Source organism: Coregonus clupeaformis, chromosome 9 (assembly GCF_020615455.1).
Source record: "Coregonus clupeaformis isolate EN_2021a chromosome 9, ASM2061545v1, whole genome shotgun sequence".
In the NCBI taxonomy this organism is placed as follows: Eukaryota; Metazoa; Chordata; class Actinopteri; order Salmoniformes; family Salmonidae; genus Coregonus; species Coregonus clupeaformis.
Genome location: NC_059200.1, coordinates 31,963,753 through 32,107,931, shown reverse-complemented (window position 1 = coordinate 32,107,931; position 144,179 = coordinate 31,963,753). Strand labels below are relative to the sequence as shown.

Here is a 144,179-nt window from a genome sequence, read left to right as displayed (position 1 = left end):
AAGGGGTGTCCACATACATTTGTACAGTGCATTCAGAACTTATTCAGACCCCTGAACTTTTTCCACATTTTGTTAAGTTACAGCCTTATTCTAAAATGGATAAAAAATTTAAAAATTGCTCCGTTCATCTTTCCCTCGATCCTGACTAGCCTCCCAGTCCCTGCCGCTAAAAAACATCCCCACAGCATGATGCTGCCACCACCATGCTTCACTGTAGGGATGGTGCCTGGTTTCCTCCCGATGTGACGCTTGGCATTCAGGCCAAAGAGTTCAATCTTGGTTTCATCAGACCAGAGAATCCTGTTTCTCATGGTCTGAGAGTCCTTTAGGTGCGTTTTGGCAAACTCCTAGCGGGCTGACTTCTGTCTAGCCACTCTACCATAAAGGCCTGATTGGTGGAGTGCTGCAGCAATGGTTGTCCTTCTGGAAGTTTCTCCCATCTCCACAGAGGAACTCTGGAGCTCTGTCAGAGTGACCATCGGGTTCTTGGTCACCTCCCTGACCAAGGCCCTTCTCCCACGATTTCTCAGTTTGGCCCGGCGGCCAGCTCTAGGAAGAGTCTTGGTGCTTCCAAACTTCTTCCATTTAAGAATGATGGAGGCCACTGTGTTTTTGGGGACCTTCAATGCTGCAGAAGGTTTTTGGTACTATTCCCCAGATCTGTGCCTCGACACAAACCTGTCTCTGAGCTCTACGGACAATTCCTTCGACCTCATGGCTTGGTTTTTTCTCTGACATGCACTGTCAACTGTGGGACCTTACATAGACAGGTGTGTGCCTTTCCAAATCATGACCAATCAATTGAATTTACCACAGGTGGACTCCATTCAAGAAACAAAATGTGGAAAAAGTCAAGGGGTCTGAATACTATAGTGTATGTATTGCTCTGAGCTTTCTTCTATCAGCTGCATGCCTGACCATGACTTGTCTGTAGAACCTTTCTCATCAATTTTTATACCTCTGGCAGATTATATTTTGTTTTCTTGGTTTTATAACTTTATTTTTAGTGCCATTTATTTCAATTTGCTCTGCTAACTTTAGTAGCAAGTAGCTAGCTAGCCAGCTACCAGAGTGCAGTTTTTTCCACCAGAATGGCTAGCCAACGCTAATGACAATGTTGTGAATTTTTTGTTGAAGAACCCCTTTCATTTCCCACATCAGATTCAAGCTGCTGGGAAAAAGCTGCATCGATCATGTAATGGACGAAGGTCTGCGTATTCAAACTGCGCAACACAAGGAGACAGGGATACTGCATTTTTGGGCATGTAAGAGTTGGCTTTTAGGGGGCACGGGCACTGTCTTCTCTGGGATGTCGAAATCAATTCAGAAGGATTTGATAGCTTCCATCACATCATCCATTAAAAGTAAGTTTAAAAGAGAGGTTGACGCTGCACATTTTATCGCATGGAAAGTTTCTATTTTTTTTATTTTTGTATTTAACCTTTATTTAACCAGGTAAGCCAGTTGAGAACAAGTTCTCATTTACAACTGCGATAAAAACAACAACAACACAGAGTTGCACATGGGATAAAACAAAACATACAGTCAATAACACAATAGATGAGCACTCTGTGTTTGACTGTGAATTCTGAGCTGTCTATCTTTAATTTTATGGAGAAACTTGTTGCACAAACCTATGATGGTGCTGCTGTAATAGAATGTATCTGCTATTTGTATTCACAGGTAAGTCCCCTCCTGTTGCCTGATTTTAAGAGGGGATGATCACTCCACGCTACTACCGGTGTCACCTCTCTCTGGATATGAACTGAAGCCATGTCTCATGTGCCCTCTCATCCACTGGCGCATTGAATGTTCCCTCTCCAAGCACAAATACAATCACATTATTACACATCAATGTGATTTTATTCCTTTCTTGGACTAACTCTTTTGTCTGTGTTGTTTTTTTGTCTTCCCAGTCAAATCCTTACCTGCCCTCAGTGGAAGAGTTGAGCTCTTCTCCAACACCATCCATCCATGATGAGCCTGTCCTGCACTGAAGCCTAGCATCTGAACACCTCAACCTCTGTTCTGCACTGAAGTCAAGCCTCTGAACACCTCAATTCATACCTTATACCCTCATTCAATCACTGCTGTGATCCTTTCCCAACACTGTGTAAGTAGCCCTCTCATGTTTGGATAAATACCATAGTAGACCAGCAACTAACACAATCTAATTATTACACATACACTAGAAACAGCTTCCTAATATTGAGTTGCACCCCCCTTTGCTCTACTAGGTGTCAAAAACGTTACACAGGGATGCTGGCCCGTCTTGACTACAATGCGTCCCATAGCTGTGTAAAGTTGGCTGGATGTCCTTTGGGTGATGGACCATTCTTGATACACACGGAAAACGGTTGAGCATAAAAACCCAGCAGTGTTGCAGTTCTTGACACAAACCGGTGCGCCTCGCACCTACTGCCATACCCCATTCAAAGGCACTTACATTTTTTGTCTTGCTCATTCACCCTCTGAATGGCACACATTTTTTATTTTTTTATTTTACCTTTATTTAACTAGGCAAGTCAGTTAAGAACAAATTCTTATTTACAATGACGGCCTACACCGGCCAAACCCGGACGACGCTGGGCCAATTGTGCGCCCATACACATACATACACAATCCATGTCTCAATTGTCTCAAGGCTTAAAAATCCTTCTTTAACCTGTCTCCTCCCCTTCATCTACACTGATTTTGAAGTGGATTTAACAGGTGACATCAATAAAGGATCATAGCTTTCACCTGGTCAGTCTGTCATGGAGTTTTTTTTATTGTTTTGTATACATTTACCTACAGTCATTTAGCAGACGCTCTTATCCAGAGCAACTTACAGTTAGTGAGTGCATAAATTTTTTTTCATACTGGCCCCCCGTGGGAATCGAACCCACAACCCTGGCGTTGCAAGCGCCATGCTCTACCAACTGAGCTACACGGGGCCCATATACATAAATGATTTTACTCCTTGCTTGGACTAACTCGTTCTTAGCTCTTTTGTCTGAGTTGTGCTATTGTCCTGACCTGACCTGCCCTCAGTGGAAGAGATGAGCTCTTTTCCGACATCATCGATCCATGATGAGCCTGTCCTACACTGAAGCCTCTGAACACCTCAACCCCCGCCTGCACTAAAGTCAAGCCTCTGAATAGCTCAACTCATGCCTCATACCCTCATACAATCACTGCTGTGATCCCTTCCCAACACTGTAAGTAACCCTCTCATTCCCATTCCCCATAAAATGTTACTATAAATGTCTTTATTAAATGTTTTAGGTTAAAATAATTTGTCTTTGACCATTTTTTTAAACACACTTTGTCTTCTCCATGCAGTCCGTGCCTATACCGTGGGTATCCCATCCTACATTTTTCAAGTCACCATCCTCCACTGATTTATGGGGATTGATGTGTATACAGGGCTCATCTGTTAAAGAGACCTTGGACTCAGCATGACTCCCTATCAAAATAAAGGTTACAAAATAAATAATAACAATAATAACTGCATCCAAGTGGAAAGGAGGAAAATTAAAGCCTTTTCCCCAGAGGTAGCAGGCCTGTCACACCGCACAACTCTGGTTGTCAAGGTGAACGACTTGAGAGTGTCAATCATCTGGCCTTGTCCCCACGGTGACAGAGGCAGTCAGGAGAGCCCTTAACGTTCTCTGACAGGTAGGCTGAAAAACAACAGCAAAAATATGTGCTCAATTTTATACGCTTCACAAACACAAGAGACGCAGAGATTATGGGAAAAACACATGAATGTATTTTTCTTATGATGTACCCAAAAGCCTGATTGCATTTTAATTATGGAGCTTATTGCAAATGTCTAGTTGTAATAACAAATTATACTCTATTTGTGAAATACCAAACTGATGTACTTTCAGGCATGGCCCCAGTAGCTCCTCCTTTAGTCTATGCAAACAAAAGTATACTGCCTGCAGTACTGAGGTGGTGCTTTGCAGTGAGTGTGGCATACTGTATGACTACCTGCATAAGCAGGCGGGAATTATTAAGGAATGCAATACTCTTGTTCTTGGTTACATGCCTATCAAAAATGTTATCCTCATTATGATTACAATAACATTTTGTCACCAATGAAATTGCAGAACTTGAAACTACATCCTTCCCAACATTATCACCCCATCGGTTGTCTGACTTCTCTTTTTGATTATCATAGTTATTTTAATTTTAAAATGTTCAGTATTGAGACCAGGGCCATAAATTAAATGGAACTTAAGGAAAGTTATCCTCAGCATTTAGGCGAGCAAACTTCTGATATTTGAAGCACAGTAGAAAACATTATAATCTAGTTTTTGGGAGTTTTGCTTTACAGAACATAAACCGAGAGGTCTCCCAACAACATTTGACATTGGATAAAATGGTACAGTAATTTGTTTAAAAATATACAGTACCAGTCAAAAGTTGACACACCTACTCATTCAAGGGTTTTATTTATTTTTTACTATTTTCTACATTGTAGAATAATAGTGAAGACATCAAAACTATGAAATAACACATTTGGAATCACGTAGAACCAAAAAAGTGTTGAACAAATCAAAATATATTTTATATTTGAGATTCTTCAAAGTAGCCACCCTTTGCCTAGATGACAGCTTTGCACACACTTGGCATTCTCTCAACCAGCTTCATGAGGTAGTCACCTGGAATCCATTTCAATTAACAGATGTGCCTTGTTAAAAGTTAATTTGTGGAATTTCTTTCCTTCTTAATGCGTTTGAGCCAATCAGTTGTGTTGTGACAAGGTAGGGGTGGTATACAGAAGATAGCCCTATTTGGTAAAAGACCAAGTCCATATTATGTCAAGAACAGCTGAAATAAGCAAGGAGAAATGACAGTCCATCATTACTTTAAGACATGAAGGTCAGTCAATACGGAACTTTGAACGTTTTTTTAAGTGCAGTCGCAAAAACCATGAAGCGCTATGATGAAACGGGCTCTCATGAGGACCGCCACAGGAAGGACGACCCAGAGTTACCTCTGCTGCAGAGGATAAGTTCATTAGAGTTAACTGCACCTCAGATTGCAGTTTAAATAAATGCTTCACAGAGTTCAAGTAACAGACACATCTCAACATCAACTGTTCAGAGGAGACTGCGTGAATCAGGCCTTCATGGTGAAATTAATGCAAAGAAACCACTACTAAAGGACACCAATAAGAAGAAGAGACTTGCTTGGGCTAAGAAACACAAGCAATGGACATTAAACCGGTGGAAATCTGTCCTTTGGTCAGATGACTCCAAATGTGAGATTTTTGGTTCCAACCGCCGTGTCTTTGTGAGACGCAGAGTAGGTGAACAGATGATCTCCGCATGTGTGGTTCCCACCGTGAAGCATGGGGGAGGAGGTGTGATGGTGCTTTGCTGGTGACACTGTCAGTGATTTATTTAGAATTCAAGGCACACTTAACCAGCATGGCTACCACAGCATTCTGCAGCGATACGCCATCCCATCTGGACTTTATTTGTTTTTCAACAGGACAATGACCCAAAACACACCTCCAGGCTGTGTAAAGGCTATTTGACCAAGCATCAGATGACCTGGCCTCCACAATCCCCCGACCTCAACCCAATTAAGATGGTTTGGGATGAGTTGGACCGGAAAGTGAATGAAAAGCAGCCAACAAGTGCTCAGCATGTGGGAACTATTTCAAGGCTGTTGGAAAAGCATTCCTCATGAAGCTGGTTGAGAGAATGCCAAGAGTTTGTAAATATGTCATCAAGGCAAAGGGTGGCTACTTTGAAGAATCTTAAATATAAAATGTATTTTGATTTGTTTAACACTTTTGGTTACTACATGATTCCATATGTGTTATTATTCTACAATGTAGAAAATAGTAAAAATAAATAAAAACCCTTGAATGAGTAGGTGTGTCCAAACTTTTGACTGGTACTGTATATATATACTGCAACCTGGTTTTAAATTACATATGAACAACTATAAACTGGATGGTTCGAGCCATGAATGCTGATTGGCTGAAAGCCGTGGTATATCAGATCGTAAACCACAGGTATGACAAAACATTTATTTGTACTGCTCTAATTATGTTGGTAACCAGTTTATAATAGCAATAAGGCACCTCTGGGGTTTGTGATATATTCCAATATACCACGGCTAAGGGCTGTTCTTATGCACGACGCCTCCTCGGGCCTTATTGCTTAATTATATTACAGGAAAGGCTAAAGGGGTTCTCACACTATAGTTTGTAGTTCAGCATTTACCAGGGTTTTGTTATAGTACTTGACATTACATTTAGGCCTATATTAATCATAAAAACTCCTTTTGGAATTCTGAGAAATAATACGTCAACTGTTTCGAACCGGGGCGAACCAGCCATCTGGCATTTCAGGCAAATGCCAGATGTGCTGTTCCATTTATAGCCTAGTGGGCCTGTCTAACTCTTTTTTGTTGTTGTTGTACAAAATGATCATTCTATGGCTAATAATGGGGGCCTCGAGGAAATAAATGGGCCGGTGTGTTAGAAATGCCAGGGACGACATGAGTTTATCATCCATGAGACCCATTTCATCTCCTCCAGCCATAGGCATGGACACGGACAGGGTGACCTGGAGATAAAGACTGAGGTTGCAGGGCCCTCCCAGCCCATCAGTGGCATCCAGAACCTCTCCTGGGTATAAGGTAATTGTGCCTGGGTATAAGGTAATTGACAGGTCACCAATCAAAAGACGCCATGATGAGTCTGATAATGTATAGGAAACGTTTCAAAGACAACAGCCTCTTCTTATGAACTCACAGGTACTTAGTTCAGCCAAACAAACCTGACAGAGGTTCCTGTAAATGACATGTTCAGATATACCAAATACGATATAGCAGATAAAACGGAATTGTTTATTTATCTATTTTTCTTCATTATCCAGAGAAGTGGGCCAAGCGGTCACCGAATCCTGAAAAGAGCCATCAGTGATGGAGGCGGTGAAAGACCATGGTCATATTTATGACATGGAGACTGTAGAAAACCAGTACAGTTATTCCTGAATACTTTATTACTCTGCAGAGAGCAGAGGTAATGGGGGGGAATGGACTTCCCATTGTTTACAGGACACTGCACCCCAACTTTCACACCTGTGCTTCTGGAACAGTCTGTTGCTGTGTCATGTGACCTGGTCAGTCAATCAGCAAACCCCTAACCTAATGTAGCAGGCATAAGAGAAATGCCTGAGCCGAGTTACCACATCCGGTTTTCAGCGGAAAAGGAAGCTAGGTTGAATATAGCTGTTTCCCTGGAACCCGGAACATTCAGTTGTTGGCTAGCAAACCCCCAACACTATCTCTGGGCTCCTCAGTCTCTCTCTGCAGCTCCAAGAGGCAACAGCGAGTTGACCAACCTCTTGGCTATAGATCAGCACTATGAGGACTCACCTGTGGCCCTCTCACCCCATGGACACTTCCCACTCTGGACATTCTCTACTGCAGGGTTTCCCAAACTCAGTCATGGGGCCCCACCTGGGTGCTCATTTTGGTTTTTGCCCTAGCACTACACACCTGGTTCAAATAACCAACTCATCATCAAGCTTTGATTATTTGAATCCGCTGTATAGTGCTAGGGAAAAAAACTAAACCTGCACCCAGGGGGGGCCCCAGGACCGAGTTTGGGAAACCCTGCTCTGTGTAGTGCGTACATGACCATGTAAGTGGACTTTGGTGGGTCAGGGGTCTTTGCTTGTATGTGTCTGTTACGTTCTCCCCTCGGGTGTAGTTCATCTGAGGAGACGTAAATGCCCGTGCCTACGCACACAATGTGAACTAGATGGATGGGGAAGAAATGTGGGGTGTAACTAACTAACATAACCAGACACTACAACCAGAACTCAATGTTAGCCCTCTGGGGTCGTTTAGTAAGGTACTGAACAACATATACAACACCCATAAAGAAACAGTAATAAAACAAAGACCAATCAAACAAACCAGGGATGGTAAGAGAAGGGAATGTTTGGGAACGGGGTCCAAGTAATGAAAATAAACAAAAATGTCCCTCCCCTTCTACACACCTAATCCTTCCTAACACACTCTAAGCCTTAACCAGCTCTCCTACCTGTTACCACAAATACAGGGGTGACACCCGCCCGGCTAAGCTAGTGTATAAAACAGTAGATTATCTACGTGTGAATGTACACCCATGGGGAACTACCTTTCCCTTCTCCATGACCCAGGTAGGGTGGAACACAGCAGGAGGACAGGCTGGAACACAAACAAAGATAAATCAAAGCAACCAATAACCAAATCCTCAGCCAAACAAAAAGTGCCCTCTCTCTGTCTCTGTCTGTCTCGAGCTCACATGACAAACAGTTTATACTCTAGTCAATCAGTCACTCAACCACAGCTGCCAGGACTCCGGACCGAAGCCACGCCCACCATCGTCATCGTTTTTATTTTTTTTGAACTAGGCACGTGACAGAGCATCCGCAACCACATTTTCTGCACCCTTTATATGATGAATTTCTAAATTATAACCAACGCCCAACGCATAAGACGTTGGTTGTGGTTGTACATGCGGCTCAAAAAAATGTAAGGTTTGTGGTCTGTATACACCACAACAGGCAACACACTGGAGCCAACATAAACCTCAAAAAATTGTAAGGCAAACAACAGCGCCAGAGTCTCCTGTTCGAAAGGGGAATAACGTGATTGACAGCTGTTGAATTTGCGAGAGAAGTAACAAACTGGGTGATCTAACTTCAGTTAGTGCTAAATACGGCTGCTAGAATCCTGACTAGAACCAAGAAATTTGATCATATTACTCCAGTGCTAGCTTCCCTACACTGGCTTCCTGTTAAGGCAAGGGCTGATTTCAAGGTTTTACTGTTAACCTATAAAGCGTTACATGGGCTTGCTCCTACCTATCTTTCCGAGTTGGTCCTGCCGTACATACCAATACGTACGCTACGGTCACAAGACGCAGGCCTCCTAATTGTCCCTAGAATTTCTAAGCAAACAGCGGGAGGCAGGGCTTTCTCCTATAGATCTCCATTTTTATGGAACAGTCTGCCTACCCATGTGAGAGACGCAGACTCGGTCTCAACCTTTAAGTCTTTACTGAAGACTTATCTCTTCAGTGGGTCATATGATTGAGTGTAGTCTGGCCCAGGAGTGTGAAGGTGAACGGAAAGGCTCTGGAGCAACGAACCGCCCTTGCTGTCTCTGCCAGGCCGGTTCCCCTCTCTCCACTGGGATTCTCTGCCTCTAACCCTGTTACAGGGGCTGAGTCACTGGCTTGCTGGTGCTCTTTCATGCCGTCCCTGGGAGGGGTGCGTCACTTGAGTGGGTTGAGTTACTGACGTGATCTTCCTGTCTGGGTTGGCGCCCCCCCCCCTTGGTTTGTGCTGTGGTGGAGACCTTTGTGGGCTATACTCGGCCTTGTCTCAGGATTGTAAGTTGGTGGTTGAGGATATCCCTCTAGTGGTGCGGGGGCTGTGCTTTGGCAGAGTGGGTGGGGTTATATCCTTCCTGTTTGGCCCTGTCCGGGGGTTTCTTCGGATGGGGCCACAGTGTCTCCGGACCGCTCCTGTCTCAGCCTCCAGTATTTATGCTGCAGTAGTTTATGTGTCGGGGGGCTGGGGTCAGTTGGTTATACCTGGAGTACTTCTCCTGTCTTATCCAGTGTCCTGTGTGAATTTAAGTATGCTCTCTCTAATTCTCTCGTTCTCTCTTTCTCTCTGAGAACCTGAGCCCTAGGACCATACGTCAGGACTACCGGGTATGCTGACACCTTGCTGTCCCCAGTCCGCCTGGCCTTGCTGCTATTCCAGTTTCAACTGTTCTGCCTGCGGTTACGAAACCCCTACCTGTCCCAGACCTGCTGTTTTCAACTCTTAATGATCGGATATGAATTGCCAACTGAGAGACCTGAGCCCTAGGACCATACGTCGGGACTACCGGCCGTGGTGACTCCTTGCTGTCCCCAGTCCGCCTGGCCTTGCTGCTATTCCAGTTTCAACTGTTCTGCCTGCGGTTATGGAACCGATACCTGTCCCAGACCTGCTGTTTTCAACTCTTAATGATCGGCTATGAAAAGCCAACTGAGATTTATTCCTGATTATTATTTGACCATGCTTGTCATTTCTGAACATTTTTGAACATCTTGGCATGGTTCTGTTATAATCTCCACCCGGCACAGCCAGAAGAGGACTGGCCACCCCTCATAGCCTGGTTCCTCTCTAGGTTTCTTCCTAGGTTTTGGCCTTTCTAGGGAGTTTTTCCTAGCCACCGTGCTTCTACACCTGCATTACTAGCTGTTTGGGGTTTTAGGCTGGGTTTCTGTACAGCACTTCGAGATATCAGCTGATGTATGAAGGGCTATATAAAATAAAATTGATTGATCTAGACCATCGTGTTCCTGTAATAGTACAGCAACTGCACCCACTGAACTGGCATCCACCTCCAACTTAAATGGTTTCTTGAAATCAGGAGTAGAAAGAACAGGAGAAGTACACAATAGTGCTTTTACAGAGTCAAAGGCAGATTGACACTCAGCGGTCCACTCAAAGGACACTGAAGGACTGAGTAACCTAGTCATTGGGGCTACAACAGTTGAGACATTCCTACAAAATGTACGATAATAAACCCTCATGCCTAAGAATCTGCGTAATTCCCGTCGAGTGGCAGGGGCAGGAAACCGGGTGATAGCGTCCACCTTAGCTGTTACTGTACGAACCTGACCCCGCCCCACCTCTTTACCCAAATATGTAACCGTAGCCTTTCCAAACTCACATTTGGCTAAGTTAAGGGTCAAAGAAGCGCTGGCCAAGCGTGCAAACACAGCCCTCAATGTGCTCATGTGATCAAGCCAGGTAGTCGAATGAACAACCAGGTCATCAAGATATGCGGTACAATCAGGAACATCAGCCAATACAATATTTACCAAACGTTGAAACGTGGCGTTCCTCATTCCAAAAGCCATTATTGTGTACTGGCAGAAACTTTCAGGGGTTACAAAAGCAGACACCTCAGAGGCACGAGGGGTTAAAGGCACCTGCCAATACCCTTTTAACAAGTCAAGCTTAGTAACATACGCAGCCGATCCAATGGTGTCTATACAGTCGTCCATGCGAGGTAAAGGGAATGAGTCAGGTATAGTAACATTATTCACTTTTCTATAGTCAGTGCAAAACCTTTGAGTCCCATCAGGCTTTGGAATCAGCAAACAGGGGGAACTCCAAGGACTGCCACTGGGGATTGCCATCTCATTTTACACTAAATAAGTTACCTCTTTCTTCATCACTCCCCTCTTGGTTGAATTAGGGTGCTGTTTGATTGGAGCAGCATCACCTACATTTATATCATGTTTCAACACATTGTACGACTGGGAACATCCTTAAAGAGACTCGGAAAATCAGTGATTAGTAATCCAATATCAGCCCTCTGCTGATCATTCAAGTGCAACAAATGGGATTGGAGAGACGCTACCATCTCCAAATTACATAAACGAGCACACTGCTCAGGTGTATTTCGCATCACCAAACCGTCCTCATCATTTACGCTGACTCCTGGGTGAGTAACCATGCTCACAGAAGCAACAGAGGATACAACAGGATTTTCACTGGTAATGGGGGATTTGATACCAACTCTAACATGATAGGCTTTAATCATGTTCATGTGACATACCCGAAATGGGCGTCTACGGTCTGGCGTTTTGTAAACATAATCAGTATCACTGAGTTTTCGCTCCACCATATATGGGCCAGAGAAACTGGAAGAGAGACACGAGCCGGGTACCGGCAACAACACCAAGACTTGGTCACCTGTTTGAAAAGAACGAGACACAGTTTTTACATCAAAGTGACGTTTCATTTTATTTTGTGTGGAAGAGAGATTTTCTCTGGCTACAGCACATGCGTCATGCAACCGCTCCCGGACTTGTCTAACATAGTTTAGTACATTAGTAGAGGACCCAACTTAATCATCAGCCATAATTTGTTATTTCGGTACCTTTAGAGGCCCTCTCACTGTGACCAAAGATTAGCTCAGCTGGGCTAAACCCAAGAGACTCTTGTACGGTCTCCCGAATAGCAAACAGCACGTACGGCACCCCCTCATCCCAATCTTTTTCTGTGTCCATACAGTATTTACGCAACATGGCTTTTAGCGTCTGATGTTCCAGCGCACCCTGACTCTCCGGGTGGTAAGCGCTAGACATCTGATGGGACACTGACAAGGACTTCAACACACCTCCAAACAATCTCGATGTAAAATTAGTGCCTTGATCCGTCTGTACGATTTTTGGAAATCCAAAGGTAGAGAAATACTTAATCAACGCCTTCACAATTGCCTTACTGGTGATTTTACGCATAGGAATCGCCTCTGGGTACCTTGTAGCAGTGCACATTATCGTTAACAAGAATTGATTACCCGACTTAGTCCTGGTTAATGGACCAACACAATTGATTATTACTTTCTCAAACGGCTCTCCCATGACCGGACAGAGAGGAGCCGGGGAAATTACCTGGTTAGGCTTCCCCACCACTTGGTACGTACTACATGTACTGCAATAATGAGCCACATCCCATTTCATTCCCGGCCAGAAGAAATGACAGAGGATTCGATCGTAGGTTTTAGTCACCCCTAGATGACCAGACCAAGGAATATCATGAGCTAGGGACAACACCTTCGTCTGAAACGTGGCAGAAACTACAATCTGGAAAACAGAACTCCAATCATTTTCTAGGTCAGCACGGGGAGTCAATTTTCTCATCAAAAGACCCTTCTCAAGGAAATACGTCACACCTTTCCTTTTTGCCTCACTCAAAGGTAACATGGAGGAAAAACATTTGGCCAAGCCCACATCCTCTTTCTGGGCAGCTATTAGCTTCTCCCGAGTAACTGGCAACCTTAACCAGTCCACCGAGGAAGCCATTGTTTTGTCTTTATTACCATCTTCATAATCAGAACTCACTGGGAACACAGGAGTAGAACACTGGATATCTTCCCCATTCAACATAGGGGCAAGCACAGAGTCAGCTAAGTCTACCATGGTACCTAAGCGACGCGACTGCACTCGCGTAATGGCACACGCTGGAAATGCTTTGGGAAACATAGTGGCCAAAACATCAGCACTTGACTGAGCATCAGGCTTGTCTAGTACTTCTAACACAGGCACAACTTTGCCTCCTGCTAGATCGTTACCCATGATTAGAGCAACCCCATTTACGGGAAGCACGGACTGCACACCGATTCTGAAACATCCACTCACTAGATCAGAAGTCAAATGGACAGTATGTAACGGAACACACACACAACCCATTTCGATCCCCCTTAATAATACACTAGAGGCACAATAAGACTCCTCTGACCAGGGCAGAACACTCGAGAGAATTACAGACTGAGCCGCACCAGTATCTCTCAATATCAAAACTGGCTTTTGTTCTCCTGAATCACCTGTTAGGGAAACAAAGCCTTAAAATATGAACGGGTCGTATGTTGGATCTGGACGACTTAGTACATCCCCAGGACTCTCCTTTACAGAGCTCTTAGAGGTTACCTTAATCAAACCCACACTTTTATGGGGTTTAGGAGTTGAAGGCGGTGACTTGCGTTTTAAAGACATACATTCCGAAATTACGTGTCCGACTTTATGACAGTAAGAACATGCGCGTTCCTCCTTTGGAGTCAGCCATGTATCTCCTGATGGGAGGTACACGTGTCATGCCCTGACTCAGGGGACTCGTGTATGTTGAGTCAGGGTGTGTATATTCTTTGTTATGTAGTATTTTCTATGTGAGATCTAGTATGTTTAGTTCTATGTTGGCCGGTGTGGTTCCCAATCAGAAGCAGCTGTCGCTCGTTGTCTCTGATTGGGGACCATACTTAGGCAGCCTATTGGCACTATTGAGTTGTGGGATCTTGTTCCGTGTAAGGTATGTTGTGTGTGCTACCTTGGACTTCACGTTTCGTTTCGTTTATTGTTTTGTCGAGTCATGTACGTATATCACGCTGCGCCTTGGTCTGTCCCGTCATTCAACGAACGTGACAGAAGATCCCACCAAACGAGGACCAAGCAGCGTGCCCAGGCAGAGCGGATGGCCATGTCACAGGTGGCCAAATTGTGGTCATGGGAGGAGAAATTTGCGGGGAAAGGACCATGGGCTAAGTTAGATGCCCAGGCAGGAGAGGAGCAACGGCAACACGGAGGAGGCCGGTCGAGGAGGAAGCCCGAGAAGCAGCCCCAAGAAAATGTTGGTGAGGGGGGGGGCACACGGGGTGGTTGGCGGAGCCTAGGGTTAGAGCAGAGCCAACTCCCCGTACTCACGCGAAGAGGCGTATGACTGGGCAAGCTCCGTGTTATGCGGAGCTACGTACTGTGTTGCCAGTGCGCCGGCACAGTCCTGTACGTCCTGTGCTTGCACCACGCATGTGCCATGCGAAGATGGGCATCCAGCCAGGACGGGGGGTGCCGGCTCAACGCTCCTGGTCTCCAGTACGCCTCCTCGGTCCCGCATATCCTGCGCCAGTTCTACGAACTGTATCGCCAGTGCGCGTGCACAGCCCAGTGCGTCCTGTGCCAGCACCCCGCACGTGTAATGCGAAAGTGGGCAGCCAGCCAGGACGGGCTGTGCCAGCTCTCCGCTCTAGACCTCCAGTCCGCCTCCACAGTCTGGCCCGGCCTGTTCCTGCTCCTCGCACCAAGCCAGTGGTGTGCATCGCCAGTCCGGCCCGGCCTGTTCCTGCTCCTCGCACCAAGCCAGTGGTGCGCGTCGCCAGTCCGGCCCGGCCTGTTCCTGCTCCCTGTCACGCCCTGACTCAGGGGACTCGTATATGTTGAGTCAGGGTGTGTATATTCTTTTATGTAGTATTTTCTATGTGGGATCTAGTATGTTTAGTTCTATGTTGGCCGGTGTGGTTCCCAATCAGAGGCAGCTGTCGCTCGTTGTCTCTGATTGGGGACCATACTTAGGCAGCCTATTGGCACTATTGAGTTGTGGGATCTTGTTCCGTGTAAGTTATGTTGTGTGTGCTACCTTGGACTTCACGTTTCGTTTATTGTTTTGTCGAGTGTTTATTACGTTAATAAACATGTACGTATATCACGCTGCGCCTTGGTCTGTCCCGTCATTCAACAAACGTGACAACACGGCTGGGAATTGTAGACAGGAGAGGATACAACCGGTCTATTCTCACTACGGTGTGTGGGGAACACCGTTTTATGTGTTAACACAAATTCATCTGCAAGCACCGCGGCTTCAGATAACTTTATCACTTTCTGTTCATTAATGTATACAACCAACCACTCTGGGAGACTGTTTTTAAATTCTTCCAATAACATTAATTCACGAAGACCTTCAAAGTCATTGATTTTACTCGCTGAGCACCATTTGTCAAAGAGAGTGCTTTCTAAACTTTTGTCTATAAGCCTCCGGCACAAGCTCATACCCCCGGAGCACAGTAGCCTTAACAATGTCGTAATTAAGACTATCAGAGAGAGAGAGTACCCATCACCTCCTGCGCTTTACCGGACAATTTATACTGAAGTAACAGCGGCCACACATCCCTAGGCCAATTCAAAGCCACTGCTATGCGTTCAAATGCACAAAGTAAGAGTCAACCTCAGACTCACGGAACTGTGGAACTAAAGCAATATGCCGGTTAATGTCAAAGGTAGAGGCAGATCCTGGGGTGGAAAACACACCAGCCTCGCCGTCTCTGCCTCTAATTCCAATTTGCGCATGTCGAAGTCCATCTGCCTTATCTTAATGTCCCTTTCTGCTTCCAACTCCAGTCGGCGCAACTTGAGATGTAGCTCATCCTTTCGGATTTGTGATCTCTCTTCTGCCTCCAGCTGCAAGTGTACAGCATAGGCATAGGAGAGACAGGGTCAAATCGAGTCAAGGTGGCCGGGGCCTTATACTCGACCTCATCGTCGGGCCTATACGGGGTACCCGGAGCATCCACCACCTCTCCCACCGCAGGCCGAGGCAAAACCAACACCTGCTGTTCAATCAGCGCCGCTAACACCAATGCCCTTACCTCCGCCTTAACAAAACCCCTTGGCAAGGAGATATCGTAATGGTCTGCCAAAGTCTCTAAATCCACTCTCCTACAATTCCCAGGTAGGGTGGAACACAGCAGGAGGACAGGCTGGAACACAAACAAAGATAAATCAAAGCAACCAATAACCAAATCCTCAGCCAAACAAAAAGTGCCCCCTCTCTCTCTCTGTCTCTGTCTGTCTCGAGCTCACATGACAAACAGTTTATACTCTAGTCAATCAGTCACTCAACCACAGCTGCCAGGACTCCGGACCGAAGCCACGCCCACCATCGTCAGCCGCAACTCAGCACACCTGAAATACTTTTTGAAACAATACATTGAAATGATAGGCAAAGTCTCATCTGGCAAAAGTGAATGTACTACATACACTCTAAAAAGAAAAGTTTCCTGGAGTATCCTTTAGGGGTTCTTCAAATTGAAACTGTGGGGGAAGCCCTATACGTTTTTCAAAGAACCCCTTTTAATGGATCCTCGAAGAACCTTTTGAATAACCTTTTGGGGTACATTTTTGAACTACCCCCCACCCCTATTATTGTTAATAATAATAAAATGCATAACAATAACACAATATTTTAGTTGTCAGTGTTTATTATGATTTTAGTGGCAAAGCAGAAATGAAAAATCAAAATATGAGGTAAACGCCCAGCAGAACCCCAAGTCCCATGGGTATATCCTCGGGTGTGTTGATGTTAATGTCTTGATGTTCTCCGTATCCATAGCCAGAATTATTTTGCAGTGCATGGTGATCTAACAGGTTTCCTGTTATATTCATCAGAGGTGTAGGGAGGGTGAAGTCTGTGAATCCCAAAAATAGTAATTATACAGATGATTAACAAAACATGCACACGACAGTATTCATACCTTGGTTTTTGTGGTAAATGTGAATGAAAAAAACCTGTTTTGATACACATACCTTGCCCATAACGTAGAGGCCTATGGGATATTCATTGAAGAGGTAAGGGAGGATGATGGTAAATGTGATCTGCATAAAATACCAATACCGATAGACCTTTTGTATGCCTCCTCGTCTGTGTACCTGCAGACACAGACACAAAAGTGAGCAGTTCAGTCATCTGCACCCAATACAGCATATTCTAATAGCCTACATATTTTTACCTCTGTTGATTGATATCCATTGAATTGTGTCAATTTTCTGTTTTAGAAAGATTTGCACACATATGAAAAGATAGATGGTATCATCATAAAACAATATCAATTTAGATCATACAAGGGACAAACCTTACCTTAAATTGAGGAGATCTTTAAATGTTTTAGTTAAGTGCCTGCACCTTTCTAATTCAAATCCAAATGTTTCAGTTGGGCAGTTAGGTTCCTGCAAGAACCCCCACCAACTAAGGAGGTTCCTCGATGAACCCCACCTCCTATGGGGTTCCTGGAAGAACCTTTTGGGGGCAATCTTCAGTGCCAAGAACCCTAAGGTTCTTCGAATAACTTTGAGGATCTTAGAAGAACCCTGGTTGAACCCCAATTTATTTGAGTGTACCTCCATGGCTGTCCACATGCTGATGTGGTGAATATGATGTTGGGGAATATGACGCTTGTCCTGATTGAAAGACTCATTACATGAAAAAAGGGGCTTGTTTCTCCTTTGAAATTCCATCAGTATTTAGCAGGAAAGAATACATTGTCTAATGGATTTCATGAATAATACTTCACTTACAGTTGAAGTCAGAAGTTTACATACACCTTAGCCAAATACATTTAAACTCAGTTTTTTACAAATCCCTGTCTTAGGTCAGTTAGGATCACCACTTCATTTTAAGAATGTGAAATGTCAGAATAATAGTAGAGAGTGATTTATTTCAGCTTTTATTTCTTTCATCACATTCCCAGTGGGTCAGAAGTTTACATACACTCAATTAGTATTTGGTAGCATTGCCTTTAAATTCTTTATCTTGGGTCAAACGTTTTGGGTAGCCTTCCACAAGCTTCCCACAATAAGTGAATTTTGGCCCATTCCTCCTGACAGAGCTGGTGTAACTGAGTCAGGTTTGTAGGACTCCTTGCTCGCACACGCTTTTTCAGTTCTGCCCACAGATTTTCTATAGGATTGAGGTCAGGGCTTTGTGATGGCCACTCCAATACCTTGACTTTGTTGTCCTTAAGCCATTTTGTCACAACTTTGGAAGTATGCTTGGGGTCATTGTCCATTTGGAAGACCCATTTGCGACCAAGCTTTAACTTCCTGACTGATGTCTGGGCCCCGTGTAGCTCAGTTGGTAGAGCATGGCGCTTGCAACGCCAGGGTTGTGGGTTCGATTACCACGGGGGGCCAGTATAAAAATAAAACAAATGTATGCACTCACTAACTGTAAGTCACTCTGGATAAGAGCGTCTGCTAAATGACTAAAATGTAAATGATGTCTTGAGATGTTGCTTCAATATATACACATAATTTTCCTTCCTCATGATGCCTTCTATTTTGTGAAGTGCACCAGTCCCTCCTGCAGCAAAGCACCCCCACAGCATGATGCTGCCACCCCTGTGCTTCACGGTTGGGATGGTGTTCTTCGGCTTGCAAGTGACCCCCCTTCTTCCTCCAAACATAACGATGGTCATTATGGCAGTTCTATTTTTGTTTCATCAGACCAGAGGACATTTCTCCAACAAGTACGATCTTTGTCCCAATGTGCAGTTGCAAACCGTAGTCTGGCTTTTTTATGGCGGTTTTGGAGCAGTGTCTTCTTCCTTGTTGAGCGGCCTTTCAGGTTATGTTGATATAGGACTCGTTTTACTGTGGATATAGATATTTTGTACCTGTTTCCTCCAGCATCTTCACAAGGTCCTTTGCTGTTGTTCTGGGATTGATTTGCACTTTTCGCACCAAAGTACGTTCATCTCTAGGAGAAAGAACGCGTCTCCTTCCTGAGCGGTATGACGGCTGCGTTGTCCCATGGTGTTTATACTTGCGTACTGTTGTTTGTACAGATGAACGTGGTACCTTCAGGCGTTTGGAAATTGCTTCCAAGTATGAACCAGACTTGTGGAGGTCTACCATTTTTTTCTGAGGTCTTGGCTTATTTATTTTGATTTTCCAATGATGTCAAGCAAAGAGGCACTGAATTTGAAGGTAGGCCTTGAAATACATCCACAGGTACACCTCCAATTGACTCAAATTATGTAAATTAGCCTATCAGAAGCTTCTAAAGCCATGACATAATTATCTGGAATTTTCCAAGCTGTTTTAAGGCACAGTCAACATAGTGTTGACTGTGCCTTAAACGCCAGGGTTGTGGGTTCGATTACCACGGGGGGCCAGTATAAAAAATAAATAATGTATGCACTCACTAACTGTAAGTCGCTCTGGATAAGTGTGTCTGCTAAATGACTAAAATGTAAATGAGATGTTGCTTCTGACCCGCTGGAATTGTGATACAGTGAATTATAAGTGAAATAATCTGTCTGTAAACAATTGTTGGAAACATTACTTGTGTCATGCACAAAGTAGATGTCCTAACCAATTTGCCAAAACTATAGTTTGTTAACAAGAAATGTGTGGAGTGGTTGAAAAACGAGTTTTAATGACTCCAATCTAAGTGTATGTAAACTTCCGACTTCAACTGTACTTGTATTCGGACTCTTGGCCCCTTGAAGTGGCGTCCGTCTTATAGAGGAGAAAACTAATAAAAAATATAAAAAAATATGTAAGAACATTTGGAAATTGATCATGAAAGCCGATTATGGTTCAGAAATGGAACTTTGCATGTTATCAAGCATTTAAAAAATATATTTTACATACCAGCTCTAAAGTCCACTGGCACCGCAATGTTTTCATGGTACGATAGAAACTACTGATGGTGGGACTGGAGGTGCGTCTGGAAGAGAAGCGTTTAACACACCAAGTCTACCGTCCACTGGCACCTCAATGTTTGCACGTTACATCTGTGCCGTCTCCCAATTGTCTAGACCAGTGAATAATAAGGTAGAGGCATGAATTATCCCGCAAAACACTGACTTGCACATCAGGCAAGTTAATTACACTAATAGTTAAAATGAGGGTATATAGAGACATAAATTAAGCCAAATTACCTGCTCCCTTCATGAACTTAAAGCAACTTCTTTCCCAGGTGCTATCTGGTGGCGTACACTCGATGGCTAAATTGTTTATTTTGTTCTTTTTTCTGAGGCTGAGTGGTGGCCAATAACAGATGTAATCTTTGATCCATACACATCCGTTCCAGTGTATTTGCCAGGGATGAGTGTTTCCCCTGTGCCTGTTTCGTTGATCACTATTTGAGCGCATTTGTGTCTACGAAGGAATAAACTCTGTATTCGGTGATTACCCTACTGCGCCTGACTCCTTTCCATCACACTCATCACAACTACTGCATATGGCTAGTTCTTTTCATCCAGGAACTGAACTACGGCAAACTTCATGATCTAAAGACAGGAGAGAAAGAAGGACAACTAAGAATAAAGAGCACTTACAATTAACAAAATATATCATTTACACTACAATCGCACAATACCCAGTGAAACACTAAGATATTTACCTTGTGAGAGGCGAAAAGAAACAAACAGGGCTATGCCTATTCTACAAGTAATATTGCAGAGAACAATCTAATGATTAATTGTGTGCGTTTCATAATGATAAAGATAACTAAGTTCAGACATTAATTTAGTAGCAACCTCTTGAATTCACCCATCTTTCACTACATTCTAGAGCAGTGAGTGAATGCCCTATAACATAACGTTACCAGCACCGACATCATTTCGCAACGGCAGAGTGCTCAGGACCTCCAATGGAACTGCTCTCCATGATTCAAAATCCAGGCCTTCGAATTGGTGCTCCATCTATCTTTTGACTAAAAGTGTGCCACTAGTGTATATTCGATATTTAAAAACATTTGGTGGTGATAAATACAAACAATTAAACTGTTCTTTAGGTCGAAAAGCCTACCATCGCCATTTTTCTATAGCTACTACCACATTCGAGGGAGGATGGTTACTAACTTCCTGTCGATGACATTGGTCTTTCTGGCTTCTTTTGTGAGGGTTTAAGAGGTGCCGCCACCTATTGTAAGTAGTGTGCATTTCTCTTTTGGCAAGGTTGTAGGAGAGTATATCATAGACTGTAGCAGCCTATGTATACAGTATCTGATGCAAATAACATTACTAAAGTTTAGCAATGCAGGCTATTCATTGAAATTTACATTGCAAGTTGCAACATTGACTGTGGCTTTGATTTGAACATAGTTTGAAGCAATAAAACAGGCCACAGAATTAAATTTACATTGGAATGTATGCTATGTATTAATGGCGTCAACACAATAGACTCGAATTGGCATCATGACCATAGACAGTTTTACCCTTAAGGACAAGGTAACAGTGATCAACAGTATTTGAAACGGTTTAGGGGGTGGCATCTCTTTAACAAAGCAACTGGAACAGTCGCTAGGAACAGTTGGTATTGCCTCTAAAATATAGCCTAGTATATAAAACTAATGAAAAAATGTTTTGCCTACTACTGGCTATAACCTGTCAATTATTAGGTGTGTCACTTTTGTATCAACTTTGATTATTTTTTATGCATTAGTTCCTAGTGTGTGGTTGTTTTGTTTTTAAAGTTGCAAATAAATCAAATCAAATTGAAGTCACAAAAAATGTAGGCTAAGGTTTATAGATCACAACAAAAATATCTTGCAGCCTCTGTCTGGCTGTGGTTGGCTGGAAGGTGGAAGGCCGAATTTGAGATTAGAGAAACTCCTGGCTAATGTCTTTCAAATTAACTCAGGGCTAGATGGCTTGCCTAGGGTGTATAGTGGTCCTCTGAGTGGAGGCTAAACGCCAGAGATGCAAAAGCGGCCTGCCGAGGGCTTATAGTGGTCCTCTGAATGGGGCTACGTGTCAGAGATGCAAATCACATCTTGAGCGGCAAACTCCACTCGCCCGCTGGCGGGAGGAATTTATAACCTTGGGCGTAGCGACAACGGGAAATAGTAAGCAGGAGTACATTTTTTCATTTTTTTACCATTACTTCCTGTTTCAATGTCGTGTGTGTGTGTGTCTTGAGTGTGGTATTAAAAGCATGAATTGTATCTCTGTCTCCTACTGGTTATTCTACATTCTCTAACCGGGATACGGGGACAGTTACACCTATATTTTAAACCGGCACCTCTATCGGAGTCCACCACCACTTGGTGGCGCTCTCTTTGATCCGAGTGACAGCAGCCGTCCTCCTGTCATGCTGACCCTGGTTGTGAAGATGTCCTTACCAGTGGTGCCAGCCAATGCGGATCCCGAGGAAGACCCCTGCACGCTGGTCCTCCCCCCCAAGAAACGCTGGCGAGAGGCCCTGTCTGACTGATGCAGCTAATTTACCTAGTTTAATAAAGCTATCTATTAACAATCTGCTTGTGACCTGTCCTCTCATCATGTATCACCAAATAGCTGCAGAATAAATAGAAATAAAACACACAGTCAATATACAACAGGAACGTGCAAGTTCATACCAAAAGTCTGAAGGGTTTTTAGTTTATAGTCTAGTACCAGTATTCTCAAGTGTGGAATGTGCATATCACCCTCTTTTTCTTCATTTAAATACTGCCCTCTCTAAAAGAGCCACAGTGTTACCATTTCATGATACTCTGTGATTGCAACACACAATTTAGTTGTCTTTTCATCCTACAAGTCTCTTATCAGTTATCACAGGACTAATGATGTGCTCTTTATTTCCCCCTAGCTCTTGGCAGAGGAGCTGGTGTGTTTTAGCTCTCCCCAGTATAGTAATAAAATCAGTGTGGCTGCCTGCCTGCACTCCGTGTGCTGACTATAACTGGTGCAGGCGGTCTCCAAGGAGGAGCATTGATCTAAAAGCCCTCTTAAACTCATGTATCCGCTGGGTGGATTTTCTCCTCGGCTGAGCGTGGCTTCACACTGAAAGAGCATCTCCACTGGCTTGGAAACGTGGCGGAGAGGTCAACTACAAGTTCTTGCAGTCAGCAGAAAACTTCTTACTGCAGGGTCAGTGAGAGTGTTCTGCATGGTGGTCGGAGGAAGGGAAGAGGAGGACTTGGCATCAGGAGGGACAGCAGCAGCGGGCCGAGAAGAGCTCTCTTCCCAGCGCCAGAGCCCTCTCTTTCTCTCTCTCTTTCTCACTCTCTCTCTTTCTTTCTTTCTCCCTCCCTCTCACCCTCACCGATCTACTGCTGTGGGCCGAGGCGGCTGGGGAAGCAGGAGGAGTAGGGATAAATGAGAGAACTAGCACACAGAGCAGAACTCTGCACGCCTGAGCTGGATTGTGAAATCAAGCGAGGCCATACTTCCTCTGGTCTGTAAAGGTGACGACAGGAAAACTACGATATTACTTATTAATTAAACATCATCCTTTGCATGCTGTAATGTAGAAGCGACAAAAAACCCTGTTTGTCAACATTTGCCAGGGGTCCCCAGAAGAATGTAATGTGTTACCTCACAAGTGCACTCCAATTCCATTAAGCGCTGTGTTGAAGTATTCATTAAACAGAATTTTCTTTCATCATAATAACTGCAGTCACTTCAGCTTGTCTAAACTTTAGCACGTAATCCTACAACAAAACAGATGGCAGAGAAATACACTTAGTGAAGGCCTGTGAATAATGCATATCTCAACATTTTCATACAATAGATAAGTGGTCCAGTTACAATGTGTTACACATAAAACTGCCTAGTGTATTTTTATGACATTTATAGTATACAGACCAGAGAGAGACGGGGCTTGGAAAATATGTACCAGAAAAACCATATCAAATGCATGCATGACTACACTGCTGTCACAACACTACATACCATTAACAGAGCCTACTGTAACTAGAGATTATTGTATTTGCAATGCAATTCAATGTGGTACAATTCATCAAGCAAGGTGCAGGCTTTACCAAACAAAACTGCTCAAATATTTTATCAAGTATCTTTCTTATGGATATACATTACAATGTGTGGTCTGGTTGTGACATTACCTTTTCTTTAGCTCTCTGACTGCCGTAAGTTGCATTGCTGTTTTTTCCATCCCTTTAATAATGGAGGGTGTCAGCAGCACCATGGCAACATAAATGAAACATGGAGAAGAAGTCCTTCAGAGGCACCAGATAACAAGACGCACATTGAGATGTGAATTATTCACACTCTGTACATCACAGCCATGATCACCCCAAGGATGGTAGGTAGGGCCCAACTACCTACCATGTTGGGACAAGGGAGTTGTGGCATGATGTTACATTCGTTACAACCTATGGACTACAACATGATTTGACCAATAAACATCAAATGACAAACAATCTGCAATGTTGCCTCCTGAGTAAATATGTCCCTAGATCAGTGTTGGAGGGGGCACTTCTGTGTACAACCACACATCCAATAATAGTTGGGTGGGTGTTTATATTTGACCTATTTCACACAGTGTGTATTCATGTACACGTGTGTATTATATACAGTGGGGAGAACAAGTATTTGATACACTGCCGACGGAATCTAAAAAGAAAATCGAGAAAATCACATTGTATGATTTTAAAAATAATACAATTTGCATTTTATTGCATGATATAAGTATTTGATACATCAGAAAAGCAGAACTTAATATTTGGTACAGAAACCTTTGTTTGCAATTACAGAGATCATACGTTTCCTGTAGTTCTTGACCAGGTTTGCACACACTGCAGCAGGGATTTTGGCCCACTCCTCCATACAGACCTTCTCCAGATCCTTCAGGTTTCGGGGCTGTCGCTGGGCAATACAGACTTTCAGCTCCCTCCAAAGATTTTCTATTGGGTTCAGGTCTGGAGACTGGCTAGGCCACTCCAGGACCTTGAGATGCTTCTTACGGAGCCACTCCTTAGTTGCCCTGGCTGTGTGTTTCGAGTCGTTGTCATGCTGGAAGATCCAGCCACGACCCATCTTCAATGCTCTTACTGAGGGAAGGAGGTTGTTGGCCAAAATCTCGTGATATACATGGCCCCATCCATCCTCCCCTCAATACGGTGCAGTCGTCCTGTCCCCTTTGCAGAAAAGCATCCCCAAAGAATGATGTTTCCACCTCCATGCTTCACGGTTGGGATGGTGTTCTTGGGGTTGTACTCATCCTTCTTCTTCCTCCAAACACGGCGAGTGGCGTTTAGACCAAAAAGCTATATTTTTGTCTCATCAGACCACATGACCTTCTCCCATTCCTCCTCTGGATCATCCAAATGGTAATTGGCAAATTTCAGACGGGCCTGGACATGCGCTGGCTTGAGCAGGGGGACCTTGCGTGCGTTGCAGGATTTTAATCCATGACGGCGTAGTGTGTTACTAATGGTTTTCTTTGAGGCTGTGGTCCCAGCTCTCTTCAGGTTATTGACCAGGTCCTGCCGTGTAGTTCTGGGCTGATCCCTCACCTTCCTCATGATCATTGATGCCCCACAAGGTGAGATCTTGCATGGAGCCCCAGACCGAGGGTGATTGACCGTCATCTTGAACTTCTTCCATTTTCTAATAATTGCGCCAGTTGTTGCCTTCTCACCAAGTTGCTTGCCTATTGTCCTGTAGCCCATCCCAGCCTTGTGCAGGTCTACAATTTTATCCCTGATGTCCTTACACAGCTCTCTGGTCTTGGCCATTGTAGAGAGGTTGGAGTCTGTTTGATTGAGTGTGTGGACAGGTGTCTTTTATACAGGTAACGAGTTCAAACAGGTGCAGTTAATACAGGTAATGAGTGGAGAACAGGAGGGCTTCTTAAAGAAAAACTAACAGGTCTGTGAGAGCCGGAATTCTTACTGGTTGGTAGGTGATCAAATACTTATGTCATGCAATAAAATGCAAATTAATTATTTAAAAATCATACAATGTGATTTTCTGGATTTTTGGATTCCGTCTCTCACAGTTGAAGTGTACCTATTATAAAAATTACAGACCTCTACATGCTTTGTAAGTAGGAAAACCTGCAAAGTCGGCAGTGTATCAAATACTTGTTCTCCCCACTGTATGGTTTTTGCATATCCCAACTCCCCTTCAGACACCCTCGGAGAGTGAGGCCACGGCCAGGGTCTGCCATTATCAACAGCAACCCTGGAGCAATTAGAGTTAACCTCTTAAGGATCGGACCCTTGATTTCAATTTTCGCCTAAAATGACATACCCAAATCTAACTGTCACGACTTCGGCCGAGGCTGCCTCCCCTCTTTGTTAGGGCAGGCTTCTGCGTTCGTCATCACCGGAGTACTAACCACTGCCGCCCCAATCATCATCACAATTGTCTTGTCTCGTTATCACACACACCTGGTTCTAATCCCTTAATTAGTCTGTGTTCCCTCTGCCCCCTTGTCGTTGTGGGTGATTGTTTATTGTGAAGGTTAGTGAAGCTCGGTGGAGCTTGTGTATTTAGTTTGACGGGAGTGTTTTCCTGTGTGCCTTGTATTTTCCAGTGCACCTGTTTTGTGCCCTGGCGTGTGTTTGACGCAGTTCTGCGTAAACCTGTATTTTGCGGATTAAAGCCTGTTATTCTGTGATTTACCCTCCTGCGCCTAACTCCTTCAACACCACCTCATCACAGAATCACCCACCTGAATATGGAGTCAGCGGGAGAAGAGCGCATGCCTGGAGTCGTGGCACGGGTCCAAGAGCATTCCACGATGCTGGCCAGCTTGGGGGCAGCGATGGATCGGGTTCTTCAGGTCGTCCAACGCCTGGAGAGGAGAGAACACGATCTGTCGAGACCAGCTGGTCAACCGGATCCAGCAACCTATACCCCAGCACCCGGAGGGATCCAGATATCCCGACCACGGGCGTTTGAGGGGACGAGGACCGCGCAAGACTTCGCGTTGGAGTTTCGGACGCTGGCAGCGGGGTCCGGGTGGAACGAGCGGGCCCTGATCGACCATTTCCTGTGCCATCTGCAGGAGGACGTCTGACGGGAGCTAGCCTGCCGAGACACCATGTTGTCCTTCAACAAACTGGTGGACATGGCCATTCGTTTGGACAACCTGCTGGCAGCCAGAGGACGTCCTGGTAGGGGTCTGCCCGTTTCCACCCCGGACAACTCGGATCCCGAGCTGATGGAGCTGGGTGGAGCCGCCGGCCAAGAGAGCAGGAGGACAGCGACAGTGCCACTCTAGTGGCACGAAGGGACAATACACTACACGTCGTAGTCAACGTTCCACTTCACCCGCCTCCTCAAGTTCCTTCTTTGTGAAGAAGAAGGACGGAGGTCTGCGCCCGTGCATTGATTATCGACCACTGAACAGGGAGACGATAAGATTTAGTTATCCTCTCCCCCTCATTCCTTCGGTGATTGAATCTATGCATGGAGCGCGCTTCTTCACCAAATTAGTTCTCAGGAGTGCGTACAACCAGGTGCGTATCCAAGAGGGAGATGGGTGGAAGACAGCATTCAGCACAACCACAGGGCATTATGAATACCTGGTGATGCCCTATGGTTTGATGAATGCTCCCTCAGTTTTCCAGTCCTTTGTGAACAAGGTGTTTCGGGACATGCTTGGTCACGGTGTAGTGGTCTACATCGATGACATCCTGGTGTATTCCGCTACGCGCGCAGAGCATGTGTCCCTGGTTCGCAAGGTGCTGGCCCGACTGTTGGAAAATGACCTTTATGCTAAGGCAGAGAAGTGTATGTTTTTCCAGAAGTCAGGTGTGGAGATGGAGGGAGATCGCATTTCAGCCGTGCGTAATTGGCCGACTCCAACCACGGTTAAGGAGGTGCAGCGCTTCCTTGGCTTTGCCAACTACTATCAGAGGTTTATCTGGGGCTTTGGCAAGGTCGCAGCTACCATTACCTCCCTGTTGAAGGGTGGGTCGTCCCGGCTCCGCTGTTCTGCTGAGGCTGACCTGGCCTTCAGCAAACTGCGGGTTCACCTCAGCCCCAGTACTGGCCCATCCCGATTCATCACTACCATTCATAGTGGAGATGGATGCGTCCGAGGTTGGGATAGGAGCTGTCCTGTCTCAACGCTCGGGTACGCCACCCAAGCTCCGCCCCTGTGCCTTCTTCTCTAAGAAGCTCAGCCCGGCAGAGTAGAACTACGACGTTGGTGATCGGGAGCTGTTGGCTGTTGTCCGAGCCTTGACCGTGTGGAGGCATTGGCTCGACGGGGCAAAACACCCTTTCCTCATCTGGACGGACCACCATAACCTGGAGTACATCCGGGCAGCAAGGAAGCTAAATCGTCGCCAGGCCAGGTGGGCCCTATTCTTCACCCGGTTTTATTTGACACTATCATACATTCCGGGTACAAAGAACGTGAAGGCAGACACACTGTCCCGGCTGTATGACACAGAGGAGAGGCCCAGAGACAACACCCCCATACTCCCATCCTCCAGCATTGTGGCGCCGGTAGTATGGGCGATGGACGCGGATATAGAGCAGGCATTACGCACAGATCCATCTCCACCGCAGTGTCCAGCTGGGCTGCGGTACGTGCCTGCTCTTATTCGTGATCGTCTGATCTTCTGGGCACACACGTCACCCTCCTCTGGTCACTCAGGTATCGGCCGTACAGTGCGCTGCTTGAGCGGAAAGTACTGGTGGCCTACCTTGGGTAAGGATGTGAGGGTGTACGTCTCCCTCTGCTCGGTGTGCGCCCAGAGTAAGGCACCTAGGCACCTCCCAACGGGTAAGCTACAACCATTACCAGTTCCACAACGACCATGGTCTCATCTTAGTATTGATTTTCTGACTGATCTTCCCCTCTCCCAAGGTAACACCACCATCTTGGTCATTGTGGACCGCTTCTCCAAGTCCTGCCGCCTCCTTCCTCTGCCCGGTCTCCCCACGGCCTTGCAGACTGCGGAGGCCCTGTTTACTCACGTCTTCCGGCAATACGGGATGCCAGAGGATATCGTGTCCGACCGAGATCCCCAGTTCACGTCCAAGGTTTGGAAGGCGTTCATGGAACGTCTGGGGGTCTCTGTCAGCCTGACTTCTGGGTTCCACCCCGAGTCAAATGGGCAGGTGGAACGAGTAAATCAGGATGTGGGTAGGTTCCTGCGGTCCTACTGCCAGGACCAGTCGGGGGAGTGGCCGGTGTTCTTGCCATGGGCAGAATATGCCCAGAACTCTCTCTGCCACTCCTCTACTAACCTAACACCATTCCAATGTGTTTTAGGTTACCAACCGGTTCTGGCACCGTGGCACCAGAGCCAGACCAAGGCTACTGCGGTGGATGACTGGTTTCGGCGTGCCGAGGAGACATGGGTCGCTGCCCACGTTCACCTCCAGTGCACCGTGCTTCGTCAGAAGGCCAACGCTGACCGTCACTGCAATGAGGCCCCAGTTTTCGTACCGGGGGATCGGATCTGGCTCTCGACCCGGTATCTGCCCCTCCGCCTGCCCTGCCGGAAGCTGAGCCCACGGTTTGTGGGGCCGTTCAAAGTCCTGAGGAGAATCAACGAGGTTACGTATAGGTTGTTACTTCCCCCTGATTACCGTATTAACCCCTCGTTTCATGTGTCTCTCCTCAGGCCGTCGGTGGTTGGTCCGCTCCAGGAGTCTGAGGTGCGGGAGGTTCCTCCACCTCCTCTGGACATCGAGGGGGCCCCGGCGTACTCTGTCCATGCCATCCTGAGTTCTGCGTAAACCTGTATTTTGCGGATGAAAGCCTGTTATTCTGTGATTTACCCTCCTGCGCCTGACTCCTTCAACACCACCTCATCACACTAACTGCCTGTAGTTCAGGACCTGAAGCAAGGATATGCATATTCTTGATATCATTTAAAAGGAAACACTTTGAAGTTTGTGTAAATGTGAAATGAATGTAGGAGAATATAACACATTAGATCTGGTAAAATATGTTTTTGTTCCATCATCTTTGAAATGCAAGAGAAAGGCCACAATATAATATTGCAGTTTAGGCGCAATTTAGATTTTGGCCACTAGATGGCAGCAGTGTGTGTGCAAAGTTTCAGATTGATCCAGTGAAGCATTGCAATACTGGACTATTTTGTATCAAGTCTGCCCAAATGTGTCGAATTGGTCATTTGATACATTTTCAAGTACATAACTATAGAGAACATACAAAAATGATATGGTAATACAAAATGTAAGTTTTCACACTCCCAGGAATGTCATACATGATGGATCATTAGCTTAAACACTAACTTTCACACATCTAGATAGCGGGGCGGGGTGGGTGTGGAGCCAGAACAGCAGGGGTTCAAACTGTAGAACCCAGTTCCTATATTTGAATATAAAAATGTATCTTATCAAACAAAACTATGCTACATTTTATCTCTGGGACCCTTAGGATGACAAATCAGAGCAAGATTACTGAATGTAAGTACATTATTAACTTTCAGAGGTGAATGCATCAAACCAGTTGCCATGATAAGTTTTTTGTTGTTGTGCACTCTCCTCAAACATAGCATGGTATTTTTTCACTGTAATAGCTACTGTAAATTGGACAGTGCAGTTAGATTAACAAGGATTAAAGCTTTCTGCCCATATAAGACATGTATATGTCCTGAAAAGTTTGCTGTTACTTACAACAGTCATGCTAATCACATTAGCGCACGTTAGCTCAACCGTCCCGTATACGGGACACCGATCCCGAAGAGGTTAAGTGATTTTTCACATTGTTGGCTCAGGGATTCAAACTAGCAACCTTTCAGTTACTGGCCTAGCACTCTAACCGCTAGGCTAGCTGACAGGCAAAGTCAGACACTTTAGGCAAAAGTGTCTACATAACAATATTGTATTTACATTTACATTTAAGTCATTTAGCAGACGCTCTTATCCAGAGCGACTTACAAATTGGTGCATTCAACTTAGGATAGCCAGTGGGACAACCACCCCCTTTTTTTTATTACTCTGTCGTAGTCCACTCAATTAGCACTGATAGACAACATGAAAGACAATGAATTATTCATCTCAATAGCAGGACAGAACTAAGTGGACAAAAAATATTTATCAATGGGGCTCCTATGGTAAACACACAGAATGTAAGCTGATACAAAGGAAAGTCCAATGTGAATTGTCAACTGAGATTTTGGATGTCATGTATTATACATGCTAGCTGCTTATTATCACTGCTTTGAAACCTACACCCACATTCACAATGAAGAATTATAGGATGCATAACCTAACAGTAATACGACAGCATTGTAAGGGCAACATTTTTACAGAAATGTACAAACGAACATGGTAGCTGAGTTGTGTCAAACAATGGCCTCTGTAGACATCTAGTGGATTAGCAAGGCAACTGATTTTTAGAAAGGAAAGACAAACCAAGAGGAATTAATTGAGAAATAGTATCTTTGTGGGGGGGGTTTGTATCTTGCGAGAGAAGGCTATCCTGTGGCCACAGGGCGAGGAACCGCTATCTGAGTGAGAGGTGGATGTGATTGCACCAGGTAGCCTTAGCCCTTGATCTCTGTGTAAAGTGCAGGGCAATGTCTAAATTGGTTCTCAGAAGCTGTCCTCCTACTCTGCAGCAGTTCCACATCCCAGTAATGTATTGCTGTGGAAACACCAAACACATACTGTACACAGGCACTCACATATCACTCACTACATACATTCAATTCATCAGTGTATCAAAGACCCCCGCTCTATGGATCTGGAGTCTCCTTCAGAGAGGTGTTCTGGTACTGAAAGCAATTCACAGCACTACACTCAACAGCATGGAAGGTGGTGTAATTCAACCAGAGAGTACACCTATCAGAGATTTGAGCTTATTATTTTATATTGGGAGCTCAATTTGCCCTCTTACATCAAAGCGATAACCCCCCTCACTTCAGACACAAAAGCAACACAACTACTGAACTACATCAAGGAGAAGCCACTATCAGTAACGTCCTCAAATAACAAATCCTCAACTCTATTCGGCCGTCTCCTTTTTCATCCTTTCTCTTTTCAAACTACGATCAGTAAGGCTATATTCCTTATAAACAAATAGTAAGTCAACGGCGTGTGTTGCCCCACAATACCAGGGATCAAGCTGCCTCCTTAGCCTCCCTTTGCGGTGGAAAGGACAGACTCCGGTTACCTGCTGTCCTTCTCAAGCTTGTTTGCCATTAAATATTACAATGCATGATAGAGTGGAGGTGAATGTGACCCCTTTTCGAGCTGTCAGTCAGGGAGAGAAAGGCTACGCTGATGTGCCAAATAAAGAGCGCTCGGTGGCAGGTAGGGTTACGGCCCTGCTGGAATTGGTACACACTCGGCTCCAGTTGCCCGTGACAGGGGATCACTTTACCTACAGCTGCCACATGAAATAGTCCATTCCAAGTGCCAAGCCTCCGTGATGGAATAATTACTTATTCATCACGGTGGCAAAGAAGGGGAGAGTTGTGAATGGGGCTCCTTGTCAGCTGCAGCGGAGGACACAGCTGACACAAGAGTGTCTGTTACACGTCCCACCAGTCCCCCCCAGCCCAACCCAACCCTCCACCTTGGTAATGCCTGCCACAGTCTCAGCTTCTGTCACACCGACACCACAGCAAGCCAGGAGTCTCCTCTGGAATGTAGACAACAACCCCACATCAGAGTGACCCCTCCCATCCCCAAAACTACTGCACCCACACTAAGCTGATCATCATAGATCATCATACCACCTGCTGTTGTTCATCTCATAAACTCATAAGGTTAAAAGGGTAATATAGGAAGCACTGTGCACTGTGGTAATATCTGAGGTGATAATGAGATGTTCAGGACATGCTGGATTACACAATCCATAGAAGTGTATCTGAGGGAGGCTAATGTGGCTGAGATAAGGTATTTGCCAGTGTCCTTTACACACAGGGCTTGGTTAACAGGTTATCAGTCTGTCTTTTCACTCGACGGAAGTAGCCTGATACCCAGTAGCTCCTGGGCTGTGAGGAGAGAAAGGAGAGAAAGTGTCTCGACCTGTGTGAGCCTGAGACCTCTCTCTCCCTCCATCTCCAGCACGGCTGTTTAGACACCTGAGAACGGCCACGGTGTTTGGGCAGTGTGAAATCTCACACGGCCGGACACTCCAGGGGACCTCTGGCTCAACCGAGCTGGCACAGCCTCACAGTGGCCCCAGCATCTCTTCTCTGGTTCCCCTGGTCTCGTCTCCCCCAGACCCCACTGTAGGGCTCTCAAGAGAGCCCCTCTCACAAAGCATCTGCCTGTATCCTGGGAGTCATGCACTAACCAGCAGGTGAACTCCATTCAATATTTATCACGGGTGCTCTCAGATCACTGTGAAGCCGGGCAAACGCTTTAATTAAACTGGAGCTTGCCACAAAAGCTGCATTCAAGGATGTCAATCAGCGATAGAGGGATGGAGTGAAACCGTAGCCGGCCACTTTCCTCTTCGCCGTGGCAATGAAGGGGCCAGGGCCCCGGTGCCCATTGTAACAGTCTGCCAGTCTCCAGGAACGTGTAACTGAAGTCACCCCAAGCCCATTGTACCGATTGTAAGCAATATGTTCCTCTGTGTGATTGGTGAGCACATTAACACAGAATCTTTTCACTGCAGGACTCCAGAAACCCAGGGTGTTTGTTACAATGCATTTGATTTTCAGCAGCTCCTGGCATAGAAGGACAGAGAGCAATGATAGGCATCCACTGGTCTTTTGAGTATTTTTATTACAGCATTTTCCACAACCTTTTAGACCCTTTATTGTGAAAATAAATGTGATCTATGTTTTTCTAGCAAAATGAATCATGATTACTGGTAATTTGTTGACATCTTGTTGAATGTTGTAGAAAAGGGCTATGTGATACATTACTCCACTGCCAGAAAAAAAATACAGCTTTTTTTTTCTTCCCTCCAGACCTTTACTCACAAGGTAAAGCACACCCTCCCCTGGTAATTTGACATTTGGATTTGACTATTTCCAAGCCATTTCCCTTGTTCTGTGTATGTGGTTCTGTACATATCCAGAGGACTGGACATTACTGCTGGGCAAATACTGTCTGGATTCTGCTGCACTCTGGACATGGGACAACAAAGCACACATACACATGTTAAACCAGAAGATGGAGACACTTGCAGTGTTAGTAAATATCCACTGGGTGGCAGGGTTGTACTGCCTCAAAGCAATATGTTCATTTGTTTCCTGCTTTGTCTTGACTGCAAGTGTCATTGCGATTTCTGTTTTCCAATTAATTACGAGAGGGAAAGAAAAGTGATGCTTATGTGGTTACCTAACCCTATCGTCCACTTTTTAGACTAGACTACATCACCTTCGTTTAACAAGGGGAAGGACCTTAACCTTAAAGCCTGGCCTAGAATGTTCCTTGCACAGTTCACAACAGATCAACAGATGAGGCAGTTTTCGAAAAAGCAAAACGGCAATTTTATCACAGAGTTTAAATAGTTTCACAAGGGTTAGGGAATGGGTGACGGTTATATATTCAAAATACTCAATCCCGTCTAGCCGATCACCAGACACCGTCTCCGCACTGCATCCCCGGGGAGCTGGAGCCTGCTCCCAACGCGTCGTCCCCCCCCGCCCCGCCCCAGGCATCTGCAGGGGAAATAGTGACATGGAAAAGAGAGAGAAGGAAAAGCACAGCAAACCAGGGGCGGACTGGCCATCTGGCATGTCGGGCTAATGCCAGATGGGCTAGTTCATTTTTAGCCTAATGGGCTTGTCTAACATTTTGGAGCAAAATTAGAATTATCTGGCTAATAACAGGGGCCTCAAGAGAGGGGGAAAAAATGGTCCATGTGGGGGCCTCTAGGGAAAAAAATGGGCCGGTGTGTTAGAAATGTCAGGGCCCATTTTTGTTCCCAGTCGTCCCTGCAGCAAACCACACAGAAGACCAAAAAGGAAGAAGCATGTAAATCCCCCCAAAAAAAAATACTACAAGCAAAGAGCATTTAAATATTAGAATGTGCACAAAATCATATCACTACAAAAACACCTGTGACAAAATCCCCTACCAAAACACAGAAATGGAAGCAGTGAATGGAGTGCGGGAACATAACCCCAGCTTGCCCTCCCAAGACACAGTGCGCACAAGATCAACTGTGGGATGGTGGCCGACTAGAGGGGGAGAAACAGACAATCCACAAGATTAGTGCAGAGGTGAGAGAGCTGTGATAGATTAAATCTAACAGTACTTTGTTGCTGCTCCTGAAGCCAGCTGTCTGGGCAACACTGTTCATTCGATCATTGAAAATGTACACCATTCTATCACACATCGAACAATGTTTAACTACAGTGTATATATGAATACTCTAAAGGAAATAGTGATTGGTACACATTTTGCAAGCCCTGTACATGCGCCTAGACTGGCTCCCTTTTCACCATCCCTCCTATTGGGCTTGAGCTCCCTCCTATTGTGCTTGAGCTACGGGATGAGTTAAGGGCCGAGTCCAGCCGTGTTCTCGATCGGACGATTCCCTGGCATACCCTAAACACAACATTGGATTAATTCACATTACAAAGTGTTTACACGTTGGGACAGAGAAAATGTATGTAAATACAGTACCTCAACTGCAGCTCTACACACACAACCCCAGCACGGCAGCACATTACCTCGCTCTTCTTTATGGCGGACAGCAAACAAGCGTTAGAGGTGCATGACACCACCTACTGTACGAGTGGTAAACTATAGAAAAAATATCCATTGTAGGAAAAACTGACATCATACAAAGAAAAACAATACAAAAACAAAAACAATTATAGCCTAACATCCCACTCCTTCAGTCACATTCCAATTCAAGTCACATCCATACCAGTGGAGGCTCTTCCGAGGAGGAAGGGGAGGACCATTCTCCTCAGTGAATTTCATAAAACATTTTAAAAGTTGTATTATTTTTAGATAAAACTACACTACAGTGGGGGAAAAAGGTATTTAGTCAGCCACCAATTGTGCAAGTTCTCCCACTTAAAAAGATGAGAGAGTCCTGTAATTTTCATCATAGGTACACGTCAACTATGACAGACAAAATGAGCATTTTTTTCCAGAAAATCACATTGTAGGATTTTTAATGAATTTATTTGCAAATTATGGTGGAAAATAAGTATTTGGTCAATAACAAAAGTTTCTCAATACTTTGTTATATACCCTTTGTTGGCAATGACACAGGTCAAACGTTTTCTGTAAGTCTTCACAAGGTTTTCACACACTGTTGCTGTTATTTTGGCCCATTCCTCCATGCAGATCTCCTCTAGAGCAGTGATGTTTTGGGTCTGTCGCTGGGCAACACAGACTTTCAACTCCCTCCAAAGATTTTCTATGGGGTTGAGATCTGGAGACTGGCTAGGCCACTCCAGGACCTTGAAATGCTTCTTACGAAGCCACTCCTTCGTTGCCCGGGCGGTGTGTTTGGGATCATTGTCATGCTGAAAGACCCAGCCACGTTTCATCTTCAATGCCCTTGCTGATGGAAGGAGGTTTTCACTCAAAATCTCACGATACACGGCCCCATTCATTCTTTCCTTTACACGGATCAGTCGTTCTGGTCCCTTTGCAGAAAAACAGCCCCAAAGCATGATGTTTCCACCCCCATGCTTCACAGTAGGTATGGTGTTCTTTGGATGCAACTCAGCATTCTTTGTCCTCCAAACACGACGAGTTGAGTTTTTACCAAAAAGTTATATTTTGGTTTCATCTGACCATATGACATTCTCCCAATCCTCTTCTGGATCATCCAATTGCACTCTAGCAAACTTCAGATGGGCCTGGACATGTACTGGCTTAAGCAGGGGGACACATCTGGCACTGCAGGATTTGAGTCCCTGGCGGTGTAGTGTGTTACTGATGGTAGGCTTTGTTACTTTGTTCCCAGCTCTCTGCAGGTCATTCACTAGGTCCCCCGTGTGGTTCTGGGATTTTTGCTCACCGTTCTTGTGATCATTTTGACCCCACGGGGTGAGATCTTGCGTGGAGCCCCAGATCGAGGGAGATTATCAGTGGTCTTGTATGTCTTCCATTTCCTAATAATTGCTCCCACAGTTGATTTCTTCAAACCAAGCTGCTTACCTATTGCAGATTCAGTCTTCCCAGCCTGGTGCAGGTCTACAATTTTGTTTCTGGTGTCCTTTGACAGCTCTTTGGTCTTAGCCATAGTGGAGTTTGGGGTGTGACTGTTTGAGGTTGTGGACAGGTGTCTTTTATACTGATAACAAGTTCAAACAGGTGCCATTAATACAGGTAACGAGTGGAGGACAGAGGAGCCTCTTAAAGAAGAAGTTACAGGTCTGTGAGAGCAAGAAATCTTGCTTGTTTGTAGGTGACCAAATACTTATTTTCCACCATAATTTGCAAATAAATTCATTAAAAATCCTACAATGTGATTTTCTGGATTTTTTTTTCTCAATTTGTCTGTCATAGCTGACGTGTACCTATGATGAACATTACAGGCCTCTCTCATCTTTTTAAGTGGGAGAACTTGCACAATTGGTGGCTGACTAAATACTTTTTTCCCCCACTGTATATACAGTGAGGGAAAAAAGTATTTGATCCCCTGCTGATTTTGTACGTTTGCCCACTGACAAAGACATGATCAGTCTATAATTTTAATGGTAGGTTTATTTGAACAGTGAGAGACAGAATAACAACAAAAAAATCCAGAAAAACGCATGTCAAAAATGTTATAAATTTATTTGCATTTTAATGAGGGAATTAAGTATTTGACCCCTCTGCAAAACATGACTTAGTGGCAAAACCTTTGTTGGCAATCACAGAGGTCAGACGTTTCTTGTAGTTGGCCACCAGGTTTGCACACATCTCAGGAGGGATTTTGTTCCACTCCTCTTTGCAGATCTTCTCCAAGTCATTAAGGTTTCGAGGCTGATGTTTGGCAACTTGAACCTTCAGCTCCCTCCACAGATTTTCTATGGGATTAAGGTCTGGAGACTGGCTAGGACACTCCAGGACCTTAAAGTGCTTCTTCTTGAGCCACTCCTTTGTTGCCTTGGCCGTGTGTTTTGGGTCATTGTCATGCTAGAATACCCATCCACGACCCATTTTCAATGCCCTGGCTGAGGGAAGGAGGTTCTCACCCAAGACTTGACGGTACATGGCCCCATCCATCGTCCCTTTGATGCGGTGAATTTGTCCTGTCCCCTTAGCAGAAAAACACCCCCAAAGCATAATGTTTCCACCTCCATGTTTGACGGTGGGGATGGTGTTCTTGGGGTCATAGGCAGCATTCCTCCTCCTCCAAAACATGGCGAGTTGAGTTGATGCCAAAGAGCTCCAGTCTCATCTGACCACAACACTTTCACCCAGTTCTCCTCTGAATCATTCAGATGTTCATTGGCAAACTTCAGACGGGCCTGTATATGTGCTTTCTTGAGCAGGGGGACCTTGCAGGCGCTGCAGGATTTCAGTCCTTCACGGCGTAGTGTGTTACCAATTGTTTTCTTGGTGACTATGGTCCCAGCTGCCTTGAGATCATTGACAAGATCCTCCCGTGTAGTTCTGGGCTGATTCCTCACCGTTCTCATGATCATTGCAACTCCAAGAGGTGAGATCTTGCATGGAGCCTCAGGCAGAGGGAGATTGACAGTTCTTTTGTGTTTCTTCCATTTGCGAATAATCGCACCAACTGTTGTCACCTTCTCACCAAGCTGCTTGGCGATGGTCTTGTAGCCCATTCCAGCCTTGTGTAGGTCTACAATCTTGTCCCTGACATCCTTGGAGAACTCTTTGGTCTTGGCCATGGTGGAGAGTTTGGAATCTGATTGATTGATTGCTTCTGTGGACAGGTGTCTTTTATACAGGTAACAAGCTGAGATTAGGCGCACTCCCTTTAAGAGTGAGCTCCTAATCTCAGCCCATTACCTGTATAAAAGTCACCTGGGAGCCAGAAATCTTTCTGATTGAGAGGGGGTCAAATACTTATTTCCCTCATTAAAATGCAAATCAATTTATAACAATTTTTACATGCGTTTTCTGGATTTTTTGTTGTTATTCTGTCTCTCACTGTTCAAATAAACCTACCATTAAAATTATAGACTGATCATTTCTTTGTCAGTGGGCAAACGTACAAAATCAGCAGGGGATCAAATACTTTTTCCCTCACTGTATATTCACCAAATAATGATAATTGATTAAAACTCACTGTTTTGCAATTTAGGTCTACAGTAGCCTCAGCAGCACTCTGTAGTGTAGCACCATGGTATAGCCAGAGGACATCTAGCTTCTGTCCTCCTCTGGGTACATTGACTTCAATACAAAACCTAGGAGGGTCTTGGTTCTCACCCCCTTCCATGGACTTGCACAGTAATTATGACAACTTCTGGAGGATGTCCTCAAACCTATCAGAGCTCTTGCAGCATGAACTGACATGTTGTCCACCCAATCAAAGGATCAGAGAATGAATCTAGTACTGAAAGCATAAGCTACAGCTAGTGCATCAAATGTGGCGAGTAGTTGATTCAAAGAGTGAGAAAGACAATAGTTGAACAGTTTTGAACAAATTAATTTATTCCAGAATTAAGGAGAAGCAAGAGAAAGAGAGAGAGAGAGCTATATATGTTGGTATTTTTTAAAACTTTCAATTAGCTAGCTGAATGCAGCTAGCTAGTTTAGCCTACTCAAACACCCGGCTCAAACAGAGAGGGATGCCATGTTAGCTAGCTGGCTTTGGCTATCCAACACTGGAACTCTTCCGGTGTAACTGCTAAACTGCTTTCTGACTGTACACTGTACTGAAGCGTTAGTTCTAGTAGCTACACTTCATGACCAAAGTAGGTGGACCCCTGCTCGTCGAACATCTCATTCCAAAATCATGGGCATTAATATGGAGTTGGTCCCCCTTTACTGCTTCAACAGCCTCCACTCTTCTGGAAAGGCTTTCCACTAGATGTTGGAACATTGCTGTGGAGACTTGCTTCCATTCAGCCATAAGAGGCTGACCCAAAACATCGCCGGCAGAGGAGAGGCAAAGACAAAGCCCTGACCTCAATCCTATAGAACATTTGTGGGCAGAACTGAAAAAGCGTGTGCGAGCAAGGAGGCCTACGAACCTGACTCAGTCAGGAGTAATGGGCCAAAATTCACCCAACTTATTGTGGGAAGCTTGTGGAATGCTACCCGTAACTTTGACCCAAGTTAAACAATTTAAAGGCAATGCTACCAAATACTAATTGAGTGTATGTAAACTTCTGACCCACTGGGAATGTGATGAAAGAAATAAAAGCTGAAATAAATCATTCTCTCTACTATTATTCTGACATTTCACATTCTTAAAATAAAGTGGTGATGCTAACTGACCTAAGACAGGGAATTTTTACTAGGATTAAATGTCAAGAGTTTAAATGTATTTGGCTAAGGTGTATGTAAACTTCCGACTTCAACTGTAACTAGTCCCGACTGTGAGTGAGTAAGTGCCTATGGTTGTCGGAGGATGACACCTAGTGGGTCGCTCCGGAACTGTAATCCCTCCTGTAACAGTGCCCTCGGCGCTGTATCAGCCCTGGGTCCAGAATGTCCCTCCTGGGCACCCCGGACCACTCCACCGGCCCATAACCCTCCCAGTTCACCAGAAATAGGAGACCCCTTCCCACCCCCCGGAAGTCCAGGATCCGTTCCACCGTAAAAGCCAGCTGCCCTCCGATGAGGCGCAGAGGGGGAACAGAACGAGGAGGGGGAGCCAGGGGACAGGTGGCGACGGGATAGAGGAGGGACACATGGAATGTGGGATGCACCCGTATGATGGGGGGAAGTTGCAGGGGGTGGGTTGACTCACCGGACCACTCTGAATGGCCAGACGGGACCGCCACCTCCTTCTCTTGCTCGGGGGATAGGCAGGGGTCGGAGCAGCTCTGCCACGGGCTGACGTGAGCTCTTTGTGCGTGCGCACACCGGGCAAGCAGCCACGAAGGCGCACCTATCCCCCTCAACAGATGGCCACCAGAACCGCCTACGCAGGAACTCCAACGTCCTGGCGCCCCCTGGATGGCTGGTGAGGTCAGATGCGTGCGCCCACTGAAGCGGTCGCGAGTGCGCAGCCTTGGGTACGTACATCCTCCCCGATGGACCTCCGTCCGGATCGGGCTCCCACGGTAGCACTGCTCTGACCAGCCTATCAATTCCCCACGAAACTGGGGCAGCCATCAGGGAGTTGGGGATAACAGGGTCGTCCCTCATGGCCAGCGTCTCCGGCCGGGACAAGGAAAGCCATCGCCCTCATGTGGGCATGGCGCCCGGCACGAGATCGATAGCGTAGTCATAAGGCCTGTGAGGAGGTAGGCCCTTGGCACGCCTCTTACTAAACCCCTCCCCCAGATCCCAATACTCCTGGGGAAGAGGTGAGGACTGGTAGGTGGTCTGGGATGGTGGTTTAGGCTGATGAGTGGTTATTGACGACCGGAACAGGACGGGGACGGAGCCTCCCTCCAGGATGAGCCGCCCCGTGGACCAGTCTATCCGGGGGTTGTGGGCGGCCAGCCAGGGGTGTCCGAGGATGAGGGGACACTCCGGAGAGTCCACAATGAAAAACTGGATATACTCCCATAGCCCCCCTGCCACAACGGCCGGCCGTCCAGGCCCATGACCGGAACCGGCTCGGAGAGAGAGAGTAACGGAAAGCTCCACCCTTGGGCCAACCCCGCGTCCATCAGGTTTCCCGCGGCCACAGAATCCACCAATGCATGCGCCCGACGTGCAGCGCGGGCCCAATGAACCCTGACAGGAGAAAAGTCTGGGCGTCTCTGGAGTTGGGGTTTCGCTTCCGGCTCGCTAGCACCCCTCCCGATACCAGCGAACCCTCCCATTTTCCCGGCTTCTCCGGGCATGAGTCGCAGTGGTGACCTGCATGGCTGCAGTACTGGCAACGTCCCTGGGGCAGACGCCTCTGCCTCTCCTTCCGGGACAAGCGCGCCATAACCATCTGCATAGCCTCCTCCTGAGGCAACTCCTCCCTGAATCGGTGGAAAGCCTCCGGGCTGATAGGGAGACGCGGAGGCGAGCCTTGCGTCATGCCTCTCTGGTACGCCCTGTCACGACACCGATTGTCCACCCGCACGAGAGGTCGACGAGGCCGTCCAGTTTCTCAGGCTGCTCCCTGAAGGAGAGTTCTTCCTTCATCCCCTCCAATAGCCCCAGGACGCATACAGGACGACCAGGGAGGCCTCCTCCCATCCTGCCTCTCGAGCCCGGTTCCGGTACTCCACGGAGTTGTCCGCCACCGAACGGTCACCCTGCCGACAAGCCGTGAGCCGCCTCCCGGCCTCGTGCCCCGACACCACCCGAGAGGTGTCGAACACCTTGCGTAACTCCCGGGTGAATTGGTAGGAGTCGGAGCATGCCGGAGTTTGGCTCTCCCACTCCGCGGTAGCCCAGGAAAGGGCCCGACCTGTCAATAGAGTGATAATGTAGGCCAGCCGGCCCTGCTCCGTCGGGAAGGAGGAGGGTTACAGGCTGAACATCAGGGAACACTGGGTGAGGAATTCCCTGCAGTCCTCTGGATGTCCGTCATACCTCTCCGGAGGTGGTAGAAGGGGGTTCCTGCGATATCGCAGGCGAGATTAGAGATGCCGCTGCAGCGGCTTCCGCTCCACCTACCACCTCCGGAGAGATACGGAGATTCTCAATGATCTGCTGCAGGCTGCGGTCGTGCTGATCCAGCATGGCTCCCTGCGCTGCCAATGCGCTATGATACTGTGCTGCCTCCGCTGGGTCCATAATGGCTCCGTTTTCTGTAAGGGTTGGTGTGAGGTGTGACCCAGGTGTGGTGCAGGATAGACAGTAGGCAGTAGGCAAGGATGGTGAAACAAGGATCTTTACTGGTGGTCCAAAAATCAGGATACAAAACAAAGGACTATACATAAAAACAAATGAGGAGCACATAGGTCTCCAAAAAACAGGCTGACAACAAACAATACGAAATACTAACTCTGACTGGAAAAAAACACAATGACACAGGGAGAACACTTCTTGAGTACCTGTAACTCCATCACGTGATCCGACACTGATATGTACTACTTGACATCAAGGAACTAGTAGAGAAAACTGAGCAAGGGAACACAGGGAAGTGAGGGAATAAATACACAGGTGAATCAGATAGCCACAGGTGACATCAATACGCAGATAATTAGTCCCAACTGTGAGTGAGGATGTGCCTATGGTTGTCGGAGGATGACACCTAGTGGGTCGCTCCGGAACTACGACCAACTCCTGTAACATCAGGGCCTGTAACATACTTTGTTCTCTCTGGATACTCTGTCGAAATCGGTCCAGCCAGAGGGATTCTCAGTTCATCGCACAGAGAGGAATAAATATCTCTCCGGGAAGCAGAAGGGCGGAGGTGTGTGTTTCATGATTGACTCATGGTGTAATTGTAGTAACATACAGGAACTCAAGTCCTTTTGTTCACCCGACCTAGAATACCTCACAATCAAATGCCGACCATATTATCTCCCAAGAGAATTTTCCTCCGTTATAGCCACGGCCGTTTATATCCCCCCTCAAGCCGATACCACGACGGCCCTCAAAGAACTTCACTGGACTTTATGAAAACTGGAAACCACATATCATGAGGCTGCATTTATTGTAGCTGTGGATTTTAACAAAGCAAATTTGAGTACTAGGATGCCGAAGTTCTATCAACATATCAACTGTAGTACTCGCGCTGCTAACACTCTACCACTGTTTTTTGAACAAGGCCCTCCCCCGCCCTCCTTTCGGCAAATCTGAACACAACTCCATTTTGCTTCTCCCTTCCTATAGGCAGAAACTCAAACAGGAAGTACCCGTGCTAAGGACTATCCAACGCTGGTCTGACCAATCGGAATCCACGCTTCAGGATTGTTTTGATCACGCGGACTGGGATATGTTCCGGGTAGCTTGCTAAAATAATTTAGACGAATACACTGATACGGTAATTGAGTTTATCAGGAAGTGTATAGGAGATGTTGTACCCACTGTGACTATTAAAAACTACCCTGCATTTAACCATGGCAAGTTGACTAGGAATATGGCAGAATACAAACAGTGTGCCGGCATCCCTAGCCGCGTCCTCAGAGCATGGGCAGACCAGCTGGCTGGTGTGTTCACGGGCATATTCAATCTCTCCCTATCCCAGTCTGCTGTCCCCACATGCTTCAAGATGGCCACCATTGTTCCTGTACCCAAGAAAGCAAAGGTAACTGAACTAAATGACTATCGCCCCGTAGCACTCACCTCTGTCATCATGAAGTGCTTTGAGAGACGAGTCAAGGATCATATCACCTCTACCTTACCTGCCACCCTAGACCCACTTCAATTTGCTTACCGCCCCAATAGATCCACAGACAATGCAATCGCCATCACTCTGCACACTGCCCTATCCCATCTGGACAAGAGGAATACCTACGTAAGAATGCTGTTCATTGAGTATAGCTCAGCATTCACCACCATAGTACCCTCCAAGCTCATCATTAAGCTCGAGGCCCTGGGTCTGAGCCCCGCCCTGTGCAACTGGGTCCTGGACATCCTGATGGGCCGCCTCCAGGTAGTGAAGGTGGGAAACAACACCGCCACTTCGCTGATCCTCAACACTGGGGCCCGACAAGGGTGCGTGCTCAGCCCATTCCTGTACTCCCTGTTCACCCGTGACTGCGTGGCCAAGTACGCCTCCAACTCAATCATCAAGTTTGCAGACGACACAACAGTAGTAGGCTTGATTACCAACAATGATGAGACAGCCTACAGGGAGGAGGTGAGGGCTCTGGGAGTGTGGTGCCAGGAAAATAACCTCTCACTCAATGTCAACAAAACAAAGGAGATGATCGTGGACTTCAGGAAACAGCAGAGGGTGCACACCCCTATCCACATCGACGGGATCGCAGTGGAGAAGGTGGAAAGCTTCACGTTCCTCGGCGTACACATCACTGACAAACTGAAATGGACCATCCACACAGACAGTGTGGTGAAGAAGGCGCAACGGAGCCTCTTCAACCTCAGGAGGCTAAATAAATGTGGCTTGGCACCTAAAACCCTCACAAACTTTTACAGATGCACAATTGAGAGCATCCTGTCGGGCTGTATCACCGCCTGGTACAGCAACTGCACCGCCCGCAAACGCAAGGCTCTCCATAGGGTGGTGCGGTCTGCCCAACGCATCACCGGGGGCAAACTATCCGCCCTCCAGGACACCTACAGGAAGGCCAAAAAGATCATCAAGGACATCAACCACCCGAGCCACTGCCTGTTCACCCCGCTACAATCCAGAAGGCGAGGTCCGTACAGGTGCATCAAAGCTGGGACCGAGAGACCGAAAAACAGCTTCTATCTCAAGGCCATCAGACTGTTAAACAGCCATCAATAGAACATTAGAGGCTGCTGCCTATAGACATAGACTAGAAATCACTGGCCACTTTAAGAAATGGAATGCTAGCCACTTCGATAATGTTTGCATATCTGGCATTACTTATCTCATATCTACGTATGTACTGTATTCTATACTATTCTATTGTATCTTAGTCCATGCCGCTGTGACATCGCTCATCCATATATGTATATATTCTTAATTAATTCCTTACTTAGATTTGTGTGTATTGGATATATGTTGTGAAATTGTTAGAAATAATTGTTAGATATTACTTGTTACATATTACTGCACTGTCGGAGCTAGAAGCACAAGCATTTCGCTACAACCGCAATTATATCTACTAAACACGTGTATGTGATCAATACAATTTGATTTGATTTGATTTGAAGAGCATTAGTGAGGTCGGGCACTGATGTTGGGCGATTAGGCCTGGCTCGCAGGCGTTCCAATTCATCCCAAAGGTGTTTGATGGGGTTGAGGTCAGGACTCTGTGCAGGCCAGTCAAGTTCTTCCACACCGACCTCGACAAACCATTTCTGTATGGACCTCGCTTTGTGCACAGGGGCGTTGTCATGCTGAAACAGGAAAGGGCCTTCCCCAAACTATTGCCACAAAGTTGGAAGCACAGAATAATCTAGAATGTCATGGTATGCTGTAGCGTTAAGATTTCCCTTCACTGAAACTAAGGGACCTAGCCCAAACCATGACAAACAGCCCCAGACCATTAATCCTCCTCCACCAAACTTTACAGTTGGCACTATGCATTTGGGCAGATAGCGTTCTCCTAGCATCCGCCAAACCCATATTCGTCCGTCGGACTGCCAGATGGTGAAGCGTGATTCATCACTCCAGAGAATGCGTTTCCACTGCTCCAGGGTCCAATGGCGGCGAGCTTTACACCACTCCAGCCGACGCTTGACATTGTAAGTAAGAAAATATTTGCTAAAAAATCTAATTAAAATAAACTAAAGTAAGAATAAAAGTAATACAATAAAATAACAATAACGAGGCTAGATACAGGGGGTACTGGTACCGAGTAAATGTGTGGGGTACAGGTTAGTCGAGGAATTGAGGTAATATGTACATGTAGGTAGGGGTAAAATGACTATGCATAGATAATAAACAGCGAGTAGCAGCAGCATAAAAAAAGGGGTCAAGGTAAATAGTCCGGGTAGCCATTTGATTAACTATTTAGCAGTCTTATGCCTTGGGGGTAGAAGCTGTTAAAGAGCCTTTTGGACCTAGGCTTGGCGCGCCGTTACCACTTGTCCTCTGTAGTGGTCATTAGGATGTAAATATGTTTTTGTTTTTTTACATTACAGTAACAACCACCACTGGGGGAGGGGGGGTGTAGAATGATTACTGTTAGACTATTCCAGGTATTCCTTAAAGAGGTAGGGTTTCAAGTGTCTCCGGAAGGTGGTCAGTGACTCCGCTGTCCTGGCGTCGTGGGGGAGCTTGTTCCACCATTGGGGTGCCAGAGCAGCGAATAGCTTTGACTGGGCTGAGCATGAACTGTGCTTCCATAGAGGTAGGGGGGCTGGCAGGCCAGAGGTGGATGAACGTAGTGCCCTCGTTTGGGTGTAGGGTCTGATCAGAGCCTGAAGGTAAGGAGGTGCCGTTCCCCTCACAGCTCCGTAGGCAAGCACCATGGTTTTGTAGTAGATGCGAGCTTCAACTGGAAGCCAGTGGAGTGTGCGGAGGAGCGGGGTGACATGAGAGAACTTGGGAAGGTTGAACATCAGACGGGCTGCAGCGTTCTGGATAAGTTGTAGGGGTTTAATGGCACAGGCAGGGAGCCCAGCCAACAGCGAGTTGCAGTAATCCAGACGGGAGATGACAAGTGCCTGGATTAGGACCTGTGCCGCTATCTGTGTAAGGTAGGGTCGTACTCTGCGAATGTTGTAGAGCATGAACCTGCAGGATCGGGTCACCGCTTTGATGTTAGCGGAGAACGACAGGGTGTTGTCCAGGGTCACGCCAAGGTTCTTTGCACTCTGGGAGGAGGACACAATGGAGTTGTCAACCGTGATGGCGAGATCATGGAGCGGGCAGTTCCCTCCCCGGGAGGAAGAGCAGCTCCGTCTTGCCGAGGTTCAGCTTGAGGTGGTGATCCGACATCCACACTGATATGTCTGCCAGACATGCAGAGATGCGATTCGCCACCTGGTTATCAGAAGTGGGAAAGGAGAAAATGAAATGTGTGTAATCTGCGTAGCAATGATAGGAGAGACCATGTGAAGATATGACAGAGCCAAGTGACTTGGTGTATAGAGAGAATAGGAGAGGGCCTAGAACTGAGCCCTGTGGGACACCAGTGGTGAGAGCACGTGGTGCGGAGACAGATTCTCACCACGCCACCTGGTAGGAGCGACCTGTCAGGTAGGACGCAATCCAAGAGTGAGCAGCGCCGGAGATGCCCAACTCGGAGAGGGTGGAGAGGAGGATCTGATGGTTCACAGTATCAAAGGCAGCAGATAGGTCTAGAAGAGCAGAGGAGAGAGAGTTAGCTTTAGCAGTGCGGAGAGCCTCCGTGACACAGAGTCTCAGTTGAATGACCAGTCTTGAAACCTGACTGGTTTGGATCAAGAAGGTAATTCTGAGAGAGATAGCAGGAGAGTTGGCTCAAGAGTTTTGGAGAGAAAAGAAAGAAGGGATACTGGTCTGTAGTTGTTGACATCGGAGGGTTCGAGTGTAGGTTTACAAATGAAGGCATTTAAATTAATTATATGAAGAGTGCCTTGGTCCTCCTTTCTTTTTGATGACCAATTTACCCCTTTTACCAAAGAGCACCTTCTGTCTACCAAAACCTACTATTGTGTACCTCTACAGGTGAAAAAACATAGTTAAGGCATCCGGGTGTCCATTACAGAGGACATTTCTTGATAAGCTCTTATTTAGCTCTTATTTATTGTGAGAAAATTATTACACTGTCCCGACAACTCACTTAACTACTCCTGAGATATTCCCTTACTATAAACAATTTGAATATCAAACTCACAAAAATGATAATTAATAATTGCACACTTCTTTTCAAATTTCCATAACATTTTCAAATTTTGACGGCAGCCTTTTTTTTCTTTTTACGAGGAAGATAAAGTTGTTAAGGTCACACCCCCACACGTGATATCACTGAAAAGCCCAGAAGGTCTTTACTCTCAAAGGGACAACAGTGGCTTGTATGGCCTCAGAGATACGGACCAAGAACTGATGGACAAAAATGAATTGCTGGGTCTCAGGAGGATCCCTTGATTGCCAAGAAACATTCACTAGTGCAGTCTCAATTACCATTGGGTCTTCAATGCCACTTGTTCCTTCCACTCTTCTCACTGCCTCAAGATAGGAGACACACTGGACAGCCCTTATTCTCACCACCCCTGCCTCCTTCACCCTAACAAGGCAATTTGGGGACCATGGCACATGTTTGTCACCACAGTTGCAGCATATAACCTCAGCTGGCATACGTTATTCTTCCCTGTCTGCATACACTTGATACATGCCCAAATCTTTTGCATTTATAACACTGGAGGGGCTTGTGCACAAAAGCTCTAACAGGGTATCTCATAAAGCCTAGCTTAATATGAGAAGGGAGAGACTCATCAAAAAACTATAATATGGACGAAGCGGGTTTCCTTACTCGATCCACAATACAGTTGAGGTGCATCAATTACTTCATCTACTTCTTCTGCTTACAATTCATGCGCAACCCCAAAAATAGCCCCCTTGACAGCCGCTCTGCTTCGGAAATCCATACACAAAATGTTCCAGTCAAATATATTTTTGAGGTGCAAAGCATGCTTCTTCTGTTCCGCGAACACACAAAAAAACACCTCTTGTGATTCTCACCGACGCCACCTTACCCAACAACTCCATGATACTCCTTGTGACTTCGAACAGATCCCCCAGGTAACATTGATCCAAAACCCTCACTAGAAACAAATCTAGGAATTTCTTAGTTTCCATCACAACTTCACTTATTTTGTTTCCTTTCTTTTTCAGAACTGTAACTCACTCGTTCTCACGCTATGTACTCTCATCTTCACCCGACCCACCATCAATTTCGAACAGAACATCACATTTTGAACAGAAATGCCTTTCAAATACTCCACACTTCCCATTCACTCAATCACTCACTCACTCACTCACTCACTCACTCACTCACTCATCTAGACATTTAGGCTGATTGGTCTTGGGTGTCTTCTATGGTTGCACTACCGTGTGAGGACTGTAGGTGTCAGCAAGGTAAACACTCATGCTGGACTGGGCTTCTTCTTCTTGGAGGTTTTATTGCAGACTACAACCTATTGGTGTATTGCCACCACCTACTGTACGGGGTAGTGAAACAAAGAAAATCATACATCATGCAAAATACAAAAAATCAGTCAATCAAAAACCGTCCCACTCCTTCAGTCACAGTTCAGATCAAATCCCTACAAAGGCTCAGGGGCCTGTGAGGACGGAGCATTCATCGGCAGGATTCCTTGTAATGCTTCTGCTGTAAAATCCCTGAGTCCCAAAAGAACATTCAGCCGCAATCACAACAATGCCTTTCTCAGATATTCTCTCTCTTTGCACTGTGCAGTTGATAACCAATGCAATAAACGGTACAATAAAAAGTCCACTTTCTTAACGTGCAACGTGTCAGGGTCCCTCTGTTGACAAGGAATATTCACTGGTGTCTCTACTCCTATTACCATTATTTCTTCAATGTCACTCCTTTCTTCCACTCTTCTCAACGCCTCCGGATAGGAGACATGCTGGACAGACTTTATTCTTGCCACTTCTCTCCTTAACCCTAACAGGGCACTTAAGGAATTTGGGCGCATGTTCGCCACCATAATTGAGGCATTTAGGCTCAGCTGGCATACGATACTCCTCCCGTCTACATACACTTGACACATGACCAAATATTGTCATTTGTATTTATCACACTGCATGGGTTTGGGCCCAAAGGCTCTTACAGGGTATCTCACAAAACCCAAATACACGTGAGAAAGGAGAGACTCTTCTTATAAAAACAATAGAATGGATGGATTTGGCTTCCTCACCCCATCGACCATGCAGGTCAGTCGGTGTGCGCCACCCCAGAGATAACCCCCTTGATAGGCGCCCTTTTTCGAAGAGCCACACATGACACATTCCAATCCGATATCTGCTTGAGGCGCCGAGCACACTCCTTCTGTTCTACGGATACACAGGAAACCAAAATAGGCCCACTTCTCGTTACTCTCACGTATGCCACCTCATCCAACACATCCACTATTTTCATAGAGACTTCCAACGGATCTCCCAGGTAACTCCATCTATCCAAAACATTCACTCTGTCCAAAAACTTATCAGCACTGCTTGGATTTACTAGATTCCACTATCACTTTTCTTCTCTTATTTCCTTTTGTATTCGTCACTGTAATCCTTCTTACTCTAATCTCCACTCAACGCTCCATCTGATTCAAACAGAACATCCGCTTCCACCATCTCAAATACTTCCAACACCTCCCCTCCCTGGACTGGGTTTGGGCACCACACTTAGCTTATTACAGAGTTATTAAACCACATAGAGTGGTGTAATAATGACAATGAGTTTCTATAGCTGCTCATTAGGTGCAACAACAATCCTTTTTAATCATTGGGGGATAATAATAATATAATAATAATAATATGCCATTTAGCAGACGCTTTTATCCAAAGCGACTTATAGTCATGCGTGCATACATTTTTTTTTGTGTATGGGTGGTCCCGGGGATCGAACCCACTACCTTGGCGTTACAAGCGCCGTGCTCTACCAGCTGAGCTACAGAGGACCACATAACTAATGAGATAATGAGAGTTTATTTAAAGGTCCAATGCAGCATTTTTATCTCATTATCAAATCATTTCTGGGTAACAATTAACTGCCTTACTGTGATTGTTTTCAGTTAAAATGGTTAGAAAAATAAACAAAAATAGCTTCTTAGCAAAGAGCAATTTCTCAAGCAAGAATTTTCCTAGGACTGTCTGGGAGTGGTTTGAGTGGGGAGAGGAAAACTGAACATTAGCTGTTATTGGCAGAGAGGTTTACAATTGTTTTCACACTTATTGTTTTATTTTTTAAATCAAATATAACAGACAATCAGACATAATTTAATTCAAGAATTAACAAGAACCTAAAAGACAAACAAAACAAAAACAGAAAAATGTGTTACAGTATTCACCCCACCTTGGCATTTTTCCTATTTTGTTGCCTTACAACCTGGAATTAAAATTGATTTTTTGGGGGTTTGTATTATTTGATTTACCCAACATGCCTACCACTTTGAAGATGCCATTTTTTTTTTCTTGTGAAACAAACAAGAAAAAAGACATAAAAACAGAAAACTTGAGCGTGCATAAATACTCACCTTGTCCTGGTCTGCTTCTGGGTTCCGCTTTAGAGAATCGTGACAGAACGATCCGGCCAAGAATGAACCCAGCGGACCTGGACTCCGTTCGCCATGCCATTACCCATCAGGAGAAGATGTTGGGACAACACAGCACGGGCGCTACAGGAGATAGCGTTGTTCAGAACTTTTTCTGCTAGTCTGACGCAGTATCCAGGCTCAGCTCAGTTTGCCGGGCGGATCGTCCACCACCTGCTTCACCCCCTCTCACTTGCCACTTCTGGAGCTGTTTCCTTCCGTGAGCCCAAGGTTCGACGCCTGATAAGTACGAAGGGGATTTGGGAAGATGCCGTTCATTTCTTATGCAGTGTGGATTAGTGTTTGATCTGCAGCCCCACTCTTACGCCACAGACAAGGCTAGGATAGCTTTTGTTATTGAACTGCTGCATAGAAGAGCTCTGGAGTGGGCTTCAGCCGTATGGGAACGACAGGACACCTGCATTGTAACGATCCCGGCAGTCTGAGTCGGGTCCTGTCTGGTGACTAGTTTTTCTGTTCGTGATCTCCAGTTTCCCGAGGGTTCGGGAACGCTCCGGGAGCTCTCTTGATTTCCAGCACCTGCATCCCATCAGCAATCTGCACACCTGGTCCTGATCATCACCCTTCTTAGGCTCTGGCCTAACATCCAGTTCCTGCCGGATCGTTAGCCATGAACAGTAGGTTTACCAGAGTATCAGTCTTTGAGCTTAGCGTTAGTTTTGTTGTTTTTGCACCGTGTTGGGTTGTTGCTTACTTACCCCCCGTTTTGTTCCATCTGCAGTCACCCGTCCGGAACCTTCATCCAACCTCTGCCTGGTGGTCGGGCGGCTGCCGACCCAGGATGGGATCAACCACTGCACCCCCAACAACTAATCAACGCCGCCCGCTCTGTTCCCCGGATTATTCAGCACCACTCTTGAATTTGTAATAAACACTCACCTTCGTTTCAACTTACCTTGTCCTGGTCTGCTTCTGGGTTCTGGCTTAGCAACTTGTGACAGAACGATCCGGCCAGTAATGAACCCAGCGGACCTGGACTCTGTTCGCCATGCCATTATCCATCAGGAGAAGATGTTGGGCCATCATAGCACGGTACTACAGGAGATCGCGTTGTCAGTTCGGAACCTTTCTACCGGTCCTCTCTCCCGATTCTGAACCCATGCAAGTGGGGCGGCACGGGTTAACCAAGGAGGAGCGTCAACATAGACGTAAGACCAACTGCTGCCTCTACTGTGGTAGCTCGGGACATTACATCTCCACTTGTTCCCGGCGGTCGTCAACTGCCCGGCTCGCTAAAGTTGGGAGGACTTTTAGCGAGCCAGTTTCAACCTCTCAGTACCTCTGTCAGACCCCGCTTTCCCGGCTACCCTTGTGAACAGGAATCAGAGCTTAGCGATTAACGCTTTTATCGATTCAGGTGCCGATGGAAGCTTTCTTGATGCCGAGTTGGTGGAACAGCTGGGGCTTTCAAGGAGCAATTGCCGGGAAGCCATTGAAGCGTACCACTCTGAACGGCAGTAGTCTGGCACGTATCACGATGAGGACTGAACCGGTTAAGATGCGGTTGTCGGGGAATCATTCTGAGATGATTTCACTCTTCATTCTGCCGTCTTCCCATGTTCCTCTGGTCCTTGGATACCCTGGCTGAAGGGAACACAATCCCACGTTCGATTGGGTGACGGGCAAGGTAACGAGTTGGAGCCTTGATTGTCATGCTAACTGTCTCAAGACTGCCTGCCCCCATTCGGTTCCCAGTCAGGTGATTGAGGCTAAACCCCCAGATTTGTCCCCTGGTTCCCGAGACATATCACGATTTGGGGGAAGTTTTCAGTAAGCAGAAGGCTCTGTCACTCCCTCCCCACCGACCATATGATTGTGCCATCACCTGTTCCCTGGAGCTGTCTACCCCAAGGAAGGTTATACAGTATCTCCCGACCTGAACGTGAGGCGTTGGAGACCTACATCAAGGAGTCCCTAGCTGCTGGTCTCGTTTGTCCCTCGTCATCACCCCCTGGGGAGGATTCTTCTTTGTGGGTAAGAAGGATGGCTCTCTTTCGACCGTGTATTGATTATCGGGGTTGAATGACATCACGGTCAAGAACAAGTATCCCTGCCCTTGATGAGTTCTGCCTTCGACTCCTTACAGGGTGCTACGGTGTTCACCAAGCTAGACCTACGCAATGCGTATCACATGGTCCGGATCAGAGAGGGGGACGAGTGGTTGACGGGTTTCAATACACCGATGGGTCACTTCGAGTATCAGGTGATGCCGTTTGGACTGACCAATGCTCCAGCGGTATTCCAGAGTATGGTGAACGACGCCCTGAGAGATATGATCGGTCTCTTTGTGTTTGTTTACCTGGATGACATTCTGATCTTCTCGAAGGAACCTTCCGACCACGTCCAGCATGTCCGGCAGGTTCTGCAGCGATTGTTGGAGAATCGCCTGTTCGTGGAAGGCCGAGAAGTGCGAAGTTTCACGCCCACACGACATCCTTTCTCGGGTACATCATCTCCAGGGGAGAGATTAGGATGGACCAGGAGAAGGTTAGAGCGGTTCTGGAATGGGCCCAGCCCGGTACGAGATTGCAGCTCCAGAGATTTTTGGGGTTTGCGAATTTCTACCGCAGATTCATCCGGGATTACAGCCGTGTGGCCGCTCCGTTAACTGCCTTGACTTCCAGTATCAGGACCTTCAAGTGGAATCCGGAGGCGGATCGAGCGTTCTGGATTTGAAGAGGCGATTCACCAACGCACCGATTCTCTCAACCGGACACGCCCGCCAGTTCGTCGCTGAAGTGGACGCGCTCTGATGTGGGAGTTGGCGCCATCCTGTCGCAGCGATGCTCCACGGACAGTAAACTCCATCCCTGCGCCTACTACTCGTCAGCCTTTCGCCTGCGGAGAGGAATTACGATGTGGGTAACCGGAGCTTCACGGTGAAACTTGCTCTTGGAGGAGTGGCGCCACTGGTTGGGGGGGGCGGAGCAACCGCTTTATTGTCTGGACTGACCACAAGAATCTTGCTTACGTGCAATCGCAACGCCTCAACCCCGTCAGGCCAGGTGGGCGTTGTTTTTCGACGATTCAAGTTTTCCCTGACGTTCCGACCTGGATCTAAGAACGGCAAGGCGTGACGCCTGTCCCGGATGTTCTCCAAGACGGGAGGAGAGTGGGTCCAAGACCGAGACAATTCTCCCCGAACTGCGTCGTGGAGCAGTTATGTGGAAGATTGAGGAGGAGGTGCTGGCGGCCCTTCGGACTCAGCCCGTCCCGTAACGGTCCACCCGGTCGGTTGTTTGTGCCTGAGTCGGTTCGTCCTGCTGTCCTCAAATGGTCCCACGCCAGCAAGATGGCTTGTCACCTGGCGTGGCTCGGACAATGGCGCTTTTCCTCGCAGACGCTTTTGGTGGCCTGCCATGGCCGAGGATACTCGGGGTTTTGTTGCTGCCTGTCCAGTGTGTGCGCAGAATAAGAGTACCAATCGCCCAGCTCTGGACTACTTCACCCCCTTCTCCTATTCCCCGCGACCATGGTCGCATCTGGCCCTGGACTTCGCCAGGGTTGCCCGCTTCTGAGGGGAACACGGTCGTTCTGACTATCGTGGACAGATTCAGCAAGTTCGCCCACTTTGTGCCAATTGCCAAGCTTCCCTCTGCCTCGGAGACGTCCGAGATCCTGGTTAGGGAGGTTTTCAGGGTCCACGGTTTGCCCAGTGATATCGTTTCCGACCGTGGCCCTCAGTTTACCTCTGCTGTCCGGAAGTCCTTCTGTTTGGCCATTGGAGCTACAGTCAGTCTCACATCTGGTTTTCACCCCCAATCCAATGGTCAGGCGGAGAGAGCCAACCAGAAGATGGAATCCACGCCTACGCTGTCTGGTCTCTTCCAACCCCACCTCCTGGGTCTCTCAGTTGCCTTGGGTTGAGTATGCCCACAATACTCTCCTACATCTGCCACTGGGATGTCTCCCTTCCAGTGCCTGTATGGCTACCAACCTCCCCTGTTCCCTTCTCAGGAGAAGGAGCTCTCAGTGCCTTCTGTTCAGGCCCATATTCGTTGCCACCGGACCTGGCATCGGGCCAGAAAGGCACTCCTTAGAGTTTCGACCGGTATCAGCTCCAGGCGACCGCCGCCGGATCCCCGTCCCACCTATACCATCGGAGATAGGGTTTGGTTGGCCACACGGGATCTTCCGTTACGGACTGAGTCTAGGAAGTTGTTACCGAAGTTCATTGGTCCGTTTGCGGTGGAGAAGGTGATCAATCCAGTGGCAGTTCGACTCAAACTATCGAGGACGCTCAGAGTCCATCCCACCTTTCATGTCTCCTGCCTCAAGCCTGTCTTCCTCAGTCCTCTGCTGCCTCCTCCGCTCCTCCTCCTCCTCCTCGGATGATCGGAGGTGGTCCTGCCACACGGTGCGCCGCATCATGGATTCCAGACGGCGGGGCCGGGTTTCAGTATCTCGTGGACTGGGAGGGGTATGGTCCTGAAGAGAGGAGTTGGATTCCGGCGACAGGTCCTAGATGCTGACCTCATCAGTGACTTCACCGCCTCCATCCTGGCGCTCCGGGAGTCCGCCCCTGGCGTTCGTCGGAGGGGGGTACTGTAAACGATCCCGGCAGTCTGAGTCGGGTCCTGTCTGGTGACTAGTTTTTCTGTTCGTGATCTCCAGTTTCCCGAGGGTTCGGGAACGCCCGGGGAGCTCTCTTGATTTCCGCACCTGCATCCCATCAGCAATCTGCACACCTGGTCCTGATCATCACCCTTCTTAGGCTCTGGCCTAACATCCAGTTCCTGCCGGATCGTTAGCCATGAACAGTAGGTTTACCAGAGTATCAGTCTTTGAGCCTAGCGTTAGTTTTGTTGTTTTTGCACCGTGTTGGGTTGTTGCTTACTTACCCCGCTTTTGTTCCATCTGCAGTCACCCGTCCGGAACCTTCATCCAACCTCTGCCTGGTGGTCGGCGGCCGCCGACCCAGGATGGGATCAACCACTGCACCCCCAACAACTAATCAACGCCGCCCGCTCTGTTCCCCGGATTATTCAGCACCACTCTTGAATTTGTAATAAACACTCACCTTCGTTTCAACTTACCTTGTCCTGGTCTGCTTCTGGGTTCTGGCTTAGCAACTTGTGACATGCATGGCGTCATACCAGGAGTTCGCGGCAGAGATGAGGAAGCTTTTTGACCATCCAGTCCGAGGTAAGGACACAGCTAAGCGTTTGTTCTCTCTTCGCCAAGGAGCTCGCAGTGTGGCCGACTTTGTTATCGAATTCAGGACCTTGGCTGTGGAGAGTGGGTGGAATGAGGAGTCACTACAAGCGGCTTTTTATCAGGGGTTGTCGGAGCAAACTCAAAGATGAGCTGATCTCCCATCCGGAGCCTAGTGACCTGGACAGTTTGGTAGCCTTATCTATTCGGGTGGATAACAGAGTCCGAGAGAGAAGGAGGGAGAAGCAATGGGGCCCATCCAATCAATCAGCTACTCGGTTACCATTCGGGTCAGGAAGTGGACCAGAACGAGTCGATCATTGTTCACCACACGGGATTAGTGGAGAGGTCCTGCCTCCAGATCCTGAAACCATGCAAGTGGGGCGGCACGGGTTAACCAAGGAGGAGCGCCAACGTAGACGTAAGACCAACAGCTGCCTCTACTGTGGTAGCTCGGGACATTACATCTCCGCTTGTCCCCAGCGCCCGTTAAACTGCCCGGCTCGCTAAGTTTGGGAGGACTTTTAGCGAGCCAGTTTCAACCTCTCAATAGCCCTGTCAGACCCTGTTTTCCTGCTACCCTCATGAACAAGAATCAGAGTTTAGCAATTAACGCTTTCATCGATTCAGGTACCGATGGCAGCTTTATTGATGCCGACTTGGTGGAACAGCGGGGGCTTTCCAAGGAGCGATTACCGGAAGCCATTGAAGCTACCACTCTGAACGGCAGTAGTCTGGCACGTATCAGTGTGAGGACTGAACCGGTTAAGATGCTGTTGTCAGGGAATCATTCAGAGGTTATCTCCTTCTTCATTCTGCCTTCTCCCCATGTTCCTCTGGTTCTTGGATACCCCTGGCTGAGAGAACACAATCCCACGTTCGATTGGGTGACTGGCAAGGTAACTAGTTGGAGCATTGAATGTCATGCTAACTGCCTTAAGACTGCCTGTTCCCATTCTGTTCCCAGTCAGGTCATCGAGTCTACCCCCCCAGATTTGTCCCTGGTTCCTGAAACATATCACGATTTGGGGGAAGTGTTCAGTAAGCAGAAGGCTCTGTCACTTCCTCCCCACCGACCATATAATTGTGCCATTAACCTGTTCCCTGGAGCTGCCTAACCCAAGGGACGGTTATACAGTATCTCTCGACCTGAACGTGAAGTTTTGGAGACCTACATAAAGGAGTCTCTAGCTGCTGGTCTCATTCGTCCCTCGTCATCACCCCTGGGTTGGCTCTCTTCGACCTTGTATTGATTATCGGGGTTTGAATGATATTACGGTCAAGAACAAGTATCCCCTGCCCTTGATGAGCTCTGCTTTTGACTCCTTACAGGGTGCTGCTGTGTTCACCAAGCTGGATCTACGCAATGCGTATCATCTGGTCCGGATCAGAGAGGGGGATGAGTGGTTGACTGGTTTCAATACACCGATGGGTCATTTCGAGTATCAGGTGATGCCGTTTGGACTGACCATTGCTCCAGCAGTGTTCCAGAGTATGATGAATGACGTCCTGAGAGATATGATCGGTCTTTTTGTGTTCGTGTACCTGGATGACATTCTTATCTTCTCTAAGGAGCTTTCCAGCCACGTCCAGCATGTCAAGCAGGTTCTGCAGCGATTGTTGGAGGACCGCCTGTTTGTGAAGGCCGAGAAGTGTGAATTTCACGCCCACACTACATCCTTCCTCGGGTACATTTGCAGCTCCTTCAGGGTTATCTTTGGTCTCTTTGTTGCCTCTCTGATTAATGCCCTCCTTGCCTGGTCCGTGAGTTTTGGTGGGCGGCCCTCTATTAGCAGGTTTGTTGTGGTGCCATATTCTTTTCATTTTTTAATAATGGATTTAATGGTGCTCCGTGGGATGTTCAAAGTTTCGGATATTGTTTTATAACTCAACCCTGATCAGTACTTTTCCACAACTTTGTCCCTGACCTGTTTGGAGAGCTCCTTGGTCTTCATGGTGCCGCTTGCTTGGTGGTGCCCCTTGCTTAGTGGTGTTGCAGACTCTGGGGCCTTTCAGAACAGGTGTGTATATATATATATATATATATATATATATATATATATATATATATATATATATATATATATATATATATATATATACACATGATCTCAGCATATATATATATATATATATATATATATATATATATATATATATATATATATATATATATATATATATATATATTGCTGAGATCATGTGACACTTAAATTGCACATAGGTGGACTGGTAATTGGTTGCACCAGATCTTATTTAGGGGCTTCATAGCAAAGGGGGTGAATAAATACAGTGAGGGAAAAAAGTATTTGATCCCCTGCTGATTTTGTACGTTTGCCCACTGACAAAGAAATGATCAGTCTATAACATTAATGGTAGGTTTATTTGAACAGTGAGAGACAGAATAACAACAACAAAATCCAGAAAAAAGCTTGTCAAAAATGTTATAAATTGATTTGTATTTTAATGAGGGAAATAAGTATTTGACCCTCTCTCAATCAGAAAGATTTCTGGCTCCCAGGTGTATTTTATACAGATAACAAGCTGAGATTAGGAGCACACTCTTAAAGTGAGTGCTCCTAATCTCAGCTTGTTACCTGTATAAAATACACCTGTCCACAGAAGCAATCAATCAATCAATCAGATTCCAAACTCTCCACCATGGCCAAGACCAAAGAGCTCTCCAAGGATGTCAGGGGCAAGATTGTAGACCTACACAAGGCTGGAATGGGCTACAAGACCATCGACAAGCAGCTTGGTGAGAAGGTGACAACAGTTGGTGCGATTATTCGCAAATGGAAGAAACACAAAAGAACTGTCAATCTCCCTTGGCCTGGGGCTCCATGCAAGATCTCACCTCTTGGAGTTGCAATGATCATGAGAACGGTGAGGAATCAGCCCAGAACTACACGGGAGGATCTTGTCAATGATCTCAAGGCAGCTGGGACCATAGTCACCAAGGAAACAATTGGTAACACACTACGCCGTGAAGGACTGAAATCCTGCAGCGCCCGCAAGGTCCCCCTGCTCAAGAAAGCACATATACAGGCCCGTCTGAAGTTTGCCAATGAACATCTGAATGATTCAGAGGAGAACTGGGTGAAAGTGTTGTGGTCAGACGAGACTGGAGCTCTTTGGCATCAACTCAACTCGCCGTGTTTGGAGGAGGAGGAATGCTGCCTATGACCCCAAGAATACCATCCCCACCGTCAAACATGGAGGTGGAAACATTATGCTTTGGGGGTGTTTTTCTGGCTTAGGGACAGGACAAATTCACCGCATCAAAGGGACGATGGACGGGGCCATGTACCGTCAAATCTTGGGTGAGAACCTCCTTCCGTCAGCCAGGGCATTGAAAATGGGTCGTGGATGGGTATTCCAGCATGACAATGACCCAAAACACACGGCCAAGGCAACAAAGGAGTGGCTCAAGAAGAAGCACTTTAAGGTCCTGAAGTGTCCTAGCCAGTCTTAATCCCATAGTAAATCTGTGGAGGGAGCAGAAGGTTCGAGTTGCCAAACGTCAGCCTCGAAACCTTAATGACTTGGAGAAGATCTGCAAAGAGGAGTGGGACAAAATCCCTCCTGAGATGTGTGCAAACCTGGTGGCCAACTACAAGAAACGTCTGACCTCTGTGATTGCCAACAAGGGTTTTGCCACCAAGTACTAAGTCATGTTTTGCAGAGGGGTTAAATACTTATTTCCCTCATTAAAATGCTAATCAATTTATAACATTTTTGACATGTGTTTTTCTGGATTGTTTTGTTGTTATTCTGTCTCTCACTGTTCAAATAAACCTACCATTAAATTATAGACTGATCATGTCTTTGTCAGTGGGAAAACGTATAAAATCAGCAGGGGATCAAATACTTTTTTCCCTCATTGTATGCACGCACCATTTATTTGGTATAATTTTTTGAAACAAGTTATTTTTTACATTTCACTTCATCAATTTGGACTATTTTGTGTTTGTCCATTACATGAAATCCAAATAAAAATCCATTTAAATTACAGGTTGTAATGCAACAAATAATATTGGACCGTAGACAAGCTTTTCGTATTATTTAGTAATTTCAGAGACTCAATTAAAAACTTAAAGTCTATCAAAAACACTTTAAAGCAGGGGTTGATTTAAAAAATTTAGTTTTGTGGATATAAAATGTGCCAACCAAAATCATGACATTAGTTATACATTTGAAATAGTTCAGAGTACTGTCAAAAAAGGTTATAACATCATTGCATTTAACATCAATAGTGACCAGTTTTACTCATTATGTACTCCTCTCCTAAATCTAATAGTGTACAAACAACTGTAAAAAAAAAAGAAAAAAATGTATCAGCATTTCAGATCCATCATTGCAGAAGGTACACTTGTCATCAATGTTTGTAAACCTTGACACCATTGTGTTGGAGGGGTACATATTGTGCAAAATCTTTAGGCGCACCTCTCTTATCTTATTAGAAATGCACAATTAAAAGGGACAAAGCCAAGACTTTCGCCATTGAATGTCTGATAGTTGTGAATTCAAAAAGTGTTTCCCTTTCTTTTGATATAAAAATATTATCTTATGTGTTTATTTGTACACTTGGGACTTTTGATATCAATACCATTAATAGACTAGGTTAAATTCTAAGTGTATCTTGAAAACACATATGACTTTTCATTAGCTGGGAAATACCTGAGCAAATAAGATTAACCACAGAGCGATATACTTTGTGTCACACCCTGATCCTTTTCACCTGTCTTTGTGCTTGTCTCCACCCCCCTCCCGGTGTCGCCCATCTTCCCCATTATCCCATGTGCATTTATAACTGTGTTGTCTGTTGCCAGTTCGTCTAGTCTCTGCAAGCCTACCAGCGGATTTCCCATACTCCTGTTTTGCGCGAGCTTAGTTTTCCCAGTTTGCCAAGAGTGTGCAAAGCTGTCATCAAGGCAAAGGGTGGCTATTTGAAGAATCTCAAATCTCAAATATATTTTGATTTGTTTAACACTTTTTTGGTTACTACATGATTCCATATGTGTTATTTCATAGTTTTTATGTCTTCTCTATTATTCTACAATGTAAAAAAATAGTAAAAATAAAGAAAAACCCTTGAATGAGTAGGTGTGTCCACATTTCTGATTAGTAGTGTAAACTTTTTCTGTTTCGAACTATCTGCAACTGGGTCTTATCCTGAGTCGTAATAGTTTGAACTGGCCATGACTGACCTAACAGACTCGGACCAGTTCCACAACGCCGTCTCCTCCCAGGGAGCCACCATTGGAAGACACGAGGAGTTACTTCAAGGTCTTATGGAAGGATTCCAGACCTTGGCAGAACGCCACATTGCTGGAGCAATTCCGCGGATTGTCTGTGAGGCAGCCCGCCACTACATTAACCCCCCAGACTGTCAATTACCCCGCTACCAGTGGCGTTTCTCCCCAATCTAGCCTGGCTTCCCAAGAACCCCGCCTACGTCCTCCGGAGCGCTACGCTGGAGATCCCGGATCCTGCCAGGCATTTCTCTCCCAATGTTCTCTCATCTTTGAGCTGCATCCCTCTTAATTTCCCTCTGATCGTTCGAGGATAGCGTACGTGATAACGCTGATGTCCGGGAGGTCTCTTGCCTAGGCTAAGGCGGTGTGGGAGCAACAATCCACTGTTTGCCTCAGACTGAGAGTTTGTGACGGAGGCAGGTAAAGTTTTCGATTCTTCGTTGTCTGGGAGAGAGGCGGCTCGTAAGCTGCTCCAACTACGTCAGGATTCCCGTAGCGTAGCAGACTACGTGGTGGATTTTCGCATGTTGGCAGCTGAGAGTGCCTGGAACCCGGAAGCCCTGTTCGACACGTTCCTTTACGGATTATTGAAGGTGATTCAAGACGAGCTCGCAGCCCGGGTGCTGCCCCTGGACCTCAACTCCCTCAAGCCTTGACCATCCGGATCGATGGGCGGCTACGGGAACATAGGAGGGAGAGGGAGTTAATTTCCACCTCATCTCAGAGGAATCCTGGAACCCCGGAAGTCCACATTTCCGAGTGGATCCGATGTCACCTGAGTTCTCTTGGAGGTCACCGAGGGCTGTCGAGTCGTCTCCTCTGGAGCCCACGCAACTGGGCAGGCCTAGATTGTCTCCTGCTGAGCGCTTATGCAGACTAAACACCCAGAGCTGTCTGTATTGTGGAGCTACGGGACATTTTCTTTACCTACCTGCCCATTAAAGAACCAGGCTCATCAAGTATGTACTAGTTCGCCGGTGAGCCGTACAGGGAGTTTCCCATCTGCCATTTCTCGTACCCCTCTCCATGCTACCCTGTTGTGGGGTGACCGGTCCAAATCTCTCCGGGTGCTCATTGACTCTAGGGCCGACGAGAGTTTTATGGACGCTACCCTGGTGTCGGAGCTGGGAATCCCCACACAACCTCTCTCCATTTCCATGGATGTCAGAGCGTGGGATGGACGCTTTATTGGCAGAGTCACCCACACTACGTTTCCCATGAACCTGAGAGTGTTGGGTAATCACAGTGAGTCTATGCAGTTCTTGCCCAATGAATCCCCTCATGCACCCGTTGTTTTGGGGTTTTCCTGGCTCCAGAGGCACAATCCTTTGATCGACTGGGCTACTGTTCTATCTTGGGTTGGAGCCCATTTTGCCATTCGCATTGCCTGAAGTCGGCGCTGTCTGCCCCGGGACGTCTTCCTGCGGGCTTCCTCAAGCCTCTCCAGGGGGCTACCATCTTCTGCAGGTTGGACCTCCGGAACGCCTACCATCTGGTACGGATACGGGAAGGGGATGAGTGGAAGACCGCCTTTAATATGGCTAGCGAGCACTACGAATACCTGGTGATGGCGTTCGGACTGACCAACGCTCCTGCTGTGTTTCCAGGCCCTGGTAAACAACATTCTCCGGGACATGTTGAACCGGTTCATATTCGCTACCTTTGATGACATCCTCGTGTTTACCCACTCGCTCAAGAACATGTCCTCCATGTCAGACAAGTCCTCCAGCATCTTCTGGAGAACCAGCTGTCAAAGCGGAGAAATGCGAATTCCATCGCTCCACAATCTCCTTCCTTGGATACATCATAGCTGCAGGCAACATACAGATGGATCCTGAAAAGGTGAGAGCGGTGGTGGATTGGCCGCAACCCACCTCCAGAGTGCAGCTGCAACGCTTCCTGGGGTTCGTCAATTTCTACCGCCGGTTCATCCGTCTCTAGAGCACCCTGGCTTCCTCCCTGTCAGGGCTCACCTCTCCTAAGGTCCTGTTTACATGGTCCCAGCTGCAGACCAAGCGTTTCTGGACCTCAAGCACCAACTCCTAATCCATCCGGATCTGTCCCGGCAGTTCGTGGTGGGGGTCGACTTCGGAGTGGGGGCTGTCCTGTCCCAGTGTTCGGTCCAAGACCAAAAGCTGCATCCCTGCGCTTTCCTCTCCTATCATCTCAACCCCATGGAAAGGAATTACGATGTGGGTAAACAAGAACTACTTGTGGTGAAGATGGCGTTGGAGGAGTGGAGGCACTGGTTTGAAATGGCGGAACACCCATTCATAGTATGGACAGATCACAAGAACCTGGAATTTCTCCGCACTGCCAAGCGCCTCAACTCCAGGCAAGCTCGATGGGACCTGCTATTCACCCGATTCAACTTCACCATCTCCTACCGCCCGGGGTCCAAGAATGTGAAGTCTCGCGGCTGCACTCATCTGGGGTATAGAGAACCGGGTCCGGGGGCTGGCTAACCGGATATTTGTCCTGTACTCTGCCCGTTCCTCGGTTCTGGGATGGGCTCATTCCTCTTGACTGGCCTGCCATTCTGGCTCCTGTCGGACCCTGGCCTTTGTACGACAACGTTTTTGGTGGCCAACCTTGGTTCCTGAGGTTTCCGCATTCGTTGCTGCCTGCACCGCGTGTGCCCAGAATAAGACTCCTCGGCAAGCTCCGGCTGGCCTCCTTCAACCACTTCCTGTCCCTCACCATCCCTGGTCATATCTAACCCTGGACTTTGTCACTGTTCTCCCCCCATCTGATGGCAACACGGTTTTCCTTACCATGGTGGACCAGTTTTCCAAAGCCGCCCATTTCATTCCTCTCCTCAAGCTACCCTCAGCCAAGGAGACGGCCCAGCTCATGGTGCAGCACATCTTCCGGATCCGTGGACTTCCGGTGGACATGGTCTCCGACTGGGGTCGTCAGTTCTCGTCCCAGTTCTGGAAGGCGTTCTGCACGCTCATTGGGTCGTGGCCCAGCCTGTCCTCCGGGTTCCACCCCCAATCTAAAGGCCAGTCGGAGCGAGCCAATCAGGACCTGGAACTACTCTTCGCTGCCTTGTCTCCGCTAATCCCACCACCTGAGCCAGCAGCTCGTGTGGGTAGAGTACGCCTCGCAACACCATCCCTTGCTCAGCCACTGGTCTCGCCTTTTAGTGCTCCCTAGGATATCAGCCCCCGCTCTTCCCGAGCAAGAAGAAGAGGTCAGCATACCCCGGCCCAGATGTTCGCCCACCGCTATTGCCGATCGGAAAAGAGCCCATTCGGCTCTTCTCAAGACCACCTCCAGGTATCGATGACAGGCGGACCGCCACCGGACCCCCGGCTCCCGTTAACGCCTCGGTAAAAGATATGGCTTTCCACTCTGGATCGGCCCCTCCGGGTAAAGTCCCGCACATTTCCCCCCCATTTTATCGTCCCTTTCCCCATCTCCAAGATTCTTAGCCCCTCTGCTGTTCGTCTTCTGTTGCCCCATCCCCTCCATATGCATCCCACTTTTAATGTGTCTAGGATTAAACCTATGTCTCACAGCCCTGTCTCTCCTGTTTCCAGTTCGTCTTGTCTCGTCAAGCCTACCAGCGTTTTTTCCGTACTCCTGTTACGCATCCCTGCACCTTAGAGCCTGCTGCCCCATCCACGTACTAAGGAACTCCCTTTTGTGGTGCATTCTGGGAAAAAGCGCGCTCTCCTCCAAGGAGTGAATGTCCCGAGACAGAAGAGTCATTTTCCTGTGCGTTTTTGCTGCCAACTTTACTTTATTTTCCTTTTTTCCATCGCAACTTTTTTCCTCATTCAACTTTTTTCCCTCCGGACGCTTTATCTGGACATGGTTCGTCAACATCTTCTAACAGCCGAAGCTAAGTAGTAACATTAACATGATGTCTTCTAATTGCAGTCGCTGTACTCATAATATACAGGAGAACGATCGCCTTACGAAGCAGAATAGCTGTGCACAAGCCCAGCTTCAGACGCAACGCAGGCAAGGTAATTTCAGTGTAGGGAAAGGAAGAAACAGCGCCTGTGCCACCAGTAAGGACAGATAGCAACGCTAGCATAAATCCCTCGCACAGTCCCCTCGAGCCGACAACTTTCTCATGGCTTCTGGAGGGAAATACTGTTGGAATGCCAACCGGTGTCGCCATTCAGCCGACAGAAACTTTCAACCGGTTTTCCCATTATGTAGCGGAAGTCGGGAGTCTGAGTCTGGAGTCTTCGTTTCCCTGCACGTGGGTCTGGAGACGCCGAAGGCTCCCACCATTAGCTCTGACAAATTGAAAACCCTAGTCATTGGCGACGCCATTACCCGCAGCATTAGACTAAAACGAATCACCCAGCGATCATACACTGTTTACCAGGGGGCAGGGCTACCGACGCTAAGGCTAACCTAAAGATGGTGCTGGCTAAAGCTAAAACTCGGCAGAGTGTAGAGAGTATAGAGATATTGTTATCCACGCCGCACCAACGATGTTAGGATGAAACAGTCAGAGGTCACCAAGTGCAACATAGCTTCAGCGTAAACCAGCTAGAAAGATGTGTCGGCACCGCAGTAATTGTCTCTGGTCCTCCCAGTTAGGGGGAGTGACGAGCTCTACAGCAGAGTCTCAGCACTCAATCGCTGGTTGAAAACTGTTTTCTGCCCCTCCCAAAAAGATAGAATTTGTAGATACTTGGCCCTCTTTCTGGGACTCACCCACAAACAGGACCAAGCCTGACCTGTTGAGGAGTGACGGACTCCATCCTAGCTGGAGGGGTGCTCTCATCTATCTACCAACATAGATAGGGCTCTAACTCCTCTAGCCCCACATGAAATAGGGTCAGGCCAGGCAGCAGGCTGTTAGCCAACCTGCCAGCTTAGTGGAGTCTGCCAACAGCACAGTCAGTGTAGTCAGCTCAGCCACACCCATTGAGACTGTGTCTGTGCCCCCGACCTAGGTTGGGCAAAACTAAACATGGCGGTGTTCGCCTTAGCAATCTTATTAGGATAAAGACCTCCTCCATTCCTGCCATTATTGAAAGAGATCGTGATACCTCACATCTCAAAATAGGGTTACTTAATGTTAGATCCCTCACTTCAAAGGCAGTCATAGTCAATGAACTAATCACTGATCATAATCTTGATGTGATTGGCCTGACTGAAACATGGTTAAAGCCTGATGAATTTGCTGTGTTAAATGAGGCCTCACCTCCTGGTTACACAGTGACCATATTCCCTCGCATCCCGAAGGCAGGAGGTGTTGCTAACATTTACTGACAGCAAATTTCAATTCTACAAAAAAAAGTGGCTTGCCTTTTGAGCTTCTAGTCATGAAATCTATGCAGCTACTCAATCACTTTTATAGCTACTGTTTACAGGCCTCCTGGGCCATATACAGCGCTCCTTCTGAGTTTCCTGAATTCTCATCAGACCTTGTAGTCATAGCAGATCATATTCTACATTTTTGGTGATTTTAATATTCACATGGAGAAGTCCACAGACCCACCCAAAAGTCTTTCGAGCCATCATCGACTCAGTGGGTTTTGTCCAACATGTCTCTGGACCTACCACTGCCACAATCATACTCTGGACCTAGTTTTGTCCCATGGAATAAAATGTTGTAGATCTTAATGTTTTTCCACAAAATCTGGACTATCGGACCACCATTTTATTACGCTGTTTGCAATCGCAACAAATAATCTGCTCAGACCCCAACCAAGGAGCATCAAAAGGTCGTGCTATAAATTCTCAGACAACACAAAAATTCCTTGATGCCCTTCCAGACTCCTTCTGCCTACCCAAGGACGCCAGAGGACAAAAATCAGCTAACCACTTAACTGAGGAACTCACCTTAACTCATGCGCAAACCCAGATGCAGTTGCACCCCTAAAAACGAAAAACATTTGTCATAAGAAACTAGCTCCCTGGTATACAGAAAATACCCGAGCTTGAAGCAAGCTTCCAGGAAATTGGAACGGAAATGGCGCCCACACCAAACTGGAAGTCTTCCGCCACTAGCTTGGAAAGACAGTACCGGGCAGTACCAAGAGCCCCACTGCTGCTCGATCATCCTACTTTCCAACTTAATCGAGGAAAATAAGAACAATCCAAAATTTCTTTTTGATACTGTTGCAAAGCTAACTAAAAAGCAGCATTCCCAAGAGAGGATGGCTCTCACTTCAGCAGTAATAAACTCATGAACTCTTTGAGGAAAAGATCATGACCATTAGAAAGCAAATTACGGACTCCTTTTTGAATCTGCGTATTCCTCCAGGGCTTAGCTGTCCTGGATCTGCGCAGATTTTGCGAGGGCCTGGGATCAGGAGAGAGACACTTGAGCGTTTTTAGTACTATATCTCTTGACACAATGATGAAAATAATCATGGCCTCTAAACCTTCAAGCTGCATACGGGATCCTATTCCTACTAAACTGCTGAAGGAGCTGCTTCCCTGTGCTTGGCCCTCCTATGTTGAACATAATAAACAGCTCTCTATCCACCGGATGTGACCAAACTCACTAAAAGTGGCAGTGATAAAGCTTCTTGAAAAAGCCAAACCTTGACCCGGAAAATATAAAAACTATCGTCCTATATCGAATCTTCCATTCCTCTCAAAAATTTTAGAAAGCTGTTGCGCAGCAACTCACTGCCTTTCTGAAGACAAACAATGTATACGAAATGCTTCAGTCTGGTTTTAGACCCCATCATAGCACTGAGACGCACTCGTGAAGGTGGTAAATGACCTTAATGGCGTCAGACCGAGGCTCTGCATCTGTCCTCGTGCTACTAGACCTAGTGCTGCCTTTGACACCATCGATCACCACATTCTTTTGGAGAGACTGGAAACCCAAATTGGTCTACACGGACAAAGTTCTGCTTGTTTAGATCTTACCTGTCGGAAAGATATCAGTTTGTCTCTGTGAATGGTCTGTCCTCCGACAAATCAACTGTACATTTCGGTGTTCCTAAGGTTCCGCTTTAGGACCACTATTGTTTTCACTATATATTTTACCTCTTGGGGATGTTATTCGAAAAACATAATGTTAACTTTCACTGCTAGGCGGATGACACACAGCTGTACATTTCAATGAAACATGGTGAAGCCCCGAAAATTGCCCCTCGCTAGAAGCCTGTGTTTCAGACATAAGGAAGTGGATGGCTGAAAACTTTCTACTTTTAAACCTCGACAAAAACAGAGATGCTTGTTCTAGTCCAAGAAACAAAGAGATCTTCTGTTAAATCTGACAATTCATCTTGATGGTTGTAAAGTCGCCCAAATAAAACTGTGAAGGACCTCAGGCGTACATCTGACCCTGATCTTTGACGAACATATCAAGACTGTTTCAAGGACAGCTTTTTTTCCATCTACGTAACATTGCAAAAATCAGAAATTTTCTGTCCAAAAATGATGCAGAAAAATTAATCCATTCATTTGTTACTTCTAGGTTAGACTACTGCAATGCTCTACTTTCCGGCTACCGGATAAAGCACTAAATAAACTTCAGTTAGTGCTAAATACGGTCTGCTAGAATCCTGACTAGAACCAAGAAATTTGATCATATTACTCCAGTGCTAGCTTCCCTACACTGGCTTCCTGTTAAGGCAAGGGGCTGATTTCAAGGTTTTACTGTTAACCTATAAAGCGTTACATGGGCTTGCTCCTACCATCTTTCCGAGTTGGTCCTGCCGCACATACCAATACGCACGCTACGGTCACAAGACGCAGGCCTCCTAATTGTCCCTAGAATTTCTAAGCAAACAGCGGGAGGCAGGGCTTTCTCCTATAGATCTCCATTTTTATGGAACAGTCTGCCTACCCATGTGAGAGACGCAGACTCGGTCTCAACCTTTAAGTCTTTAATGAAGACTTATCTCTTCAGTAGGTCATATGATTGAGTGTAGTCTGGCCCAGGAGTGTGAAGGTGAACGGAAAGGCTCTGGAGCAACGAACAGCCCTTGCTGTCTCTGCCAGGCCGGTCCCCTCTCTCCACTGGGGTTCTCTGCCTCTAACCCTGTTACAGGGGCTGAGTCACTGGCTTGCTGGTGCTCTTTCATGCCGTCCCTAGAGGGAGCGTCACTGGAGTGGGGTTGAGTTACTGACGTGATCTTCCTGTCTGGGTTGGCCCCTTGGTTTGTGCTGTGGTGGAGACCTCTGTGGGCTATACTCGGCCTTGTCTCAGGATTGTAAGTTGGTGGTTGAGGATATCCCTCTAGTGGTGCGGGGCTGTGCTTTGGCAGAGTGGGTGGGGTTATATCCTTCCTGTTTGGCCCTGTCCGGGGTTTCTTCGGGGATGGGGCCACAGTGTCTCCGGACCGCCTCCTGTCTCAGCCTCCAGTGTTTATGCTGCAGTAGCTTATGTGTCGGGGGCTGGGGTTAGTTGGTTATACCTGGAGTACTTCTCCTGTCTTATCCAGTGTCCTGTGTAATTTAAGTATGCTCTCTCTAATTCTCTTTGCTCTCTCTTTCTCTCTGAGAACCTGAGCCCCTAGGACCATACGTCAGGACTACCGGGCATGCTGACACCTTGCTGTCCCCAGTCCGCCTGGCCTTGCTGCTATTCCAGTTTCAACTGTTCTGCCTGCGGTTACGAAACCCCTACCTGTCCCAGACCTGCTGTTTTCAACTCTAATGACGCATGAAAAGCCAACTGAGAGACCTGAGCCTAGGACCATGCGTGCCGGACACCACCGCCGTGGTGACTCCTTGCTGTCCCCAGTCCGCCGGCCTGCTGCTATTCAGTTTCAACTGTTCTGCCTGGGTTATGGAACCCCTACCTGTCCCAGACCTGCTGTTTTCAACTTTTAATGATCGCTATGAAAAGCCAACTGAGATTTATTCCTGATTATTATTTGACCATGCTTGTCACTTATGAACATTTTTGAACATCTTGGCATGGTTCTGTTATAATCTCCACCCGCACAGCCAGAAGAGGACTGGCCACCTCACAGCCTGGTTCCTCTCTAGGTTTCTTCCTAGGTTTTGGCCTTTCTAGGGAGTTTTCCTAGCCACCGTGGTTTCTACACCTGCATTACTAGCTGTTTGGGGTTTTAGGCTGGGTTTCTGTACAGCACTTCGAGATATTAGCTGATGTACGAAGGGCTATATAAAATAAAATTGATTGATTGATTGATTTTGCTCTAGCCCGTTTTCCCGGTTTTGACCATTCTGCCTGTCCTGACCCTGAGCCTGCCTGCTGTTATGTACCTTGTGAAACTGTTCTGGATTACCGACCTCTGCCTTCCACAGAATAGCTTTATGAGGAGAAAAGTCATGAAAAAAAACATACATGTGGATTCATGTACAAAAAGAGATAGAGCTGGATAAACAAACCTAGATACACCCTCAGCCTTCATTAATAGAAACCTTCCTAAAATAGCACTACTGTATCTCTTTGAAGCCACATATTCAAGATTGTTTTGGTCTTTTTAATTTTGGGGGAGAAATTAAGCTGTTGTCTAACCAGATCATTCTTAGAAATATGAACACCAAGGTATTTAACAATGTTTTTCACTGGAATGTCATACAATAAAGTTTAATCAGTGTCATATAAAGATAACATTTCCGACTTTGACAAGTTAAGTTTAAGGCCCGATGCAAGAGAAAAATGATTGATCAACTGCACCACCTGCTCAATTTGAAATTTGTCTCTAAGAAACAATGTTGTGTCATCAGCCAGTTGAGTCATTCTTATTTCTCTGTTGAATATTGATAACCCTTGAATGTCTGGATTATTTAGGACAGTCAAAGATAATAGTTCAACCACAATCCAAAAAAGAAATTGAGAAATAGGACACACTCGATGCACACCTCTCAGTACTGAAAATATTTTTGAAGTATTTGGATAGAGAATGACACTATTAACATCTTCATCAAATATTGCTACAGTAGATGTATCATTTTCTCTGAAACCAAAGACATGAAGAGCCTGAAGTAGGAATTGATGTTCTATTGTATTAAATGCCTCATAGAAGTCAAGAAATACAATAAGAGCATCAGATTCCACATTGTCTGAATAGTTTAAAGGTCCAAAATCAACCTGATATTACAACGAATATGGCGATTGGCCATAAAGCCAGTTTGAGTCTCATTTATAATTTCCTTAAGACCTTTTTTCAAACATCTAGCATACACATGAGAGATTACTTTGTAATCTACATTTAAAACAGTTATAGGTCTCCAGTTTCCAATAGATCAATTATCCTTATCTGGTTTGGGTAGTAAAGTAATCAAACCTTGTTTCATTGTAGTAGACATTTCCTTTCTATCCATACAATCTTTAAACATTTCTGATAAAGGACTTTCAATAATGTTCCAGAAACAAACATAAAATTCAACTGAATGTCCGTCAATACCAGGAGATTTACCTTTTTTCATTGAATTGCTTCAGAGATCTCACAACTCAAGATATCTACCTCACAGTCTGATTTGAATTGTTCTGAAATTGTTGGCGTAAAGCCCTTTACCTCCCGAGTGGCGCAGCGGTCTAAGGCACTGCATCTCAGTGCTAGAGGCGTCACTACAGACCCTGGTTTGATCCCGGGCTGTATCACATCTGGCCGTGAGTCCCATAGGGTGACGCACAATTGGCCCAGCGTCGTGAGGGTTTGTCCGGGGTAGGCGTCATTGTAAATAAGAATATGTTCTTATCTGACTTGCCTAGTTAAATAAAAAAATATATATATATAAAAAAAATGACCTGTTCAATAAATGTATCACAATCCTCGAGATTGAAATATGATTTATAGAAATGACCATAAAATAAGTTCACACCCTCTGCTATTTCTATAAGATTAGTGTTAAGATTGTCATTTATCACTCTTTCTTATTTGTGTATTAACTAATTTATCGCATGGTGATGTCACCATGGAAGGCCAAAACTCCCTCCCACCAAAACATGCTCAAATGTCAGGCTATCTTTCAAACAGCTATTACACTAAAAGGGCATTATCGGATATTCACACTTCACAGTATTATTCCAACCTCATAGTGTGGAAATATATACAAAACATAGAAAAATCAAGCTGCACTGGGCCTTTATCAAAAATAATCCACCCTAAATTAGAGCTTGATTTGTTATTTAAAAAGAAAAAGAAACACATAATGACTGTTGTTCTTTTGTGAGAAAAATCTGTTTCAGTACAATAATGTCTGGATTCAAAGTTCACACAATGACGAAACGCTCAGCAGTTGCTAGAATGCATGCTCATTGGGGAATGGAAAAACTGCATATAAATCATATCTAATAAATAACTAAGTACTGTATCCATCTAACTTGAAGGCATATGCAGGATATGTGTCTCATCAATGATCTGTCCTCTTGTGTCCCAGCACCAAGACAGGACCTAGTATGTATGTTACTGTGCAATGTCTGGCACTTGGTATGGTTTCTGGTACATTACACATCCTACCCTGTGTTTTTTTATTTTACTTGTGTTAAATCAGAATAGTCTGGAAACTACTGTATGATCAGAATTTACTCTGCAAGCCTGCCAGGGAGGATATTATTATTTATTTTTATTTCACCTTTATTTAACCAGGTAAGCCAGTTGAGAACACGTTCTCATTTACAACTGCGACCTGGCCAAGATAAAGCAAAGCAGTGCGATAAAAACAACAACACAGAGTTACATATGGGGTAAAACAAAACATAAAGTCAAAAATACAACAGAAAATATATATACAGTGTGTGCAAATGTAGCAAGTTATGGAGGTAAGGCAATAAATAGGCCATAGTGCAAAATAATTACAATTAGTATTAACACTGGAATGATAGATGTGCAAGAGATGATGTGCAAATAGAGATACTGGGGTGCAAATGAGCAAAATAAATAACAATATGGGGATGAGGTAGTTGGGTGGGCTAATTTCAGATGGGCTGTGTACAGGTGCAGTAAGTTGCTCTGACAACTGATGCTTAAAGTTAATGAGGGAGATAAGAGTCTCAAGCTTCAGAGATTTTTGCAGTTCGTTCCAGTCATTGGCAGCAGAGAACTGGAAGGAATGGCGGCCAAAGGAGGTGTTGGCTTTGGGGATGACCAGTGAGATATACCTGCTGGAGCGCATACTAGGGGTGGGTGTTGCTATGGTGACCAATGAGCTAAGATAAGGCGGGGATTTGCCTAGAAGTGATTTATAGATGGCCTGGAGCCAGTGGGTTTGGCGACGAATATGTAGTGAGGACCAGCCATCAAGAGCGTACAGGTCACAGTGGTGGGTAGTATATGGGGCTTTGGTGACAAAACGGATGGCACTGTGATTGACTACATCCAATTTGCTGAGTAGAGTGTTGGAGGCTATTTTGTAAATGACATCGCCGAAGTCAAGGATCGGTAGGATAGTCCGTTTTACGAGGGCATGTTTGGCAGCATGAGTGAAGGAGGCTTTGTTGCGAAATAGGAAGCCGATTCAGATCCAGATCAGGTTTAACCTAACATAGCAGGTGTGGTACCTGAGGGGTATATTGCAAAGAAAGTTCACTGATTTATCCAGCTAATTTGCCAAAATATTCTGTAATAACCTTACATTTTTTTTTTTAAAGATAAGCTTGAAATGGGAAGGTCTAATTGACTCAACAATCAAAAACCCATATCTAAGTTTAGATTTCTTAATGAACTAAAAAAAAGTTATTTATCGTTGTTTATCAAAGTTAGCTGGCAAACTCATTAAATGTACTTTGAAGTATACCCCTCAGACCATACATGACCAAACACGTGGGACAGTACAAAGGTTTTCTCATTGGGCACACCTCCTCCCAGTCAGTTTCAGTTTTGGCTCTTTCTGCCCTCCTCCTGATCTTGTCGCGCAATCCGATTGGTCCTCCGTTGCAGCGTGAGGCCAAAAGTAACCCATCTTCGCATCACACCACTCGCTGCTGTCAAAAGCGTCTCTTGTAGTTGCATTAGGTCATCATAGTGTGATTTTTGGTTGGAAATACATGCCTGAAATTAGAGTGAATAAATAATCACCCATCCTTTGGGATAAAATATTCAGGATTGCTTGTCGGTTTATTTCACACGGTGAGTATCTTAAGCTCAGTACGAGTACACTAATTGTCTGTGTACAGTAATCGCTTGCTGCCTGTACATAGCTACACCTTGCATGCCATTGTGCTAGTTAGTAAGATGCCGGTCTAGCTAGCTGGATACCCAGTATCTAACACTTTCTTATACGCTACTCATTCACATCCACCAGAGTTGTATTGAGACGAAGGCTTTTTTAATGTATTTGATTATGGTAGTTAAACCATAACGCGACACAAAATTAGTAACGTTAGCTACTAGCATGATTTGATGTAGCTACTAGCTAGCTAGCTACCTAACGTTACTTTGCTCGACATAGGATTCCCATCCATAAGATTCACCAGTTTTGACATTTTTTGCCCCCATCATTAGAGCCAACATGGACTCAGCGGTAGACCTAACATAGTAAACGTAAATCTGGAACGCTCCAATTGGTGTGATATGTTTTGTTTTGTTTCGTATGGTATGTATTAATTTGTGGATGATCATCCAATTCGTATGCTATGTTACTAATTTCAATTCGTAGGCTATGTTACTAATTTCAATTCGTACCCTATGTTACGAATTTCAAATCGTACCCTATGTTACGAATTTCAATTCGTACGCTATGTTACGAATTGCAATTTGTTGTGGCTAACGTTAGCTAGGCTAGGAGTTAAGGTTAGGGTTTGGCAGTGTTTTCCACTAGCGCCAGGTACTTTTCAGCCGGGTACTTTTCCCACCTAAATTAGCCAGGCTACTTTTTTACAATTCGCAAGTCTGAAAAAAAGTAAGCTGAGCCCTCTCTCGCTAGAATGAACGATATGCATCTTCTAGCGATCTATTGATAGGACAGGCGCCTGTCAGTCACAAAGTGAGTGTTGACAGGGAAACACTACTGGTTTGACAGTCTGCTGTCTGTCCCGCCTCACGGTACCTGGGTGTGTGTGTTGTGTACGCTGTGGTTGCGTTCAGATTCCTTTACATGGATGGAGAGGGCATGATGCTCTTTCATCGTCTGTGAGTCAATTTGCACGTCCCATATAATGTGGTAACAATGAGTCCAAATCCACTTAGCGTTATTGTTTTCTGGCACATTATTTTCTTTTGTGTTTCATATGCAGCCACGAAATGCTGGCGCATAGGTTTACTGTGATTTGATTGACGAACAGCAAACTTGACTAGTTTATAAATGGTGTCGAACTGACTAAATAGTCTCTCTTATATCCTTGCCATTCATAAATCATACAACGTAGTTATGTCTATGGTATCACAACGGGGCAAGTGAACTAAAGATCTTATTTGTATTTTCGATATGAAGTCCATCAGGACTTTCCAGACAGTGACGTTCAAGTGAGTGACTCGTCAGTAGCATACCGAATCTCACTGGTAAGAGAGACCTTCATTTGGCTCCCTAATTTGTAGTTTTTTTGGCGATTATCTGCAGATAAATTATAAAAACATTCGATGAAGATGGTGAGTCCTCCTCACTTCAGGAACAACATGTAGGTTAGTGGATAAATAGCCTCCTCTGGTCCAAAATATGATAAAATAAAACAGATTTAGTTGTTTTAAAAGCTAATGATACTTATGGTATTTTCAAAGATATTGATATAGGTCTACTGATTTAACCAAGGTGTTGACAATGGACTAGTCAACTGCTGCTTTCTGTGTAGCAAGGCCCATGATTAACACCTGCTTCATTCTTCAATCATACCTGTATTGCAGATAGCTGAGAAAATTCCTCTTAAAAGGACGTTTGAAGCCTGTGGAAGTCAGCAGACTCTTACGAAATTCTTTAAGAAGAAATGTGTGGGTCAGTTGTAAAATTAGTATTTTCTTTTGAATAAATTACATACTGCAGTTCACTTGTTGAAATTCTTTCAATAATTTAACTGATGTTGTTCTATCTTTTCTCTTAACATGTATGGACCCAAACACTTAATTGAGCATCTCTTCTGTTTATTTTAGAGTGTGAAAGTGCCCATCACACAATCTGTTTAATTTTGCATTTAACCTTACATTTATTTTTTAAAGATAATTTCTGCTATTTACTTCATTTTTCTGTTTTAATAAAATACATAATTTGAAGAACAAACATAATTGTGGCAATTCATATTTTGCACTAAAATACTTTAATCTCAAGAGAAGGGCGGCAGGTAGCCTAGCGGTTAAGATTGTTGGGCCAGTAACCGAAAGGTCGCTGTTTGAATCTCTGAGCTGACTGGGTGAAAAATCTGGTACTATAAAAACCTACTTTATGTAAAGTTGTTGGTGGTATAGCTTGCAAAATAAACAACTGTGACTTTAGGTGACAACAAAATGCTGTTTGTTTCTAACATTAGGACTGTTTTCCTCAAGAAATTAAAATCTGCTTCATATTTTGTTTCCTTGCCACGATACTTCAGAGTATTGCGATACTGGTATTGTGAAAACACTACAATAAAGTATTCAATAATTTCACTGTGTATTTTGGATGGAATCAAGCTAAAATGCTAAAGTTGTCCATGATGAGAATTGAACACGCAACCTTTGTGTTGCTAGAAGTTCATGTTATAGTTGCAAAGTACCTAAAAAGTACTTGTTGTTAAAACACTAAAGTTGTCTGTGATGAGATTTGAACACGCAACTACCTATCCACCCTGAACAACCACCCTACTTTAGTTTTTGCCGTAAGTAAACTTCTGTCTTATGTAACCATACCAAATGTTATGTCTAGTCTATGAGACCAGACTGTTAGAGCCCTGTTGTAAAACATAATTTATTATCATGCTGGGTAGCTATGTATATGTTCAGTGCTGTTCACTTACATTATGTCTGCAATGCTTGCTTGTTTTTCAGGTCCAGTAGCTAACTGCTGCTGGTAAGGTGTGTCTGTTTTGGTCTGGTTGCTCTGCTCATGCGCAGTTGCAGTTTCAACAAATTATACCCCCTCAAAGACTAATATCAAGGCAGACCATGCCTCTCAAACCAGTCAACTAGCAGTAGTTGACTATGTGGTTTTGGATTGGAGTTTGTTGTAGCTATATGAGATATATTACAGTAAGCACTTTACTTAAGAAGGATTGGGATGTATTGCACTCTGTACCATTCTTTTGCAATATCTTGCAATATGAATGCAGGGTCAGCATAATTTGTTGTGCAACTCAACTCACTGATGCAATCTAACAGCAGCCCATGCCAGGATGACCGTGTCATCATGCTGTGGGCCTGACTTACTTGAGGACTCAGTCCTATCGCCTGCTTTATAAATACATGTGGTTTTGACTCCCTCCTCTCCCTCCAGTGTTCGCAGCCTGCCAGCGTGGTGACGTTTCAGCCATGGCACAGCAGGACGCGCCTGCCAATAAGGCCGCTGCCCCGAACCTGGCCGTGCTGCACTCCAACTTTATCATCGGCTCTGTGTCGGAGGAGAACTCTGAAGATGAGCTCCTGGGGAAGCCAGACCTGACGCTGGGCCTGGAAGAGAAGGAGCGCTCCATATCCCCCACCTCTAGCCTCAGTTCAGAGAACAGCAGCTACGAGATGGGCTTCGACAATATCGATGGGCCCCACATGAGGTCAGAACCCAGGCTTTTCTTTCTCGTTTGTGTTACCTGAGCCTCTCTGTTTGGCTCGTCTTGTTTATCCAGGCATGGCAACCACACAAAGGTGTTTTAATCATAGCATGATCTTTACTGAGGTTACTGTTATCTCAATACATTATACAAAATGGTACTGCACTAGTTTTGATTGCAGCAACAATCTGGCCCCAGTCATATGGGATGAAGAAACCTCCAATACAGACCTGTCTCCATCAGACGAGTCTGGAGTGGAGTATTCTGAAATGGCAGCAGCAGGAGAACACTGGGTTCAGTTCAGTGCTCTCCCCCTGGCTGGCTCCCCCTTCTCTGCTGTGTGGGTGTTTAAAAATGTGGCCTGGCCAGACCAGCTTCACACCCTGCCTGCCTGCTATAGAGGAGCTGTGTGTTCTGGGAGGACTGGCCTCCCTGCTGCTGCTGTCCTTCTGCCAACAGCCTCAGCCCTAAGCTCTCCCTGGAGCCTGGCCTCACCAGCTCTCCTTTATATTCAGTGGCTCTTTTTACAGCTACTGGGACTAGGCTTTAGAGAATGGACATTGTGAATGAGTGTGGCATACATAAGACTTGATTTGTATGATTAAGTAGCAGATATGGTGCTGGCAAGAAGAATAAGGCTACATTTGTACACATAGTAAGCGTAGGCTATTTATTTAGAATGGTGTTCAGATTTGTTTCTCACTGTCTTACTTGTTGCAAACTCTGTTTTGTGTGTAGGTTATTTGGTCTAGTGAGTTTTGGTTAAACTACAGTATATGCCTGCCACAGGTCTGGGCTGTTGGAATTGAAGCATTGTAATAGAGACTAAGGCAGTGTCAATCACGGAATTTTAGATGGCAGTTATTAGTCAGTGTATTATACAGTGGGGAAAAAAAGTATTTAGTCAGCCACCAATTGTGCAAGTTCTCCCACTTAAATGAGAGGCCTGTAATGTTCATCATAGGTACACGTCAACTATGACAGACAAATTGAGAAAAAAAAATCCAGAAAATCACATTGTAGGATTTTTAATGAATTTATTTGCAAAATATGGTAGAAAATAAGTATTTGGTCACCTACAAACAAGCAAGATTTCTGGCTCTCACAGACCCGTAACTTCTTCTTTAAGAGGCTCCTCTGTCCTCCACTCGTTACCTGTATTAATGGCACCTGTTTGAACTTGTTATCAGTATAAAATACACCTGTCCACAACCTCAAACAGTCACACTCCAAACTCCACTATGGCCAAGACCAAAGAGCTGTCAAAGGACACCAGAAACAAAATTGTAGACCTGCACCAGGCTGGGAAGACTGAATCTGCAATAGGTAAGCAGCTTGGTTTGAAGAAATCAACTGTGGGAGCAATTATTAGGAAATGGAAGACATACAAGACCACTGATAATCTCCCTCGATCTGGGGCTCCACGCAAGATCTCACCCCGTGGGGTCAAAATGATCACAAGAACGGTGAGCAAAAATCCCAGAACCACACGGGGGGACCTAGTGAATGACCTGCAGAGAGCTGGGACCAAAGTAACAAAGCCTACCATCAGTAACACACTACGCCGCCAGGGACTCAAATTCTGCAGTGCCAGACATGTCCCCCTGCTTAAGCCAGTACATGTCCAGGCCCGTCTGAAGTTCGCTAGAGTGCATTTGGATGATCCAGAAGAGGATTGGGAGAATGTCATATGGTCAGATGAAACCAAAATAGAACTTTTTGGTAAAAACTCAACTCGTCATGTTTGGAGGACAAAGAATGCTGAGTTGCATCCAAAGAACACCATTCCTACTGTGAAGCATGGGGGTGGAAACATCATGCTTTGGGGCTGTTTTTCTGCAAAGGGACCAGGACGACTTATCCGTGTAAAGGAAAGAATGAATGGGGCCATGTATCGTGAGATTTTGAGTGAAAACCTCCTTCCATCAGCAAGGGCATTGAAGATGAAACGTGGCTGGGTCTTTTCAGCGTGACAATGATCCCAAACACACCGCCCGGGCAACGAAGGAGTGGCTTCGTAAGAAGCATTTCAAGGTCCTGGAGTGGCCTAGCCAGTCTCCAGATCTCAACCCCATAGAAAATCTTTGGAGGGAGTTGAAAGTCTGTGTTGCCCAGCGACAGCCCCAAAACATCACTGCTCTAGAGGAGATCTGCATGGAGGAATGGGCCAAAATATCAGCAACAGTATGTGAAAACCTTGTGAAGACTTACAGAAAACGTTTGACCTGTGTCATTGCCAACAAAGGGTATATAACAAAGTATTGAGAAACTTTTGTTATTGACCAAATACTTATTTTCCACCATAATTTGCAAATAAATTCATAAAAAATCCTATAATGTGATTTTCTGGATTTATTTTCCTAATTTTGTCTGTCATAGTTGACGTGTACCTATGATGAAAATTACAGGCCTCTCTCATCTTTTTAAGTGGGAGAACATGCACAATTGGTGGCTGACTAAATACTTTTTTTCCCCACTGTATATATCCTCTGCGCCTGACTGCATGTGCTCCTGCTTCAGGGAGGGGGGTGTTGCCTAGGCAACCAAAAACGTGTTTGCTACAACACCTTGCTTGTTTCAACAAGGAGCAACAAAGTTTCATCACGTTGTAGAGCAGGGATCATCAACTAGATTCAGCCGCAGGCCGATATTATTATTATTATTAATTTTTTTCTTGAGCGGATTGTCAGGGGGCCGGAACATAGTTGCAAATAATTTGCATACTGCAAATTGATCGCAATAAAAATGTATTTATTGATTTGGCCTTCTTGCGGTCAATTTGCAGTATGCAAATTATTTGACTAAAACATAATAATTTCATATCATGCTTATGTTTGTGTACGGTCACATACACTGAGTGTACAAAACATTAGAACATGCTCTTTCCGTGACAGACTGACCAGGTGAAAGCTATGATCCCTTATTGATGTCACCTGTAAAATCCACTTCAATCAGTGTAAATGAAGGGGAGGAGACAGGTTAAAGAATGATTTTTAAGCCTTGCGACAACATGGATTGTGTATGTGTGCCATTCAGAGGGTGAATGGGCAAGACAAAAGATTTAAGTGCCTTTGAATTGGGTATGGTAGTAGGTGTCAGGCACACCGGTTTGAGTGTGTCAAGAAAAGTAACGCTGCTGGATTTTTTTACACTCAACAGTTTCCCGTGTGTCTCAAGAATGGTCCACCACCCAAAGGACTTCCAGCCAACTTGACACAACTGTGGGACGCATTGGCGTTAACATGGGCCAGCATCCCTGTGGAATGCTTTCGACACCTTGTAGAGTCCATGCCCTGACGAATTGAGGCTGTTCAGAGGGAAAAAGGGGATGCAACTCAATATTAGGAAGGAGTTCCTAATGTTTTGTACACTCAGTGTTCATTTTATCTCTCTATTATGTGTGGAAATACTTTGGAACAGATTTCTAAAATGAAAATCACCTGGGGCTGATTTGCTGGTGTTTTTAAAATATTTTATGTCCCAGAAAACATAGGGGCCAAATAAAATCACTGAATTTGGCCAGCAAGCCACCAGTTGGAGAACCCTTTTGTAGAGTCCATGTTACAGCAGAAACGGACTCAACCGCACGAATGCCCGGACCTCCAGTCTTCAGTCAGCTTTTTTAAAAATGTGTAAATGGTTATGATGGTTAATTTATTTTCATGGCGGTTTTCATCCATAACCATCGGTTACACAGTTATACAGTAATTGTGCCAGCCCTAATAGAGACTGGTGAGATTCAACCCTACAGTCACTCTAGCAGTAAGGTTTTAGTGTTTGTGGTGGGCCAATACACGGAAGAAGAAGTAAATATTCACACTGTTGTTCACCTGTCACCTAGGCCTAACTCTTTCCACACACATGGGGCTACATTCCATAGCCATGGTTGGACAATAGCAGTGTACACACTCCTATATTAGCCTATGTGGCAGTCATTTGGTGGGAGGAAAGAAAGAAAACAATTGAAATGTACATCAGATATCAAGTTAAGTTTAACTAAACATCATGCCAAAGTATTTATCTACAGTCTATATGGTGTTGACTGAGCTTTCAGACTGTTATTATGATGTGCCAGTCTGACAGAAAGAGGGAGGCATGTTTTTGTTGTTGATCCTTTTTTAGCACCTCACATTTCAGTGATTAGTTTCACAGCTCTCCACAGCTGCCCTATCCTGTCTGGTTGGGCTTCAGGGGACAGGGGAGTATGTGATGGGGGAGTGTGAGGGTTGATGATGAAACTGGAATTACTGGACAGTGGTAGAGGAGACTCTCCTCCCCCACCCCTCTCTCCTATAGGACAAGGGGGAGCTCAGCTGAGCTCAGTAATGGGAAGTGCCATTCTCTGGGGGCTTCATTCAGAGGCCTCTGTCTGCCTGTCTGAATGTAGCATGCCTGCAGAGCAGAGCACAGAGCTCCCCAATCTCCTCAAGATGCAACAGTGCAGTGTCAGGCCACAGCAGCCAGCCAAACGCAGACTGGGGGCTCTGCCTCTGCCACACCCTCCTGGGCGACTGGATGCCTGCTCCTCCTCCTCATCCTCCCACTGGCTCTCTCTGAGGGTGGAGCCTAGTTTATTTTTCCCTCAGAGGAAACGCTTGCCCTAGCCTGTAAACAACATTTCAGGAATGAGCTCCTCCTGCGACTGGTTGGTGATGGTGTGTTGTACATCATCCCATGGTGATGTAATGCAACTGTTGTTAAAACACAGCTGTCAGCCTACAAGGTCGACAGATCTGGTTTGGTGTTTTTTCCTGGCTGGGGAAGGCTTACGCTTGAAATAGACTCTTCAGCAGGGCAAGAGCACTTCCCTCACGTGCTGCTTGTGCAGCCAGTGTAGCATCTCTCATTGATCCCAGTGAGACTGTTTCACCAGCACTTGCGCTACACTTACGTTATGTGTCTGCTGTAGTTTGGTTGTTATCCTATTATGCTTGTGTGTATATTGGCTGTGTCATATAGGCTAGCCCTACTTTCATGTATTTTTAATATATACATTTTTATGATTGTGTTATGTTTATGACAAATGCTGGGAAATGGTGAACCCCACCAACCGTACACTAGGGTGTTCTCTTAATGCTGAAATAATGTCAGTCGTTTACACAGACCAAGCATGTCTGGGCTGCACCTGGTCAAGCAGGGACGAGACCGCCGTCGCATCGACCTGCAGAGAGATTTCACCGTGGCCTCCCCCGCCGAGTTCGTCACCCGCTTCGGAGGCAATAAGGTCATCGAGAAGGTAAGACCAGGGCTTCTTTAGCTTCTGTGGCCTAGTTTTACCACATTATTGACAGAGTATTTCAGAGACTAGTCCCCCACTCGCATCTCTTCCTGTCTCAGGTCCTCATTGCCAACAATGGCATCGCGGCGGTTAAGTGCATGCGCTCCATCCGCCGCTGGGCTTACGAGATGTTCCGCAACGAGCGCGCCATCCGCTTTGTCGTCATGGTAACCCCCGAGGACCTGAAGGCCAATGCAGGTGAGCTTTACATCAAGGTAGCATCACCACTAGTAACAGCAGAGTAACCGTGTCGCTGTAGTCTACCCAGCCTCTCCTAACTCTGCTTAATGACCCGTTAAGCAGAGTTAAACAAGCAGACCCTCCAGGCTCCCAGGGATGGACCAGAGCAGGCTGTCTGTTGGTTTTGTCTTGAACGGCACTGAACAGCCAAGAATGCCCTAGTTCAGAAGAAAAGGCTCTGTCTGATGGTGTAGAAAGGCAGTGCATTCTGAAAGTGCTATCGTGTGTAAATAGTTTTGCACTGGTGGTGAGGTTTAGATGAGATGATAGCAAGCCAATATTGAGAGACGAAAGATGAGATTAAATGTTGGACTGTTATACATGCTATCTTATGTGCAGAGCAGACCTAAATGGTTTTCACTCCACTATCTTCAACAGAGTACATAAAGATGGCCGACCACTATGTGCCTGTGCCAGGAGGGACCAATAACAACAACTATGCCAACGTGGAGCTCATTCTGGACATTGCCAAGCGAATACCTGTGCAGGTACTGCTAGACATTCATTTATTTAGGGCTAGATTAGACCTTCATATAAATAGTGATTGAACTTTCTTGTAATCTGTGTTTGAACTTGTGTTGTTTGTAATGCTTGTGGTGTCTCCAGGCTGTATGGGCTGGGTGGGGCCATGCCTCAGAGAATCCCAAACTCCCAGAGCTGCTCATGAAGAATGGCATTGCCTTCATGGGTAAGACTGTGTTTTCAGCTGACTAGTTATTTCATCCACACACAGAGCCATGTATACTGCTTTTAGTCCCTCTGTCCTGTGCCTGAGTTGGCCTGTAAGATGTTGTGTTCTGTGCCCACATCCAGGTCCTCCTAGCCAGGCCATGTGGGCACTAGGGGACAAAATCGCCTCATCCATCGTGGCTCAGACAGCTGGCATCCCAACCCTGCCATGGAGCGGAGCAGGTATGTCCGTGCACCGTTTAATACTACTGATGTCTTAGAAGTAAGTGTGTTGTTAGACTGCTCCCGTGGTGTGTGTGTTAGGCTTGGGCGGTATACCGTACCGTATATCGGGGTATTTTGAAATACCCACGGTGCATATATTTATATTGAATAATTGTTTTCACAAAAATTAAATTGAGCCAGTCACATGGTATGTTTGTCTCAAAGAGCACACAGAGCAAACAGAAGTTTCGTGATGTGATGAACCACTGTTGAGCAGCGCAAGAAAGGTGATCAAGTTACACTGGAAATTCACTAGCTACTAATGTTTGCCAGCTAAATATCTTATAACTATAAGTTAACTATCTAAGATGTGCCAAATAAATGTTTTCCAGCTTAGGGCTCCAGCTATGCATTTGTTTTGCTAACTTGCTAGCTATAGGTGGCTAGCTTGCAAGGTCAAGCTTCTTGGTTACAGAAGAGACAATCAATCCCCTCCTGGATGAAGTGTGACTAGACCTTTGAGATAGTTGAATAACTTTATGACTTGTGTTTTCTGTCCTTGCAATTAGTTTATGTTCGCTTGCATTTGTTAGCATCTAGCTAGCATCCGCTATGGGAATTCTCTAGTACTTTGTTAGCATTTGTTAGCATATTTTTTTGGGGGTGAAAGGAATAGAGCCCCTTGTGTGCACTGCCGGTAATACCGAACACACTGGTATGGAAATCTGGATACCGCCCAACCCTAGTGTGTGTGTGTGTGTGTGTCTCAGGACTCACAGTAGAGTGGACAGAGAGTGACCAGAAGAAGAGGATCATCAACGTTCCACCTGATCTGTATGAGCTGGGCTGCATCCATGATGTGGAGGCAGGACTGAAGGCTGCAGAGGTGGTGGGCTACCCTGTGATGGTGAAGGCCTCGGAGGGAGGTGGAGGAAAGGGCATCCGCAAAGTCAACTGTGCTGATGACTTCCCCAACCTCTTCAGACAGGTGAGAAGTCCAGTCTAATTCCAGTATCAGTATATGGTTATGATGGGCTGAAATACATGATCAGTATGTGTATAATTATCTAAATGACGTTATCAGTATGTGTATGATTTTGATTGACTAACCCCTCATGCCCCCTCTCCTTGGCTCCTCAGGTCCAGACAGAGGTTCCAGGCTCACCCATCTTCGTGATGCAGCTGGCCAAACACGCTCGTCACCTGGAGGTCCAGCTCCTGGCTGACCAGTACGGCAACGCCATCTCCCTGTTCGGCAGAGACTGCTCCGTACAGCGGCGACACCAGAAGATCATCGAGGAGGCGCCTGCCACCATCGCCGCCTCAGATGTGTTTGAGGACATGGAGAGGGTATGGCACAATTTTTGCTATTGGATGGGGACTTTGCCATGAGAAGAGCTATGCCAATATGTTGTAATTTGAGAGAGACTATGACCAGAGGAACTCGCTGACCTGTGGTTAGGTTGCCGGGTTGTGACAGTCTATTCCTCACTCCTCAGTGTGCAGTGAAGCTGGCTAAGATGGTGGGCTACGTCAGTGCTGGCACAGTGGAGTATCTCTACAGCCAAGATGGCAGCTTCTACTTCCTAGAACTCAACCCTCGTCTGCAGGTGGAACACCCCTGTACTGAGATGGTGGCCGACGTCAACCTGCCTGCTGCACAGCTGCAGGTCTGTGTGTGTGTGTGTGTTTGGTTTTACTATCCTTGTGGGGACCAGAAGTCTTCAGAAAGATAGTAAAACAAGGAACATTTAGACAAGTGGGTATTTTAGGCTTAGGTGTTAGGTTTAGGGGTCAGGGAAAATAGGATTTTGAATGGGAATCAATTGTTTGGTCCCCACAAGGATAGCAAAACAAACGTGTGTGTGTGGTGTCCTGCCCTGCTTCTGTTCAGTCTGTGTTGTACATCTCTGTTGAGTAGGCACACCTCACTGTTCTCGATAGTGAGTTTTATTCTGGGCCTCTGTCTCCATGGTAACTGGCTAGGTTAGAGCGAGCTAAGCTAATGTGCAGAAACATGGAATTTATCATTCTTTTAAAGACCCATTTGTTTGACCAAAAATTATTTGTACAACAGACTATAACGGTCTTCCTCCTCAGATTTCCATGGGGATCCCCCTACACCGTATTAAGGACATCAGAATGATGTATGGGGTCCAGCCCTGGGGAGACTCTATGATTGACTTTGAGGGTCTGTCCACGGCCCCCTCCCCACGTGGACACGTCATCGCTGCCCGCATCACCAGTGAGAACCCGGATGAGGGTTTCAAGCCGAGCTCAGGCACGGTGCAGGAGCTGAACTTCCGCAGTAACAAGAATGTGTGGGGATACTTCAGTGTGGCAGCGGCCGGAGGCCTGCATGAGTTTGCAGACTCCCAGTTTGGCCACTGCTTCTCCTGGGGAGAGAACCGAGAAGAGGCCATCTCGTTAGTACACACACACACACACACACACACACACACATTAGAAATACTCATGTAAAGTTCATTGTGTTTGTAGTCAGTAACACCCAATGATGTATGGTAACACCTCTCGTGTGTGTGTGCGCAGTAACATGGTGGTGGCCCTGAAGGAGCTGTCTATCAGAGGAGACTTTAGGACCACAGTGGAGTACCTCATCAAGCTGCTGGAGACGGAGAGCTTCCAGCACAACACCATCGACACAGGCTGGCTGGACAGGCTCATCTCAGAGAAGATGCAGGCGGAGCGTCCTGACACCATCCTGGGCATAGTGAGCGGGGCTCTACACGTGGCTGACGTCAACCTGAGGAACAGTGTCTCCAACTTTCTGCACTCTCTAGAAAGGTGAACGCTACTTTAAGCATTTAAGAATGTTACAACTTCAGTCCAGCGAGAAGCTGCAGTGCTCCGGTGACTTTGGGATTACTATTGATTTTGACCCTACACAATTCTACACACCATCTCACCCTCCTCTCTTCCCCTCTCCCCCTCTACAGAGGCCAGGTGCTGCCCGCACACACTCTTCTCAACACCGTGGATGTGGAGTTGATCTATGAGGGTACTAAGTATTGTCTGAAGGTGACACGTCAGTCCCCCAACTCCTATGTGGTCATCATGAACAGCACCTCAGCAGAGGTGGACGTCCATCGCCTCAGCGACGGGGGCCTGTTGCTCTCCTACGATGGCAGCAGCTACACCACCTACATGAAGGAGGAGGTGGACAGGTAGGATGGAAAGAAAGAAAGAAAGATTACATGCATTCTTTATTAAAATGAATTTTGAGGGGATTGCTAGGGGTTGATTTAGAATTGGGCAATAGACTGAAAGAGATTCTTTTTCCCAGGTACCGTATCACCATTGGGAATAAGACGTGTGTGTTTGAAAAGGAGAATGACCCGTCGCTGCTTCGCTCGCCCTCAGCAGGGAAACTCATCCAGTACACCGTGGAGGACGGGGGGCACGTGTTCTCTGGCCAGTGTTACGCTGAGATAGAGGTGTGTAACATATGGTTGTTTGGTTGGGATTTGGTTATTTAGGTAAGATATGGTTTGGCCAACGGCACACACTCCACCTGTTTCAGGTGATGAAGATGGTGATGACGCTGACTGCGCTGGAGTCTGGCTGTATCCACTATGTGAAGAGGGCTGGTGCCGTGCTGGAGCCTGGCTGTGTCATCGCCAAGCTGCAGTTAGATGATCCTAGCAGGGTACAACAGGTCAGTGTGGCAGGATGTGTCTGACACTGGGTAATTTAGCAATATTTAACTAAATATGCTCCTTGTATTTTGTACTGGAAATATGGATTAGCAAAACTGAATGTTCCATGTGAGACTTTAGAAGTATTTTGTAACGTGCGTGTCTCTCAGGCGGAGCTGCACCACGAGGCTCTGCCCATCATCCAGGCGGTGGCGTTGAGAGGAGAGAAGCTTCACAGGGTCTTCCACAGCACCCTGGACCACCTGGTGCACATCATGAGTGGCTTCTGCCTGCCTGAACCCTTTTTCAGTGGAAAGGTAGTTGTCCACTACTACTGCACATACATACAGTGCCTTGCAAAAGTATTCATCCCCCTTGGCGTTTTTCCTATTTTGTTGCATTACAACCTGTAATTTAAATGGATTTTTATTTGGATTTCATGTAATGGACATACACAAAATAGTCCAAATTGGTGAAGTGAAATGAAAAAAATAACTTGTTTCAAAAAATTCTAAATAATTAATAATGGAAAAGTGGTGCGTGCATATGTATTCACCCCCTTTGATATGAAGCCCCTAAATAAGATCTGGTGCAACCAAATACCTTCAGAAGTCACATAATTAGTTTTTAAAAAGTCCACCTGTGTGCAATCTAAGTGTTACTTGATCTGTCAAATGATCTCAGTATATATACACCTGTTCTGAAAGGCTCCAGAGTCTGCAACACCACTAAGCAAGGGGCACCACCAAGCAAGCGGCACCATGAAGACCAAGGAGCTCTCCAAACAGGTCAGGGACAAAGTTGTGGAGAAGTACAGAGCAGGGTTGGGTTATAAAAAAATATCTGAAACTTTGAACATCCCACGGAGCATCATTAAATCCATTATTAAAAAATTGAAAGAATATGGCAGCACAACAAACCTGCCAAGAGAGGGCCACTTACCAAAACTCACGGACCAGGCAAGGAGGGCATTAATCAGAGAGGCAACAAAGAGACCAAAGATAACCCTGCAGGAGTATCTGTTCATAGGACCACTTTAAGCCGTACACTCCACAGAGCTGGGCTTTACGGAAGAGTGGCCATAAAAAAACCATTGCTTAAAGAAAAAAATAACCAAGCACGTTTGGTGTTCGCCAAAAGGCATGTGGGAGACTCCCCAAACATATGGAAGAAGGTACTCTGGTCAGATGAGACAAATTTAGCTTTTTGGCCATCAAGGAAAACGCTATGTCTGGCGCAAACCCAACACCTCATCACCCCGAGAACACCATCCCCACAGTGAAGCATGGTGGTGGCAGCATCACACTGTGGGAATGTTTTTCATCGGCAGGGACTGGGAAACTGGTCAGAATTGAAGGAATGATGGATGGCGCTAAATACAGGGAAATTCTTGAGGGAAACCTGTTTCAGTCTTCCAGAGATTTGAGACTGGGACGGAGGTTCACCTTCCAGCAGGACAATGACCCTAAGCATACTGCTAAAGCAACACTTGAGTGGTTTAAGGGGAAACATTTAAATGTCTTGGAATGGCCTAGTCAAAGCCCAGACCTCAATCCAATTGAGAATCTGAGGTATGACTCAAAGATTGCTGTACACCAGCGGAACCCATCCAACTTGAAGGAGCTGGAGCAGTTCTGCCTTGAAGAATGGGCAAAAATCCAAGTGGCTAGATGTGCCAAGCTTATAGAGACATACCCCAAGAGACTTGCAGCTGTAATTGCTGCAAAAGGTGGCTCTACAAAGTATTGACTTTGGTGGGGTGAATAGTTATGCACGCTCAAGTATTGTTTTTTTTCTTATTTCTTGTTTTTTTTCACCATAAAAAAATATTTTGCATCTTCATAGTGGTAGGCATGTTGTGTAAATCAAATGATACAAACCCCCAAAAAATCCATTTTAATTCCAGGTTGTAAGGCAAAAAAATACGAAAAATGCCAAGGGGGTGAATACTTTCGCACGCATACATACACACACTCGCATACGTGCAAAAATGTAAAAACAAAAGATGCCAATATTCTGTGTTCAAACATTAATCCGTATAAATTGGTAATATTGTGTGTGCGTGTGTTTGTTTTCCCAGCTCAAGGAGTGGGTGGAGAGGCTGATGAAGACTCTTCGGGACCCCTCCCTGCCGCTGTTGGAGCTACAGGACATTATGACCAGTGTGTCAGGCCGGATCCCCCTCGCTGTAGAGAAATGCATCAAGAAGGAGATGGCCCAGTACGCCAGCAACATTACCTCTGTGCTCTGCCAGTTTCCCAGCCAGCAGGTACACACACACACACACATTGTATTATTCAGGTTTGTTATTACATTATTTATGGTTATATTAAGTTGTTGATATGCAGAGTGCATTGGGAATACACCTGACTGATTTTGCCTGTTCTTTGGTCCAGATTGCCAACATCCTGGACAGTCATGCTGCCACTCTGAACAGGAAGTCGGAGAGAGAGGTGTTCTTCATGAACACTCAGAGCATTGTACAGCTGGTGCAGAAGTGAGTCCTGCTCTCAGCTTCAGGAATTTTAATTGCTGATTCTCTGTGCCAGACCATGCCCATGTTGTCTTTGTACCCAGGTACCGCAGTGGCATCCGTGGTCACATGAAGGCTGTGGTGATGGACCTGCTCAGACAGTACCTTAAAGTAGAGGTCCAGTTCCAGAATGGTGAGGAACATTACACTCTACTGCGAACATTAACAGGCTATGTTAAGCAATGAGTGTTCCTGGGTTGGTATAGAGGAAAAGGAAAGGATTAGCCTTTGCTTTTTAGTCTTGTAGGTCTTTGATTTATAAATAGGATGCAAAGGTCTTCTCTCAGGACTGCAGTTGCTCTATTTGTCCACGTGAGGGCACTGTTAGACAACACACATTTCATTTGCGCCTTACTTTGAGTTCCGTTTGATTTTCCTTTTCCTCTGCATCCTGTATACTGTGTGTGTGTGTGTGATTCCAGGACACTACGACAAGTGTGTGTTCACACTGCGTGAGGAGAACAAGGGAGACATGGCCAACGTGTTAAACTACATCTTCTCGCACGCCCAGGTCACCAAGAAGAACCTCCTGGTCACCATGCTCATTGTAAGTCCTTCCCTCTTTATGAATATATTGGTCATGATTAATTCATAAGTGTGTTTGTGAGACACAGAGTTGACTGTGTGTGTTGTCCTGTCTGTTTAAGACCAGAGTTGTGTGTGTGTTGTAGGACCAGCTGTGTGGTCGTGACCCCACCCTGACTGACGAGCTGATGGCCATTCTGACAGAGCTCACCCAGCTCAGCAAGACCACCAACGCCAAGGTGGCACTGCGCGCCCGCCAGGTCAGCACTCATCACTTCCTGTCTCTGAAGGGGGTCTTCCTGTTTTTGTGATTGATCAGGGTAAGAGTTGTCATCTTCTCACTCCCCTCTGTTTCCCCCTCCTCAGGTGCTGATCGCCTCCCACCTCCCCTCCTACGAGCTCCGCCACAACCAGGTGGAGTCCATCTTCCTCTCTGCCATCGACATGTACGGACACCAGTTCTGCATTGAGAACCTGCAGGTAGGGACAATGGCCGTTGTTGACTTTTTATTGACATTGCTGAAGGCAGTGGATTGAGGATCCTTGTTACTTTTTCACAGCATTTTCAAGATTCTGAATTCTCTCTCGTTCTTTGTAGAAACTGATCCTGTCCGAGACGTCCATCTTTGATGTGCTGCCCAACTTCTTCTACCACAGTAACCAGGTGGTCCGGATGGCTGCTCTGGAGGTGAGAGGAAGCAGACCGTGGTTTTTGGATTCAAAGCCACCATAGCTGGTTGCCCAGGGAATTTAACTGTATTTGCCACTGAACTAAGAGTGACATTTCAGGGGATTAAAGGTAACGATCCTCCACTGTAGCCAGATCTCTACTGTCTTAACTCTCTTGTGTCTGTGTTCCCCATCCCAGGTGTATGTACGTAGAGCCTACATCGCCTACGAGCTCAACAGCGTCCAGCACAGACAGCTGAAGGACAACACCTGCATCGTAGAGTTCCAGTTCATGCTGCCTACCTCCCACCCCAACAGGTACACACACACACACCAGATGGTTCTATATGGGACGTGGTTCTATATGGGAGGTGGTTCTACAGTGCATTCGAAAAGTATTCAGACCCCTTCACTTTTTCCACATTTTGTTACATTACAGCCTTTTTCTAAAATGGATTAAATTAATTGTTTTCCTCATCAATCTACACACTACCCCATAATGACAAAGTGAAAACAGGTTTTTAGACATTTTTGCAAATGTAAATTAAAAACAGAAATGCCTTTATTTACATAGGTATTCAGACCCTTTGGTATGAGACTTGAAATTGAGCTCCGGTGCATGCTGTTTCCATTGATCATCCTTGAGATGTTTCTACAACTTGATTGGAGTCCACCTGGGGTAAATTCAATTGATTGGACATGATTTGGAAAGGCACACACCTGTCTATATAAGATCCCACAGTTGACAGTGCATGTCAGAGCAAAAACCAAGCCATGAGGTCGAAGGAATTGTCCGTAGAACTCCAAGACAGGATTGTGTTGAGGCACAGATCTGGGGAAGTGACCCCAAAAATGTCTGCAGCACTGAAGGTCCCCAAGAACACAGTGGCCTCCATCATTCTTAAATTGAAGAAGTTTGGAACCACCAAGACTCTTCCTAGAGCTGGCCGCCCGGCCAAATTGAGCAATCGGGGGAGAAGGGCCTTGGTCAGGGAGGTGACCAAGAACCCGATGGTCACTCTGACAGCGCTCTGGAGTTTCTCTGTGGAGATAGGAGTACCTTCCAGAAGGACAACCATTTCTGCAGCACTCCACCAATCAGGCCTTTATGGTAGCGTGGCCAGACGGAAGCCACTCCTCAGTAAAAGGCACATGACAGCCCGCTTGGAGTTTGCCAAAAGGCACCTAAAGGACTCTCAGACCATGAGAAACAAGATTTTCTGGTCTGATGAAACCAAGATTGAACTCTTTGGCCTGAATGCCAAGCGTCAAGTCTGGAGGAAACCTGGCACCATCACTATGGTGAAGCGTGTTGGCAGCATTATGCTGTGGGGATGTTTTTCAGAGGCAGGGACTGGGAGACTAGTCATGATCGAGGGAAAGATAAACGGAGCAAAGTACAGAGATCCTTGATGAAAACCTGCTCCAGAGCTCTCAGGACCTCGGACTGGGGCGACGGTTCACCTTCCAACAGGACAACGACCGTAAGCACACAGCCAAGACAACGCAGGAGTGGCTTCGGGACAAGTCTCTGAATGTCCTTGAGTGGCCCAGCCAGAGCCCGGACTTGAACCTGATCAAACATCTCTGGAGAGACCTGAAAATAGTTGTGCAGCGACGCTCCCCATCCAACCTGACAGAGTTTGAGAGGATCTGCAGAGAAGAATGTGAGAAACTCCCCAAATACAAGTGTGCCATGCTTGTAGCGTCATACCCAAGAAGACTCAAAGCTGTAATCGCTGCTAAAGGTGCTTCAACAAAGTACTGAGTAAAGGGTCTGAATACTTATGTAAATGTGATATTTCAGTTTTGTATTTTTAATACATTTTCAAAAATGTCTAAACCTGTTTTTGCTTTGTCATTATGGGGTATTGTGTGTAGATTGAGGGGGGGGGAAAAACAATTTAATCAATTTTGGAATAAGGCTGTAACGTAACAAAATGTGGAAATAGTGAAGGGGTCTGAATACTTTCCGAATGCACTGTATATGGGAGGTGGTTCTATATGGGAGATGAGCACTAAAAGAGACCAGAGTCTGTATAAGGAGAGTACTGTCTTTCACCATCTCCAGAAGGGTCCAGTTCTCATCTATGGTGCCTTGCTTCTTTTACCCACATTCCACTGTGTTCAACCCCTGAAAAACGCTCCTCATGTGCAAAAGCAAGTATTTTGTGAGAGCTCAAATACTTTCTCTGGTTTACAAAGAATGTGTGAGTGGAAACTGTAACTAGTCTCCTGTCAGCATAAGAGTCCCACTTTTGTTGATCTCTCCAGTCTGTCCACTGGATGACTGCAAGATTGTTTAAACTTTCTGAAGATATGTCTCACATCTATTTCAGTGACACACAACCAGAGAGACTCAGGACTTGTACTGTACATTTTCGACGTTTGTGTCGACTGCCTGTTATGGATCCCAGATACATACCCATGTTCTGTGTGTAATGTTGTGGATGATGATCTCTTTGCTTCTTGCTGCTGTGCCCATGTACAATTTGATATGGCTGATATATAACTGTTTGATCCAGTGTGTTGATCCCTCAGACATGAGATGCTGTAACCATCTCTCATTGACTGCTGTGCTCAGATTGTTGCATGCACCTGGTTTAACCTTTTTTTAAATGTTTAAGCCATTTGCATTAACCAACCATGATTGGCTTCCTCATTGGAACTAAGCTAGCTGCATACATGCATGTCTCCCACCTCAGGAATGAACCAATACTCTCTGACCAAAGAATAGGCCTCTAGGGAGGCTTAGGACTATTGTTGCATTTCTGGAGGATCAGTTGTAGAGTGCAATGTGTGTGTTTATGAGACAATATATTTGATGTATGACAGTGCCCTAGGGTGTCACATTGATGTCTTGTTATAAAAGGGACAGGCTCTGACACCGCTGAACATCCAGCCCATGTGCTGTCACTTGTAATACATTGTTAGTTCATGAAGCCCTTGAGAAGTCAACAATAAGGCCTACCTTATGATAAAGATTGTTATAATATGTTAGGTTGTCAGGGGTAACACCATGTTCAAAATGTACCATATGACACGCTAACCAAATCCATAACACGTAGTCTCACACTTGTATGATTCACACACACTTCTCTGAGCCCTGACTGCATCCTCCTACTGATGCCTGCCTGCCTAACTAACCAATCAGTGTTGTTTGATTGCAGAGGGAACATCCCAACTCTAAACAGGTATAGTACACATTCTTCTTATTGCAACCAATATGTAGAACTTAGTGGAGGCTGATGGGAGGAGCTGTAGGAGGGCGGGCTCATTGTAATGGCTGGAATTGAAACAGTGGAACAGTATCAAACATATGGAAACCACGTTTGACTCCGTTCCATTTATTATATTCCAGCTATTACAATGAGCCCGTCCTCTATAGCTCCTCCCACCAGCCTCATCTGGTAGACCTGTAGAAGCTCTAGACTAGAAAGCAGCATGGTCAAACAATCATCTGCAGAGAAATGTGGCTAAAAGCCGTAATGCCTGCAACATTTAGAATTTAATCAAATTGTAATTTCACGATCTACACTAAACAAAAATATAAATGCAACATGTAAAGTGTTGCTCCCATGTTTCATGAGCAGAAATAAAAGAGCACTGATATTTCCCATACACACAAAAAGCTTATTTCTCTCCAATTTTGTGCACAAATTTGTTTACATCCTTGTATGAACTGTAACTTAGTAAAGTCTTTGAAGTTGATGCATGTTGCGTTTTATTTTTTCTCTCTCTCTCATATATATATATATATATATATATATATATATATATATATATATATATATATATATATATATATATATATATATATATATATATATATATATATCAGTACCAGTCAAAAGTTTGGACACACCTACTCATTCCAGGGTTTTTCTTTATTTTTACTACATTGTAAAATAATAGTGAAGACATAAACTATGAAAAAACACATTGAATCATGTTGTACCAACAAAGTGTTAAACAAATCAAAATATATTTTATATTTGAGATTCTTCAAAGTAGCCACCCTTTGCCTCGATGACAGCTTTGTACACTCTTGGCATTCTCTCAACCAGCTTCATGAGGTAGTCACCTGGAATGCATTTCAATTAACAGGTGTGCCTTGTTAAAAGTGAATTTGTGGAACTTCTTTACTTCTTAATGTGTTTGAGCCAATCAGTTGTGCTGTGATAAAGTAGGGGTGGTATACAGAAGATAGCCCTATTTGGTAAAAGACCAATGTCCATATTATGGCAATAACAGCTCAAATAAGAAAAGAGAAACGACAGTCCATCATTACTTTAAGACATGGTCAGTCAATCCGTAAAATGTCAAGAACGTTCTTCAAGACTGTTGGAAAGCATTGCCAGCGGTTTAGACATTAATGGCTGTGTGAGTTATTTTGAGGGGACAGCAAATGTACACTGTTATACAAGCTGTACACTCACTACTTTACATTGTAGCAAAGTGTAATTTCTTCTGTGTTGTCACATGAAAAGATATACTCAAATATTTAAAAAAATGTGAGGGGTGTACTCACTTTTGTGAGATACTGTATATATGTGTGTGTGTGTGTGTGTATATATATATATGTGATATATATATATATATACTGCTCAAAAAAATAAAGGGAACACTTAAACAACACAATGTAACTCCAAGTCAATCACACTTCTGTGATATCAAACTGTCCACTTAGGAAGCAACACTGATTGACAATAAATGTCACATGCTGTTGTGCAAATGGAATAGACAACAGGTGGAAATTATAGGCAATTAGCAAGACACCCCCAATAAAGGACTGGTTTTGCAGGTGGTGACCACAGACCACTTCTCAGTTCCTATGCTTCCTGGCTGATGTTTTGGTCACTTTTGAATGCTGGCGGTGCTTTCACTCTAGTGGTAGCATGAAACGGAGTCTACAATCCACACAAGTGGCTCAGGTAGTGCAGCTCATCCAGGATGGCACATCAATGCGAGCTGTGGCAAGACGGTTTTCTGTGTCTGTCAGCGTAGTGTCCAGAGCATGGAGGCGCTACCAGGAGACAGGCCAGTACATCAGGAGACGTGGAGGAGGCCGTAGGAGGGCAACAACCCAGCAGCAGGACTGCTACCTCCGCCTTTGTGCAAGGAGGAGCAGGAGGAGCACTGCCAGACCCCTGCAAAATGACCTCCAGCAGGCCACAAATGTGCATGTGTCTGCTCAAACGGTCAGAAACAGACTCCATGAGGGTGGTATGAGGGCCCGACGTCCACAGGTGGGGGTTGTGCTTACAGCCCAACACCGTGCAGGACGTTTGGCATTTGCCAGAGAACACCAAGATTGGCAAATTCGCCACTGGCGCCCTGTGCTCTTCACAGATGAAAGCAGGTTCACACTGAGCACGTGACAGAGTCTGGAGACGCCATGGAGAACGTTCTGCTGCCTGCAACATCCTCCAGCATGACCGGTTTGGCGGTGGGTCAGTCATGGTGTGGGGTGGCATTTCTTTGGGGGGCCGCACAGCCCTCCATGTGCTCGCCAGAGGTAGCCTGACTGCCATTAGGTACCGAGATGAGATCCTCAGACCCCTTGTGAGACCATATGCTGGTGCGGTTGGCCCTGGGTTCCTCCTAATGCAAGACAATGCTAGACCTCATGTGGCTGGAGTGTGTCAGCAGTTCCTGCAAGAGGAAGGCATTGATGCTGTGGACTGGCCCGCCCGTTCCCCAGACCTGAATCCAATTGAGCACATCTGGGACATCATGTCTCGCTCCATCCACCAACGCCACGTTGCACCACAGACTGTCCAGGAGTTGGCGGATGCTTTAGTCCAGGTCTGGGAGGAGATCCCTCAGGAGACCATCCGCCACCTCATCAGGAGCATGCCCAGGCGTTGTAGGGAGGTCATACAGGCACGTGGAGGCCACACACACTACTGAGCCTAATTTTGACTTGTTTTAAGGACATTACATCAAAGTTGGATCAGCCTGTAGTGTGGTTTTCCACTTTAATTTTGAGGGTGACTTCAAATCCAGACCTCCATGGGTTGATAAATCTGATTTCCATTGATAATTTTTGTGTGATTTTGTTGTCAGCACATTCAACTATGTAAAGAAAAAAGTATTTAATAAGATTATTTCATTCATTCAGATCTAGGATGTGTTATTTTAGTGTTCCCTTAATTTTTTTGAGCAGTGTGTGTGTACATGTGTGTATGTGTGTGTGTATATATATATATATATATATATATATATATATATATATATATATATACACACACACACACATACATATACATATATTAGTGCATCTTGTGGCAAGACAAGATAACGTTTGGCATTATTTAAATGTTTGGCTATACTGCTTGTTCTGTGTTACAAATTATCCCAAAAATGTATCAGATTTTTACAATTGGAGCTGAATCTGGTTGATCATGGGTCGTTTATGAAGTCAATGGCAACAGCATGGCATAATGCAGCATACTGGGAAGACAAAGAGTCTCTGTCTGTCTATTTCTGTGGGTTGTATTGTAGGTGTGTATGTACTGTATGCTATATTGTCTGTATACAAAGCATGGATCTTGTTCCGGTGAAATGGGGAGTCAAAAGATGTTGTAGGCTACATGTACATTAACTGTGTAATATTCTGTAACAGAATGTTATCAAATATTGCTGAGTGAGATCAGATGTCCTGTTTCGCGTTGTGCTAGCTATGTTCTGAATGTGCTTCCTGCTGCTGTCCTGTCCTCTCAGGAAACTGGCTGCCCTGCCCCTGCATCTTCTTAAGCCTGTGTCTGTGGACAGTAAAATACAGGACACTAAAGCACAGGATGATAAAACAAAGGATGATGCTAAAACGGAGGAGAATAAACCTCCAGATACGGATGACTCTTTGGACAGGTTGGGCCCAATAGCAGCCTCTAGGCTATATAATAATAATAATAATAATAATATGCCATTTAGCAGACGCTTTTATCCAAAGCGACTTAGTCATGCGTGCATACATTTTTGTGTATGGGTGGTCCCGGGGATCGAACCCACTACCTTGGCGTTACAAGCGCCGTGCTCTACCAGCTGAGCTACATGTATATATCATATCATTCTGTGAGCTAACTTCTGGGCCTAACCTCGCTAAAAGGGGACTTGGCCTCTGTGTGGAGGGGAGGGAAGGACCTCTGAATACTAAAAACACCTAGAAGAATTTGAGGTCTTTCTACTATGTTTGGCTGAGGGATAATCTACTATGCTTCCATGTCCACTAACATTTATACAGATGTGCTCTTCTTTCACTTAATCTACCTCTTAGCATTTGAACACTGCTGCTGTGTTGTTCCATGAGTATTACATCCAGATCTAGAAGAGGCATATATGGTTCTTATAGTCAGATCCTCATTCACTGTTCTCTGTGAGAACACTGTGCTATATTAGTGTTAGAATGGAAGTGAATGAGGAGTCACAATGTTCCTTCTGTCCCAGCAGCTTATCACAGAGATAATAAATACTGCTGTGTGATAGAACTGGCTGGTGAGGGGCTCTTTAAGGTGACTCTCTTTGGGCCATAAATGGGCTCTTCCCTGATCCCTGCTCTGGGTTAGTGAATGTGTTTGCTGCAGGACCCTGGTCAAACGGCTGTCTGTGTTGTGATCCCAGGATGACGTTCTCGTCCAACCTGAACCACTACGGCATGGTGCACGTGGGCAGCGTGAGTGACGTCCTCCTGGACACCTCCTTCACCCCACCCTGCCAGCGCATGGGAGCCATGGTCTCCTTCCGCTCCTTCCAGGAGTTCACCAGGTGAGGGCTGGGCTCTTTGACCTTATCAAAATCATTACATTATAATGTTGTTATTATCCCACGTTGGGAAATGGCGTTATTGAATTGGAGCTGTAATACTGAGATATTACCTTAAGTGTGTGTGGTGTCTAACCGTGGTCCTTTCCTCTCCCTCAGGAACATTAAAGACGTGATGAGCTGCTTCTCTGACTCTCCTCCTCACAGCCCTACCTTCCCAGAGGGAGGGAACCCTGTGCTCTATGGAGAGGAAGACATCAAGGTCAGAACTGTCTGCTAGTACTGATTCTGAGGTGTATTGCAACACTAGAGAGTATTGTGACTGAGAGAGCCCTTTGTTTAATGCTACAAAGTAGAATGACCTTGCTATTCTTCACTTAGTCGCAATATTCACAACTGAAATTATTGGCACCCTTGATAAAGATGCGCAAAAAGACTGTATAAAATAAATAGTACAAATACTGAGTTATATTGGATGCAAAAATTTGGAGTAAAACTATTTTATATTCATACAATTGCTCAGAGAAAAATATTTTGTTTAACAAGTAATCTTATTTTTTTTTCAAAAAGATAGGGGTCAAAATTATTGCCACCCCTGTTTTCAATACTCCGGCACCCTCCCCTTGCGAGGATAATGGGACTGAGCCTTTTTCTCAAATGTTTTATGAGATCACACTGGGAGGGATCTGACTTAGATCATTTCTCCATTCAGAATCCACAAAGAAATCTCAGTCTCAGGACTTGAACCCCATTGAAAACCTGTGGTTTGAATTGAAGAGGGCAGTCCATAAGCGCAGACTAAGGATATCAAGGATCTGGAAAGATTCTGTATGGAGGAATGGCCTAAGATCCCTCCCAATGTGTTCTCCAATCTCATAAAACATTTTAGAAAGTCTCAGTCCCAAAAATGTTGACCCCTGTCTTTTTTAGAGAAAAAAAGTATTACTTGTTAAACAAAATCTCTTTGTCGGAGCAATTGTATTAGTATAAAATAATATAATTTCCCCCCAAAAAAATGCACATACAATATAGCGCAATATTTGTATTGTTTATTTTATATCATATTTTTTGTTTATCTTTGGTCGCGTCCCCCTGCTCAGGCGTTGCATGCATCAACCATTGGTTGCATGCCATGTCATCGACTGTGTCATCGACTGACGGATTGCTATAACATATGATGTGGTTAGCTGATACATAAAATACCTATCAAGGCATTGTAAGATCTGGCAGGTGTCAGCAGTGCCTAGGCAGAGGAACGCGCCAAATATCAAGGGTGCCAATAAGATTGGTTGTGACTGTACTTTCTCTCTGAATTGTATGACTGATGTTTGTCTGCATGTGTTTGTGACGCAGAGTATCCAAGATGAGCCTGTTCACATCCTCAATGTGGCCATTAAGACTGACAGTGACATCGATGACGACGGCCTGGCTGCCATGTTCCGGGAGTTCACCCAGTCAGAGGTCAGATGAGCTTTTCAGGAAGTACAACTGGACACGTTTACATTTTAGTCATTTAGCAGACACTCTTATCCAGAACGATTTACAGGAGCAATTAGGGTTAAGTGCCTTGCTCAAGGGCACATACAAATATATTACCTAGTCGGCTCGGGGATTCGAACCAGCGACCTTTCGGTTACTGGCCCAATGATCTTAACCACTAGGCTACCTGCCTCCCGGTCGCTCACACATTCTCTTCCTGTTTCTTCATCCCCCAGAAATCCCTGCTGTTTGAACATGGCATCCGCAGGCTAACCTTCCTGGTAGCTCAGAAGGTGAGGACTAAGATTCCCACTCCCCAACTCTACCCTCAGTTTTCTAAGCAACTATTTTCCAATCACCATCAATCTATCTTATCTTAATCACAATGATACTGGTTGAATCTACAGACATCCAGACGGCACGAGAGAGTCACACGTTTAATTTGGAATGGCCTGTAATTTGACTAATTTGTATCTCAAATTTGGCTGTTTTGTTTGCTCTCGATCTCTTCTATCTTTTTTTTTCCCTCTCTGTATCCATGTCTTGCCTTTGCTGTGGGGTTTGTGCTGACAGGATTTCAGGAAGGCAGTCAACTATGAGGTGGACCAGAGGTTTCATGTGAGTAGACTGGGAGGATGTGGATGATGACTGTGGAACAGTACAGTTTGTCTTCCTGTATCGTCAACTCTCCCTTAAGCACTCCAAGTAGCTTTTAGATGGATTCAGGGAGATAATGACAGCATTTGAGACTAAAGAAATGTGGGTAAATGCCAGGTTCCCTTCTCTCTCCCCGCACCGTGACTGCAGGCCTTTGACTCGGTCGTCACTAGTTAAAACAGCCACAAAGTCATAATAATGGCTAAACCCCGCCCATTTCTACATTTTCTCTTGTTAAAATCTGATTTTAAACCTAACCTTAACCTCACTGCTAACCTTATGCCTAACCCTAACTTTAAATTAAGACCAAAAAGCAAATTTGTGTAGCCAATTTGGACCTTGTAGCTGTGGAATCTGACTTTGTGTCTGTGTTCTCTAGTGGAAACCCTTTAAGAGAAGAACGGGTGCTGATGAGAGCTAATCCCTGCCGTTGGTGTGACCCTCCTCATTATGTGGGTTTGTGTCTCATACAGGAGACACATACTCAGTTCCTCTGAATAGCCTACCCTCTTCACAGACTACACTGACCAGTGTATTCACACATATTAAATCCTGTATTCTCTGTTATAGAGAGAATAGGGGATGTGATGTACTAACATCATTGTGTTGTTGTCAAGTCAGTCCTGTATACAGGCTTGTAGTGGGCATACTAGAACACAGCTCTCTGACAGCTCTCTTGTCATCATGTACACATTGAGTTGATGAGTGTGTTTGCAATTAGGCCAGTATTGTTTGGCCAAGTGGGGTACGATCACCAAAGCCAAACCTGCCAACCAGGCTTCTAGCTTGAGCATTCAGAAATACAAATCACTCCCTGTTGGAAAGATAATGTTTTATTCATTAGTTCAGATGTGACTGCTCCCTGTCATTATGTAAAAAGGACGTTTTGGGAAGATAAACTGTAATTTCACCCTCGGACACCAGGCCAAATAGGACGAGATCAGGGCTGTTGAATGTTAAACAGGCTGTGGCTGATCAAAGACTGATGCCATAGTGTTCCTCTTCAAGCTCACAGCAATTCACATGATAGCGCTCATCACAGCTCATTAAGGGAGAAATGTAGAACCTTAGAAGGAAATGTACCTGCTTACTCTTGTTAGAATGTCACTGTCATTTTCACCTGCAGTCATTGGGTTCTCTAGATGTCATGTCTATTTTTAGTCTAGATGGTTCTGTAACTTTAGGGTGTTTTCAAACTTGGTCCCTTTCAGACATGTTTTTTTTTTTTACTCAGTGCGGTTCACTTAATTTTTTGTGGTGTGTACAATCCAAAGGAACTCAGACCCCTCAAAAGAGCCCCCTGACGCGAACCGAACGGAGAGTGAGGGTGTTTTCACATATAGTCCTCTTGAAAATAACCGATCTCATTCCTCTTTAAAGTGAACTCTGGGGTAAAAAAAAAACAGCAAAATAAATGTTATCTTTGTATTTACACTGCCCTTGCCTTTGAATGAGGACTCAACTCTTTTGCCAGTTCATTTTACCTGTTTTGTGGTCCGAGCCCTCTTTGCATTCACATTGCTACGTTTAGAAAGGAACAAAGATCTTTTTCCAACATTCACTCAATGCACTCTGGGTTTTTACAATGTGCAGGAAAAACCATTCCATCAGAACGTGTTATCAGACAGCTAGATATACCTACTTACATTTTGGAAGCAAATTCTGGAAGCTTTTAGCTGCATTTAGTTAAAAGATGAGACATAATACTTTTAATCAGAAGATACTATTAACATGTAAATATTATTGGTAACAGAATAAATAGCAGAAGAATAACTGCAGATTAAATAATGCTCTAATTGACAATTGTACACCCAATGTAGGCTACTGCCCCTTTAAGAACTATAATTGATTTTGTACCCTATGTTGTGATTCTCACCAAATATGTTCTCACACTATTCAAACCCCACAAGTGAATAAACAGCTTATGAAGCTCTCTTAGCCTATAGATCACATATTGCAAAAAAATTGTCTGAACTAAAAACTCCACAGATTTTGGAATTTCTGTGCATCCTTAACAATCGCTAATCAATATCCAAAAAAAAAACAGCAGGTTTTTTTTTCTGCGAACCTGCACAGCATCATCTTCTCTCTTTTGTGGCACCAATGTGAGGGGTTATGGCAGGGGAAACGGTGCTGTGGTAGTCTAGTGTGAGGGGTTATGGCAGGGGAAACGGTGTTGTGGTAGTCTAGTGTGAGGGGTTATGGCAGGGGAAACGGTGCTGCGGTAGTCTAGTGTGAGGGGTTTTGGCAGGGGAAACGGTGCTGCGGTAGTCTAGTTTGAGGGGTTTTGGCAGGGGAAACGGTGCTGCGGTAGTCTAGTGTGAGGGGTTATGGCAGGGGAAACGGTGTTGTGGTAGTCTAGTGTGAGGGGTTATGGCAGGGGAAACGGTGCTGCGGTAGTCTAGTGTGAGGGGTTATGGCAGGGGAAACGGTGTTGTGGTAGTCTAGTGTGAAGGGTTATGGCAGGGGAAACGGTGCTGCGGTAGTCTAGTGTGTGGTGTGGGAATAATGACAAGCGAACCCTAAAAAAGGGAACTGGACCAAGGATTTCAAGCGAACCGAACTCAGACCACCTCTCGATGGTCTCAGTTCGGTTCACTTCGGGGGCTCTTTCGAGGGGTCAGAGTTCCATTGGATTGTTCCCACTGGACAAAAAATTAAGCAAACCACACTGAGTTCACAAAAATTGGCTGAAAGGGACCAAGTGTGAAAACACTAAAGAGGACTATATGTGAAAACACCCTTAGTTGCAGCATAGCAGGGATCCTTGAATTCCTGGACTCAAAGCCCTAACTCTCATTCTTAGCCTGTATTAACCAGTAGAACTGGTAGGTTGACAACGCGTGTTCTTCACAACATGTGAATCTGTTTGTGTAACTGTACTCTCTCCTCACCTGTCTGTCTCTCACACAGAGAGAGTTCCCCAAGTTCTTCACCTTCCGGTCCAGAGACAAGGTGAGTGTCTTCACACTGTCTATCAATATGAACACTGGCTTTATGGGCTACCATAAAATAATTTGGGAATAGTCTGCTCAGTGGTAGTGGTCAACAAATGGGTTGAATCCATCCCAAAAATATAAGGGGATTCATATTTGAAGTGCAAACACACAGACTGAATATAATACTGAGATGAAAGATGAGCCCAAATCGCCACGTTTCTCAATGTGTAGACTAGAGTTACAGTGGAAGAGCTAAGCCAGTTTCAACTAGGCAAGTGTCAATTTCACATGATGGCTACAATTGAGGTGAGGCAATTTGAATGAGATGGTTGCAGAAGTACCTTCCTGCTGTCCTTGCTCATCCCTTCGTTGGCACTGAAAGGCTCTCCATCATGATCAATGATGGCTCATCCCCTGCCTAAGCCCCTGATAGTCTCACTACAATGGCACCACCAAAACTCATTACCGTAACAAACTATTTAATGATGTCCCCATTTAAGAGAAATTACACCCATTAGCAGGCTGAGATTGCCTTTTGATTTCATTTACTTAATGCAGTGTATGGCTGGCGGGCACCCTCTACTCTTATACAAACCCAATGCTCCTGAAACAGCCAATTTCCCCTTCTTCTGCCCCTATTAATATTGGGGATGATGGTAGGGCAGCCTAACTGGTAAAGTCATTTCTAGGCCTTGAGGAAAGATCATTCCCATCCCTTGAACCCTCAATTGGTTGGTGTGACAGTATCTTGCTGTGGATGGCTGTGTCCTGCTGTCTGTGACTGTGTCTTCTTGTGTGACTGCCTTGCTGTGTAACTGACTGTCCCCCTGCGTCTCCAGTTTGAGGAGGACAGGATCTACCGTCACTTGGAGCCTGCGCTGGCCTTCCAGCTGGAGCTGAACCGCATGCGTAACTTTGCCCTGACTGCCATCCCCTGTGCCAACCACAAGATGCACCTATATCTAGGCGCTGCCCGCGTGGAGGTGGGCACAGAGGTCACAGACTACCGCTTCTTTGTCCGGGCCATCATCCGTCACTCAGACCTGGTCACCAAGGTGAGAGCAATAATGACACAATGCTTACATGCCACTTTGTGTGTGTGTTTTGATTGTTACACCCCCCTCTGACCTCTGCTCCTGTCCTGTGTCTTATCTCCAGGAGGCGTCTTTTGAGTACCTCCACAACGAGGCAGAGCGTCTGCTGTTGGAGGCCATGGACGAGCTGGAGGTGGCCTTCAACAACACCACCGTACGCACCGACTGCAACCACATCTTCCTCAACTTTGTCCCCACCGTCATCATGGACCCCTCCAAGGTCAGTGGCAGCACACCCAAGACCTGTACATACACTGTGTTCACACATGTACATTGTTTGTACATGTTTGTACACTGTACATTTAGTGATGTGTTTTGGTATTGTATTGTTTATTACGAACTTCTCTCTATGTAACCATGTTCAGATTGAGGAGTCAGTGCGCTCCATGGTGATGCGTTACGGCAGTAGGCTGTGGAAGCTCCGGGTCCTCCAGGCTGAGCTAAAGATCAACATCCGGCTGACGCCCACAGGCAAACAGATCCCCATCCGCCTTTTCCTCACCAACGAGTCAGGCTACTACCTGGACATCAGCCTGTACAAGGAGGTCACTGACTCCCGTACGGGACAATTGGGGCCCAAAGATCGACAGGTGGGGCACTCGCACGTCACTCATCCCTCACGCCCGACACTCCCATCCAATCACAGGCAGGGGAAGCAGCTTCATATAGAATCTTCAGCTCCCAGAATGCACCTTAATGGGCCACTCTTGGTTCTTGCTCAAGTATTTTCAAGTTTAGTTAAGAAATAAATGACATGCCAACTGTGGATCAGTCAGTCTACTGTGTAAAGTGGAGCTGAGGGTTCTATAAGTGGTCTGGCCAGCCTCTAGCCTGTTGGACAAGACTAACAGTGATCATTATATTTTTATTTTATATAGGAGAACAGGTAAGTTAGAGTCATCTATATGTCATCCCATTCCATTGCAATACCAGGGGAAATGACCCATAAATCAAACAGTCATTGGCAGAGAGCATATGCAGCAGCTTAGAGTGGTTAAGAAAAATGATGCCCCCACTACTACAGTGTGTGAACCATAGTTGAGTGAGAAATAATGAAATGTAACGCTTCCCATTTGTTTTCTGGGCAGGTGCCTTTATTTGTTTTATGACATTGACTCTGAAAGAGGAGTTCAATCTGGGTTCTATTTTGGAGGTGGTAGATGGCGCTGAGTTGAGTGAGGATCCGGTGCATTGTGCTCAGCCTTATTCATTAACACTTAAGCACAGGTGACATCAGACCTATTCTTACCTTGTTCTCATGGACCTAACATGTCTCAATAGCCAGATGTGTTAGATGCACTCCTCTTTTCTTCCAAAATGACTTCTATTGTGTTCTCATTCTGAGGAGTCGATATGCTCCTGTCTCTAATGTGAAATGACCGCTCAGGTTGCCAGGTCTGGTCAAAGGACCTAATCAGACAGATATGCGATGTGCACAGCTGATTGGGATGTTAAAAAACATGGTCTCCTATTGCAGATGTAGATATACAGTGGCTTGCGAAAGTATTCACCCCCCCTTGGCATTTTTCCTATTTTTGTTACCTTACAACCTGGAATTAAAATGGATTTTTGGGGGGGTTGTATCATTTTGATTTACACAACATGCCTACCACTTTGAAGATGCAAAATATTATTTTTTTGTGAAACAAACAAGAAATAAGAAAAAAAACAATTATTGAGCGTGCATACTTTGTAGAGCCACCTTTTGCAGCAATTACAGCTGCAAGTCTCTTGGGGTATGTCTCTATAAGCTTGACACATCTATCCACTGGGATTTCTGCCCATTCTTCAAGGCAAAACTGCTCCAGCTCCTTCAAGTTGGATGGGTTCCGCTGGTGTACAGCAATCTTTAAGTCATACCTCAGATTCTCAATTGGATTGAGGTCTGGGCTTTGACTAGGCCATTCCAAGACATTTAAATGTTTCCCCTTAAACCACCCGAGTGTTGCTTTAGCAGTATGCTAAGGGTCATTGTCCTGCTGGAATGTGAACCTCTGTCCCAGTCTCAAATCTCTGGAAGACTGAAACAGGTTTCAGGGTTATCTTTGGTCTCTTTGTTGCCTCTCTGATTAATGCCCTCCTTGCCTGGTCTGTGAGTTTTGGTGGGCGGCCCTCTCTTAGCAGGTTTGTTGTGGTGCCATATTCTTTCCATTTTCTAATAATGGATTTAATGGTGCTCGGTGGGATGTTCAAAGTTTCTGATATTTTTTTATAACCCAACCCTGATCTGTACTTCTCCACAACTTTGTCCCTGACCTGTTTGGAGAGCTCCTTGGTCTTCATGGTGCCACTTGCTTAATGGTGTTGCAGACTCTTGGGCCTTTCAGAACAGATGTGTGTATATATACTGAGAGCATGTGACAGATCATGTGACACTTAGATTGCACACAGGTGGACTTTATTTAACTAATTATGTGACTTCTGAAGGTAATTGGTTGCACCAGATCTTATTTAGGGGCTTCATAGCAAAGGGGGTGAATACATACGCACGCATCACTTTTCCGTTATTAATTTTTTATAATTTTTTGAAACAAGTAGTTTTTTTCATTTCACTTCACCAATTTGGACTATTTTGTTTATGTCCATTACATGAAATCCAAATAAAAATCCATATAAATTACAGGTTGTAGTGCAACAAAATAGGAAAAACACTTAAGGGGGCTGAATACTTTTACAAGGCACTGTAACTGAATCCACAGCTCTGAACACCATTCTCACCGTTTCATGTTTATCTTGGAATATGCTCCATGTCTGATGTCTGTCCTCATTACATTACATATTGGGTACTGTGTTCTGTGTTGTTTTTGTAGATGTGTGTGTTGCAAAGGGCAGCTAGTATCTGTGTGTGGTGAGTGACTCTGTGTCTTCTCTCCTCCAGATCATGTTCCAGGCATATGGGGACAAGCAGGGTCCTCTACATGGCATGCTCATCAACACCCCCTATGTGACCAAGGACCTGCTGCAGTCCAAACGCTTCCAGGCCCAGTCCCTGGGAACCACCTACGTCTATGACTTCCCTGAGATGGTCAGACAGGTACAGACCGTGACACAACGGCCCACAGTGGTCTCCGTTGATGGTGTACATAAAAACATACTATCATGTTTGGGGTCAATTGCATTTAAACTCGGTCAGTTCAGGAAGTTAATTGAAATCTAATGCATGAAATGAAGATCTCACATAGTAAAATAATGGGAAATGTCAAATTTGATTAATTAAAACGTCTCCCCTGAATTTAAATGGAATTGACTTCAACCCTGCATGTTATCACTTTCCAGTAAGTTTGTTATACTAAGAGTGAGCAGCAGTCCCTCGTCTACCTGGCTCCTCTTTCCTCCAGGCTCTAAAGAAGCTGTGGCAGTCCACCAAAGCCTTCGCCCACCTGCCCAAATGCCCTCTGCCCTCTGAGCTGCTCACCTTCACTGAGCTGGTCCTGGACCCACAGGGACAGCTGGTGCAGATGAACCGTCTACCAGGAGGGAACGAGGTGAGGAGTCACTCCTATAAAGTTGCTGTTCCAGTTCTGATCTGTAGGTGTCTCTGTGTTTCTTTGGCAGGATTGTTCAGTAGCTGTTTGCCAGGTTATTGTATTGCATGGGTATTGTCTTTTTGAAAATGCATACAACAGTAATGTCTCTACTACATAAATGAATATGTGTACCTGTGTGTGTGTCCCTCTAGATTGGCATGGTGGCCTGGCGGATGACCCTCAGGACCCCAGAGTACCCGGCAGGGCGTGAGATCATATTGATCAGTAATGACATCACACACAAGATTGGTTCGTTTGGCCCGCAGGAGGACCTGCTGTTCCTGCAGGCGTCAGAGATGTCCAGGGAGAGTGGCATCCCTCGCATCTACATCTCTGCCAACAGCGGTGCCCGCATCGGCCTGGCAGAGGAGATCAGACACATGTTCCATGTAGCCTGGCAGGACACGGCAGACCCCTACAAGGTCAGCTGGCAGAAGGGGAGCATGGGGGCGTAGACCTTCTATTGAAGAATTTAAACTCTATTTTGATTTGGAGATTAGTAGTGTAGTTCTCTGTTAGCAGATGGTTCTACTGTGATGCTGTTTTGTACTGTAGGGATTACTGTTGTTTTCTTGTGTTTTGTCTGTATTGGGTGTATTCCGTTAGGGACCACGTTGGAAACAAGTGATATTAGCTTTAACGTGTAATCCCCTGGGTTGTACTCGGTGCATCTTTTTTTCCCAATAAATCAATCAAATCAATCTACCCAAGTATGTATGCCCCTCGCAGTGTGCTAATTCAAAGTCTTTGTTTCTCTCTCCAGGGCTTCAAGTACCTGTACCTGACCCCTCAGGACTACAAGAAGGTGTCAGCCCTGAATTCTGTTCACTGTGAACACATAGAGGATGAGGGAGAGTCCAGGTGAGTCCAGGCATTACCCCTCAGCCATATTATTATTCACCGTCAACCTAATCAATACAGATAATACATCCAGCTCACTGGCTTAGGCCAGCGGAGAAACTGTACATCTACAAATTAAGAGAGTCAATGGACTGTGCATGAATACACATGAAAAGCCCCTTGCACAATGGGAGAAGTGGAATAAGGAAAAGGATGAAGTGATGAGGGCCACTGAGAGAGGCGTGATGTGTCTGACTGAGCCTTTCCTTGTTAAGGTACAAGATCACTGACATCATCGGGAAGGAGGAGGGTCTGGGGGTGGAGAACCTGAAGGGCTCCGGGATGATCGCTGGAGAGTCCTCACTGGCCTACGATGAGGTCATCACCATGAACCTGGTACGCACCGACACACTGGATGTACCAACACACACGCACGTCTACACACACACGGGCCTACGCACAGCACTTATAGGAATGGTGGACTTAACACCTCTTTAATGCAAAACTGTCTTTCATGTCTAAGTTACTACTTATAGACATACTCCGGGACTTTGGCAACTACTAAGTATATTTTTAAACGTCCTTCTTTGGGCTGGATGTGTCAATGTGTAGTTCATACATGTAGAATCTAGGAGCAGAATTACTGTCTTACATCAGTTAGCAAAGAAATCCCTATATTAAAAGCGGCTGTTTTCTGGAAGCTGTGATGTGCCATTTTCCCCCACGTGGGCCACCCCCGTAGCAATTCCAGTTCTAGCCAATGAGCTTCAGTCCCTCGCCATTTGAGTGACAGCTAGCAAGATGCACACACAGCAGAGCGAGAGAGAGAGCAATGACGTGGTGCACATACAGTTGAAGTCGGAAGTTTACATATACTTAGGTTGGAGTCATTAAAACTTGTATTTCAACCACTCCACAAATTTCTTGTTAACAAACTATAGTTTTGGCAAGTCGGTTAGGACATCTACTTTGTGCATGACACAAGTAATTTTTCAAACAATTGTTTACAGACAGATTATTTCACTTATAACTCACTGTATCACAATTCCAGTGGGTCTAAAGTTTACATACACTAAGTTGACTGTGCCTTTAAACAGCTTGGAAAATTCCAGAAAATGATGTCATGGCTTTAGAAGCTTCTGAGAGGCTAATTGACATCATTTGAGTCAATTGCAGGTGTACCTGTGGATGTATTTCAAGGCCTACCTACAAACTCAGTGCCTCTTTGCTTGACATCATGGGAAAATCTAAAGAAATCAGCCAAGACCTCAGAAAAATAAATGTGTAGACCTCCACAAGTCTGGTTCATTCTTGGGAGCAATTTCCAAACGCCTGAAGGTACCACGTTCATCTGTACAAACAATAGTACGCAAGTATAAACACCATGGGACCACGAAGCCGTCATACCGCTCAGGAAGGACACGCGTTCTGTCTCCTAGAGATGAACGTACTTTGGTGCGAAAAGTGCAAATCAATCCCAGAACAACAGCAAAGGACCTTATGAAGATGCTGGAGGAAACAGGTACAAAAGTATCTATATCCACAGTAAAATGAGTCCTATATCGACATAACCTGAAAGGCTGCTCAGCAAGGAAGAAGCCACTGCGCCAAAACCGCCATTAAAAAAGCCAGACTACGGTTTGCAACTGCACATGGGGACAAAGATCGTACTATTTGGAGAAATGTCCTCTTGTCTGATTAAACAAAAATATACATGTTTGGCCATAATAACCATCATTGTGTTTGGAGGAAAAAGGGGGATGCTTTCAAGCCGAAGAACACCATCCCAACCGTGAAGCACGGGGGTGGCAGCATCATGCTGTGGGGGTGCTTTGCTGCAGGAGGGACTTTTTTTTTTTTTTACTAGGATTAAATGTCAGGAATTGTGAAATACTGAGTTTAAATGTATTTGGCTAAGGTGTATGTAAACTTCCGACTTCAACTGTATATCTGCAGATATATTTCAGGGGCCACTTTTTGCTCGTGACCGCTACTTTCAGAACTACTGGCTAAAAAGTATACAAAAGTACCGGAGAATCTCTAAGTGCTACTTTTGGCAGAGGATAGCAAATCTAAGAATTGGTTTACCCTGACCACTGACATGCACTTGACCAGTGGTTTCCTAACCAGGCTGTGTGTGCTTCTCTCTCCAGGTGACTTGTCGCGCTATAGGGATCGGAGCCTACCTGGTTAGGCTGGGTCAGAGGACCATACAGGTCGAGAACTCCCACATCATCCTCACTGGGGCTGGAGCTCTCAACAAGGTAAGGGCCAGCATCACTCCCCCTGTCCTAGCTGCACCTCATGGCACACAACTGAAATAGTGAGAGATATTCTGCTAGGATGCAGTGTTGCAGTGCAGCCTCTGCATAGGGACATTGGTTCTTTGTCTGAAGCATAAAAGGTATATTCAGCTTTAGCACTCACCATGCATCACTAACAACAAGACTACACATGATTAAATGAACCATTTATAAAACAGATACCGTGACGGTCATTTTATACTCTTTTAATTGTCCTGTATTTTTTTTAAAGACAATAGGCGAGATGTTAATGTGTGCTTATGCACTGTGCTCCGTCGTCTGTGACGCACAAAGATTGTTCCTTATTAAAATGCAGATGCGTTAATTGCATGAACTATGGAATTTCACTATTAATATGTATTAGTCGTCATGCCACTTATTTTGCAGTTAATTTGAGGAAGAGGAAAAAGAGGTGTGTGTGTATTTTTGTTACTGTATACTGTAAGGATAGAGCTTTGGCCATTGGATAGATAGGATATATCCCCTAAGAGTGAACAATACAACAGACTGCTCCCTCTGAATTAGGATGGAGGCAGGAAGACTGCATCACGTCTCAATCTAAGAATAAAAAATTATAATGGTGTTTTCTGATCCCGTATTATTCTCTCACTCAGTGTGCAGTTTTCCACCTCAGTGATCAGGCCTTTTTCGCCCTTGTTCTGTGGTTGAACCCCCCCCCCTTCTCCTCCTCTGTCTCCCCAGTCATACTGCTGCAGCTCCTGGTGGAATAATAGAAAGAGAAGCGTGAAGTTGTTATTTGCATAGAAATAGCAGCGTGATGCCTGAGGCTGCTGCTGAGGGAAGGACACCCATATAATTTGTTTCCAATCAGAATGAAAAGTTTTGCTGAGGCAGATTGTTTTCTCTCTCAGAGCTCCACTAGGACTGACTACCCACTGCTTCCCCCATCCCTCTCTCTCTCCCTCCGTCTCTCTTCCCTTCATCTCTCCTCAGTCTCTGCATTAACATGAGTCTATTCCAAATTACATGACAAATTGCCGCATGACAAAACACAACTACATGCGCATTTCCATTTGCAGGTTTTGCTGCAAGCTCTTGTGTGTGTGTGTGTGTGTGTGTGTGTGTGTTCGGATGCTAGAGAAACGTCAGGAGGTTGTGTTACAGTATGTGCTACAATACATTTGAAAAATTGTGACATCTCAATTTGATATGTTCAAGTAAATTTAAAATAGGAAAACTAGATTTACTGAAATGTATACATCTACCAGTGCAGCAGTAAATCTATAGTTTTCCTATTTAAAAATGTACTATAACATGTTATCAAATGGATGTCACATTTGAATGTGTCCATTCACAATGATGGATCGTCCATTCAACAGTAATATGGCAGGAAAATGTAGCTAGACATTCACTATAACCTTGCATTCATATTATATCCCCATAGACTACCTGGTTCACCAAAACAGTATGAGGAGGAGGTACACACAGTGTGTCATCTAAAGACACTCATTTCATTCACTGATGGACATCTTTCTCCTATTTGTATGGTGACTGGATAGTAGCTACTGGTACAAATATCCCAGTGGGCCACTAGAAGAGCCTATGGCCCTCCTCCATCCTCTCTCCGCTCGCTCGCGCCTCCACCCTACCTCTTTTCTCCCTCTGCTGTGGAATCTTAATGAACCCAGGCCCAGCCCGGTGGCGCAGAGGCTCTGCGTCTGCCTGTCAAGGTGAATGCAATGCTTCCCGGGGCCACGGGCTGGCCTGACAGCTTTAGGAGAGTGCCCAGGATTTGTAGCCAGGGACATAACCATTAATGGGAACAGAGAAAGTAAATGCTGGTGAAGAGGTGAGAGCTGAGTGATCAACGAGCACCTCTGTGTTTTTTTACGGAACTGTGTCCCCTGCGCGGCTGCCCGCCCCTGCGTGTGTGTGGCGAGGAGTGTAGGTTAATGGGTCTATGCCATCCTTCATTAGCCTCTCACACCGGGAGTATACTCGCACACATACAGGCTGTCTCATACACGCTATTCACTGTGCACGCGTGTGTGTTTTTGTGTATGTGTGTGTGTGCGTGCTCATAAACAGGCTGCGAGGTAGTGTGCGGTGCGAGCGGGCAGCTCTTTGTCACAGCTCCTGTCGATAGTGTGGGTGAATTGTGTCGGGGAGGAGAAACATTGGGTATTAATTCACTCTGGAGGTTACAAATAACCCCTGGGAGGGAGCGCGCCGGACACTAGCGGCCCCCCGTGACCGCCGTGATGCAGTGATCCCTAGCCACCGATCGACAGTATTGACGAGGCTGTGTGGTGCCACGGTAGGGAGCAGGAGGGTCCCTGTCCCCTGGCAAGTGTGTGTGTGTGTGATTCTATTGATCCACAGCCCCAGGGACCAGAGCCTTGGTGACACCACCCTTTATCCTCAGCCCTAAGCCTCAAAGGGGTTGGTTCACTATGCCCTGTAGGGAGAAGAATGGGTGTATCACGACATAAAATACCCATTATTGTATATCTAGTGTCTACATATGGTTGGAGGTCTCTCGGTTTGTAGTTTGTAGGGAAATCGGCTTACATGGTTTGACACTCAAGGAAGAATTAGCGATTGCTAAACAGAATATGACATCACCCCCATCTTGTTCTTTCCCGTAGGTGCTGGGTAGAGAGGTGTACACCTCCAACAACCAGCTGGGTGGGATTCAGATCATGCACAACAACGGTGTGACCCACAGCACTGTGTGTGATGACTTTGAGGGAGTCCACATGCTACTGCACTGGCTCTCCTACATGCCCAAGGTAAGCATCAGCTCTTACTATCAACATTTATTCCAATGTCCATTAATTTAGGCTTAACCCATGCAAATGTACCTTTATGCTGTTAGCTACTCACAGGGAAGCTGTGTTAAATTCAGAGGCAATGTTAAAATTTTTTCCATGAGTTTCTGAATGTTTGTCCCCCATAGGACCGATCTAGTCCTGTGCCCATCATCAATGCCAAGGACCCCATAGACCGGCTGGTGGAGTTTATGCCCACCAAGGCCCCCTATGACCCCCGTTGGATGCTGGCAGGACGCCCCGGCCAGAGTGAGTAACCCCCCTTCTTCTACAGAGATGAATATTTCTTCAAAAACATTTTACAGTACCCCACAAACGAGAAATAACTACTTTTAATTCACCATATTGTGCACATACAACATATTGTATACTCTGTACCTCACTCATCACCTCTATCTAATCTTTCCATCGCTGTGCAATAAAGGATCCTATAATTTTCTCCTTCTATAAAAAAGAATCACTCACTTGTAGTCATTCATCCTCTCTTCCAGTCTCACTAGTGCTGCCTCAGCAGGTGTAAAAAGGTGGCTCATCATACATCAATTTAGTCTGATTGTAATTTAAAGGTTGACATGCGATTTGCGCTGCGATCATTTCAGGCAGATCAAATCAAATCAAATCAAATGTTATTGGTCACATGCGCCGAATACAACAGGTGCAGACATCACAGTGAAATGCTTACTTACAGCCCTTAACCAACAGTGCATTTATTTTTAACAAAGAAAGTAAAAATAAAACAACAACAAAAAAAGTGTTGAGAAAAAAAAGAGCAGAAGTGAAATAAAATAACAGTAGGGAGGCTATATATACAGGGGGGTACCGTTGCAGAGTCAATGTGCGGGGGCACCGGCTAGTTGAGGTAATATGTACATGTGGGTAGAGTTAAAGTGACTATGCATAAATAATTAACAGAGTAGCAGCAGCGTAAAAAGGATGGGGTGGGGGGGCAGTGCAAATAGTCCGGGTAGCCATGATTAGCTGTTCAGGAGTCTTATGGCTTGGGGGTAGAAGCTGTTGAGAAGTCTTTTGGACCTAGACTTGGCACTCCGGTACCGCTTGCCGTGCGGTAGCAGAGAGAACAGTCTATGACTAGGGTGGCTGGAGTCTTTGAGGTCAGGGGTTAAACTAATTCCTGACTGTTAGAGGGTTAAAGGCTTGCTGTAGGGGGGATATTCCTCATCCAGACACGGTGAGAGACACTGTGAACCCTGGGCTCGCTGGGTGGATGAAGAGATGGAGATAGCAGGGGAATGGATGGCTTAGGTTTTACATGCAGGATCAGGCCCGAGCAGATTCCATATCAGTGTAATTACAACTTTGGGCAGAGGAAGAGATTGAGGGGCGGTGCATTGCGCGAGGGAGACCAGTCCATGTCTTTAGCTGTGATGAGTGGGGACGCTTAATTGAATGGTAACCTCTTGGACTAGCCCTGTCGCTCTCACTCTACCAGGAACAGGAGAGCTGAGCAAGGCTCTTTACAGCCTCATCCGTCTGAAGATTAGAGATTTGTTTTCAAAAGAAAGAACTCTGCTTTTGGCCGCATGGATATGACATGAGTGTATGGTCAGCATCTGGAGGGAAAAATGTATTATTCTGCCAAATAAGGGCAAATGGTATTTCTAATTTACAAATGTTTACTTTGTAATAATCAAATATTTAAACTCTGTCGCTCTCTCTTTTTCTCTCTCTCTCTCTCTGTCTTTCTGCAGCTCCAAAGGGCCCATGGCAAAGTGGGTTCTTTGACCATGGCTCATTCATGGAGATCATGCAGCCGTGGGCTCAGAGTGTGGTGGTGGGCAGAGCCAGGTAATTTATGCTTTAAAAAAAAAAGTTGAACAGAATGTTCAAATGAGGGGACATTTGGTCAAACGACCCTCCTATCAGCCCTCAGGGTGTCATAGTTGTGTGTCCTGTCCTTATGTGACCCTCTTCTCTCACACAGGCTAGGTGGCATACCTACTGGAGTGGTTGCTGTGGAAACTAGATCAGTGGAGCTGTCAATCCCAGCCGATCCAGCCAACCTGGACTCTGAAGCCAAGGTAACATCCTTTCAATACCTACAATATGTTCTGTCCTAATTCACATTTTTTGCACCCATGAACACAGAGAAATACACACACACATACTGTAACCCTCTGTTGTCCTGTCCTCAGATCATCCAGCAGGCAGGCCAGGTGTGGTTCCCTGACTCTGCGTTTAAGACGGCACAGGCCATCAAGGACCTGAACCGCGAGGGCCTCCCTCTCATGGTGTTCGCCAATTGGAGGGGTTTCTCTGGAGGCATGAAAGGTAACAGATAACATATGTTTGTATATCTCTTAGTTATACCTGTGTCTGTGCGTTTTCAGTCTGATATAAAATCCCACTCCTGTGCCTCCCTCAGACATGTATGACCAGGTGCTGAAGTTTGGGGCCTACATCGTGGATGGGCTGAGGGAGTACCGCCAGCCAGTTCTGGTGTACATCCCTCCCCAGGCAGAGCTCAGAGGAGGGTCCTGGGTGGTCATAGACCCCACCATCAACCCCCGCCACATGGAGATGTACGCTGACAAGGACAGTCGGTGAGTTTCTCTGAACATAACCCATTTAGCAAAGCACTTTCCAGACCGACTATGCTTCTACTACTGTAATAGTGTTCAGTCAGTGATGTTTGGGTGCTGTGTTGACGATATCCTCTGTCTGTTTTACAGTGGTGGAGTGTTGGAGCCAGAGGGAACGGTAGAGATCAAGTTTAGGAAGAAGGACCTGGTGAAGACTATGAGGAGGGTGGACCCGGTCTACATGGGCCTGGCAGAGAGATTGGGTGAGTAAAATACTCCAACTTTCTCTCAATCACAATGTCGTTCTACTTCTGCTGTTCTCTCTTGCTAATAATCAACTCTTTCACAACTGCTCTTCCTCCTTCTCTCTTTCGCTCTCTTTTTCGGTTTCTCCTTTGCGCCCTCTCTTTCTCACTCGCTCTGTTTCTCATTCTCTCCCTCTGTATCTCTCTCTCTGGAGGGAGGGATGGTAATATCTAGCTGTGTGTGTGTGTGCTGTAATTCCCTGTCACTCTTGTTCTTTATCTGAGGGTGATCGTATCGTCCCTGCTCTGTTCCCTGGGGAGATGTGTCAATCACGGCAGGGCCAGATCAATCAGCAGGGCCTGCTCTGTCCCTCCTGCCCAGTCACCCCACCCAACCCGGGCTTATTGATCTTCCTCTGGGCTCACAGGAGCACCATGGAGCCATTGAGCAATGGGCCAGCGCCAGGCCTCTAGGGGCTGTGGTGGGGAGACTGACCGATTGGCTCTGACAGAAATCAATCTCCGCTGACAGGCAGCACAGCAGCCGGAGGTTCTGGAGAATACCTAACCAAAACAGACAGTGAAACGGAGAGCTGAGCTGAGCCTGCACTGTACAGTCATAAAGAACCAACCAACGCAGGGATAATAAGAGTGGCGCTTACACACTATTGCATAAAACCAACACCATGCTAATGGGAGTGTAGCTTCTTACCCTAAACACTCATGTTGTCATACCAATACAGTGAATAAGGAAGTGTAGCCCATCCCAAACGTTCACACTGTCCATTGACACAATGTCCTTGGAATGTTCGTTTCTGATATTACATAAATGTTCTCCGCATGCAGCTGGCTTGAATCAGACCTCCGTGAATAATCCCTGCCTCACCATAACCTACTCAGTATGGTTTGTGTTGGAACCCTCCTGGTCATTTTGGTCCCCCTCCCCAGGTACCCCAGAGCTGGGCCCGCCAGAGAGGAAGGAACTGGAGACCAAACTGAAGGAGCGGGAGGAGTTCCTGTTACCCATCTACCACCAGGTGGCCGTGCAGTTCGCCGACCTCCACGACACCCCAGGACGCATGCAGGAGAAGGGCGTCATTACGGTGAGACTACACTGTCACAAAGTCACGCTGAACGCAAACGTGATCACAACAGAGATTGTATCAGAACACTATGGAAATGAAGGGTGCAATAGGGTCCCCCATAGCTACACTACCAGTCAAAAGTTTAGACACACCTACTCATTCAAGGGTTTTTCTTTCTTTTTACTATTTTCTACATTGTAGGATAACTATGAAATAACACATATAGAATCATGTAGTAACCAAAAAAGTGTTAAACAAATCAAAATATATTTTATATTTGAGGTTCTTCAAAGTAGCCACCCTTTGCCTTGATGACAGCTTTGCACACTCTTGGCATTCTCTCAAGCAGCTTCATGGAATGCATTTCAATTAACAGGTGTGCCTTGTAAAAAGTTAATTTGTGGAATTTCTTTCCCGCTTAATGTGTTTGAGACAATCAGTTGTGTTGTGACAAGGTAGGGGGGTATACAGAAGATCGCCCTATTTGGTAAAAGACCAAGTCCATATTATGGCAAGAACAGTTCAAATAAGCAAAGAGAAATGACAGTCAATCATTACTTTAAGACATGAAGGTCAGTCAATCCGGAAAATGTCAAGAACTTTGAAAGTTTCTTCAAGTGCAGTCGCAAAAACCATCAAGCGCTATGATGAAACTGGCTCTCATGAGGACCGCACAGGAATGGAAGACACAGAGTTACCTCTGCTGCAGAGGATAAGTTCATTAGAGTTACCAGCCTCAGAAATTGCAGCCCAAATAAATGCTTCACAGAGTTCAAGTAACAGACACATCTCAACATCAACTGTTCAGAGGGGACTGTGTGAATCAGGCCTTCATTGTCGAATTGCTGCAAAGAAACCACTACTAAAGGACACCAATAAGAAGAGACTTGCTTGGGCCAAGAAACATGAGCAATGGACATTAGACCGGTGGAAATGTGTCCTTTTGGTCTGTAGTCCAAATTTGAGATTTTTGGTTCCAACCGCCGTGTCTTTGTGAGATGCGGTGTGGGTGAACGGATGATCGCCGCATGTGTCGTTCCCACCGTAAAGCATGGAGGAGGTGGTGTTATGGTGTGGGGCTGCTTTGCTGGTGACACTGTCTGTGATTTATTTAGAATTCAAGGCACACTTAACCAGCATGGCTACCACAGCATTCTGCAGCGATACGCCATCCCATCTGATTTGTTTTTCAACAGGACAATGACCCAACACACCTCCAGGCTTTGTAAGGGCTATTTTACCAAGAAGGAGAGTGATGGAGTGCTGCATCAGATGACCTGGCCTCCACAATCCCCTGACCTCTAACCAATTGAGATGGTTTGGGATGAGTTGGATCTTGGAGTAAAGGAAAAGCAGCCAACAAGTGCTCAGCATATGTGGGAACTCCTTCAAGACTGTTGGAAAATCATTCCAGGTGAAGCTGGTTGAGAGAATGTCAAGAGTGTGCAAAGCTGTCATCAAGGCAAAAGGTGAATACTTTGAACAATCTAAAATATATTGGTTGCTACATGATTCCATATTTGTTATTTCATTGTTTTGATGTCTTCACTATTATTCTACAAGGTAGAAATAGTACACAAAAAAAAAAACTTTTGACTGGTACTATATATGTGAAGAAATGTTACATAAAGTTTTTCTTTGATATAATCTAACTCCATACACACAGAGCTGTATCTATGCAGTATGTGAGTAACCAAGCCTGTATTACCCAGGATGCAGTAGCCTGGTGCAGTTGATGAGAGGCCTAGGGAATAGTGTTCAGTAGAGGCCTAGGGAATAGTGTTCAGTAGAGGCCTAGGGAATAGTGTTCAGTAGAGGCCTAGGGAATAGTGTTCAGTAGAGGCCTAGGGAATAGTGTTCAGTAGAGGCCTAGGGAATAGTGTTCAGTAGAGGCCTAGGGAATAGTGTTCAGTAGAGGCCTAGGGAATAGTGTTCAGTAGAGGCCTAGGGAATAGAGTGTTCAGTAGAGGCCCGAGGGAATAGAGTGTTCCAATCTCTCTGGCTGTGAGACGTGTCTTTATAATTACCTGCTGATGACCCGGCCCATCACCTCAGCAAGCACAGAACAGCCCCAGGCAGGATTCCAGGCTCTCTCCATCACACACAAACTCACACACTTGAAACACACACTCTAGCAACACACAGACACACACACCCGTGTATGCACAATGGGTTATTTCATGAGAGAAGACTGCTAGGGCATTTCTGTATAAGAGATGACAATCTATCTGACACTCTCAAGATGCATGCAAATGTATCAGCAAAATATTATTTGATGAATGCCTGCAAATGCAACCGCACAATAATCTGTGATTGAAAGACACACAGGTTCCCAGTAGAATACCAAGGACCGATGGATTCCTCTAGTCTCTGGAGTCTCTCTTGCACTCATAAGTTCTCATATCATAATGTACAAAGATATTTTATTCAGTTCAAAATAATAAAACATGTATGTAAACTAAGTAATGTCAGATATTAGAAAATGTTTTGGCGAATAACTACACAATATACGATTAATTTAAATGTTAAAATTACAGTGTCAGTCAGTATGGCTTGTCAGGAAGAAGTTGGTGAGATATCTCCTCTCTGAAGCTCTGCTGTGTTTATGGTTTCCCAGGACATCCTGGAGTGGCGGACGTCACGTCACTTCTTCTACTGGCGTCTGAGGCGTCTGCTGCTGGAGGACACGGTCAAGATGAAGATCCAGGTCGCCAACAGCGAGCTGACCGATGGACAGATCCAGGCCATGCTGAGACGCTGGTTCGTAGAGGCTGAGGGGACCGTCAAGGTGACTGTCCACTACCTGCTCCTCTACTTTCCTCAAACCAGCCCACCACAGCACAAAGACACTGACAGTCACTGTCAACTAGAGGCTGCAGATTATACATCTATACCTTCCTTCACAGTCTCATAATTAGAAGTCTGGTTTGAGTCATTTAAAAAAAAAATACATTCAGTTCAGTTTCAAACCAGGAATTGTGGTGTCTTGGATATGGCTAGGTAGAAATAACTAGAAGTGATGGTTAGAGAAGAGATGTCCCTCTCAGCCCAGACTTCTGCCTTCAGGGGTGACTAGAAAAAGCCCAGCTCCTGAGGTAGACTGAGAGTATCTTTAGAAGCGGTCGTCTTGTTAGCTTAATACATTACTCCAATCAGGGCCGGCTATCTTAAGCTACAATTAATCTGAGCCCTGGCACGTGCAGATAGGAGAGCGACACGCTGTTTCTTAATTAAAAGCAAACGGATAAAAAATGATTAATGGCATTAAAGGTTCTTGCGGACTACAAGCAGGAGCACTCTTAAAACGGCGTGAGGTCACGCCCTCCCAATCTGCCTAAGCCCCCCGTCTGCCTTTGTTTGGGATCAGAGACTGGCTGCACTCATGAATATGGATTTCTCTATCAGGTCCAGTCAAAAAGGCATCAGTGGTCTGCTTTGTAGCTCTCGCACTTCTTTCACTTCTGATAGGATACTATTATTATTATTTTTCCACTTTTTTGGTTTGCTAGTTCAAACAAGCATGGCTATGAGAAAATTATTGTAGTACTCTCCAGCTCGAAACAAACATGGGTTCGGACGGGGATGTTTTTCCAGTAATATGGGTAAACTTAAGGCCCCAAAAAAAGAATCTGTTATTGAGTAAATCTTCCTCTCTCTTCGTCTCGCTCTCGCTCTGTCTCTGTGTGTGCGCAGGCGTATCTGTGGGACAGCAATGAGGAGGTAGTGGAGTGGCTGGAGAAGCAGCTGAAGGAGGAGGAGGGGGCCAGGTCTATCGTCGACGAGAACATCAAGTACATCCGCAGGGACCACATCCTTAAGCAGATCCGTAGGTGAGACAGACAGCCTGTTTAACAGGCAGATCACTGCAAACCTACTGGCCTTTAGATGTCCGGTAGCAGTCAGTTCAAAGCCTTGTATAGTACCATCTCTGTTTATGCAGTGGGATATTTCCTGGTGTCAGGAAAGTGCAATGTTACTGATTCCCACAGAATCAATTTATTCCATTAACCCTTTGTTTACCTGTGACTGTGCATCTCCTTAATCTCACTCACAATCTCTCATCTCCTCTTTTTTTTTTTTTTAGCCTGGTCCAAGCCAACCCTGAGGTTGCCATGGATTCCATCGTGCACATGACCCAACACATCTCCCCTACACAGCGTGCTGAGGTGGTCCGCATCCTGTCTACCATGGATGCCGCCCCGGCCGCCACCTAAGCCCCATTTTATACCTGGTTCTAACATGCATCCTTTGTCTTAAAATGTCCACATTCTGATCTTGTCCACAGACAGGTGTAGATGATTGATCAGATCTTCCTGACCAGCTCCGGAGGTAGTCAGGGACCCATTGTATTTGGATATCAATCAATTGTTAATAGGTCTGGATGGTCAATCCATTTAAAAAAACATAACGGTCTCTAAAATCATTGACAGGTAGGTAGCACCATTGACTTATGGCATCAATAATTGTCTTAAAATAAATAAGTTCATATTATTTCGAAAGAATATCTCACATAATTTGCATACAGGGAGGCTCCAGGAAATCTGGTCACAATTTGGACACAGTGGACGGTGGATAAGGGAGACATTTTACTACCATGTGTAGATCAAATAAATAAAAATCACATGCGCCGAATACAACAGCTGTAGACTTTACTGTGAAATGCTTACTTACGAGCCCTTTCCCAGCAATGCAGAATTTAAAAGTAAGAAACATTTGCTAAATTAAAACAAGGAAATAGTAACACAATCAATTAACAATAACAAGGCTATATAAAAGGAGTACCGGTACCGAGTCAATGTGCAGGGGTATGAGGTAGTTGAAGTAATTGGGGTAATATGTACATGTAGGTAGGGGTAAAAGTGACTAGGCAATCAGGATAGGTAATAAACAGAGTATCAGCAGCATGTGGGTAGAGTCTAGTGAGTGTGCAAAAGAGTCAGTGCAACAACAAAAAAAGGGGGTCAATGCAAATATTCATCAGATGCAATGTGGACACAATCAGAATGTGGATAAGATCTGGACAAAGGACGCACGTTAGCACCAGTTATAAACCAGACTCTAGAGGGCCTCTCCTCTCTCCCCAGCCTGGCCCCACTGTCTCCGGTGCACTGCACCCTGGCACTGTCCCTGTGGAGGAACTGTGCTGGAAACTGGGGCTGGAGGAGCCAACATGGCAGCCGATGGAGTTTGTGCTGTTACTGATGAAACTGTTGGCACTGATTCTGGAGGGAGGGGGAAGAGCTGAGACACACATGGACTGATATCCAGGGTAATGAATTTACACAAGTCTTACAGAATGTGTGTTAGTGTTGATATACACTGAGTGTACAAAACATTAGAAACTCCTTCCTAATATTGAGTTGCAACCCCTTTTGCCTCAATTCGTCGGGGCATGGACTCTACAAGGTGTTCCACAGGGAAGCTGGCCCATGTTGACTCCAATGCTTGCAACAGTTGTCAAGTTGGCTGGATGTCCTTTGGGTGGTGGACCATTCTTGACACACGGGAAACTGTTGAGTGTGAAAAACCCAGCAGCGTTGCAGTTCTTGACACAAACCGGTGCGCCTGGCACCTACTACCATACCCCATTCAAAGGCACTTAAATCTTTTGTCTTGCCCATTCACCCTCTGAATGGCACACATACACAATCCATGTCTCAATTGTCTCAAGGCTTAAAAATCATTCTTTAACCTGTTTCCTACCCTTCATCTACACTGATTTGAAGTGGATTTAACAAGTAATATCAATAAGGGATGATACTGTAGCATTCACCTGGTCAGTCTGTCATGGAAAGAGCAGGTGTTCTTAATGTTTTGTACGCTCATTGTATCTATATGTGTAAGTGCAATTGAAAAATTGTCAACAAAGCAAAGACCAGAAATGATATACTTGTATAACTAACATGAATGAGGCCAAGCTTAGGGACTACTCAATTGACCGAAGTGGAAGCAGCTCTTCATCCATTAGCAATCATAAAGAGCCTCTGTCCTATTGGACAGGAAAACTTACATTAGATTTTGAAGTGTTTTGATGGTGATCTTGAAAATTTAAATGCCAGCAGATTGCTGGGAGGGTTCACGAGGGTGGGGGGTTAGCACACCTTTGGTGGGAGCACTTAATTACTGATAAAACCCAGGGTAGTGAGTGTTGCGTGGCGCTACCGGGGCATTGTGATGGGGAGAGTTGGCCGATCTGCCCTGGGCCTGTAGTGCTGGAGAGAAGAGCCCAGCAGAAGGAGAGGCCAATTCAGACCAACCACCCCACACTGGCCCTGGGGTGAGCCATGGGCAGGCAGACACACATGCTGAAGCAGATAGACGAGCAGTTGTCACCTCACACACACATTGCTTTGAATGGACCTTACTGTTCTATTACTTACACTAGGCTTTAGTTCAGCAGTTTGCTCTATAGTATACTAAAAGTCTGACACACAAGCAAACTCATCAATGGTAATTGTTGCCATAATGGTTAAGAATGAATAGTTTTCTCCCATGTGGTATGTTTTTGCCAATTATTGTGGTTTATTCCCACCAAAAAAACTGGTTCAAAATATGTGTTATTTTTCACTTCTTTTTTGTTGTTGAAAATAATGTAAAACATTTAGGTGACTCATTTATTAAATGGCAATCATGTTAAAGAGAACTAGGTACTGTACACTGGAGTTATACATGCAGGTGTGCTTTTTTAAATGTTCACTGTAATTTAGAGTTTATTATGTTGGTACAGATGTCGGACCAGCAGTTGTCTTTCTCTCCATGCGGAGGCAGTCGAGTCATTGGGATCGGGACTTGCTATAAAAATAATTTTCGCTCGCTCACTCAAATGCTAGGCCTAGGTCCTATTACTGCAACATTCAAATGTACAAAAATGTATCTGAAATGCAGCCATACACATCAACAACTGTCGTTTTATCTAGTTTAATAACGAGTAGTGTAAAGTACTTAAGTAAAAATACTTTAAAGTACTACTTAAGCTGTTTTTTTTGGGTATCTGTACTTTACTATTTATATTTTTGACAACTTTTACATCACTACATTCCTAATGAAAATAATGTACTTTTCTTCCATTTTCCCTGACACCCAAAAGTCCTTATTACATTTTGGATGCTTAGCAGGACAGGAAAATGGTCCAATTCATGTACTTATCAAGAGAACATCCCTGGTCATCTCTACTGCCTCTGATCTGGTGGACTCACTAAACACATGCTTTGTTTGTAAATGATGTCTGAGTGTTGGATTGTGCCCCTGGCTATCCTTAAATAAAAAATAAAACTGTGCTGTCTGGTTTGCTTAATATAAGTAATTTGAAATTATTTATACTTTTACTTTTGATATTTCAGTATATTTTAGCAATTACATTGACGTTTTATATGTAAGTATATTTAAAAGCAGACTTTTTTTTTAACCAGACTTTAACTCAAGTAATATTTTACTGGGCGACTCACTTTTACTTGAGTAATTTTCTATTAAGGTATCTTTACTTTTACTCAAGTATTACAATTGGGTACTTTTTCCCACCACTGTTAATAACACAAGATAGATATTGGTCTCCGCTACGCTTTGACAGACGTGTCAAGTGTATACTAAGGTCAAACTTGAGTCCAATTGTGGTCTAGCTGTTAGGGCCACTGGCTTCAGCACACACATATAGGCCTACCATGTTGGCGTGAGTTCGATTCTGGCCCACGACCTTCAGGCACAAATAACGAAATCCCCCCGATTTTACTATATTTATTTACATATTTTAAATATGGACAGTCAAGGGATATCGGACCCCCGATCTTGATAAGAAATGACCATACCAGACACTTTTGGATAACATAAATGGGTGATTCTGCAACTACGGCACTTTTATGTCCTCAGGGTCAAAAAAAATTTTTTTTATTCATTAAGTTCACACTACAATCACCCCAGACTTTTTTAACACCTCTCTATCAAGTATTTTGGCTACTTTTCAGGTGCATTTTATACCTCAATTTCACTGTTTTGCCCTTGTCCCTGACCCAGACTTTTGAGCTTCTACTATGTTTTTCTATGAGAAAACAATAATTACACATTATATAATGTTATCTACTGGAGAAAGAGTCAATGAAATAAAATCTATATCAATATTTTTTTGTATGCCCTTTATATTGGTTTTTACACAAAATATACCTGTCCTTTGGTAGTGGTGTCAATTCCACCACTGAGGACAAAACGTTTTTTCAAGAGAATGTTAATTTAGTTACCATGGAAACTTATTGTGACACTGAAGCACATGGCTGCAGCAGACTGTTGTTCCAGATGTGATGTCCAGAAGTTGAAGAAAAATCTAGGTAAATATTACTTGTGTAGAGAATATTTCTATTGTCAGTCATTTCCAAACAGGCTATCATTTCTTTAATTTGTGGTAGAATTTTGAAAAAAGTTAGATATTTTATGTATTTAGTGTAAGCTATATGCTAGCTTTAATACTAACCAAAGCATGCTAAGCAGCCTGTCATTTTTCTCAAAAGACTGTAGAAGCGTCATTTCCATCACAGTCAATTCCATCACAAACTTAACTGGTGGACATGAAAAAAATCCATTATCTTATTAGTTTTAGTTGTTACTTTTTATTTTTTTACTTTAGGCTTATTTAATCATGTTTCAAATTAATTTAATCTAGAAAATGCTCCAAGGTGTACACAAGTTGAAAACCAAGTAGTATTGTTCTTTGTTATGATACCAGGAACATCTGCAAAAAAACAGGGAGAGATACTGGAAGAAAAAAGAGAAGTGAAATCTATCTCTGAGAACAAAGAAGCAAGAGAAGGCAATGGAAATCCAACCAATGGAATAGAAGACAGTCTTTAAAGAGAACAGTTGCAATGGAGACCTACCTATCAGGCAACACACCACCTCAGTCACCAGATGATTTGCAGCCAGAACATGAGGCCAACATACCTGCCCCTAATTTACCTGCCCATGATGCAACCCCTGATACCCCTTCCTCATCGTCTGCAACAGGAATGAGAAGTTGAATACTTGCTGGAAGGAAAAAGGTTGGAATAGGTAGTTCAAAAAAACTACAGAGATCTTTGCATGACAAATGTCAAACTTGATAATGCTTTACGGAAAGAGAGTACAAAAAAAGGTATGATCGACTGACAAAGAAAATGGAGAGGCAAGATTCCGCAAAGACAAAACAGCAAATGAAGGGAACTCATTTTATTGTTTCAAAATGCCATCATTGCAGAGTTAAAGCAAAAGTATCAAAAAATGCACAGTGCCAAGGACAAACAATGGCTTCAAAAATGCTCAGAGGCAACATCCTGAGAAAGTATGGCCTGGTCAAAGCTGGATTTTCAGCAAAAGCAATGAGGGCAAATGAAAACAGGCCAACATGTCTTCAATACTCCAGGAAAAAGCACAATTGGCACAGCCACAGAAGATAAAATCACTAGATCCTATGAACGTGATGACAACAGTAGAGCAACAACAGCGGAAAAGGACACTGAAGATACACCAGGTAATAGTTGTGGGTTATTTTATGTCAAATCCCACATTTGTTATACAAACATATTATCACTACACTATGTATCACTAGACTATGCTATCATTACATATTATCACTACACTGTGTGTCACTAGACTATGCTATCATTACATATTATCACTACACTATGTATCACTAGACTACGCTATCATTCAGTAGCAATTTTAGCATGGAAATATTGGTGGGGCAAACCCCCCCCCCCAAAAAAAAAAATGGATGCATGCCAGCAAAGCCACTACATAACACTAAACAATACATGAATTGCACTATAATGGTGACAAACGGTGCCGACAAACTGTTAGGGCCTACATAAAGCTGTCCCAACACCTTACCACTACACCTGACTATCAGCGAAGCCTTGTCTGGCAGCGAAACAGTTCATTCAGCCTCATTTACTACCTTTCATAAAATAAACATGGCTGACTTGCTTAAACAAATGTGGTTTCTACTGACAATTGAGATGTACAAACTATGGCATAAGGGGATGACGAGCGGATAAGAGGCAATCCGTAATTTCAATTAAAACAATGAGCGAGCTAGGACGGACGTAGTCAATATAACTATTTGTTCAGCACTTTTGAAATGTAGGCCGACAGAATTCAGAACATGGGCCATTCTTACAGTATTCTCCCTGTACACCAACTCAGAACCGTAGGATAAATAAAGTGGGCATATACACAGACAATGAAAGCTGTTACAATATTCGATTATTACATTTCTCTAAAACAGGCTATTGGCTTCTTCACACACTGCTCGCTCAACCCGGAAGCCATCCGCAACAATGTGTCGGAGGAAACACTGTTGAACTAACGACCGAAGTCGACCGACCGGCCCGCCACAAGGAGTCGCTAGAGCACAATAAGACAAGGATTATTATTTATTTTTTCATTGTTTGCAGACTGATATGTGACACGTATTAAAGCCACTGCTCCAAAACCGCCATAAAAAAGCCAGACTACAGTTTGCAACTGCACATGGGGACAAAGATGGTACTTTTTGTAGAAATGTCCTCTGGTCTGATGAAACAAAAATATAACTGTTTGGCCATAATGACCATCTTTATGTTTGGAGGAAAAAGGAGGTCGCTTGCAAGCTGAAGAACACCATCCCAACCGTGAAGAATGGGGTGGCAGCATCATGCTGTGGGGGTGCTTTGCTGCAGGAGGGACTGGTGCACTTCACAAAATAGATGGCATCATGAGGAAGGAAAATGATGTGGATATATTGAAGCAACATCTCAAGACATCAGTCAGGAAGTTAAAGCTTGGTCGCAAATGGGTCTTCCAAATGGACAATGACCCCAAGCATACTTCCAAAGTTGTGGCAAAATGGCTTAAGGACGACAAAGTCAAGGTATTGGAGTGGCCATCACAAAGCCCTGACCTCAATCCTATATAACATTTGTGGGCAGAACTGAAAAGGCGTGTGCGAGCAAGGAGGCCTACAAACCTGACTCAGTTACACCAGCTCTGTCAGGAGGAATGGGCCAAAATTCACCCAACTTATTGTGGGAAGCTTGTGGACGGCTACCCGAAACGTTTGACCCAAGTTAAACAATTTAAAGGCAACGCTACCAAATACTAATTGAGTGTATGTAAACTTCTGACCCACTGGGAATGTGATGAAAGAAATAAAAGCTTAAATAAATAATTTTCTCTACTATTATTCTGACATTTCACATTCTTAAAATAAAGTGGTGATCCTAACTGACCTAAAACAGTGAATTGTTACTAGGATTAAATGTCAGGAATTGTGAAAAACTGAGTTTAAATGTATTTGGCTAAGGTGTATGTAAACTTCCGACTTCAACTGTAGGTGCTAGTTCTAGTTGTTAAATCGAAGTGTAGTCAATGACAAAACATTATTCTCATGTTGAAAAGGTCATGTTCCAGTGTTTTGGAATCTTACTTTGTCTTATATTCATTAAATGTTTAACAATGGTTGTTGTTCAAAATGTTTGCAATATAATATTTTTTTCATACGTTTTTTTTATACATAGATTTCATTTCCACCACACCTTTGTTAGGCCTACTGCTGCTAGGTAGCTCTCTCTCTGCTCTCCCCCTCCCCTCTGTCTGTCCTTGATTGCAGGAGTGAAGTCTGGTGTGCGGGAGTCAGGGTTCCAGCTGCAGCTCATTCACCATAATCACCTCAGCCTTTAAGACCCGGTCAAACTTTCCACTCATCGTCAGATCATAGTCAAGACGACCATGTTAGTCTCGCTGCCGACTCAACCTGTTTGTTTTCGCTCTTTGTGTTTTTGGCCTGTTCTATTTACTTTTCTCCTGTGCCACAGATTATGGGAACCTGACTTCTGCCTCCGCTTCACTCCTGCCACCACCATCCTGCTCCCCACTACCGGACCTCCCTTTTGGACTCACCACGGACACTAGGACATTACGGTACCACACCTGCCCTGACCTGGATCTGTTACCCTCCCTGTAACCTGGACTTGCTCTTCCCCTATTATTGGAAACCTGGACTTTTTGAACATTGTAAATAAACCTGTTAAACCTTCTCTGGCTTGGTGTACTTGTCTGCATTTGGGTTCTAATCCAGTTAAATCATGACAGTATGATCTGACCAACATGAACCCAGCAGACAGTAGCTTGGATACCACCCCAGAGTGCACTCAAATTCGGACTGCTATAGCCAATCAGGACATTTTACTTGGCCAACATGATAACCTGTTTAAGACTATTGCTGAACAGTCAGGTGCTGTTTAATCAGGTTCAATTACTCACCAATCAGGTGTCTGTCCTTACTACCCAAGTTAATAATGCAACCCTCGGGCATGGCATACAAACTGCCCCTTCTCCTGCTCCACCTGTTTTTCCTGGCCCTCCAGCCCAGATCAGAGAGCCTTTTGTTCCTGCTCCAGAGCGCTATGATGGGAACATGGGAACCTGTGGTGAATTTTTGACTCAATGCTCGTTAGTGTTTGAACAACAGCCCCTCACCTACGCCTCAGAAAGAGCCCGTATTGCCTACCTTATCAACTCTACTAGCGGTTCCGCTCGTGCCTGGGGATCCGCGGTCTGGGAGAGTCAGTCGGACATTTGCAACGCTTACGTGGCCTTCTCCACTGAGATGAGGAAGGTTTTTGACCACCCCGTACGGGGCAAGTTGGCTGCGAAACGGTTGTTGTCTCTTCGGCAGGGGGTTCGCAGTGTGGCGGAGATGGCAGGCATTACAAGGCATTACAAGGAGTGTTCATCAATGCTTTGTCTGAGACTTTAAAAGATGAGTTGGTGTCATATGATGTATCGCCTACGCTGGATAATCTTATTTCACTCACCATCAGGTTGGATAATCGGATTCGGGAGCGCCGCCGGGAGAGGAGTGTTAGTTCCAAGCAACTGGTCTGTCGTCAACAAACTCCTCCCCGCATCTTCCCTACGGAGAAAGCCGAGTCTTCCCGAGTCGATACGAGGAGCACTGAACCCGAAGCCATGGAGGTGGGTCGTGCACGGTTGTCCTCAGAGGAGCGTGCACGTCGTATTCAGGCTCGGGTCTGCCTGTATTGTGGAGAAGCTGGTCATTTCGTTCCTTCCTGCCCAGTTCGTCCGGGAAAAGGGCCGGCTCATCATTATTGGGAGAAGTTTTGGTGAGCCGAGCAGCGGATTCTTCCTCTTCTCCCCGCATTCTGCTCCAGGCATCCCTCCAGTGGCAGTCCCAGAATTTCTCTGTTAGTGCGCTGGTTGACTCTGGTGCCGATGAAAGCTTTTTGGATCGAGAGTTGGCTCAACAAATGGAGTTAGAGACTGTTCCTATGGACTGTCCGCTGCAGGCTAAGGGTCTAAATGGACAATTGTTGACCCGTATTACTCATCAGACTGTTCCTGTTTGTCTCAGAGTGTCGGGTAATCATCAGGAGAACATTCAATTCCATATAATTGACTGCCCACAGACCCCCCTGGTCCTTGGTATCCCCTGGCTCATAAGACACAATCCACACATTGATTGGGTGACCGGTATAATTGTTTCATGGAGCACATTTTGTCATGTGAATTGTTTGTTCTGCTCAGACCCCTGCCAGCACTGTGCCTCAACCTCCACTGGAGTCCATGGATCTTTCTGCTGTCCCTGACGTGTATCATGACCTGGCATCCGTTTTCTGCAAACACAGAGCTACTTCTCTTCCTCCTCACCGGCCTTACGACTGCGCCATTGACCTCCAGCCAGGAGCCCCTCTCCCCAGCAGTCGCCTGTACAATCTCTCCCGCCCGGAGACGGAGGCTATGGAGAACTACATTCGGGACTCCTTGGCGGCAGGTATTATTCGTCCTTCCTCGTCACCTGTAGGAGCGGGATTCTTTTTTGTTGCTAAGAAGGATAAGACCCTCAGACCCTGTATTGATTTCCGTGGACTTAACAACATCACCATTAAGAACAAATATTCTCTGCCTTTAATTAACTCTGCTTTTCCCCTCCTTCATGGTGCAACTATCTTCACTAAACTGGATCTACGAAATGCGTATCACCTGGTGCGCATTCGTAAAGGTGATGAATGGAAGACTGCCTTCAACACACCTTTGGGACATTTTGAGTACCTGGTTATGGCTTTTGGGTTGTCCAATGCCCCTGCCGTTTTTCAGGCACTAGTCAATGATGTCCTTCGGGACATGTTGAATCGGTTTGTTTTTGTCTATCTGGATGATATCCTGATTTTTTTCAGAGTCCTCCCAGGAACACGAACTGCATGTGCGCCAGGTGTTGCAAAGGTTGTTGGAGAACAAACTGTTTGTGAAGATGGAGAAATGTGAATTTCATGTGTCTGAGACCTCTTTTTTTGGGTTACATAATAGCTCAGGGGGAGTTGCGGATGGACCCAGCTAAGATCTCTGCTGTCACGGACTGGCCAGCCCCCTCCACCCGCAAACAACTTCAACGATTCCTGGGGTTTGCGAATTTCTACAGGAGGTTCATCAAGGACTACAGCCGCATTGCGGCGCCACTCACCGCTCTCACCTCCATCGCACGACCGTTCGCTTGGAATGAAGGGGCCGAAGCAGCGTTTGAAGAACTGAAACATCGCTTCGCCTCGGCTCCCATTCTGATGCAGCCGGACCCCGACCGCCAGTTTGTCGTGGAGGTGGATGCATCCGACACTGGGGTAGGTGCGGTGTTGTCACAACGTTCACCGGAAGATAACAAACTGCATCCCTGTGCTTTCCTTTCACGGAAACTTTCTCAGGCAGAGAGGAATTATGATGTTGGCAATCGTGAACTGCTCGCCGTGAAGCTGGCTCTCGAAGAGTGGCGGCATTGGCTGGAGGGGGCGGAACAACCCTTCATCGTTTGGACGGATCATAAGAATCTGGCATACATCCAGTCAGCGAAGCAGCTCAACCCCCGTCAAGCCAGGTGGGCACTATTTTTTGGTAGATTCAATTTTTCTCTGTCTTACCGTCCTGGGTCACGCAACGTCAAACCTGACGCCCTGTCTCGTGTTTTTTCTGCTGTTGATACTGGTAGTAACCCTGAACCGCTCTTGCCTCCTACCTGCAGTATTGCGGCCATTACATGTGACATCGAAGGGATTGTTAGACAGGCTCAACATCATCAAGCTGACCCTGGGAGCGGTCCTCCTAACCGGTTGTTTGTCCCTGAGTCTGTTCGCTCCCAGGTACTTCAGTGGGCTCACTCGTCTCCCCTTACCTGTCACCCTGGAGTTACTCGGACCCTTGACTTTGTGCGACGGAAGTTCTGGTGGCCCAGGATGGAGGCAGACACTCGAGCCTTCATTGCTGCTTGTACGGTATGTACACGTAGTAAGAACTCCACCCAGGCCAGCGCTGGTCATCTAAGACCTCTGCCAATACCCAGCCGGCCCTGGTCCCACATTGCCTTGGATTTTGTCACTGGACTTCCCCCCTCGTCTGGAAAGACTGTCATTCTTACTGTGATTGATCGTTTTTCTAAGTTTGCTCATTTTTTGGCCCTACCTAAACTGCCCACTGCCAGAGAAACGGCTGATATTTTGGTTGAACATGTGTTCCGCTCTCATGGTCTACCCACGGATATTGTCTCTGACAGGGGTCCCCAGTTTGTCTCCCAGGTTTGGAAGGCTTTCTGTAAAGCTTTGGGATTACATCCAGCCTGTCCTCTGGATATCACCCCCAGACCAACGGGCAAGCCGAGAGAGCGAACCAGGAGATGGAGACAGCTCTCCGCTGTGTCACAGGGTCTAACCCTGGGTCGTGGAGCTCCATGCTCCCCTGGGTGGAATATGCTCATAACACCTTGACTAACGCTTCCTCTGGTTTGTCTCCCTTTCTGTGTGCTCTGGGTTATCAACCTCCCCTGTTCCCTTCTCAAGAGAGGGAACTGGCGGTACCCTCGGTGCAGTCCCACATGCGCCGCTGCTTCAAGGTCTGGAGGAAGGCCAGGGTAGCTCTGTCCCGAGCTTCGGCGTACATGCAGAGGCAAGCCAACCGTCACCGGTCCCAGGCTCCCGGTTACTCTCCTGGTCAAGAGGTATGGCTTAAGTCACGTGACCTTCCATTGAAAGTGGAGTCTAAGAAGATGGCGCCTCGTTTTATAGGACCGTTCAAGATACAGTCTATTGTTAACCCCTGCGCGGTTAAGCTACAGCTTCCTGCCTCCCTACGGGTTCATTCCACCTTTCATGTTTCCCAGATTAAGCCTGTGTCGGTTAGCCCTCTGTGCCCGCCCTCTCGTCCCCCTCCTCCGCCCAGGATCGTGGGTGGGGGTCCGGTCTACACTGTCCGGCGACTTCTGGATGTTCGCCGCCGGGGTCGTGGTTTCCAGTACCTGGTGGATTGGGAGGGTTATGGTCCTGAGGAACGTTCCTGGGTGCCCAGGCGCTTCATTGTGGATCCTGCTCTGGTCCGTGAGTTTCATAGGTTACATCCTGATAAACCCTGTCGGTCGCCAGGTGGCGTCCGTAGAGGGGGGGGTACTGTTAGGCCTACTGCTGCTAGGTAGCTCTCTCTCTGCTCTCCCCCTCCCCTCTGTCTGTCCTTGATTGCAGGAGTGAAGTCTGGTGTGCGGGAGTCAGGGTTCCAGCTGCAGCTCATTCACCATAATCACCTCAGCATTTAAGACCCGGTCAAACTTTCCACTCATCGTCAGATCATAGTCAAGACGACCATGTTAGTCTCGCTGCCGACTCAACCTGTTTGTTTTCGCTCTTTGTGTTTTTGGCCTGTTCTATTTACTTTTCTCCTGTGCCACAGATTATGGGAACCTGACTTCTGCCTCCGCTTCACTCCTGCCACCACCATCCTGCTCCCCACTACCGGACCTCCCTTTTGGACTCACCACGGACACGAGGACATTACGGTACCACACCTGCCCTGACCTGGATCTGTTACCCGGACTTGCTCTTCCCCTATTATTGGAAACCTGGACTTTTTGAACATTGTAAATAAACCTGTTAAACCTTCTCTGGCTTGGTGTACTTGTCTGCATTTGGGTTCTAATCCAGTTAAATCATGACAACCTTGTCATTTCCATTACGACCCATATTTTTTTGGTAAATGAGTATATTATGTATAATTTACATTGATTGATTTGTTTTAGATAGGGAAATCATATGGTTGTTATCATATATCATAATCTCACAAAAAGCTTGGGTGGAAATATCTTATTTTTCATGAGAAATAAATGTTTTCAGCTGTCACCAAGGCAAGTTTATACATTCAGGCGTCATGTTGAATTATTAATATTAGGAAAATAATTACTTAAACGATACAAGTTAATGTATAATGTCAAATTTATAAGAAATGTGTTATAAATAAATTGTATGATATTTCATTTTCAACTAAAATGGATGTTTAATGACGTGATGGAAATTACTTTTGTCTATGGCTGTCTGGGAAAGATGACAAAAATATATAAATTCCAGAATAGTACAATCGCAGCCATAATCAGATATTGTTTCTTCACAAATCAAATACAATTATAATACTGGTAAAATGGTGTTTCAGTAAGTTTTTATTTATGAAAGCTTGCAGTGCCAAAGTGCCCGAAGTTGCAGAATCACCCAAATAGGAAATTAATCAAATAATATTAGGTTACACAAATATTAGTTTTCATTCATACAAAGTGTCGGGTGAATTGCCACAGTAGATTTGCCGTGGTAAATGAGGAAATACTGTACTTTATTTATATTGTACGGAATGCTTGTAAAAATTAAATCCCCTTTAGGGCTCAATCTATTCAAACTGAAGCGTTACAGATTCCGAGATAGAAATGTAAAGGTAATTTCCGATTGAGCCGGCGTTTATCATGAATGCAGTCTCTGCTAAAGCGGGAACATTGCCTTTAAATTTCAGTCATGCTGTAAAGCTGAACTTCTGCGATGCGGATTGAATAGAGCCCTTAGTCTGTTCAAAAAGGACACTAAATTGTTCCGATTATAATACCAACCAGAGGGCGAAATCTTGAAATACTTTGGTTGCAAGCAGGACTAACATTAAGGTCACACACATATTTTAGGGAGCGGTAATGAGGTGACCAATAATGGTTGCAACTGGAGTTCAGCTGTGCAGGTGAATTTAGCATGTAGGCCTATGTATGGTTGAATGACATCAACTGGCGATAATCTGTGCGGCAGGTAGTTTAGTGGTTAAGAGCATTGTGCCAGTAACCGAAAGGTCGCTGGTTCTAATCCCCGAGCCGACTAGGTGAAAAATCTGTCGATGAGCCCTTGAGCAAGGCACTTAACCCTAATTGCGCCTGTAAGTCGCTCTGGATAAGAGCGTCTGCTAAATGACTAAAATGTAAATGTAATCGATGGTTGAAATAGCCCCATTGTTATTTGATTATATTCCAATAGGCTCTGTAGGCTACCTGTTAGCTTATCCAATGTCGTCCCCTTGGCTCCGTCAACTCTATTACCATCCTACCAACAAATATGTAAGACAAATTGAGTTGCATACACCCAATGTCACATAATGAAAGGTGTGAAAACCGATAATAGGGTTTGCTGAACTGACGCCACTGGGCTGGTCACTAGATCGCCCAGCACTCATGAGGCTTGGCAGTTCACAATGCTCTCTAGCAAGCACTAAAATAATAGATACATAGGCACGTCGTTTTTTTTATCATTTTGATTTAGACCTTCCCAAACCATAGCACTAACCTTAAGGACTCGGAAATTCCTTAACTGTTAACCTTTGAGTTGTGTGCTGGGGTCAGTGGCAGTAACCGCAAGACCACACGGGCACTGAGGTAACCAAAAACATTTATTCTACCTATTGCTTGCCTTCAACATATAAAACCATTGATACAAAATGTAAATAAATCCCTAACAAAAAATACATCTACCCCCTACAAATATGTCAATTCATAGTGAACAAAAATATAAACTCAACATACAACAATTTCTAAGATTTTACTGAGTAACAGTTCATATAAGGAAATCAGTCAATTGAAATAAATAAATTAGGTCCTAATCTATGGATTTCACATTACTGGGAATACAGATATGCATCTGTTGGTCACAGATACCTTAAAAAAAGGTAGGGGCGTGGATTGCAAACCAGTCAGTATCTGGAGTAACCACCATTTGCCTCATGCAGCGCAATACATCTCCTTCGCATAGAGTTGATCAGGCTGTTGATTGTGGCCTGTGGAATGTTGTCCCACTCCTCTTCAAAGGATGTGTGAAGCTGCTGGATATTGGTGGGAACTGGAACATGCTGTCATGCACGTCAATCCAGAGCATCCCAAACATGCTCAACGTGTGACATTACATTTACATTTTAGTCATTTAGCAGACGCTCTTATCCAGAGCGACTTACAGTTAGTGAGTGCATACATTATTTAATTTTTCATACTGGCCCCCCGTGGGAAATGAACCCACGCCATGCTCTACCAACTGAGCTACATCCCTGCCGGCCATTCCCTCCCCTACCCTGGACGACGCAGGGCCAATTATGCACCGCCCCATGGGTCTCCTGGTCGCGGCCGGCTACGACAGAGCCTGGATTCGAACCAGGGTCTCTAGTGGCACAGCTAGCACTGCGATGCAGTGCCTTAGACCACTGTGCCATTCGGGAGGCCAGTGAGTATCCAGGCCATGGAAGAACTGGGAGGAAGCAAGGAAGAACTGGGACATTTTCATCTTCCAGGAATTGTGTACAGATCCTTGTGACATGGGGCAGTGCCTTATCATGCTGACACATCAAATCAAATCAAATTTTATTTGTCACAATCGGCGAATACAACAGGTGTTGACCTTACAGTGAAATGCTTACTTACAAGCCCTTAACCAACAATGCAGTGTTAAGTAAACAATGGATGCATAAAAAATAAAAGCAGTAAAATAACAGTAAAAATAACAGTAGAGAGGCTATATACAGGGGGTACCGGTTAGTCGAGGTAATTGAGGTAATATGTACATGTAGGTAGAGTTAAAGTGACTATACATAGATAATAAACAGAGAGTAGAAGCAGCGTAAAGGGGGGGGGGGGCAATGCAAATAGTCCGGGTAGCCATTTGATTAGTTGTTCAGGAGTCTTATGGCTTGGGGGTAGAAGCTGTTAAGAAGCCTTTTGGACCTAGACTTGGCGCTCCGGTACCGCTTGCCGTGCGGTAGCAGAGAGAACAGTCTATGACTAGGGTGGCTGGAGTCTTTGACAATTTTTAGGGCCTTCCTCTGACACCGCCTGGTATAGAGGTCCTGGATGGCAGGAAGCTTGGCCCCAGTGATGTACTGGGCCGTACGCACTACCCTCTGTAGTGCCTTGCGGACGGTGGCTGAGCAGTTGCCATACCAGGCAGTGATGCAACCAGCATGAGGTGATGGCGGCGGATGAATGGCACAACAATGGGCCTCAGGATCTCGTAATGGTATCTCTGTGCATTTAAATTGCCATCGATAAAATGCAATTGTGTTCATTGTCCTTAGCTTATGCCTGCCCATACCCCACCGCCACCATGGAGCACTTTGTTCACAACGTTGACATCAGCAAACCGCTCGCCCACACCACACACGTGGTCTGCAGTTTTGTGAGACTGGTTGGACGTACTGCCAGCTTCTCTAAAATGATGTTGGAGGCGGCTTATGATAGAGAAATGAACATAAAATTCTCTGGCAACAGCTTTGATGGACATTCCTGCAGTCAGCATGCCAATTGCACGCTCCCTCAAAACTTGAGACATCTGTGGCATTGTGTTTTGTGACAAAACTGCACATTTTAGTGTGGCCTTTTATTGTCCTCAGCACAAGGTGCACCTGTGTAATGATCATGCTGTTTAATCAGCTTCTTGATATGACAGCGCCTGTCAGGTGGATGGATTATCTTGGCAAAGGAGAAATGCTCACTAACAGGGATGTAAACGAATTTGTTCAGAAAATTTGACAGAAATAAGCTTTTTGTGCGTATGGAACATTTCTAGAATCTTTTATTTCAGCTCATGAAACATTTGACCAACACTTTACATGTTGTGTTGACTGTATATTTTTGTTCAGTGTATTACAATCCACATAAAAAATATATTCATGGCAAAGTGATGGTGGCCTAGCCACTGAAGAAATAGATAATCCATGATAGATTATCACACCACCATCATACTTCAGTAATTCTGCCAAATGCAGTGAGAAGTATAATACTTGGGGAGAGGCATTCTGATTACTCTGAAATGATGTTCTCTTCTCATGCCTCAACCCACAGATGATCAGTGCCATTTTTTTTTTTTTTAAGGCTTTTAAACTTCAATCGTCTTAAGAGGGATGAGACGAATCGAACAAATAGTGAGGAATCCATCTCATCCCTTTAGCTTTTTTCCTGTCTCACTTTCATATCGTCCCCTTGGCTCCGTCAACTCTATTACCATCCTACCAACAAATATGTAAGACAAATTGAGTTGCATACACCCAATACCCATCACAATTATGGGAGGCCCAATAAGAAAATGAGTCATTTGGTGGTATAATTGGAAATGCGCCTTGCCTGGCCTCTCTCCGGTCTCCCAGAGGGCTTTGCTCATTTGTAGAGGCACGCTAGGCTGGCTAATTCCAGCACTAATCACTGACAAACTGCAGCATCAGGCCCTTCCTCCTATTCTTCTACTGGAGCGGAGAGAACGGGATTGTTTGGAGAAAGTTACGAGGAATTGCTTTGTTAGGTTTGGCATGGCTGCTTGTTAGGTTGTAAGTGTTTTTTTTCTTCCATAATACATTTAAAAACAACACAAACTCCACTATAATAAAATACATTTAATCACCAACCAACTCTGGGGTGGGTTAATTTCCCTCCATTGGTTAGCAGACAAATCACCTTTGTATTTATTCACAGAAAGTGACAGACATACAAAGGGGCTAATAGAAACAAGTTGCCAAAATTGTGTTTTTTTCTGACAGTCTCAAAATCACATCTTTAAACCTAATGAAGAAAATAGTCTCTTCAAGCCAAACCAGTCAGGTCCATTCTGAACTAACATCTAGACTGGTGCTGTTCATAAGTCTTTAGAGGAGCAGGGCCAGACCACAGGAAGAGGTATGCGTTTATGTCCTGGGTTCTGCCTTCTGTTCTGCTGTGCTGTGCTGTCCATCTCTCCTGCTAGCTCAGAGCATGTCACTCCCGCACTGCACCTTAAGCGAACGAGTTCTTCCCGAATAGTGAGCGATACAACTCAGTCCTACACCATCAAGGAGAAAAACAAATGTTAAACATAACTTTTTTCAAGAACAAGCATCATGGCAAAATTATGATCAAACCTGGCTTTCGCCACAGGCGTAACATTTCAATGTGACAGAATAGGTAATCAGTGGGTGACAGAGGGATGAGACAGAAAAGAAGGAGAGGTCTCAATCATGCATCGGGAGCAGGAATAATTCCACATTCATGCGTCTCAATGACTTGACAGCACTTGAGAGACAATGCCAGTGACCCAGTTGCAGGATTCCAATTACTGGGTATATGCAATAGGCCAGATGAGAGGAGAGACAGAGCAGGGTCTTTACGGAGGCCAGGGCCATATGATTATGGCCTGAACACAAGTGTCTGTCACTGTCTTGCCTGTCCATGACAAAAAGCAGACCAACACACAGCCAGGCAGGGCGGGAGGGAATCAGGGAAAGGTCCCAGCTGCGCTCAATCTCCATCTCGCTTGGCTGGGCTGCCTCCTCCTTCCCTGACCAGCTCAGTCATTTCAATCAGTCAAATGTTCCAGACAAAGTGTCTCTACTCAGAAAGATAGACCGATAGTCTAATTTTGAGACAGGGCTGGTTTTGTTTGTGTACGACTGTCTGCACATAGATCACAATTATTTTTTTCTACATCCATAAAACATAATGTTCAGCATATACATGCAAATGCACAGCATGTGAAGCCTGTGTGCGTCTCTCTGCATATGGAATAGACACTAGATGGCAGTATGTAATGTCACCAGAAGTGACATGTCTCCGTTAATTGTGTTGAGACTATTAGAGAATCAAGGGAGCCAGTTGACCTGTGCTGGTCTGGTGCAGCCAGTTGACCTGTGCTGGTCTGATCTGAATGCAGCCAGTCATGCCAGGACTGCTGTGGGTCCACTTCCATGGGAAAAGGCAAAGGACGCGACCAACTATAGGTAGCCTAGAGGTAGTCCCTGAAACATCACTGCAGAACATGAACAGGACAACCATTTCTCCCACACTGCACTGCTATTTACTGCAGTGGTATCAAACAACCTATACATTCTGTTGGCCAGGGTAGAGAATTAACCACTCCTACAATAGCATATACAGATTATAATCTATTACAAATCTGTGTATCCACTACGGCATAACCAGTCAGTGCAGGGTCCCAGTCACTGTATCTGTGTAATGTGTTGTGTTGCTCTCAGGGAGCAGGGAGCCAGCCTGTCTGTCAGACAGCCACAGGGCCTTAATCCCCAATCCTAATTTGAAATGCGCCACCAGGGTCAAGGATTACAATACACTGATCATCACCACATAATGCATAAATTCTCATTCCGCCTGAGCTCGGTAAACATTGGCTGGGGAATACTGAGGAGCGCCGGGAAGACAGGGGAGGAGGAGAGGAGAGGAGAGGCTCAGAACCCAGCATAAAATAGGACTGACTGACTGTGTCTCTGTGTGTGCGATTGAGAGAAGACAAGAGACGAGGAACAGGGGAGCTGAAGTGGATGTTGGAGGTGCAGCCTGCCTCAAATTGCATATCATATATGTCACATGCAGAAATGTGCCATGATGAATGTCTAAATACCTTCTAGAGGAATTAAATGTGCACAGGTGTGCAATGTGCATGTAATAATAAATAATAATAATATGCCATTTAACTGACGCTTTTATCCAAAGCGACTTACAGTCATGTGTGCATACATTTTTACATATGTGTGGTCCCGGGGATCGAACCCACTACCCTGGCGTTACAAGCGCCATGCTCTACCAATTGAGCTACAGAGGACCACAAAATGTAAAGTATGTATGATACTTGCATGTGGGTGTCAAGTGTGATCAAACGCACATCCTTTAGTGGAGTGCAGGGTAAGAACAAGACAGTATAAAAGAAAGAGCACACTCATAATCTCCACCACGTACCTTTGTTAATAAACAAACTACGTTTAGATCCTGCATTGTATGTGGGTCCTGTCTGTGACAGCCCCCTCCCCCCTCCCATTAACATTCATGGAGCTAGTGGAGCATTGCGGGCTGCGTCCATGAAGCCAGCGCAGCGTTGAGATATGGCGGTGGGGGAGAGAGATAAGAGGGCCAGGAGGGAGGGTGATATAGAGGGTGAGGAGCGCTGTGCCGGGGCATTCATTCCCAAAGGTCACCCAGTGTGGCTCTCTGGGAAAGGTCAGCGGCCAGCCTGATGCAACGGCCATACATCACCATTATTACTGTAGGCCATTGATTGCTATGGAAATGAGGTGGGCTGTACACACGGCAGGGCTGGGGAAGGTCAGGCCATTGAGCAGTTATTACCGTGTTTAGAAAACCTGTCATCTCACAGTAAACACAACCTCAGCCTGCACTACCCTACCTACAGTATGTACTGGACGAGGACAGATAAGGAGGACAGTCAGAGGACTAGCCAGCTACTGTCCTCT

At 45.4% G+C, this 144,179-nt stretch overlaps 2 protein-coding genes across 9 annotated transcripts in view; one reads left to right on the top strand and one right to left on the bottom strand.

Annotated features, from left to right (window-relative positions):
- Positions 1–74,886: 74,886 nt before the first annotated feature.
- acaca (acetyl-CoA carboxylase alpha) lies at positions 74,887–124,432 on the top strand. 7 transcript variants are annotated; one of them, XM_041885994.2, is made up of 51 exons: positions 74,887–75,028; positions 78,297–78,570; positions 83,671–83,803; positions 83,905–84,043; positions 84,464–84,573; positions 84,692–84,773; positions 84,899–84,997; positions 85,750–85,967; positions 86,120–86,329; positions 86,479–86,649; positions 87,080–87,405; positions 87,530–87,784; positions 87,937–88,164; positions 88,284–88,434; positions 88,521–88,655; positions 88,806–88,952; positions 90,716–90,904; positions 91,032–91,132; positions 91,213–91,301; positions 91,591–91,715; positions 91,840–91,953; positions 92,060–92,173; positions 92,292–92,381; positions 92,562–92,680; positions 95,533–95,556; positions 99,986–100,129; positions 100,286–100,388; positions 101,480–101,587; positions 101,842–101,898; positions 102,179–102,223; positions 105,176–105,217; positions 106,041–106,256; positions 106,360–106,515; positions 106,661–106,885; positions 109,174–109,329; positions 109,634–109,780; positions 109,975–110,244; positions 110,586–110,683; positions 110,938–111,058; positions 112,816–112,926; positions 115,575–115,718; positions 115,886–116,006; positions 117,467–117,563; positions 117,700–117,796; positions 117,911–118,046; positions 118,141–118,318; positions 118,448–118,560; positions 119,491–119,645; positions 122,245–122,415; positions 123,321–123,457; positions 123,712–124,432. In XM_041885994.2, exons 2-51 carry the CDS (start codon positions 78,332–78,334, stop codon positions 123,839–123,841), a joined length of 7,086 nt encoding a protein of 2,361 aa, XP_041741928.1. In that variant the 5' UTR covers positions 74,887–75,028; positions 78,297–78,331; the 3' UTR covers positions 123,842–124,432. The 7 variants fall into 7 exon arrangements, with proteins under 7 accessions (XP_041741928.1, XP_041741927.1, XP_041741930.1 ...); XM_041885993.2 differs by having other exon boundaries at positions 83,659–83,803; XM_041885996.2 differs by lacking the exon at positions 95,533–95,556.
- Positions 124,433–141,323: 16,891 nt separating this feature from the next.
- aatf (apoptosis antagonizing transcription factor) overlaps positions 141,324–144,179 on the bottom strand; it is a 15,393-nt gene continuing 12,537 nt past the window's right edge. For both annotated transcript variants that reach the window (XM_041885988.1, XM_041885989.1), the window contains exon 12: positions 141,324–141,760. In XM_041885988.1, coding sequence (XP_041741922.1) covers positions 141,715–141,760 — 46 coding nt within the window. In that variant the 3' untranslated portion in view covers positions 141,324–141,714. The remainder of the gene's footprint in view (positions 141,761–144,179) is intronic.

Bases quoted from the DNA above. Each gene is read 5' to 3' on its own strand.
- acaca (XM_041885993.2), top strand. From the start codon at position 78,332: ATGGCACAGCAGGACGCGCCTGCCAATAAGGCCGCTGCCCCGAACCTG. The intron at 85,968-86,119 runs GTGAGAAGTCCA...TTGGCTCCTCAG, and splicing joins TCCCCAACCTCTTCAGACAG to GTCCAGACAGAGGTTCCAGG. The intron at 109,330-109,633 runs GTACAGACCGTG...TCTTTCCTCCAG, and splicing joins TCCCTGAGATGGTCAGACAG to GCTCTAAAGAAGCTGTGGCA.